The sequence below is a fragment of the Sus scrofa genome, chromosome 6 (genome assembly GCF_000003025.6).
Source record: "Sus scrofa isolate TJ Tabasco breed Duroc chromosome 6, Sscrofa11.1, whole genome shotgun sequence".
In the NCBI taxonomy this organism is placed as follows: domain Eukaryota; kingdom Metazoa; phylum Chordata; class Mammalia; order Artiodactyla; family Suidae; genus Sus; species Sus scrofa.
In genome coordinates, this window is record NC_010448.4 from 138,344,356 (window position 1) to 138,473,803 (window position 129,448).

The 129,448-nt window shown below is 38.1% G+C and overlaps 2 protein-coding genes and 1 long non-coding RNA gene across 6 annotated transcripts; 2 read left to right on the forward strand and 1 right to left on the reverse strand.

The window, feature by feature from the left end:
* On the forward strand, window positions 22,552-82,823 carry LOC102164080. Its single transcript, XR_297444.2, has 4 exons — window positions 22,552-22,800; window positions 62,341-62,396; window positions 71,765-71,857; window positions 80,379-82,823. It is a non-coding gene; the product is annotated as an uncharacterized LOC102164080 (long non-coding RNA).
* On the reverse strand, window positions 74,297-90,945 carry TYW3 (tRNA-yW synthesizing protein 3 homolog). 2 transcript variants are annotated; one of them, XM_021093603.1, is made up of 7 exons: window positions 90,695-90,945; window positions 87,572-87,652; window positions 85,466-85,564; window positions 85,176-85,247; window positions 82,830-82,963; window positions 79,343-79,445; window positions 74,297-74,856 (listed from the first exon to the last, which is right to left on the reverse strand). In XM_021093603.1, exons 1-7 carry the CDS (start codon window positions 90,866-90,868, stop codon window positions 74,806-74,808), a joined length of 714 nt encoding a protein of 237 aa, XP_020949262.1. In that variant the 5' UTR covers window positions 90,869-90,945; the 3' UTR covers window positions 74,297-74,805.
* On the forward strand, window positions 90,605-116,687 carry CRYZ (crystallin zeta). Of its 3 annotated transcripts, NM_001044584.1 has the most exon segments (10): window positions 91,050-91,098; window positions 94,950-94,997; window positions 96,802-96,925; window positions 98,492-98,644; window positions 102,468-102,631; window positions 107,464-107,515; window positions 111,489-111,638; window positions 115,029-115,130; window positions 115,227-115,322; window positions 115,756-116,625. In NM_001044584.1, coding segments are annotated over 8 exon segments (993 nt in total). In that variant the 5' UTR covers window positions 91,050-91,098; window positions 94,950-94,997; window positions 96,802-96,814; the 3' UTR covers window positions 115,921-116,625.

The window sequence follows — 129,448 nt, forward strand, 5'->3', positions numbered from 1 at the left end:
GCCATATTTCTTTTGTCTAGGCCAAAAGTACCAATTTGAATTTAACTGTTCATAACACTGTTTGTAACAGCATGCATAGTTTTGTTTTTTTGTTCCTTTTCTTTCTATAATGATTTTTATTTTTTCCATTATAGCTGGTTTACAGTATTCTGTCAATTTTATACTGCATAGCAAGGTGACCCAGTCACACATACATGTATACATTCTTTTTTCTCACAGTATGGAGGAATCTTAGAAAACTATACATAATACTACCATATGACCCAGCAATCCCACTCTTGGGCATATATCAGGACAAAACTTTCCTTGAAAAAGACACATGCACCTGCATGTTCATTGCAGCACTATTCACAATAGCCAAGACATGGAAACAACCCAAATGTCCATCAACAGATGATTGGATTAGGAAAATGTGGTATATATATACACACACACACACACACACACACACACATATATATATTATATATATATACACACATATATAATATATATATATACATATATATAATACACACACACACACACACACACACACAATGGAATACTACTCAGCCATATAAAAGAACAAAATAATTCCATTTGCAGCAACAGGGATGGAACTAGTGACTCTCAGACTAAGTGAAGTAATTCAGAAAGAGAAAGACAAATACCAGAGTTTTGTTTTTTAACTTCAAAGTACCATCTTCAGCCTTTCCGTGTGCCTAAAAGGCAATGTTTTCAGGCCCAGAAATGTCTCTTTTCCATGTTACATACACAAAAGAATTCAATGGGCATTAATAATTAAAAATTTGTTTTGTGGTGAAATTTCATTGCCAAAGAAATACCCCTTAGAAAGGCAGCCTGGTGATGAAGTAGAAAAATACGGACTTTGACGTAAAAAACAAAACAAAACAAAAAAAAACCCAGTTTATTCTTTATAAATGTGTAAACTTAGATGGGTTAGTAACTTCTCTGAGTCTCAATTTGTTAAGCTGTGAGGAAATATTATGCAGAGGTTAAAAATGACAAACGTGGAAATTCAGCTGACTGGATTTTGATCCTCATTGGCTATGTAATTTTGGGCAAATTACCTAAACTCTCTTAGCCAAATGCCTCATGTGTAAAATAGGTATAATAATAGTACTCGTTTCACGAAAGTATTTAGAAAAGTATTTAGAACAGTGCCGGTCATAGAGTTATTTTTATGATAACTATTATTGTATCTAAATAATCACTCCATTATTTCTATTGCCATTCTATAAAATGAAGAAAATCATATTACTTTATGGAGGATTAAATATATCTATATCTATCTATCTATAGATATAGATTATATATATGTATGTGTGTGTGCAACTCAAAATGGGGAAAGTAGATGCTCATTAAATATCAGCTATTAAAATACTTGCAAAGTAGCCTAGAAAATACAGTTTAAAGCCCAGCATAGAGAATAGATGCTCAATAAATGTTAGTGCCATTATGGAAATATTTTCTTTTTCCACAGACTTATCTCTAAAGCATACCAAAAAAAAAAAAAAAGAAATATTAGAAATGCATTCCCATGTGTTAGGAATATTCTCATAGCTTCAATGTAATGACATTTTAGGGACAAGTCAGTCCTCGTTCACGTTGACATTAGAGAAAAGCCCCATCATGTCTGTTCAACTATCTAAAGAATTACCTACCAACTAACAAATGAAATTGACTGCTTGTGCTTATGACTCTTCCAAATTCTCCTTCATTGACATCAGTGAGGGACTTAAAAAGACTTCCCATTCTGTTGTCCTTTCTGTGAAAGGCTAGCTTTCTTTGGGACATCTATTTTTCCATGTGAAACTGCTGCCGCTGTTTGACTCAGAAAGAACCTCATTTCCCCCTTTGGACTTGCAGCAACTAAAATCACATCACTCCCTAGTGCCCCACTAGGACTCTTGAGATATTATCACTATCCACCAGAGCAAAATATATCTCACCTGATTTCTGCAAGCATTTAACAGGGAAAACCACATTTGGGACTGAGAATGCTGAGTTATAAGCCCTGGGGGTCGAATGGGGGGTGCTGGAAGAGTTCCAGACAATCTGTTTATTTTTATTTTTTATTTTCTGTGTGAAAAGCATGTACCTCCCAGTACCACAGTATAGATGCTGCTGCCAAAACTACTTATTCACTAGCCTCATTTTTCCAGGCTAAGAGTCATACTCCTCCATTTACAGTGATTATCAACATTCTTTACACCAAACTGCCCTCAGAGCGGGGGACTTGGCAGGACTCAGCAACAGTGTCAGCAACTTTTCCGTTTTTGGATTTCAGTTTCAGGAATGGAAGGTTTCAGAGCCCAGACCTATAGATATTTTGCTTGAGGCATCTGCTTCCCTCTGCAGGGGACGGGAGGTAGACTGGAAGCAAGGCTGGGTGTCTGTGGTGATTATTTCCATTGTTTGTATCCAACTCCCAGGGAGGCAACAGAGTCTAAATGGAAAGAGGTTTGGCTTTGGGGTTAGTCAGACCTGTGTTCACATCTCAGCTAAGTCCTTATTTGTGTACAGGTGGGAAAAAAACTTAAATCTTTCCAAGACCCATTTTAGTCATCTATAAAATGGGTTTCATGATTATAAAACTTGCAGTTTGGTGTGAATATTAAGTGACAAAATTATGGAAAGGCTTTCAACAAATGGTCTTTTTCCCTTCAATTGTTGCTTAAATGACCATCATGAGATAGATACATACACCTCTCTTAGCTGCTGTGGGAATTCTTCGCAGAAAATTTGTGCCTGCCTACAAGCTAGAAGTGAAATCAGATAACTAATCATTGCCCCAGATATCTGTACAGGTCACACCAACCTTGGTGACTTCAGACAATAGTCATAGTGGATTTGGGTGGAGGCGAGGGGTGTTTGGGGGGGTTGTTTGTTTTTGTTTGTTTGTTTGTTTTGCTTTGTAGAGCCACACCTGCGGTATATGGAAGCTCCCAGGCTAGGGGTTGAAACAGAGTTGCAGCTGCCAGCCTCTGCTGTAGCTACAGCAGCACAGGATCCAAGCTGCGTCTGTGACCTACACCAGAGCTCATGGCAATGCCGGATCCTTAATCCACTAAGCGGAGCCAGGGATCAAACCCATGTCCTTATGGATCTTAGTCAGGTTCATTACTGCTAAGCCACAATGGGAACTCCAGTCATAGTGGTTTTTAATCCCAACTCTACTCTCCTCACTCCCATCCCCTGCCATCTTCCCACCACTAGTGAAAGTTAATGATTTCTGGCTATTCTTCTGATGCAGTCTCCATTCTATCTACCCCTGGGTATGGTGTTCTGTAGCAGCTGTTGTTCCTGTCACAACCCATCAGAAATGACCAACTTTGATGGCTCAGGCGTGGCTATGAGCTTTGCTGATGGCATTTGTCATCATGACTTTTCACTTCTTGCTGCTGCCTTTCTCACGATAACTCTTGTCGTTCCCACTCTACAGATCTTCTCAAGCAGGGAAGCTGCTCTCCTTACAGTGATTGTAGGTGTAGTCTAAGTTTTAGGGCTCTGCTAAGAAACTTGAAACACACAGGTTTCCAGAGGCTGGGCTGGTATGAGAGACTGCTTAGGATTGTATATAAGCACAGTGTCCCTGAGTCAATATCCAAGAATTGAGCCTGAGCAACAGCTTCTTTCTACCAAAAAATCTTAATTGTAGTGTCTAAGCAATCACTTCAGGCTCCAAATATCTTTTATGACTCTCAGGTGTAACTAACCCATCATGGGCATAAAGAATAGCAAAGGCCTCATCCATGCAGCAATTTATCCTGGGTAGGGAGCTTCTTACTTTATTCTTAGAGTTTAATTTTAATTATATGTAATTATTTAGCTGCTGATGCCTTGGGTGGGGGACAAATGTGAACAAAGACAAAAATAGAGCAGTTATTTTGAGTGATGCTAGAGAGTATTCAAGCAGGTAAATGAAGCCCCAAGTCATGGAAGCTTAAAGCGCTTGGCACAGTTTGACATCTGGAAGAATTTGGGTTACAGACATCTAAGTGATAGGAATTAGTAACAGATATAAGACCATAAGACATGTACTTGCTGATCTATTTAGGGAAAAGGAAGAAAGTTTTTCGAAGGCTTGACCTTTGAGCAGTTATACACAGAGAAACGCATAAGCTCTTTATTCACTTGTTTGAATATATTAATACTGTTATCCAGGAGGGCCAGATTAGTATGGGCCAATTAGAGATAAGACATATAGAAAACAGGAAAGTAAGAGAATTCATGCTAAGAGACACTATACAAACCACTTGGAGCTTAGATAATGCAGTCATAAAATGCATACTCTAAGCTGTGACTCTTAAAAATAAAAAGGGCACTGTTACAAAGACACTTTCTCAGACACAAAATTAGAATGTAAGGTCACCCCAGGCTTAGAGCCGCATCAGTTGCTAGTGAGGATTGATCAATAGACTGTGTGTGTGCCTGTGCATGACTTATAATTTACTGTAATTGTTTATACTTACATTAAATGTCAGTGAACTGTACAGTGCTCACTCCATAGCAAGGATTCAAGTCATTTGAATTAATTTTGTTATTGCTACAAATTTTCATGTTAAAAGAACCCCTTTAGGGCTTGTTAACAAGAGGTATTTGTAGTCCCAAGTTTGTAGTCCCTATGTTTATGTTCAAGAAAGGTTTAACATTGATTTTATAATTTGAAATGCTAGTTAACCACCAACTTCATTTTACTTCATGCTCTGAAAACTGGAGTAAGTGCTGATGACTGAGCTGCTCATTGTAGTAAATATTTATATTTATGCAACCTATTTATTTCTAGTCACTTCTGAGATTTAATTGTTTTAGTGTTTCCTTTGGTTATAACATTTTTAAAATAAAGTTTAATTTACTTACCTCTTTTGCATGCATTATACTATTTTGTGGTTAAAAGAAAGTACATTCATCCTTTAATCTGAAGTACAAAAGCAGTAAGTTTTGATATATTTTTTAGGTCAAAAGGCCTCATCATGACCCTGTAGACTCAAGATAATGCTTAAACTCTCTAAGGTACGTCATTTGCTAATATGTATAAAGTCATTTAACTTAGAAATATTACAGTTGGTCTTAGACAAAGGCATAGAGAATGATATGCAAAAAGAGCTGAATAAAAGCACATTGATTCTGACAGCATGTTAAAAAATAAAATTTTGCTCTTGATTTTAAAAGCCATTACTTCTTAAATTACGCAGATGTCAAATAAGTGAATAAAAATGTTCCAACTTTCTTTACTTTCTCAGTTCAGTGGATAGCTTTTCTGCCCATCCCATTTTAAAATCAATCATGAACTTTAAAGAGGTCTTCACTTGAAAGAAATGAGGGTAAAACTCTACACATCTTTCTGGGTACTTATAGCAAATAATATACATCCTGCTTACCTTTACCTCTTCTCCATAAACTGAGAGCAGTCACTCTCTATACACATCGATTGTTGGCATCCTGCCATTTCTTGTACTGAGGAGATTACTTTACTCTAGGGGCATACCCTTTTCTCTCTCCTTTCCAATCAGTTCGACTGGTTTCCTGGTAACCTTATTCTTAAGTGTGTATAGCTAAAATGAAGGCCTACACTTTCCCTCTTCTAGCCACATTCTATCTTTTAAAACATAGAATTTTAGGAAAAGCTTGCTTTCTTGCTTGCTTGCTTGCTTTTTTTTTTATTACTAACCACAGTAAAAAAGGAGTAGTTTCCTGACAAAATAATGATTTCTTCTAGTTTATTTGCAATGTATTTGTGTTTGGGTCATTCCTGCTTGTATCACATTATCTGATGTCACCTATAACATGTTAGTGGCCAGTTTTTCTGCCCTTTATGAGTTTTGTGAGGACCTGAGGAGCTTATTGTGTAGCCGTGAGTGAAACTGCCATTCTTTGGTTTACCTGAATTTAGGAGTGAGCATGTAAAAATGTTGTTATAACTTTAGCAGGAAACAAAGATGGAGGGTTCTGTTTCTCACTTATCACTAGTCAAAAAGAATTACAATTCTCAGGAGCAAATTGAAAAGTTCAGAGGAAAAAATATTTTCAAGAGTACAAGTTCTCCAGGTGCTTGAGAAGGAATTGAGCACATCAGATCTGACGGATGTATCAACATTGACATTTGTGAAAATGTGCATGAAGAAATATGCATTGATTTTAAAAGGCATGCCACAAGAGCCTAAAAAATAATGCACGATTTTCCATTCTCTAACTCAGACGGAAAAACATGTGTTTTGCTCACAATTTTGTCTAAGGGAAATGTGAACTCACAGCCAATTGCATTCACATGCAGGCCCTTTTCCTGAGATTGCTTTCAAATGTAAGCATAGCATATGTCGTTCCATTAGGAAAAAAAATAATCAAGTGAACTTTAACAATGTAAATTCTTAATATATAGGATTATGGGAAAGAGTCATGTTGTTTAAAACAATGCATGGTTTTACTTCTAGATGGATTCACAGGGGTGAGAGTAAGGGGTAAGTAAGTGATTTTTAACCCTTACATATCTTACATTACTACATGCCTTGCATATGTGTCAGAACAACTTTCCTCTGTCAGGAGTGTAGGGAGTCAAGTTCAATAACCACATTAGGAAGAATAATAGGCCAATGGCACATGCGTTGACAGATGTTTCTTACCCAGTGGAAAGGAGATAGAGGAAATTAGATGATGAATTTTAAGGCCTGACGCATACGTTGTAGTTTTTTCAAATCTTCAATATTGTGTTCTTCCTGAGGTCACCAACTATGTGTTGGCTGCCTTTGGTGATGCTGAAAAGTCCTTAGAGTCTAAATGAATGAGCTCTGGAATTGCTTCCATGATGAACTGCTAACCAATTTGTCTCAACTGGCACTTGAATGCAAAATTAAAAATGAAGGTCTTCTGGACTGCTTTGTGGCTTGTGGAAGAGCACTGAATGATTTATTCTCACTCATTTTCTCCAGTTTCCATGCTAAAATATTTTTACATGGTCAATAAATTATGAAGGCTGACATTAACAGAATGAACTGTGGATGAAAGTATGTGAACCTGAATATTTATAAGAATGTGGAATTGATATTTTACGTTTTCTCCAACCAGCTCTGGATTTGTGGGATCTCAGTTAAATGAAGGCATCTAACTTAATTCAGATTAATTTAGTAAGAGATCCTGGAGACTGATGGATCATGGGTCATTAATAATGGAAAGCAGGGTGCTTAAATACGTAAGACATTTTAGTGAAAGAAGGTGATATGTTTGGAATAAGTAAGAGGCATGCTCACTCCCTTTGGGGGAAGCCTTTGACATTGAAACACTGAACTTGATTCTGACCTGGGGCCATACTGAGTTCTGATGTGCCAGTGATATCTACCTGTCATCCAAAGGATCAGGTTAGCATTTGGCAGAGGTTGTTGAGAGCTGATATTACAAGCTGTCCCAGAGATGAAGGCATGTTCTAAGAAAAAAGGAAAGGAAGTTTAATTCAGACATAGTCATGTAGACTTTGGAGGAAAGATAAAATGTTCTACATGGAGAAGATTATATGATTTACTGCTGAGAAAAAAAATGTTTTGGGAAATCAAAAAACTCAAAGGAAACATTAAGAAATGAGTTTTTTGGCATATTACAGGGAATAGCAGTGCTAATGGCTAATATTTTGAACTTTACAAGGTACTGTGTTTTGTACTTATTTTACTTCAATTAACTCTCAAAAGATACTATGAGGTGTGCATGTCTTAGATACTTTTTAATTTTTTGGTTATGGACTCTGTTATTTGTAGCAATAATAACAAATATGTGTTAAGCCTCTTTGAGCAGGTGGCAGCAGATAATTAAACAAATCAGAAAAGAAAGTCACTGTGGACTTTTCATACTATATTGATTTATACCTGGCATTCTCATAATCAGTAATGTGAAAACTCCATATGTTTTTCAGTCCTGAAGGGGACAACCTAATATATTTCCAGAAATCCATTAGGATCTAAATATTGACCTTTTTTTCTTTAGATGCCAACTTTCAGAGCTCAAAGGAACTGACATGACAAGCATTTAGGACATGTGAGATGCTTGTGACCTCACAAACATTGAAATGAGAGATGATGAAGCTTATTTTTAGCAGGGTATTTAGAGAAGCCTCATGGGCTAATTTTCACTTAGAGCTGCTCATATAACAGTTGAAGATGTCCTAATAGGGCACACTGCCAAGGTCTATGATTGTTGTTATTTAGCACTTTATTTTAAGAGCTTTAAGCATTATCCAGAAATATTTATTAAGTGCATTTATGTGCAAGGCAAGGCTGTTTGAGTGCAGGACAATCTTTGTAGGTCTAAGTAGTGAATAATTTCAGCCTTTGGCACATGATGAGAAGTGAGGGCGACTATTCCCTAGGCCCTATTCAACAGAAGAGAGCATGATTCCCTTCTTTGTTCTGTAAAAGATATCCGAGCTTTGAAATTTTGGAATTAAGCTTTTTTGACTCGTTACCATCTCCCATCTCACACACTACATATTACATATACAATTTTAGAAATGAACAATAACCAGGATAGTTTAATGAGTGTGGCATGGTAGTCTGGATCAATGTAGTGCAACCTCCTTTCTTGCTCTATACAAGTTATTTGGTGAGTTTAGTTTGGTGGTATTTGTTGGGTTATATGGGTAATTTTTTACTTTCTTTTTCGCTATGTTCCTATATGTTGTAGGATTTGCCAAATTTAGAGGACTACCCTGCATGAACAGATACTATTTTGATTCTTTTGATCAGAATGGAATAAGATACAAGGATATCAAACTGGTCAAAGGATTTTATTTGCTGTTAATTCTTTATCGAATTTAACATCCTGCCGTGTCTGAACAAAGTCCACATTTCTCCTAGTTGTCTGCAGAAATGAGGAAATCCTCAGTCATCAGAATGACCTGGAGCTCCAGAACTGATGAAGTCCACTATTGCTGAGAATAGGGACAAAATGTTTTTAGCCTTAAATGACAGCCAGAACCCTGTGGAGATTATCCAGTGACCTGTTCAAAAAGGGGTGGAATGTTCTGATTGCTCTATGGCTTTTCCTGAGGAAAAATGTAAGAGTCTGTGGAGACATTTGATTATAACTTCTTTTTGCCTTATTTGGACAAAGGTCAGGTTTCTTCTCCTCTATCTGCTGTTAAGAACATAACTAAAAAAGTGATAGAACAAATCATAGGCAAGGGACTTTCATAAGGTATTTGCAGGTATTGCTTCTTTTTCTTCTCTGCAAATAAGCATTTTAAATTTAGGAAAAGAGAGTAATGACTTCAGCATGCGCTAAGAATAATGCTCTTCACCTAATTAGGCTATGCATTGCCATGAAAGACAAACTCTTGATACAGAGTGCCAGCAGTTTAAGGTCTCAGATCTCCATACACTTAGCCTCATAGGTGTCTTGGCTAAAGTTCACATGTTTTCTAATGACCAACAATCCATAAAAGAGTACATTGTCCTTACTTCGACATTTATTTTCTTTACCTAGTGATTTATTTACTTTTCCTCTAGTAGGAATTCTTAACATAGCATACGTTGAAAAAAAATGCATTTATCCCATAATTAGCTATGTGAACAAAGAATAAGCATAAACTTACATTATTATTTTGCTTGACTCCACTGTTAGTACTATATAGAATAAAAACCAAAGCTGTGAATTAAAATAATTATGTTAGAAAATTGTTATGATTAAATAAGATGTTTTTGTAATGTCTTGCACAGTGCTTGGCATATATAGGTGCTTATTAAATCTTTGATAGAATGCTTTTTGGAAAAGGTATTGATCATCTAGTAAGGAAAGAGGAACTGCTTCCCTCGTATTTTAACATTTATTTTTCCCTATATCTTGTTCTCTCCAAACCCGTTTTTTGAAACTTACCTTCATTTCTCTTTCTGAAAATTTGTTGTTACAGAAATGCAGTGACTTTTGAATATTGATGTTGTGCCCTGCAACTTTATTGAATGCAATATCTTGATATGTGACAAGTAGAGGTTTTGAGATTATAATTTCAAATGTTTTTATTCTAGTCTAGTATTTAATATAATTCAGTTGGGTAAAGAATCCTAGATTGAAAGTAATTTTTCTCATTGTTTTATGATTCTGTTATGTTCACTTGTCCTTCCTGCTGGTATATTCTTTTGTATAAGCATTTTGATAATTCCTTTCTTTTTTTTTATTTTTTTTATTTTTTTTTTTTGCTATTTCCTGGGCCACTCCCGCGGCATATGGAGTTTCCCAGGCTAGGGGTCGAATCGGAGCTGTAGCCGCCGGCCTACGCCAGAGCCACAGCAACGCAGGATCTGAGCCACGTCTGCAACCTACACCACAGCTCACGGCAACGCCAGATCGTTAACCCACTGAGCAAGGGCAGGGACCAAACCCACAACCTCATGGTTCCCAGTCGGATTCGTTAACCACTGTGCCACGACGGGAACTCCGATAATTCCTTTCTTTGTGTCTTTTCTTTTCTTTTTTTTTTTATTTGTTCTTGAGTTCTAATTAATCAGAAGGTGGGCCTCATAGATGTATATGTTCATGTCTCAATTTTTCTCTATTGTTTTTCTCTTGCTTTATTGTGCTTTTAAGGAGGCATTATCAAATTATATTCCTTTTGAGTTGTTTGGCTTATTTTAATAGTTTTCCAAGAGCTCCTTTTTTTTTTTTTTATTAGTTTCTTTCATAATATCCTGTTTCTGTTTAGAAAATACAATGTCCTCATTAACAATTCTGAAGATACCTGTTAGAATTAAGTATTCTTTTTAAAAAATTTCTTTTTTTTAAATATCAGTTTTCTCTAGTATCATTTTTTTTCTGTCTGCATGTCTCAGTTTCTCTTTCATATTCTAGTTGCCTTAAATGTCTGGGGAGCCTTGAATGAGAATTTATATTTAAGAATGAGGAAATAAAAAGCTAAAGTTGGAGCTCTAGATTCAAAGATAAGACTTGTTAATTTCTGTGCTTTAGGTTAGTGGGTTAAAGGACCTTTTCATTACACCAGGGGACCTCCAAATGTCAGAACACAGAGGTCTATACACTGGAGCCATTCAGCTTCCTCTGTGAGGAACCCTTCCAACTTTGGCCATCTTGAAAATGAGTGAATGGGTGCCACAGGGGTATAGGAGTTTGAAGACATTATCCCCAGAATTTAAATAAGTACCTGTTTTTTAGCCCCAAGTCCCAAGTCCTGAGCCTCTCCACAGTTCTGAGGGTATATGGACTTGCTTTCTGGCTGCAACTCTATCTCTGTATTCTAGGCTGTCACTTCACCTACTCTAATCAGATACCATTTATCTGTTTTCTACTTGCCAAAAATTTCATTGATAACTCTTAGCTGTTCATGGTATTTTTCCCATTTCTCTGTCTTTGTAGGATTTTTCTGTGTGTATTTTTTAATTTTTGTTACTTTACCAGGATTTCAAAGAGTGAGGATGTTAGCATGTGGTCACTCTGAGGAATTGATACAGAAATCACAAAGGGGCTTCACATGTGCACCTATTCTAACCACTTAATAGTAGATACTTAGAATACTATGTGCAGAAGGATTCTAAGACAATGTTTGAGCTACACGATGGAGCACAGAATGGGAGAGAAGTGGTACCAATGCAGTGTAGTGCTGAGTTTATACGCATCATAATGTGTACAAAGCCAGAACACATAATATACATTTCTGTACAGGATGTATGTAAAAAGAAAACTTGCAGCCAGAATAAATTGAGAAAATAATTGAAATGGTCAGGGTGAACACAGAATCTCTAATTTAAAAATACCTTTTTGTGATAGGGAGATAAAAACTGAGTGATCCACCAGAAACTTTATGGGTACCATTGTAGTTTTCAAGAGTTCATTTTAATTAGAGAATAGGGAGTTCTAGAATTGGTTATTATCACAAGAACTTATACAAGCTTAAAATGTAAACAAATTCAAGAGGATTTTTTAGATAAATTTTTTTTATTGTAGATCTGTACATCTACAGATGAAAAAAGGAAACTGAGGATATTTACTTCTGAGATTAAAGAACTTGTCATTATTGAAAAGATATGTTGGTACCACTGTCAATTTGGTAGGATTGGGCTTAATCAGCATGACATTTATTATGTAATCACCATTTAGAGATTTTAAACTTCTTGATGCATTTTTATACCCAACTAGAAATCCATGAAAGTTTTTCAGTGATCTTAAAAAACTGTGTACAATGATAGAATGAGCACTGAAGTAAAAGTTAGAAAATCTGGATTCCAGTCTTGAATAAGCAGATAACTCCTGGAAAGCCTAAAGCTAGTCATTTCAGCTCCTCAGCAAAACTTCATCTTTAATGAGTGATGGGACTGCTGTACATCTAAGATTCTGTTCACTCTCACAGGAGAATTCATACATCCATCCTTTCTGGCTTCTCAGGTTGCATACCTCATAGCTAAAAGCCCACATTATAGATAAAAGTACCATTAATATTTGCAAAAGTAAACAAATGCATATCAGTATATGAGTGTATTTGGGGAATATACTTGTAATACTCACTTCTTTATTAACTATGTTAACAGAAGAATAAAAGATAATCTTTTTTAAGCTGATAAGCTTTAAAAATGTACTTAGCTTGAGATGGGATCATGCTTTATAATATTTTTATGAGAATTTTCTTTCCAGGTTTTGTTTTACTTTGGCTAATGTAAAAGTTGGTGGATATTTCCTAAGAACACAACAATTTCACATTTGGAAGAAACAGTCTTATAATCAACTCAATATTAAATGTTTTACAATTGCTGATCTGCACCTGGATAAAATTAATAGTAACAATATCTACACTTTATAGCAATTTTTGGTAGTTTTAAAAGATCCCTGGAATCCTTTGACATTCCTCCTAAGGAGGTGGCATGTACATCCCCTCCTATCAACCCAAGGAAGACTTGGTGACTACCTTGATGAACACAGTGTGATAGAAGTGATGCTGTGTAACTTCTGAGTTTGGGTGAGGAACAGTAATGGTTGGAGCTGATGTCACCATGTAGGCTATGCTGAGGCTGCCTCTTGGAGAGACTACAAGGAGTGATGACATATGAAGAGAGAGAGACAGCCCCTGCTCCGCTCCTCCACTCCCCAGATACTTGTGTCCTTTCATCCTGGGCACTGTGAGTGAGGAAGCTTTAGAGGTGACTGAAGCTCTAGTCATCGTCTGACCTCAACTACATTAAAGACCCTGAGCAAAACGTGTCTAACTGGGCCTTATCGAAACCCAGATTCATTATGGAAATGAATAGCAGTTATTGTTTTGAGTCATTGTTTTTGGAGGGTTGTTATGCAGCAACAGATAACTTGAATACAGTTTAAAAATCACTTCTCTTGGGAGTTCCCATCATGGCTCAGCAGAAACAAACCCAACTAGTATCCATGAGGATGCGGGTTCTATCCCTGGCCCCACTCGGTAGGTTAAGGATCTGGCATTGCCAGAGCTGTTGTGAGCTGGGGTGCAGGTCACAGATGCAGCTCAGATCCCAAGTTGCTGTGGCGGTGGTACAGGCCTGCAGCTGGAGCTCCAATTTGACCCCTAACCTGGGAACTTACATATGCAGCATGTGTGGCCCTAAAAAGCAAAAAATATATATAAAAGAAATTTTTAAATAAATAAATAAATAAATAATCACTTTTCTCTCCCAGTTTTCCTAAGCAGGCAAGCTTATATTCCTGTTTTATATGTGAAGAAATTGAGACTCAGAGAAATTAAATGAATAGTTGCTTTAGTCTAGTTGAAGTTCCTCTTTGCACCAACGAGGAAAATGAGGATCAGAGAGGTGAGATGACTCACAGAAGTCATAGACCCTGTCAGGGGAAGTTCTGAGATGTTTCCCAGTCCTCTTTTTAGTAATTAGCTCTGTGTGTGGGTGTGTGCGTGTGTGTGTGTGTGTGTGTGTGTGTATTCTGCTTTTTTTGAAACAGATTTTTATTAAATAGCAACATATAACTGCAACACAATTTAAAATGTTTTAAAATTAGGTCACAAAGGGATACAAGATATTTGCAATATGACTGTTATATAGTCATACAACTAAAGTCATCAAATCTTACACCAATACAAACATAAGATTATTCCATAATTAGCCTGAATTTAACAACCATGTACTATGTTAATGGATCTCTTTTCCTATTTAACATTTTCACATTACTTCTGACACTGATATCCTTACCAAATGGTATCTACAAACTAAATTTTAAAAATCTATTAAATGACTAAAACTCTTCCAACCAGTAGTTGTGTGTACATGACACACATCTTGACAGTCAATCCACCCACCACCACACAGGTAGAGCCAAGCCCCTGGCACAGAGGTGGGATGGGGAGAGGAGCTGGAAGTCGCTGCCATCTGCCTCTCGGCCTTCCCAGGCTGCAGCCCAGGCTCCAGTAACCCAGAAACCACAGGAGCTGGCCTCTCAGAAATTGCAGGGAGGGGGCTCTCAGCAGAGTCAGGGAGGAGCCATCCCCAGGCTCAGGTACTCAATTCTCTGCCCCAGCCAGCACATTCCACCTCCACAAGGGGAGGGGAAGAGAGATGGAGAGAAGTGGTATTCATTTTAAGTTCCTAGAGGAAGGGTATGAGTGGGTGAGCAATGAGGGGAGGCAGAGGGCAGGACCCCAGCTGGTTACCCCAGCAGTCCCTGGCCCAGGATGGGGGAAAGGAGGACAACCCCAACACTAGTCCCACTGCTCTGGTCCCACTGCTGCCGCACACACTCACACACAAATACACACTCACACACAGACTTGCTTTTCATCCAGGAAAGTAGAAGTGTCCAGGATCACTTATATTCAGGTCATGTTTGCCTTGGATCCACAGAAATAATAGAAAGAGCACAGACCTTTTGGTGACAGAATGATTTGGTTTCAAATCAGCTTGCTGGCTGTGTGCTTACAGTTAAGTTATTTAACTTCTCCTGAACCATATTTACATCATCTATAAAATGGGGATGAAAGTGTTTCATCTTGAGTATTGTTAGAAAAACAAGATATAATGAATACTAATTGTCTACCACTATAAAGGAACCCAAGAGATGCATCTCATAGAAAAAAATTTTTAAAGTAACTTTTCATTATCATCACATTATTTTCCAGAGGGCCTACAATGAAAAAGTGATATTATAGTATAGTAAAAATAGCAGCTGTAGTTTAGCTTATTTAATCCTCACAGCCAGCACATGAGATAAGTAATATTATTTACATTTCTGGATAAGGAAATGGACATGGAGTATTTGAATCTTGGAAGACTGAAAGGGAAGAAAAAATAACCTCTTAGCATGATGATAAAAAATATATTTTGTTACTATTTGACCTCCCCTTAAGGCTCTTTAGGGGAATAAAACTAAGTGTAGTATGTCTGATAACAGCCAAGTCTCCATTAAGCTAAATCATTTCTCAGTCTTGCTGGAAAGTAAATCAGATTCTATGTAACTGCATCTAATGTTAATGTTGCTTTAGAGAATGTCTTTGTAAGATGTCTGGGATTCCTTGTGTGAGGTCTTCAGTGTAATTTTCATGCCCCAGTTTAGGCCCCCTCACCTGAAATGTGCATGCTGTAATGGTGCTGTGAAGTGTGTTTGCAAATCGAAATAAAAAACACCACTGTTAGGGACTATTTTAGGCTCAGGGTGGACCTGAAACATTTGTCTGATTTGCACTAATAATTTTCAGATTCATGATTTAAGATTTTTAGTAACTTGTCTTTATTGTAAAGTTACAGCTATTCAGTGCACATGGATTAGATTACTTTTTTCCAATATTGTGGGATTTATATTATAAAAAGCCCTGCTATTGGTTATTAGTCAATTGTTCTTTAGCACATAATGTAGTACAGTTATTACACTAGTACTGATTTCTAGTGTGCAAGTGTCTTTTAAAGTTGCTTGTTATCACAAAGTGATTCTAGTAGTTTTGATCATTTTTCTTAGCAGCTCACTAAGTGTTGCTCTCTGGGGAAGTGTCTGGGGAAATATCTCAGATGATAAAGCTCAAAGGCGCATTAAATCTACAAATTCTATTCAGAACTCAGTCTATTTCAACAGTCAGCTCATGCTCTATATGTTTTCTCCTGACCTCCATAAACATCTCCAGGCCATTTCTTATCATTCCCTCAGCTCAGATAGTAAATGAGAATATATCACTTAACTAATATAGTGGCTTGTATGCTTTTGAATCAGGAGAGGGGAGCTGATTAGCATGTTTCCGAGTGAAGGCCTTTCACTTTGCTAGAAACAGTTGGTGCTTTACTGTCTATCATCTGAGAGTCCTGGGGAGCTAAGTGTCCAGTCTAATTTTTTCCCCAGCGAAACAATTCATCAAAAGGTAAAGAAATACAACAACAACAAAAAAAGGAAAAATATCACCTAAGAACTGGAAAAGTAGAACTACTTCAAAGATCTTATAAAATAAATGTATTTAAAGTTGATTGAAGACATAAAATGAAGAAATACAAATTTCATGAAATCATAATGAATCGTATGTTCAATAAGAAAAGATTATTTGAAAAAGGACATTTTAGGAGTTCCCATCGTGGTGCAGTGGAAATGAATCTGACTAGCAACCATGAGGTTGCGGGTTTGATCCCTGGCCTTGCTCAGTGGGTTAAGGATCCAGCGTTGCCCTGAGCTGTGGTATAGGTCACAGACACGGCTCGGATCCTGCCTTGCTATGGCTGTGGCGTAGGCTGGCAGCTACAACTCTGATTCAAACCCTTGCCTGGGAACCTCCATATGCAGCCCTAAAAAAAAAAAAAAAAAAAAAAGAAAGAAAGAAAGAAAAGAAAGAAAGAAAGAGGACATTTTAGAAATCAAAGATAGTCATTGAAATAAATAAATAAATAAATTTATTTATTTATTTATTTATTTCTGCTTTTTAGGGCCTCATCCGAGCAGCATATGGAGGTTCCCACGCTAGTGGCTGAATCAGAGCTATAGCTGCCAGCCTACGCCAGAGCCACAGCAACATCAGATCTGAGCCGCATCTGTGACCTACACCACAGCTCACAGCAGTAAAAGCCAGTGATTATCCTATGAAGATATCATCCTCTCCATTTAATAGCTAAAGAAACTGAGGCTCAGAAAGTCATATAATTCACTCACGTTCACCTAGATTATAAATAGTGGAGCTGAACTTGAACCCAGGTATCTCTGAGTCCAAAATTTCATTTTAACTATTACACTACACTGCCTGAGTATGAATCCTAAAACTATAAGGGTGTATATAGATACATCTTTCTGTATTTATCTACATAAACTATTCAAACACAGGCATATAGTAATATTAATAGCAGTAAATTATGGAAGTTTATTTGTGATTTCCTCTGCATCCAGAGTTTTCTACATTCAACATTGTAATAGAAAAATGAACACACCCTAGTCTTCTTGGTAAGTACATTAGATGAAGCAAAGCAAAGAATAAAATGTGAAACAAACCCAAAAACCCCTCAAAGATAGGATAAAAAGCAGATTAGATTCAAGTAGAAGTGGGAATTTGTGGTATTAAAAATAGATCTAAGAATGCAACAAAAAGAGAAGTTATACGTTCTATCTATAATTTTTAGTGGCCACCTTGTATTTTGAACATATATACCCAATTAACATAATTTAAATTTAATCAATAGCTTTAGTATCAACATAAACTTAGTTAATAACATAAGTTCCAACTTTTAACTTTGATCATATTTTTGTTTCAAATATAATTTTTGCTAGCATTTAATTTCCAACTTCTTTATATAGCCCAGTTATTATTCATATTTCTTACACAGTCAATGGTTATTTAGAGTTTATCATTGATTTTTATATCTCTAGTCTCCATCTTCTTAAATTACACTCTGTTAGTATTCCATGGCAGTATACAAAATTACTACAAACTTAGTGGTTCAAAATAATATACATCTGTTATCTCCATTTGTGTAGATGAATCCAGACAAAGGCCAAAGCGTAGACTTCTGATTAGTTTTTCCAGAGGTTGAAATCAGGTTGTCATCTGGACTACATTGCCTTCTGGAGGCTCTAGGAAATGTTCTGCTTCCAAGATCATTCAATATGTTGGCAGAATTCAGTTCTTTGTGTTTATAGGATGTAGATTCCCATCTATTGTTGATGTTGGCCAGGGATCACTCTCAGATTAGAGGCTGCCCACAGTAACTTTTCATGTGGCCCTCTCTCTTTTCCTTTATACATACTTTGAATCTCTCTGATTTCCTCTGTCTCTGACCCCTGGGCCCAAATTTAAAGGAGTCATAATCTCCCTATCTTAAGATCAGTTTATTTGGCATATATCAATACATCAGCAAAATCTCTTTATAGTAGTAACATATTAGTGGAGTACCTAGTAGAAAGTCTTTTACAACAGGGGTGAATATCAAGGGGCCATCTTAGAATTCCTCTAACACATAAACTTCTAAAGATTTTTTAAAGAGAAAACATTAATGGTAAAATCTCTCACACCAGTCAGAATGGCCATCATTAATAAGTCCACGAATAACAAGTGCTGGAGAGGGTGTGGAGAAAAGGGAACCCTCCTGCAGTGTTGGTGGGAATGTAAGCTCATACAACCACTGTGAAGACCAATATGGAGGTGCCTTAGAAATCTATACCTAGAACTACCGTATGTTCCAGCAATCCCACTCTTGGGCATATATCCAGACAAAACTTTCCTTAAAAAAAGACACTTGCATCTGTGTGTTCATTGCAGCACTATTCACAATAGCCAAGACATGGAAACAACCCAAATGTCCATCAACAGATGATTGGATTCGGAAGATGTGGTATATATACACAATGGAATACTACTCAGCCATAAAACGAATGAAATAATGCCATTTGCAGCAACATGGATGGAACTAGAGACTCTCATACTGAGTGAAGTAAGTCAGAAAGAGAAAGACAAATACCACGTGATATCACTCATATCTGGTATCTAATATACAGCACAAATGAACCTTTCCACAGAAAAGAAACTCATGGACTTGGAGAATAGACTTGTGGTTGCCCGGGGAGAGGGGGAGGGAGTGGGGTGGATTGGGAGCTTGGGGTTAATGGATGCAAACTATTGCTTTTGGAATGGATTAACAATGAGATCCTGCTGTGTAGCACTGAGAACTCTGTCTAGGTACTTACAATGGAGCATGACAATGGAAAAAAAAGTATGTATATATGTATGTGTAACTGTGTCTTTATGCTGTACAGTGGGGGAAAAAAATTTGTGTTGGGGAAATAACAATAAAAATAAATAAATGTAAAAATTTTAAAATAGGAAAAAAATTAAAAAAAAGTCTCATATCTTCTTTTCTTAAAATCTTTATAACATCACTCATGAGTGATTGTTTAGCTGGATATAGAGTTTTATGTTGACAGTAATTTTCTCAGCTTAAGATATTTTTCCACTGTCTTCTTACTTCTATTATTGCTGTCTGTAAGTCTGCTGTTAAGTTGAAATTTCAGTCTTTCAATCTTCAAATCTGTCCTTGTATAGTTTATTCTTCTTTAAATTTCTCTTAGTTTTTGATGTCCTGAAATTTTTCTAAGGTCTGTGTAGTCTGGATTTAGTTTTATTTATCCTGCTTGTTATAATTTCTGAGTTTGAGGAGTCATGACTTTTAACAACCTTGGAAAATTTTCAATTACTGTCTCTTACTTCTTTCTCCTTTTTCCTTCAGAAACACTTAATAATCTTATGTTCTGAAACATCTATTCAGCACCTAAAGTCTTCTTATTGGATTTTCCACTTCTCTTTATTTTCTTTAAAAATTGTTTTCTCAGCATAGGCCAGATCATGCACAGCTGTGCCAACTCGGGTGAGGAAGGCATGTACAAAAAGAGTACAATTAGGAGTTCCCGTTGTGGCACAGTGGTTAACGAATCGGACTAGGAACCATGAGGTTGTGGGTTCGATCCCTGCCCTTGCTCAGCGGGTTAAGGATCCGGCATTGCCGTGAGCTGTGGTGTAGGCTGCAGACGTGGCTCGGATCTGGCATTGCTGTGGCTCTGGCATAGGCCGGCAGCTACAGCTCCGATTAGACCCCTAGCCTGGGAACCTCCATATGCCGAGGGAGTGGCCCTAGAAAAAGGCAAAAAGACAAAAAAAAAAAAAAAAAAAAAAAGGAGTACAAATTAGATTTATATTTATAATCATATAATATATTCATCTCCAAAGTCCATATCTGTTAAATGCATTCCACATTTATGAGTTTAACCATATGCATTTCCATGTTAGCATATGTTTCTGAAAACACTCACTAATAACACAAAAGAGCAGGTTCTGCCTTCACTTAGGCACTTGCTTTCACTGAGTTTTTTATATGGTTGGTTGATTTCTCTAGGACAGTGTTCCAAATGAAACATTAGGAGCACGCCCAGTTGATATTTTACACAACAGTGTAGTCAGGGAGCACAAAGTTAAAGATGTGGGAAGTTATACATGGAATAGGTAATCAAGTCGCATTGTTTCCAAAATGGGGAAACAGCAACAGAGAGTGGGCAAGTTACAAAAATGTCAAGAACAATATCAGGACATTTGATAAGTACACACCCAAAATATTGGGTGTGTTTGGAAGGTAACTGCTTTTATGTTTAATCATGTCACTCCTTTCATCTCCATAATGACTATTTTGCATTTTTGTAACCCCTTTATTTAACTAGAATAGAATCAATAAATAAGAAAATCCAAATAAATAAATAAATAAAAATTGTTTTCTCTATCTCACTGGACTGGATTCTGAATAATCACAGATACATGTTCTAGTATATTAGTTCTTTTTTCAGCTGTGTTTAATATTATTTAATCCATTCATTGCTTGTTAATTTTGATGATGTTATCTCTCATTTTGAGTCATTCTCTCTTTTTTTTTTAATCTGGTTTTTTTTTCCCAAGTCTCTCTCTTTTTTTGGCTTAAAAAATAAAGGTTATTTATTGGCTCACATAACTGGACAGTTCAGAGATGAGACTACCTTCAGGTGGTGCTTGATATAGGCTCCAATGATGTGCCCAGAACCCAACTTCTCTCTATTGGTTTCTAAGCATCCTCAGCATTCTTTTTCATATTCTTTTCTATTATGGTTTATTACAGGATATCGAATATATTTCTCTCTGCTATACATTAGGCCCTCATTGTTTATCCATTCTATATATAATGGTATACATGTGTTAATCCCAAATTCTATCCTCCCTGCCACCTTGGACACCACAAAGCTGTTCTCTATGTCTGTGAGCCTGTTTCTGTTTTATAGATAAGTTCACTTGTATCATATTCTAGATTCCACATATAAGTAATACATATGGTATTTGTCTTTCTCTTTCTAACTTCACTTAGTATGATAATTTTTAGGTCCACCCATATTGCTGCAAAGTAAGCCTCTCTTTTAATGTTCTTACTTCTTTATTTTATATATTAGTTTATTAAATGTATACAAATTTACTGTCATTTGGCAGCTAATACAATAGTAATTGTTTCAAGCAAGAATCATCAGTGGATTGTGAAACTAATGAGTAAAAGTTTGACAAGAGATCAGGATATTTAAATAGTCTTAAAGTATCTTCCCACATGAAATTTATCCATTACAAAGGAGAAATAGTACCTTTATAGTGAAAAAACCTGGCACATATTACAAGTGTTCAGAGTTATTCTCCATAGTAATAGGAAAAATAGACACAATTTGCCTCCTGATATGATGCATTGAGAGGATTCCTCTGTGGCATTTCTGCCAAAAATGCCTAACCTGAGTCCAACCATAAGGCTTAGTTCCCCATCATTTGTAATTTCCTTTTTGAGAGATACCAACTTTTATTAATCTATAATAATGTAATATATATTACCTAGTTATTCAGGGTACAAGATTTGGAGTTACATAGACCTTATTTTGAGATCTTGAGCCATCATCCACCATGAAGATTTAAAAAATTGAAGCCAAATGGCTAAAAAAGGATTGTTCTGGAGAAAGCTGTTAATGTTTTGTATAATTCCATTCCTGTGGAATAGAAGGGGTGCTTCCTCCTCCCCCTGATCTAAATAAGAAAGGGGGCTCAAAGGAAATTACTTATAGAAGTTGACTTACTATCCTGTAGTCTGGAAGCATTGGGATGGCAAGAGAAGCTGGAGACAGTTTGGCCCAAAGCGGGGGAACCGAGAGAAAGAGGACCACCTTGAGAATAAAACTCTCTTCTGTTACATGGTAGGACAAGGGTATTTGAGTTTTCTTGTGGATCAGATGTAGGCCACATAAGAGAGAGGCAATATGGAGCTACTTTGAATTCCACTCCCTTCCCCAAGAAACTGTGATGCTAATGAGAGATATTACTTCTACATGCATGAAAGCTGAGGGAAGAATTTGAAGCAGCCAGCAAGTGATAAGTAAGGGTCAAGAAAGTTGAAATTGGGAGAGTTCTCCTGTGGCACAGCCAGTTAAGGATCCAGCTTTGTTACTGCTGTGGCTCTGGTTACAGCTGTGCCACAGTTTCTATCCCTGGCCTGGGAACTTCTGCATAATGCAGGCGTGGCCAAAAAAGAAGAACGTTGAGATTGGAAAGATCCAGTGTGATATCATTGAGAAATTCACCAAGGCATCCCAGAAGAGAAAGAATTAACTTTGGGACACTGCCACCCTGAGACGGTTCTATCACAGATTATTCCATGCCTCTCAAGTGAGATCTATCCTGCTGCTTCCTTGTCCTTCCTCATTACCCTATCTCCAAGCCTGATGGATGCAGAGAAGACCTGACAACAGTGAGAAGAGGAAAAATGTGGCGAAAAGAGAGAAGTCAAGAGTGTTCTTTGCCCATTCTGGACTCCAGGGCTAAAGTAATACCAAGCTCAGGTAGGAGGATAAGCTAAGGGGTGGTAGAGGTGATAAGAATAAGGAACAGTGATTATGACATTTTTAGTCCTGTAATGAGACTCTAAATATGCATAAAAATAACTAGAATACTTGCGTATCTGAACATACTTGAAATTTCCTGCCAAGATCTCATCGTAGTGGTAAGGGAGAAATAGCCCACAAAGTAAGTTTGAAGGGTCAGCAGTGAAAAATAATAGTCATTTTATTTGCTTTTTGCATCGTTTTGTTTATCTGCTTGTATTCTATTGGGTCCAGCTCATGCAATATCCAGATTTAAATACAGCTTGTACTAGGTCTTATGGTAATTAACTGGAAGAACTGAAACTGAAATTCAGGTATTATTTACACTATATGATAATGACTTTCTTTAAAAAAAAAATAGAAGAAGAAGGGGTGGGGAAAAGGAGAGAGAATGAATATTTGGTATTTGTTTGCATAATTAGAAAGCTTAGTTTTATCTCTGGCCCAAAGGATAAACACATGCAAAGTGCTGGATCCGCAAAATCTTCTTTCCAAGAAGCACAAGCCAAGTTTTGCCTGCCTTGTGTATGGAATTCCCCTGGACGTGAGGCTGAGACTTTGAGAGGCCAGGATTACCCTGGGGAGCCAATACTTATGGAGAGAGCAGATGGCTTCCAAAGTAAAACCTAGGGAGAGTTTCCTAAAGGGGACTAGATCTTAGGGTTTTGGCAGAGAGGAGGTTGTTTCACTAGTAGAGTGAAAACATCCCACCCCTAGTTCACTTCCCTCCATATACACACTTGTAGAACATTTTCTCCATAATGACAACACACAGCACTGTATTCACTACTGAAGGATGATCATATCTTCCTGTCAAATGCAGAGGGCTTTTCAAATAGATCATGAGGAGCCTGTGTTTTGTCGATAAACCTCTAGTAAGACCCAGAGGGAAACCAGAACACAGGCTTAGGATTTGAGGCTGTAGCCTGGCTAGTGACAGTAACCAGGCCTGGGCCTCCACTGTGGAGGGGCTGGCAGGGAAGGGGGAGGGGAAACCAGGTGCAGAAAAGGAAGGGGATTTCGTATAGTTCTGCTTTGAACTCTGTATTAGTTGAAAATGTCACTCTCACTGGAAACTATGTTAATGAATGACAACCAAAGCACTCAAGGTACACTGTTTTATAATACAGTATTTGTTTCCTAGAGCAGCTGGACCAACTATTTTCACGAAATATGTGTTTTAATGAAGTAGGGCCCCACTGTATTGTAAGGGGCAGGACACTGAACATAAATTGGATGTGAGTTTTCTATAAGAAATTTGCCATCCAAGCATTTGCCAGCACTAAAGCTCTGAAAATCAGCACCTCATTTCCCTTCAAGCAAATTATCTGAAGCTGACTAGAAGATTCAATTTTGACAGGGGCTTTGAAGTTGGGTTTATTATTCCTCCATTTTTTTAAATAAAAGTTACATGCCTCACTTCTCCAAAAACACCTGCAAGTAATTTTTATTTACTTGTAGATATTAGGAAGTGAAGAGAGTAAGGCAGTTAATAATAGCCAGGGTTCCTTTTGTTTGAAATTTTAAAACATCCTTCAATAATATACTATCCCCCGCAAACATTCTCCATTAAACACAGCCTTAATTATTTGGACATAATTTGTTAAAAATTCAATGTTTAACTTAAAAAATTAGCAATAAAAGTATTAAATTATGACATAGAAAGTCATATTAAACTATAATGATAAATATTTCTCTCTTTGAATAATGTCCTAAAATATATAACCGAGTTAATTTTTTATATGCATTTTCATTCTCTGTATAAAACATAAAGAATCATCTATAAGAAGTATTGATCATATATTTATCCTTTTTTCCATCCTTCGTTTTGTTTTATTATTAATGGTGATAGCTAAATGATAATCTTTTAGTTTACTTAGGTTTGATATATTTAAAGTAGGAGGCATGATGAGAAGGTAGGTTTTGGACAATTTCACTAAACTGTCCTTCCCTCTTAGACCTGAACTTATTTTGAATGGTACATAAAAATAAGTATATATATAGGTTCACAAAATAGTAAATGTAAAATCTTTTGCTTTTCCTTTTCTTCCTCTCTAAGTAATTCTTTGAAGGTATCCATTTTTAGTGGACTAGCCTCCCCTTATTCTAGGAGAAATCAGAATAAGTTGTATGCTGACCCAAGAAAATATCTGATGAGAATATACATTATTTTAAGATAGTGGGAGATATAAAAATGCTTACTATCATATAATTGGAACACTGTTTTTCATTTATATGTTTATATAGTGTGTGTTTCATCATATTAGTGCCTGACATCTGTTAAAAACCGTACCTCACTATCAGATATTTAGAGAAGAAATAATATCAGTCCTACACAAAATCTCAGAAAACTAAAGAGGAGAAAATATCTCTCAATTCATTTTATGAGGCCCATAATACCATATCTCCAAAAGCAGGCAAATATGTTAGAAGAAAAATATAAAGCAATATCCCCTGTGAACAGAGATTCAGAATTTCTTAACCAAGTATTAGCCAACAACAAAAAAGCAACACATAGAAAGATACTATATCATGACTGAGTGGATTTAATCACAATTATGCAAAGTTGGTTTAACATTTGAAAAATCAATTCACGTAATTCATCATATTAATTGAATTAAAAAAGAAAAATACATTATTTTAATAGATACAGAAGAAAAGTTTGACTAAATCCAATTCCTGTGTTTGGCTAAAAAAAAAAGAGAGAAATTCTCTTCAAATTAGGGACAGAAGGAACTTCCTAAGTTTGAAAAAGTGTATTTTTTCAGAAAATCTATAGGTAATATCATACTTAAGAGTGAAAGACTGAATGTTTTCCTCCAAGATTCTCTTCAGCATAGTATTAGAGTTTCCTAGTATGCTAAGTAAAAGAAACAAAAAACATGCAGATTGAAAAGAAAGAAAGAAAACTGTCTTATTGGTGGACACCATGATTGGGCACACAAAAAATCCTAAAACTAAGGAAAAGCTATTAGAACTTATAAATGAATTTAGCAAGATCACAGGATACAAAGTCAATATACAGAAACCAATTGCATTCCTATATTCGAGAATGAAACAATTGGAAATTAAAATTTGAAAAATGAGGGAGTTCTCATTGTGGCTCAGTGGGTTAAGAATCCAGCATAATGTCCTTGAGCTTGTGGTCCCTAGCCTCACTCAGTGGATTAAGGATTTTGCATTGCTGCAAACTTTGGCATAGGTCACAGATGTGGCTTGGATTTTTTTTTTTTTTTTTTCCTTTTTTAGGGCCATACCTGAAGCACATGGAAGTTCCCAGGCTAGGGGTTGAATTGGGGCTGCAGCTGCAGGCCTATACCACAGCTCAGGGCAACACTGGATCCTTAGCCTACTGAGCAAGGCCAGGGATCACACCCACATCCTCATGGATACTAGTCAGGTTCATAACCCACTGACCCACAATGGGAACTCCCTGCAGCTCCAATTTGATTCCTAGCCTGATTCCATAAAAATTTTTTTTAAAAATAAAAAATGAAAAAAATACCAGGTACAATTGCATTAAAAATAAGATTTAGGAGTTCCCGTCGTGGCGCAGTGGTTAACGAATCCGACTAGGAACCATGAGGTTGCGGGTTCAGTCCCTGCCCTTGCTCAGTGGGTTAACGATCCGGCGTTGCCGTGAGCTGTGGTGTAGGTTGCAGACGTGGCTCGGATCCCGAGTTGCTGTGGCTCTGGCGTAGGCCGGTGGCTGCAGCTCCGATTGGACCCCTAGCCTGGGAACCTCCATATGCCGCAGGAGCGGCCCAAGAAATAGCAACAACAACAACAAAAAAAAGACAAAAAAGACAAAAAAAAAATTAAAAAAAAATAAGATTTAGAGATGTATTTTTCTAAAAAGTGCAAGCCCTATAAACTGGAAACTAGCAAACATCATGAAATTGAAGAAGACCTAAACCAATTTAAAGTTCTGCCATTTTTATGAACTAGAAAACTCTATATTGGAGTTCCCGTCACGGCTCAGTGGTTAACAAATCCGACTAGGAACCAAGAGATTGTGGGATCAATCCCTGGCCTTGCTTAGTGGGTTAAGGACCCAGCATTGCCGTGAGCTGTGGTGTAGGTTGCAGGTGCAGCTCGGATCCCGCATTGCTGTGGCTCAGGCGAAGACTGGTGGCTACAGCTCCAATTTGACCCCTAGCCTGGGAACCTCCATGTGCTGCAGGAGTGGCCCAAGAAATGGCAAAAAGACAAAAAAAAAAAAAAAAGAAAGAAAAAAAAAAAGAAAACTCAATATTATTGTCACTTCTCCCCAAATTTATCTATAGAGTCAAAGCAATCCCAATCAAAATCCTAGCAAATCTTTTAAATCTATATGTAAATGCAAGTAACCTAAATATATAAAATAGTCTTAAATAAGAATATAATTAGGAGCACCGATATTATTTGATCTCAAAACATACTATACTGCAGTCAAAAGACTGTGGTATTGGCATAAGGGTGAAAACATAGATCAATAGAACAGAATAGAGAATCCAGAAAAAAACCTCCAGTCAACTGATTTTTCTATACATTGGCAAAATAATTAAATGAGGAAAGAAATGTGTTTTCAACAAATTATTCAGGAAAAGCTTAATATATAGGGAAAACTGATTGAATCTCAATCCTTACTTCATATCATATTTTAAAATGAACTCTAAATGGATCAGAGATCTAAACATTAAAGCTAAAACTGTAAACCTTCTCAAAAAAATAGAAAAAAAATTTCATGAATTTGGATTCCTTATAGAACAAAAATAGCACAAATCATAAAAATTTGATGAAATAGTCTTCTGTTCTAAAATATTAAGAAAATGAAAGTAATTGACTTGAAGAAAATATTAAGAATTCATATCTCTGACAACATACTCATATCCAGAGTATAGAAATAAATCTTACAATTGGGCATGAAACTAGAAATCAACCACAGGAAAAGTGAGAAAAAAACCTACTACATGGAGACTAAACAACATGCTATTAAAAAACCATGGGTCAATGAGGAAATCAAGAAGGAAATTAAAAAAATACCTCAAGACAAATGATAATGACACAACCACTCAAAATCTATGGGATACAGCAAAAGCAGTGCTCAGAGGGAAGGTCATAGCAATACAGGCCTTCCTCAAAAAAGAAGAAAAATCTCAAATCGACAACTTAGCCCACAACCTAAATGAATTAGAAAAAGAAGAACAAGCAAAACCTAAAGTCAGCAGAAGGAAGGAAATCATAAAGATCAAAGAGGAGGAGTTCCCATCATGGCGCAGCAGAAATGAATCCAACTAGGACCATGAGGTTATGGCTTTGATCCCTGGCCTCACTCAGTGGGTTAAGGATCTGGCATTGCCATGAGCTGTGATGTGGGTTGCAGATGTGGTTCAGATCCCGTGTTACTGTGGCTGTGGTGTAGGCCATCAGCTCTAGCTCCGATTGGACCCCGGCCTGGGAACCTCCACTGCTGTGGGTATGACCCTAGAAAAGACAAAAGGACCAAAAAAAAAAAAAAAAAACAAAAAAAAAAGCTAAAGGCTTTCCCACTAAGATCAGGAACAAGACAAGGCTGTCTACTCTCACCACTTTCATTCTACATAATTTTAGAAGTCCTAGCCCTGGCAATCAGAGAAGAAGATATAAAATAATAAAAGGAATCCATATTGGAAAAGAAGTAAAACTGTCATTGTTTGCAGACAACATGATACTATATGTAGAAAATTCTAATTATACCACCAGAAAACTGCTAGAGCTCATCAATGAATTTGGTAAAGTTGCAGGATACAGAATAAATTCACATAAATCTCTTGCATTCCTATATGCTAAAAATGAAGGCTCAGAAAGAGAAATTAAGGAAATAATCCCATTTACCATCTCATTCAAGAAAATAAAATACCTAGGAATAAACCTACCTAAGGAGGCAAAAGACTTATAGTCTGAAAACTATAAGACACTAATGAAGGAAACTGAAGATGACACAAACAGATGGAAAGATATGCCATGCTCTCTATTGCAATAATCAACATTGTCAAAATGACTCTACTGACTAAGGCAATCTACAGATTCAGAGCAATTCCTATCAAACTACCAATAGTGTTTTCACTTTTCATAGAACTAGAGCAAAAAAAAAAAAAATATATATATATATATATATATAATTTATTTATTTATTTATTTTGCTTTTTAGCACCCTACTGGTGGCATATGGAGGTTCTCAGGCTAGGGGTCAAATTGGAGCTACAGCTGCAAGCCTACACCACAGCAATGCAGGATTCAAGCCACGTCTGTGACCTACACCACAGCTCATGTCAACACCAGATAGTTAACCCACTGAGCAAGGCCAGGGATTGAACCCACATCTCCATGGATACTAAATGGGTCAATTACTGCTGAGCCACAATGGGAACTCCCTAGAACAAAAATTGTTTAAATATGTATGGAAAAACAAAAGACCCCAAATAGCCAAAGCAATCTTGAGAAACGAAAACAGAGCTGGAGGAATCAGACTCCCAGACTTCAGACTTGCCTGTAAAGCTACAGTTATCAAAACAGTATGGTACTGACCCAAAAACAGAAATATGGATTTATGGAACTGCATGGAAGTCCCAGAAATAAACCAACACACCTATGGTCAATTAATCTATGACAAAGGAGGCAAGAACATACAAGCAGGATAGTCTTTTAAGAAGTGGTGCTGGGAAAACTGAACAGCTACATGTAAAAAATGAAATGAGAACACTTTCTAACACCACACACTAAAATAAATTCAAAATGGATTAACAAAACATAGACTGGATACCATAAAACTCTTAGAGGAAAACATAGGTAGAACACTCGATGATGTAAATTGCCACAATATATATATTTTTTTCTTTTTATGGCTGTACCTGTGGCATACGGAAGTTCCTAGGCTAGGGGTCGAATCAGATCTGCAGCTGCCAGCCTACACCACAGCCCCAGCAACACCAGATGCCAGCTGCATCTACAAACTATGCTGCAGCTTATAGCAACACCAGATCCTTAACCTACTGAGAAAGACCAGGGATCAAACTCGAACCCTCACAGAGACAAGTCAGGTTATTAACCCACTGAGCTACAATGGGAACTCCTGCAGCAATGTCTTTTTTGACCCACCTCCTAGAGTAATGAAAATTAAAGCAAAGATAAACAAATGTAACCTAATTAAGCTTAAAAGCTTTTGCACAGGACAAAAAAACCCATAAACAAAATGAAATGAAAAGACAATCCACGGAGTGTGAGAAAATTTTTGCAAATGACATGACCAACAAGGAGTTAATCTCCAAAATATACGAACATCTCATACAACTTCATACCATAAATAAATAAATAAATAATGATCGGAAGATCTAAACAGACATTTCTCCATCAGAAGACAGACAGATGGCCAAAAGCACATGAAAAGATATATAATATTGCTAAGAATTAGAGAAATGAAAATCAGAACTACAATGAGGAACCACCTCACAGCAGTCAGAATGGCCATCATCAAAAATTCTACAAACAATAAATGCTGGAGAGGGTGTGGAGAAAAGGGAACGCTCCTCCACCGTTGATGGGAATGTAAATCGGCACAATCACTAGGGAAAACAGTATGGAGATTCTTTTAAAAGCTGAAAATAGAACTACCTTGGGCATCTATCTGAAGAAAACCATAATTTGAAGAGATACATGCACCTCAATGTTCATTGCAGTAATGTAATGTTCATTACAATAGTCAAGACATGGATGCAAACTAAATGTCCATAGCAGAGGCCTGGATAAAGAAGATGCAGTACATATATACAATGAAATATTGCTCAACCATAAAAAGGAACAAAAAATGCCATTTGCAGCAACATGGATGGACCTAGAGATTATCATACTAAGTGAAGTAAGTCAGACAAAGACAAATATCATGTGAGATCACTAATATGTGAAGTATAATAAAAATGAACTCAGAAAACAGAAACAGACCAAAATTATGGTTACCAAAGGGGAAACATGGGGGAGGGAGAGGGATAAATTAGGAGGTTGGAATTGACAAATACACATTACTATATAGAAAATAGGTGAGTAAGAAGGACCTATTGATTAGCACAGGGGAATCTACCCAATACTGTGTAATAAACTATATGGGAAGAGAATCTGAAAAGCAATGTATATGCGTATAACTGACTTAATTGCTGTACACCTGAAACTAACACTTTGTAAGTCAACTATACTCCAATATAATTTATTCAAAAGAAAAATAATATCTAAAATGGGTGACCTAAAGTCCCCCTGTAAGAAGTCAAAGATCAATAAAGTTAGACAAAAGAATAGAATGAAGGAAGCAATAAAGAAAAACAGTCAACAAAATGAAAATGGACAATAGAAAATACTGACCTAAAACATGATTCTTTGACAAGATCAACATTGACAACCCTCTATCTAAAATAATCAAATAAAATGATTAAAAGTGAGCACAATTTATCAACATTAGGAATGAAAATGGAATTATTACCATAAATCTTTCAGACATTAAAAGAGTGCTATGAATACTTTATTGCAACAGATTTGATCACTTAAATAAAATGTTCTTGAATAATCCACAATAATATTGACAAAAATATTTGAATGGAATTATATTTATTTTATTTTATTTTTTTTGTCTTTTTGCTATATTTATTTTAAAAATCGAATTTGTTATCAAAATCCTTCCCCCAAAGAAAATTCCAGGCCTAATTGTTTTCACTGGAGAATTCTTTCAAACATTTAAAGACCTACTAACTCCAGTCCTACATAACATTGCCAAAATAGGAATAGTAGTAAACTTCCTTAAACTGATACAGGGCATTTCCCCCCTTGAAACTGTAAACATATAAGGATGCCTACTTTCAGCACTTCTTTTCAACACTGTACTGGAGACACTAGCTTTGCAATAAGTCAAAAAAAAAAAAGATTGAAAAGACATAAAGATCAGAAAGGAAGACATGAAACTTCTTATTTGCAGTTGATGTGTTATTTCTGTAGAAAAGCCTTGGAAATCTAAAGAGCAGTTGTTAGAACTAATAAATGAATTTAGCGATTTCAAAGGATATTAGATTAGTATACAAAAGAGTATCATTATATACTGACAGCCTTCATAATGTTCTTTCATGAATTTTCCTCCCCACCATTTTTAGTTACTTGATTTAAGGATGATAAAGATGCCTCAAATGGGATGGGAAAGATAATGCATTTCTTTTTTTTTTCCCCTAGAGATGGCTTCCTTAACAGTCCCTGAACAATGCACTCTTAAAAGTTTGTTTTTAGATAGAAAAAATACTAGATTGCTGCCATAACTTCATGAAAGAAGGCAGTCTTAGAGTTAGATTAATTTTTTTAATAAGTCCTAATTGTATACTGCTACAAAGCTTCTGAGGGCAATTTGAAATTGTATCAATATCCTCAGATCACACTGTGTGCAAAAATAAAGCTTAAAAGTAATATGAAACCATAAAAGCGTGCATATACTTTAGCCCATCAGTTCTAATTCTGAATAGCTATCCAAAGAAAACTGGGATACTGCTAATGACTGCTATGTGTTTACCAATCCAGTTCTCTTTTTTTCCAGGGCACATAGCACATTTCTCTTAGTCTTCTCTGCAGTTAGGGGGAATCATGTGACATTTCATGTGAGAAAAAGTGATGTATACCACTTCAAGACCTGGGCTATAAGAAACTTCCATACAATTCTTTAGGCTTTCTCTCTCTCTCTATGTAGCTAAATGTTGGGGAGAATGAGCTTCTAGAAGATAACTGAGCTGTATGGTGAAAGGCACTTGGGTTTGGGACTAACTATATGAAGCAAAGTTCCCCTGGTCACTCACATGAGAATCCAGTTTTAGCAATGCACTGAAATGTTTCATTTGTTTATTACTGCATTTAGACTACTTTCACAAATACACATACTACCAACACTTTACAACACTGAGGAAGAATGCATAAGGATTAGAAAATAGAAATAAAATGGTTAGATTTTGCTAGTGTAATAGTCTCTATAGAATATCCATGAAAAAAAGTGTTAGAGAACTGACAAGATATTAGAAAAAGTAGCAGAGCTAAGTTATTGCTAGAAACAAGATGAGTCTTCAAAATTCATTTATGTAACATCTATTATACTCAAGCATCAAACTATAAAATGAAATTATAAAAAGGTAGTATTTATGATACCAATAAAATCTATATAGTACTCAAGCATAAATCTAACAAAAGACGTAAGGGAAAGACTTATACAGAGAAAAATTAGAAAAGATGACCCAAATAATTAGAGGACTATGCCATATGTGTCAGTCACTGTTCTCCAGAGAAACAGAATCAATAGGATATATATACACATAAATATATATTATAAGGAATTGGCTCCATGATTATGGAAGAGGGCAAATCCCAAGATATGCGGAGTGAGTTGGCAAGCTGGAAACCCAGGAGAGCTGATGGTAGTGTTCTAGTCCAAAGGTTGGCGAGTAGAAACCCAGGAAGAGCCAATGTATCAGTTCGAGTCTGAGGGCAGGAAAAAAAAAAAAAAAATTGATGTCCCAGTTTGCAGGCAGTCAGGCAGGAAAGAATTCTTTCTTACTCAGGGAAGGGTCAGACTTTTTATTCTATTCAGGCCTTCAAATGATTGGATGAGGCCCATCCATCCTAGAGGGGAGCAATCTGCTTTGCTCTGTCTGCCAATTTAAATGTAATCTCATGCAAAAGTACCCTCACAGAAACACTCGGAATAAAGTTTGACCAGATACGTGGTTCTGTGGCTTAGTCAATTTGACATAAAATTAACACCATACTGTGTTTATGGACAGGCATGAAAATGGCAATTCTTGCTAAAATGGCTGGAATTTTAAACAATTTTTTCCAAAATTTCATTTTCCACACAATTTGATAAATTCTTTTAAAAATTTAAATAGAAGAGTGAAGGGCCAAGAATAACCAAAATAAGCTTTAAAAAAGGAAAACAGTAGAAAGAATTGTTTTTACACATGTATTCATTTTCTATGGCTGCTATATTGCCACAAAATTAGTGAAATAACTCAAATTTATTTTCTTACACTTCTGCAGATTAGAACCAACCCAGTTATCACTGGACTTAAATCAAGGGATCAGCAGGATGATATCCATTTCTGGAGAGTATAGAGGAGTCACCATCTCCCTCTCGCTTTGAGCTCAGTGGGTAAAGGTTGTCCCCTTTAAGGATTTGTGGATTAGATTGGGCCCACTTAGATAATCCAGGATAATCTTCCCATATCAATGTCCTTAGTTTAATCATATATGTCAAGTTCCTTTTGCCATACAAGGAAACATATTTATAGGTTCCAGGGATTAGGATATGAACTTCTTTGAGGAGCCATTTTCCTGCCTACCACACCACTTATCAAATTTAGAATTGTATCATATGAGACAGTGTGGTATTGGTATAAATCTATAAGGATAAAGTCCTAAAAAGAGAACCATGTATGATTTAGAAGCTTAGACTTTAGCTTTTCATAGCAGCATTAGACCTTTTATGAAAAAGGAGACTTGCAAATAATAGGGTGAAATGTAAGTTACCCAGTACTTTGCAGAGGGATAAGCTAAAAACAAATTCTCATATTTTATGCAGAAATAAAATTTTAAAAGAATATAAAAGGAGAAAGTGTAAATCTTTTAAAAGAAGACGTTACAGAATAATGAGAGAGTATGGCATTTTTAAAAAGAAGCATTTCTTTAACAGGGTACAAAAAGCAAAAACCATAAAAGAAAAGATCAATAAATTTGAGCACTTTAAAATGAAGTCAATTTTCCTGAGAAGGACATCATAAATAAAGTGAAAAGACTGATCAGACAGGGACATATTGTGCAATCTATACCTTAAAAACCAGAAAGAAGAAAAAAAGAAAAAAGGAAATGGGTAAAGGATATGAACAGACAATTCACAAAAGAAGTGTAAACAGTATAAAAAATATAAAAATATTCTCAAAACCATTAGTAGCCAGGGAAATTAAAATCAAACCTCAGTGAGATAATTTCACAATCATTAATTGACAAAATTAGTGGGATGACATCAAAGGTTAGTGCTGATGTAAAGAAACAGCAATTCTTATTTATTGCTGATGGTGCTGTAAATTGTTACAGCCATTTTAGAGAGCAATTTGGTGATATCCAAGAAAATTTAAGATGATCATTCCATAGGATCCAGCAATGTGACTCCCAGATTTCTCCTCCAAGAAAACTCTCTGTGGCTCAAGGCCACAGAGGTATGAAAATGTTCATTTCAGTATTGTAAGAGTAAAAAACAAAACTAAATGTGCCATCAGGAGGCACTTTTTTGTGAACTCTCAAACATAGGTATATTAATAAAAATCCATTATTAGAAAAGCAACCTGCCACCCACTGTGCAGGGTCAGTTTAGCAGTTACTGAGGACTCGGACTGGCCCCTCGTGCAGGAATGGGTTAAGTGCACATAAAGGAATCCTGTTAAATTGAATGAACTAAATCTACGTGTATCAGTATGAATAAATCTTTGGAAAATGTTAATTAGAAAGATGCAAAAGGATAAATACAGCGTAATGACGTGTATGAAAATTGTTAAATGAAAAGCCAGTACATAGTGTTCAGGAACACCTACTTATGTAGTGAAAGTACAAACATTTGCACACAAATGATACAAAACAATCTCAGATAAGCTTTTACCTCCAGGGAGGGGTGAGGGTAAAAGGATGAAGGGATGAGAATATATATCTATATAACATGTTGTGACTATGAAATAGGGAGGTTTCAAGCATGTATTGAAAAATGTTAACATCTACTCACTCTTGGTGGTGGAAAACAGAGGTCTGTTCTATTATGTTCTGTACTCTCCTGCATGTTTTATATTTCATATGAAATGTTTCATAATTTTTTAATAAAGGAAAGAAAAGTGGCAATGGGCAAGAGATGAGAGAAAGATCAAGCAGTAAAAGAAAGCAACTCCTTGAACTGAAAATCATTCACTACTTTTTCAACAAGCATTTATTACAGATTTGCTATGTGACTTATTTTGTACTAGGAGTTTGAACAAAATCTTATTTCTTATAAATACATGCCAATAGTAACCATGCCAGTGTTACTTAAGAATGGAACATTATGTCTTATGGCTTCAAGCAACAGAAGTCAAACTCAGTAGGGATGCTTTATTTTGTATAATACAGACCAGTCCAAGTCTTTAGTGATTGCTAGATTGTTTCTATGTAATTGGATGGCTGCTGAATCTTTTAAGGACATACCGCTGTTCATTCACTCAGCTTCTTCCTCATCATTCAGTGAAAACTAAACCATCTGTTGTAATGAATATAAGGCTTCCTGCTCTCAATTCTATCTTCTTGATTCCCCCACTAAATACTGGTTGTCACTTTCAATTTAGAAAAACATCATTATACTCTCCAATTCCTCTGTTAGAATTTTCCTGTGTGGATCTCAAAGCACTTCATCCATTCAAGAGAGGCATTGCAGTTTGTCCAGGGAGCTCAATAGTGGTGTGAGCTCCATTTTATATTCTAGATAAACAGAGATTTCAGAGAGTTCCAGGATTTTGTACCTGTCACTTTGAAAGTTAGTGCCAGTCAAGAAAGAAAGTATGAGTTGCTACTTTTAGATCTAAAATGTCAACACTGGGCAGTATTCTGTGGAAAGTTTTCAGAAAAAATGTTCACAGCATTGGACTCTAACCTGGTGGACTTTGTGTTAGCTGTAGCTGACAGCTTTTCAACACTTTTCCGCTTGTAGGCCGTGGGTGGTCTCCAGGCTGCAGACCCAGGTAGAGCTGATTAGTGAATTGGATGGGACCTGTGAAGAAAAGAGGTAGTTGAGGAAGAGTGGGCTGTGGATGGCGAGCTGCAGGTAGGGAAGGCTTTTCCTGATGAAACTAGACCTTAGAGTGGAAAATGTAGACCTTATAAGGGAAAGTATAAGACAAGCATTTAATTATGGGACTGTTATTTAGAGATGTAATAAGAAAGGCCAAAAATTCTCATTTGGGCATAGGAAATGGGTAATTTTGCTTAGTAACCATAAAGCAAAGAGTTTAAATATGAGTTAATCATTTTCCTTAATACACTTATTCCCTGTCCTTACCTGCTTTCTTCTCCTTTTCCTTTCTTTCCTCTTTTTTCAGAAGCTTCTCCAATATCTATGAAAGAGGGTCCAGGGGATGTTGTGCAGAGACAGCCTAACCTTCTCAGATCCTGAACCATGAGTCTCATTGATTGTTTTCTGAGACTCTAAGTAACCCAATTCATTCCACTCAATTAAGAAACAATTTTTCATTTCCCACTCTTTGTTAAAACAGAAAATCAGCTACTTAGCAATCTGGGATATACATGAATCTTGAGCACTAAATCCAACCCATTGAGTGTGTGTTGAGGGGGGTAGTTTTACTGAGGTATAATTGACATAACATTACATCCAGGTATACAACATAATGAGTCAATATTTATATATACTGCAAAATGATCAATAAAATCCAGTTAACATCTACTACCATACATAGTTAAAAAATTTTTCTTGAAATGAGAACTTTTAAGATACAACCCATTTTTAAAGAAAATACAACCTTTATATCATGTTTAGATGTTAGCCTAATAAAAATTAATAAGTGTATATTAAAGAACAAAATAATTAGTGGCTTCATTATACCAGCACAAACTTCTATTGTTAATGAATAAACTTTTCTGAACTACCAAACATCACTCTTGTTTGAAAAACACATATATTAATCTGGCTTATACTCTAAATATGACCGCTCAAAAGAAACCTTATGAGGTTCTGGCTTGCCCTTTTTATTGACAGATTCAGATCTCTACTATATCAGGCCTATATCTTAAGTCTCTTTGTTAGGGACCAGCAATAAATTACCTGAGGTCAAGTTCTGTTTATACAGTGGACTGTTCTGAGAGAATTACCTTCTTGACTTAATAGCTTCCTTTCGGGTGACATTTCTCCCTGAAAGAAGACAAATTGTCTAAGGTCAGCCTGCAGATCAGCTCCGAGTGTAGGAGGAAATTGTAGTGGATCAGCCAAATTGCACCAGCTCTACCCACCAGCATCAGGCAGCACGCCGCCAGTCAGAGGCCTGCCCTGAGGGACCGCAGGCACTGCAGCCTGGGGCTGCTCTCTCTGAGGAGCAGAGTTTGCCTGTCTTTCTCTTTGGGCTGTTCTTGAATTTTATTCCTCTCCCCACCTCCAGACCATTCCAATTTCCCCCCACTCCCAACAACAATGAAACGGTTTGAAGCTGGATTGCTTTAAAAAGGTCTTTCTCACCATCTACTCTGTCTTCTAAAGCTACTTTGGAGTCTGAAGGAGAAATGAGGGTGAATCTCAGAGCTTTAAACTGTTTGGTTTCATCCACTGGAGTGATGGGGTGAACTCCAAACTGTCATTTTCACTAAAATGGAAAATTGAGAAGTTATAAATGGACCCAAAGCAATTAATAGGTTTTGGGGCACAAAAAACAGAGCAATTCATTCTTAAAGGTGATTGTTTTCTACATGAAGAACTTTTAAAATATCATTTTTTAATTACATATTCTACTTTCAAAGGAACTGGTGCTTTGTCAAGTGAGTGAGTATTTTACTCCTCCTTTAAAGGAAAAACACAGAGAAAGGGAGAAAAATAGAAATACAAGTCTCTTTTTAATTAAGCATTTTATCCTTTGAAGTTATTCTGATTTTTTTACATTGATGATGTAATTTATGTAAATAATCATCTATCTATGAAAGGAGTGTGTCTGTCAAAAGCTGAAATAAAAAACATCCGTCATTTTGAAGTGATTAACATTCTCCAGATGTTTAAATCATCAGATTTCAGGAGTTTCTCTTTGTTGTGATAATGATATAGTATCCAGAACAAGAATGTTTACTTTTTTGTATGGGTCAAACGCAGATTTTTCACAATCCTATTAAGGCATGCAGTTCATTGTAATTGTATGTGCAGATGAAAGCATATCCAGTTATTATTATTCCCCTTAATTGTAAACTGCTGCTGGTAATTTTACTGTAAAGCTCAAACAAAAGGAGTGTACTTGAAAGGACCACCACTGCCCACTTATGTAATCAATTTATATATGTCAAGTTTGTACTGGGATGGTTATCCCCTTCTGTTACCAGACATGTGACATGCTACCACCCTGCAGCTCAGGGCCATGCACGCATGCCACTGGCTCCCTTTGCAGGCTGCTTGGAAATACAGTACATGTCGGTGATAATGTTAAACGACAGTTCCAAACTATTTCCCTTAGGCCTGTTTGACCCTTGGGTTCAGGGTGAAACAGGAATGGTTCCGTTTGCCTTTAAGGACTGAGCATCCTTACCATTGGCAGATTTAACTCGGAGACTCGGAGAAGCTCCCTGGAGGCCCAATTACCCTTGTTAGAGGACCTATTGAAATATTAATGACACGTAGGCACTTCATTCATAAAGTTGGGCTCAACTCTTGTCTAGCATTACCCCCCACACACTCTTGCCGGCTTCAGATCTGAAATGCTTGTAGGATTTATTAAAACCGCTTGACTAGGGCACAAACTGACTACACGCTTATTATGTGCTACCTAAATGCAGACAGGGCTGAGAGGGAGGTCTCAAATCCCCATGTGTCCGCTCAGTTTTGTAGAACTGCACTAATTAAGAACAAGAGATGCAGAATAACTTCTCAAAAACTGTGCATTAGTAATAATATCCCTGGCCCTTTTTTGTCTTTGAGCCCTTCATACATATGTTCAGGAATTTAATGTGATATTATTCCATCACACAACTCTTCTCTCTTGAACATCAGAGAGATCTCTTGGCATCCACAGAGGGAGGAAATGTCTTCCTTTACTGTTCTTACAAGAAATCAAAGCATTACAAGGGTTAGATGATGATGATGATTCAGACATAGAATACCTTCTTTCTTACTGGACTGCAGCCTTGGTAATAGGCTAATAATTAATAGTTACCATCTGCTATCCCTTGTGCCCAAGCTTCAAATCATTTTTCATTTGTATTTGAACACACACATTCCTTTTAATCATTCCGTGGCCATTTAAGTACTTTGATAAGCCTTGGGTCCCTAAAATGTTTCCAAATCATCCCCATCTGACATAGACCCTTGAATTAGAACTTTATTAAAGAGGAAGTATGTAAAATAAGCAACAAAGAGCTATAGCATTGGGCTGGAAATTGTGTAACTTGCGCTCTCCTCCTTGTTATGCTCAAGCATCAAAGCAAGTGCCGGAGCCAGTGCATTACCATTCTTGTCCCTACCTTTTCCAAAGAACTTTAACAACCTCTTTTGTCACATAAAGATGAATGTTTCAACTCTTCCTCCTCTGTACCCCTCCTTTTTCCTCCATCTAGAAGAATGTTGGGTCTGGGATTATTTTGGGACCCGAACATCACTCTTTCTTTAAATTAGAGAAAAATATTTGCCTCCAGATTTTTATACAGTGATTCAAATCTGCTTGCTCAGAAAAGACAAAGGGCCCAGCTTTTCCTGGATGGAAGGAAAATGTGCAGAGAAATCTAGGGACATCAAAATACCACTTTCTATTCATCACCATCATCACAGTAAATAAACATCACCCAACTTAGTGTGAAGAGCACATTTTATCTCTTCATATCAAATTTAAATGAGAATATTATTTAGAAATTTAAACATGGATCCAGAAATAGCAAATGACTTACCTGAGGTCCTATAATTATTCATTCATTTACTGAGCACCTATAATTGCTGGGTACTATGCTTAATGCTTATAATAGAGCAGGAATAAGATAAGATCCTATGTCCTATAAAAGGAGTTGAGCCAAGATTAGAAACTTAGGAGCAGGAAAAGCATCTTCTGCTTTCACTTTCTACTTTTTTTTTTTTTTTTGTCTTTTTGCCTTTCCTAGGGCCGCTCCCGCGGCATATGGAGGTTCCCAGGCTAGGGGTCGAATCGGAGCTGTAGCCACCGGCCTACGCCAGAGCCACAGCAACTCAGGATCCAAGCCACATCTGTAACCTACACCACAGCTCATGGCAACACAGGATCCTTAACTCACTGAGCAAGGCCAGGGACTGAACCCACCACCTCATGGTTCCTAGTCAGATTCCTTAACCACTGCGCCATGATGGAAACTCCACTTTCTACATTTTTTTTTTTCCTGACACCTGGACTTACTGTTTTTAAGCCTAAAAAGGATTTTCTGTGGTGTTCTGGATCTATTTTGACAATCCCAAGGCATAGGTGATAACCATACATACTTCTCCAGCCAGGGTAAGTGATAGCCATATAGAAGAAAGTGATAGATAGCCTTATAGAAGAAAGAACACACTATTTTTTCAGTGTTATCCTGCCACATTATGACCATTATTTTGCTTGAGATCCGTAACTAATGTCTTTGCTGACACTAAAAACCAGATCAGACCATTGCCAGAAGAGACTTCCTTTAATAAGCCAAAATTTCCTAGCCCAGTTTTAAGTTCAGTGGGAATTTTGTGACAGTTTTCAGTATTACTCTAAAAAAACGTTAATGGCAAACTTTTCACTTTGAGCAGCTTCTCACCAATAAGCTAATATCAGGGAGCAGTACATGTTAAATACTTTCGGAGTTCGTGAAAATATGAAGTTAGAAAAGCAGTGGGTAAAGTATCAACAAAATATTCACAAGACTGGTCAATTCTCCTAAAGCTTAGGAAATAATGTAGCAAGAGACAGAGACAAACCTGTTTATTTTTCATCAACACCATATTAAACACATTTCTTACCAAAACCTGTAGCTATTTGACATCTTAGGCAAATCTTGCCTGTTTCATTTCCTTGATTTAAAAAAAAAAAAGTGATGTTCAATTTAAGCCTAAGTATATTTAAGATTTCAATGTGAATGGATATGGCCTGTTGACAGAACGATTTGGGGGATTCACTAGGCAAATGGATCTAACAAAAACCTTTCTTTCCTTGCTGTCTCTCTCAGTCCTACTCTTTCCCTTCCTCCTCTTCCTCTCCTTTCTCCTCCCCACCATTTGTTTTCTTTTGTATATTTATATAAATACCCACTGCCTCCTCTTTCTGAGTCTATATTGGACCTAATTTTTTTCTGTTATCCTTCCTAAGCCCTATTATATACTTTTCTTATCTTTTAGCTTGAAGTTCATTTTTTCATTCTCTGAATCATTTCTAGATTAATCTTATACATACTACATTTTCATACTAGTAAATATCCACTAGCTATTATAAAATCCAAACTCGGAGTTCCCTTCATGGCTCAGCAGTTAACAAACCTGACTAGGATCCATGAGCAGGTTCAATCCCTGGCCTCACTCAGTGGGTTAAGGATCCTGCATTGCCATGAGCTGTGGTGTAGATTGCAGACATGGCTCAGATCCTGTGTTGCTGTGGCTGTGGCATAGGCTGGCAGCTGTAGCTGCAATTCGACCCCGGGAACTTCCATATGCCACAGTTGGGGCCCTAAAAAGTGAAGAAAAAAAAAAAGGAAAGAAAAAAAAATCCAAACTCTTTTGCTTGGTCTTTACAAAGTTTTCCATTACCTCACCTTCTCAGAACTCATTTCTAGGTAAGTATTATATAATACCTTATTGTTTACACTGTATTTTACATATGATAACACTTGAGAACCTCACAAAATCTTAGACGAAGCTCAGAGAGGTCAATTACTTGTCCAAAGTCTCACTGATATTGAAAGAGAATGCTCAGGCTGAATCTTGGCCTATTGCATCCGAACTCTCCATACATGTACAAGAGTTGGCAAACTATGATCTGAGGGCCAAATACAGCCTGGTACCTGCGTTTGTAAATGAAACCTTGTTGGAACATAGCTATGACCATTTGTTTTTTGTATACAATGGTGCTGTTGAGTAGTTGCAAACCAATACTATATAGCCCTCATAGCTGAAAAGGTTTAATATTAGGCCTTTTAAAGATAAAGCTTGCTAATCCTTGGTCTAATGTTTCAGAATCTGATCTTTAAAATAAAAAATATACCCAAGAGTTCATGTTGTAGCTTAGCAAGTTCAGGACCCAATGTCATCTGTGTAAGGATATGGGTTAGATCCCTGGACTTGTTCAGTGAGTTAAGGATTTGGCATTGCCACAAGTGGTGGTGTAGGCTGCAGATGCAGCTTGAATCCAGTGTTGCCATGGTTGTGGCATGGGCTAGCAGCTGCAGCTCCAGTTCCACCCCTGTACTGGGAACTTCCATACACCACAGGCGTGGCCATTAAAAGCAAATGAAAAAAAAAAAAAAAAAGAACAAGACCTGGTGTGTAGTATGTATTTTATAACTATTTATTTTTTAAAATATATGTATTTACCCAAAAGTCACCCTTTAAAAATTATAAAAGTAATACACGTTTGCTGTAATAACCTTGTAAAATATCACAAAAACTCTAATACTCATTCTTTTCCTCTTTCCCTTCCCCTCCCTGACCAATTGGATCTTAGAATCATTCGGTGGGACAGAGCAGGCATCTGTGTGTGGGTGTGGGAAGCTGCAGTAGACCAAAGCATGAGCTCTCCATACCCCATCCTCTTGGAGTCTTAGAGAAATTAGGAGGGCATCTGCATAGGAGGACTGTCCCAGATGGTCAAGAGCCTGAGCAAGGTAGGGAGGGCATCCCTGTGGATGGGCAGCTCAGCGTGTGGTACAGAGCACCAGTGGGGTAAGGAGGGACAGGGTAGAGGTGGGCTGCCCCGGGATTCAGACCTCTAGTGGGACAGGATACCGGTACACATAGGGGCCTTAGTCATACAAGTAAATACATTAAGAATAATGGGAGCTAAGCTTCTCAGTATCAGGAAAGGGGTTTGCAAATATGAAAAGGAAGGAAACTGTAAAGAACCCTGTAATGTTTGATTGGAATTGAAGGCATTCGTGTGAACTCAAAGATTTCAATAGCTATAGATAGATATACTAGTAAATACAGGTGTATGTTTACCTGTAATCACATATATTCCCCACCTCTGTACATTGGGACGGCCTGAGAACAGTGACACACCATTAACAATAAGCACATCTAGCTCTAAGATCTTGGCTATTTAAATACCATTCTCCACTAAAAGGAACTAGGGCTCCTTGGGAAGAAAATGACTGATGTGAGGACTTGGTCAAAGAAAATGAAAGATGAGCCCTGAATATGTTGTGACAGAAAATAAAGAAGTATTCAACAAATGATGGGGGCATGCTCCCCAACCAGGAAAGAAAAAAAGGAAAAAAGGAAGGAAGGAAAGAAGGGGGGGCGGAGAAAGAGGGAGGGAGGAAGGAAGGAATGAAGAAGGGAGGAAGGGGAAAAGAAAGACACAGAAACCATCTTGAGTAAGCCCCCACTGTTCAATAGGAGACAAACTGAGTGTGGGAATAAGTAATATTACTAATCAATTATAGCAAAGTAAGTAGGAAACCATGAGTCCTTAGTAATGTAAATTTAAAATTGAAGTTTGATGAAGAATAGGATATTTACATAGTCCCAAAATATCTCCCTACAAAAATACTTCATAATTACAAGTGAGAAAAGAGTAATTTTACAGTGGAGAAAACTGGGAGACAGAAATTTAATAAAGTGACCAAAGTGAACAATGCAGACAAACCAAAGTCATGATCTATCTGATAGGAACACTTCATCACTTTCGATATTCCTGGCACAGATGCTTAACCAGAAACATATCTTGAAAAAGTACCAAACACCAGTTGAGAGACACTCTACAAAATTACTGACTCATAAATTTCAAAATTGGCAAGGTCATGAAAGTCAAGGAAAGACTGAGAACTAGTCCAGAACGGAGAAGACTAAAGGGATATGAAAACTAAATGCATCATGTGATTCTAAACTAGATTTATTTTGCTGCAATATGTATTTTGGGGACATTTAGTGGAAATTAAATGGGGCTGAGGATTAGATGGTAGTAATGTGTCAATGTTATTTTTGTGATTTGGATTGTTTTATTGCAGCTACATATAAGAGTGTTCTCATTTGCAGGAAATACACCCTAAGGTATTCTAGGGTGCTGAGGTGACATATTGACAAGTGATTTTCAAATGGCTTGGAAAACAAAATTTCTTTGCATAGTACTTACAATTTTTCTGTAAATTCGAGACTTTCAAAATGTGGAGTTCCCATTATGGCTCAGTGGTCAAGGAACCCGACTAGCATCCATGAGGATGCGGGTTCAATCTCTGGCCTTGCTCACTGGGTTAAGGATCCTGCGTTGCCATGAGTTGTGGTATAGGTTGCAGACATGGCTTGGATCCCGCATTGCTGTGGCTCTGGCGTAGGCGGGGGGGGGGGGGGGGGGGGGGGGCTACAGCTCCAATTAGATCCCAAGCCTGGGAATCTCCATATGCCAAGGGTGTGGCCGTAAAAAGACGGAAGGACAAAAGGACTATAGTTAATTAATTCATTAACAAAATGTTGTTAAGTTAAAGGAAGAGAACAAAGTCATTTGTGAGCTCCCTGTCTAGAGATGGATAACCATTGATAGCACTGGTTTATAACTTTCCAGCTTTTATTTCTGCGTGATATTTTAAAATAATATTTTGTTATTTATTATTTTAGTGACTGTACCATTCATAACATTTTATGGTTTTCTTTTTTCATTTAACAGTAACAGCGTGATAATTTTCTCATTTCATTTAATGCTCTTATTACTAAATAATGTAAAATGCCTGGTAGTGTTTCATCATTTGGATTATGACAATTTATTTAAGCACTCTCTTATTATAAGACATTTAGGTTGTTTTCAGTTCATCTCTGGTTATTTCCTAGTGGTAATTTATATGGATAATTTTAGGGGTTTTGATACATAATGAAAATTATCTTCCAGAAAAGTCACACTGAGTTACAGTACCATTCTCAAAGAGTAGTGCCTATTTTTTTCACAAGTTTGACGGTGATGGTTTTTATAAGTCATTTTATCTTTCAGCAAAGAGTCAAAACAAAACACAATTTTAATTCATTTTGACTTTAAGTAGATTATATACATATATTATTAACCATCTATATTTCTTCTTTAGAATATTTCCTGTTTTTCCCCTATTTTCTGTGATAATATCCCTTTCTATTAAAAAGGATTTCTATTGCCCTTTTTTGTGTGTTGCCAAATATATTTTATTTAGACTCACGTTTAAGAAAGCATTTACCACCTGAAAACCATCTATTTATATATAGTCATCTATTTATATGTATTATATTTTTAAAGTTATTTAATCTGGAATTATTTAAGTATATATATGGTGTGAAGTAGGGATATAGGTTTTTTTTGGTTTTTTTTTTTCCCCAAAAAGCAGCAATTGTGAAGACCCACTGTTAGTCACAGAAGACAACCGAACTACCATATGTTCACTTTGGTCTGCTCTGGGCCTCCGAGGCTCTCTGTAAACCCAGGGTAATTCTGGTTTCTAGGTCTGGTTTCTTGGAGCAGAAGGAAGAGCTATTGTCAAGCTCCAGAAATAGAGCATGACTACAGTTTAGGGGTCCCAGTCAGATGCAGTGAGGCTTTCCACATGAAGGTCCTTGGGTTTTTCTGTTTAGCTTCTATCTTGAAGAAATAAAAAAGCTATGCTTTTTATAGTGCAGCAGAACAAATAGAATTGCAGTTGTTTACATTTTTTAAAAGAAAACGTCTATTCAATAAAATATCTGTAGTATTCAGAGAAAAAGTTATCTTGGTATATCTGAAATATGTTGAAAAATCAATAATTTATTTTCCAGTAATTTCCATTCACACGAGATTTAGAGGAGTCCAATTTTTGAAACATCAGACGAAAATAATTATAATTAACCTATTTTGAATCTAGATGATAGCTTATTTCCTTTATTTCCTTTCTTTTCCTTTCTTTTTTTTTTTTTTTTTCTTTTCACGGCCATACCTGCAGCATATGGAAGTTCCCAGACTAGGGGTTGAATCAGAGCTGTAGCCACTGGCCTACACCACAGCCACAGAAACACAGGATATGAGCTGCATCTGAGACCTACACCACAACTCATGCAATGCTGGATCCTTAACCCTCTTTCTCATGAATACCAGTCAGATTCGTTACTGCTGAGCCATAGCAGGAACTCCCCTTATTTCCTTTCTTAAATTTAGCTTTTATTTTTACGAAAACATGTTCATAGATTAAAGAGTCAAACACTAGTGGTAAAAAACAAGTGTGGCATTCTTTTTGCCAAACATTTCTGTTTCTCTCCACTTTTGAGTGTATGATAAGATTATATGTGTTGGGTTCCCTTATAGTTGGATGGAGCCAATGAGCTGTAGCAGAAATCAGGTGTGTCACTTCCAGGCTGGAGCATTTAATAGCTAAAGTGAGATTATCCAGAACTTTTTTTGGCTCTGGCACAGTGACTGGCAACATTCAAGTTGGTAACTGCTGCATCAGCCTAGATCTATGAGAATACAATGAATAGAGAATGTGCTGTCAGCAATGGACATTTAATGTGAGCAAGAAATAGACTTTTGTGCTTAAAATCAATTAGATTTTTGAGATCTTTATTCCTGCAGCAAAATCTATTTTATTCTGATTGATGTAACATTTTTAATTATTTTTAAATTATTTTATATTATTTATTATAACTATGTTTATATTCTTTCACTTTATTATTTTATATTGTTAGTTTATATTATTTATTCGTATTTTTAGCTTATCATTGGTATTATCATAACAGCAAACACACAGGTCTTATTATGTACTAGGTACTATTCTGGTACTTTATATATTAACTCATTTAGTGTTCATAATTGTTCACTGAGGTAAGTATCATTATGATCCCCATTTTATATATGACAGAACTGAGGAAGAAGGAGATTGAATAACTTGTTCATGTAAATGGTAGAAATGAATTTTAAACTCAGGCAATTATTCCTAGAGTCCAGTCTCTTAACCACTGAGGTGGTTGTATAAAGCTTCATTAGTTTTCTATTGCTGTGGGAACAAATTACCAAAATTTAGTGGCTTTAAAACAACACATATTTATTATCCCACTGTTTTTGACTTAGACTTTCTTGACTTAGCTGGATTCTTTAACTTAGGATCTTGGAATAGCAGGTTGGAATAAAAGCTTGACTGGGGAAGAATTCACTCCTAAGCTCCTTTTAGTTTTGTTGGAAGAACTTTTTTGCAACTATGTGACTGAGGAATCTGGCTTTTTCCTGACTATAGTCTGATGGCTGTCCTCAGGTCCAAGAGGCCACCTGCAGTTCCTTGTCATGTCAAACTTTCCATAGGCATTTCAAAACGTGGAACTTTCTTTAAGGCCAGCAGGAGAGTCTCTATAGGACATACTAGCAAGATGGCAGATGGCTTCATCTTACTAGTCTCTCTTTACATATATACAAAGCTATTTTCTCTCTATATATGAAGCCAAACATATATTTTTTTCTTCATTTTGCTAGTATCTCTTTATATATATATGCATATGACAAAACAAGCATAGGCATGACATCTTATTACCCTTTCCCAATTACTTAACCCACATACAGAAGTGTCAGCTCATCACCTTTGCCATATAATATAATCCAATCTTGGCAGTAACATCCCATCACCTTTGCCATATTCTCTTGGTTAGAAGAAAGCCAAATCCTACCCACATTCAAAGCGGGGCCGGAGGGTGGGTGGATTTTACAGAGTGTAAACCACTAGGGGGTGGTCAATTTAGGGTCTGTCTTCTACAGGTGGCAAGAGAAAATGGAAGAACAAATACAAAATATCCATTACATTTTCCAAATGATACAAGTACAGAATTCTATAAAAAGGGACAAGACATTCAAAGACTAAAAAGGGCCCTTGATATCAAGACTGTGATTGAGGTGTTTCTTTTTTTAATTTTGTAATCATATTTTTAATTTCCAAAGATTTTTTATTTACTAAATGTCCCTTTTCCTTTGTATATAATTCTGTGCATGTATTATTATCTCCTTTTATCTCAGAGAATTTTAATAATAGTTGTATTCTTCAGTATTTCTCCTTCCTATATAGCTTTGTTTTGTCTAAGTTTCTTTTATCTATTTATTAATCTGAGTCTCAATATTCCATATTAGGTGTTTGGCTCAAAAGTCTAATGATTGTTAACTATTGGTATATATTTAAGAATGTGGAATTAAAAAGCTGAGTGGAAGCTTTGTGATTGTGAGTGGGGTTTGCCTGCTGAATTCTCCTCTGTAAGGTGATCTCATTGGGCCCTGTCATGCACCCTCTATTGTTAGCATTTTTGGTGCATTCCCTTGCACTAGTCAGTTCCCCTAAAAAACAAACAAACAAACAAACAAAAACTGTTCCTGAGGCGTTGGGGTTCCTAGATGTAAACCCTATTGCCTTTCAGCTTTTCCCATTGACAGCTTAAGATGCTGCTTACTGAAGCCTATAAGATCAGTTACCACTCATCCACATGTTTTCTACCTTCTGAAGTTGCTGCTGCCTCTCCTCCCATTTTCTCTGTCTTTGTGATTTATATCTATTTAAAGAAATCTATAGGTTTCAGGAAAGAATTGAATGCAAATATGTGTGTTTAATCCACTATATTTAACTTAAATAATGGCTCTCAACTTAATATCATTGAAATATCAAGTTTCATGGTCTACCATATTTCTAACAATGCAATTTTTTGCTTTAGCAATGACAAGATATTACACTGGGATATCACTACCCTCCCTAACTCATCCTCTATCCGAACAAGCTCCTAACATGTTCAAAAGAGTCTTTATTCTTGGTTTTGTTTGGTTTGTTTTTTTCCTGGAGGAACATACTGTCCTCTCCTTGTCTAACGAAGGTTTACTGGGATCTGTACCTGTGTATCAGGTATGTTATTACATTGAAAACAGCTAGTTCTTTAAATAATGGTTTAGACATATATGCAGTATGGAGAAATGGCAAAAGCAAAAACTCCTTTCGTAAGGATCAAAAGAACTAACTTTGAGTCCTGGGTCTTCTCTGAGCCTAATTTTCTCATTAAGAATGAGAGAATAATACTACTTATTTCACAGATTTGTTGTGAAGTTTCAAAGGATAACACATGCAGAGTGTGTAGCACAGACAGATTCCAAGTTTAAGATGGCTGCTGAAACTGTATCAAAGAAATCTGTCACTTAAGGGGGAAAAAAGCCATTACAACCTCAGATAAAAACATGGTCAGTAAACCGCAAAATCTAGCAATAACGAATAAGGAATGTGTAGTCTAAAAAGCCTTCGCTCTTAGACAACAAACCATCACCTTCCACCCTGCTCAAAGACCATTATGAAACAAGCCAAAGCCTGACAGTGTTTTTGTTTTTGTTTTTGTTTTTTTCTGACATGGGATGGCACAATCCCTCCCCTGTGTAAATAGTTTTACAAGCCCTATGGAAGGCATTTATCAAGATCTTAGGAAAGAACTATATATAACAGCCCAAACATAACAGGAGAGAAAAAAATAGGTAGGTAGAAAGGTAGACAGAAAGATAGATAGATAGATAGATAGATAGATGGATAGGCAGGCAGGCAGGCAAGCAGAGAGATAGATATATGGGTAGAAAGATAGGCAGGCGGAGTTCCCGTTGTGGTGCAGCAGTTAACAAATCCGACTGGGAACCATGAGGTTGCGGGTTCGATCCCTGCCCTTGCTCAGTGGGTTAAGGATCCGGCATTGCCGTGAGCTGTGGTGTAGGTTGCAGACGTGGCTCGGATCTGGCATTGCTGTGGCTCTGGCATAGGCCGGCAGCTACAGCTCCGATTAGAGCCCTAGCCTGGGAACCTCCATATGCCGCGGGAGCGGCCCAAGAAATGGCAAAAAAAAAAAAAAAAAAAAAAAAAAAAAAAAAAAAAAAAAAAAAAAAGACAGGCGGGCAGATAGATTAGGAGATTATTACAAAAAAAAAAAAAAAAAAAAAAAAAAATCCAGACAAGAGATCATAGTAGCTTGGACCATGATGGTGAATGGTAGGTGGCAGTGGTATGGGAAAGATGATTAAATTCTGGATATAATTTGAAGGTAGAGCCTACAAATTTAGATGTGGGTGTGAGATAAACAGTGGTGTCAAGGATAATCCCAAATTCTTTTAGAGTGAAGAACTGAAAGTGTGAATTGCCATTAGTTGAGTCAGGGAGGATTGTAAGTGAATAGGTAGGTGGGTGGGAGAGATAAGGAGCTTACTTTCAGATGTGTTATGTTTGAGAGAGCTATTAGACATTTAAGTCAAGATGCCACATCAAGTAAAAAAATTGGATATGTAAGTGTAGGATTCTGAGAAATCTGTGCTAGAGATATAAATTTAAGACATCTTCAAATATGCATGTATGTGTGTATTCATGGGACTGAATTTGTCATGAACCCAAAAAATGAGGGAAGAGGCACTAAATACCTAAGTAAAGAAATTGATAATTAAAACATCATTATGAAATCAAGGGATAAATTATCAAAGACGATAAATGGAAGAGTCATTGCTGCAAATTAATTGCTAACATAATGGAATTGTTTAAGATTATACAAAATACAGATAAGAAAGAGATTGAAGTGATTAGGGGGTGACAATGTATGCAAGACAGAGATAGTCCAACCTATGGATAATCAATTTCCTCACAGTAGGGAACCCAAGTAGAATGACTTAGCAATATAGAAAATATAAAAATGTTTGCTTAATAAACTAGTATTTGAGTTGGATCAGCAAAGATTTTATACTTTGCCAGTTTGAGTAATGTGCATAACTAGCAATCCTAAGGGAGAGTTTTCACTTATTTAAAGCACTGTTTTTATGTTAGCATTTTACAGGGTTAAATTTGTTACAGATGGGGGTTCCCACTGTGTCACAGTGGGTTAAGAATCTGACTGCAGTGGCTTGGTTCTCTGCAGAGGTGCAGGTTCAATCCCTGGCCTGGGAACCTCCATCTTCCGTGCGTATGGCCATTAAAAAAAATGTTACAGGTAATACTGTAAATTCTGGTAGGTTTTATATCTGTTTAAGAGTTCTCATCAATTTAAAACCTGTTTACTGATGTCCATCCCATAAATGAGGATAATAGTGCCCTTGCATTTCTTTGTCTACCAGTTAAGTACTCTGTTTACCCTGATTCAGTTTTGTTTGCTCCCAAACTGATCATAATACTATACAATTATAGCAATTACCTAACAATGAAATATGAAATATGAAATGTAAAGAAGTATTATTTTTTCTGAAAAACAAGTTGGGGAAATTTTTCGTTGGGATGTAAAAAATTGTAGGGGGAGTTCCTGTCGTGGTTCGGTGGCAACGAATCTGACTAGCATCCGTGAGGATGCAGTTTCTATCCCTAGCCTCACTCAGTGGGTTAAGGATCCAGTGTTGCTGTGAGCTGTAGTGTAGATCACAGATATGCCTCGGATCTGGCATTGCTATGGCTGTGGTATAGGCCAGCAGCTACAGCTCCAATTTGACCCCTAGCCTGGGAACCTCCATAAGCCATGGGTGTAGCCCTAAGAAGAAGAAAAAAAAGTTGTAGGAAACCATTACTCTCTATTGAGATACTGAAATTAACTGGCTAAGATTTAAAAGTCACTGTAGAGCTAAGAGCATAAAAAACTAATCATATTCTGGAAAAAAAATGACATACCTTCATAGAGGAGACATGGCTATTCTCATACTTTTTGGAATAGCAGAAGAGAAAGAATTTTACTGATATCAGATAACCAAACATTTAAAGAATGTTTAATGGCTCCCAAAGGGTAGGTATGACAGATTAGAATTCCAAGGATCCTCAACCACAGACAGATTGGCATCCACCCACCCACCAGCTCTTTTTAAGGTCTTCACTGAGTGCTTGGGGGTGGCAGGAGTATGATAAAGCCTGAGGGCAGAGTAGGGGAGAAGTAGAAAGCACAAGTCAGGCAGCTACTCAAAAGCAAGGGACAGGGCAGGAGCATTGAAGAAACCCATTAAAGCTACTCGGAGATTTCAGCTACCCATGTTGGGGTGGGGCAGGAGAGCTAAGGAGAAGCTCTCCAAGGCATTCTATTCCTTCACAGACTGTAAGCAGCTACCTTTTGAAGTTGGCAGCTAGGCAATAGTGAAGAAAGAGATTTCAAGTGTATAAATCCTGGAAAGCAAAGAGAACTTCCAAGCAAATCCAAAATGTGGCATTGTTACTATAAGTGGAGAAAGATCTCCCACAGTTCAGAAAGCTAGAGGCATTGGAGTAAAACATAAAGAGATCTCAGTAATCTCATCAGTGTTCAGAGCCTAACTCCTACTTACCTTATGGAGTAAAATCTCAATCTTATCCTCAAAACTTTTAAAGTCAGTGATGAACTGAATTAAACTAATGTTGTGAAAAGATCACTCAAGGAGTCTGACAGGAAAAGGGGTATGTGATCTTTTCTGGAGATAAATATTATATATATTATTACTTTATCTTCTTTTTTTTTAGTAAAAATACCTACAGTACAATGAAATATTACAAGACGCACACAGAAGCAGGAAAGTGTGCTCAAGAGAGGAAGCAGTCAGTAGAAGCAGACTCATAGATGACCAAGTTGTTGGACTGATCAGGCCAGAACTTTAAATAACAGTGAAGTAAAATACTAAAGGATCTAGTAGAAAAGGTGAAAAACATGCATGAAGAGATGAGAGATTTAAGCACAGACATGGAAACTTTAAAATAGATTCAAATTGGGATAGAGGAGTAAATCTGAGTACTAGGTATGTGGTCCTTGACACTTGGATCTATCCCCAGACAATCCTCATGGAGAGAAAGCTTTAAGTTTAAAATGCAGGAGTTCCCGTCGTGGCGCAGTGGTTAACGAATTCGACTAGGAACCATGAGGTTGCGGGTTTGGTCCCTGCCCTTGCTCTGTGGGTTAACGATCCGGCGTTGCCGTAAGCTGTGGTGTAGGTTGCAGACGGGGCTCGGATCCCGCGTTGCTGTGGCTCTGGCGTAGGCCGGTGGCTACAGCTCCGATTCAACCCCTAGCCTGGGAACCTCCATATGCCGCGGAAGCGGCCCAAGAGATAGCAACAACAACAAAAGACAAAATAAATAAATAAATAAATAAATAAATAAATAAATAAAATAAAATAAAATGCAGAGGAGACAAAGGATTAGGAGATGGAGGTGGTGAGGGGGAGGAATAGTGATGTTTGGTATATACTTTGAAGCATCAGTAAAGGTTAGTAAAGCTATAAAATAAAATAAAACAATGATAGTCAATAAATTCTTAGTTATATCCAGAGTTTTGGTTAAAAACACTCTGGAGGAGTTCCCTTCGTGGCGCAGTGGTTAACGAATCCGACTAGGAACCATGAGGTTGCGGGTTCGGTCCCTGCCCTCGCTCAGTGGGTTAACAATCTGGCGTTGCTGTGAGCTGTGGTGTAGGTTGCAGACTCGGCTCGGATCCTGCGTTGCTGTGGCTCTGGTGTAGGCCAGTGGCTACAGCTCCGATTCGACCCCTAGCCTGGGAACCTCCATATGCCGCAGAAGCGGCCCAAAGAAATAGCAAAAAGCCAAAAAAAAAAAAAAAAAAAAAAAAAAATAGCACTCTGGAGTTTACTATAAAGTCAAGTAAGTATACTCAATATTTTGTGCAACTGTGTGTGCTTTGTGTGCATTGGCGCCTAAATTCATAATGGTACAAGGGTGGGAAAGAAGTGAGAGGCATCCAGGGCAACTAAAGTGCATTATGGGTGTATCATGGTAATGATACACAACAAATGCCAGATGAAGATCTGGACTTGCAGAGTAAACCCATTAACAGCTGATTGTTAAATTTCTAAAAAATTCACTTCTGAGTAGATTTAAATTGTAAGCCCTGGAAAGTGTTGAAATGCTTGCCACTTTTATTGCTAAAAGCAAAGTGCATGCACCTCTGCTACTCAGAGCTGAGCTGTGGGTATTACAAACAAGTTCTAGGTCTGCCTCACAGGTAAGTTTCTGTCTTCCTTTTTTCTTTTTTCCCCCTGAGAAGGAGGCATTGATTGCAAACAGTTTATCCACATCTATACCAGATTTTTCTGAAAAACTTGGCATTTCAGATGTTATAAAATTTCTGCTGCTTGGAGTTCCCGTCGTGGTGCAGTGGTTAACGAATCCGACTAGGAACCATGAGGTTGCGGGTTCGGTGCCTGCCCTTGCTCAGTGGGTTACTGATACAGCATTGCCGTGAACTGTGGTGTAGGTTGCAGACGCGGCTCGGATCCTGTGTTGCTGTGGCTCTAGCATAGGCCAGTGGCTACAGCTCTGATTCGACCCCTAGCCTGGGAACTTCCATGTGCCTCTCCAGCGGCCCAATAAATACTTGAGAAGAAGGCGTTTCAAAAATAAGATAATGCAATGGGCCTGGGAGGGCAAAGCTCAGCATCTCCTGCCTGAGAATAATCTTATACACTCATTTTTCTCCAGGCATTTATCATTACTCAGAGGTAGAAGCACAAAAAGTAGACTTTGTGGCATCAGGTTCATTTATATATGAACATTGTTCAAAAACATCTGTGACTTGGGCAAGGTTGAATTTTGAATTTCTGCTACCCTAGTTAAAAGATTTAAGTGGGAGTTCCCGTTGTGGCACAGTGGTTAACGAATCCGATTAGGAACCATGAGGTTTAGGGTTCGATCCCTGGCCTTGCTCAGTGGGTTAACAATCCGGCGTTGCCGTGAACTGTGGTGTAGGTCGCAAACGCAGCTTGGATCCCTCGTTGCTGTGGCTCTGGCGTAGGCCGGTGGCTACAGCTCCAATTCAGCCCCTAGCCTGGGAACCTCCATATGCTGCGGGAGCGGCCCTAGAAAAAAGCAAAAAAAAAAGACAAAAAAATAAATTAAAAAAAAAAAAGATTTAAGTGACCTACATGAAGTTAGTGATAGTTTAAAAATAAATTAACCAACCAAACAAAAATACTTGTCCTCCTAGTGAAAGCTTTCAGATTATTTTAAAGGTAATGGTTTAGCAAAACTGTTTCTTCCTTGTCTTACACTGACCCCACTATAATTATTGACTTTATTTTTAACCTTTTACTTATCTTTCTTTCTGACTCTTTAAACAATTACATTCAGAGCTTATGGAATGTTTTGCTCCACTAAGAGTTCAGAAAAGATTTTCTCAAAATTAAAAACGTTCGTACTTCAGAGACATTATCAGGAAAGTGAAAAGTCAACCCACAGATTTGGAGAAAATATTTGTAAATCATATAACCAATAAAGGATTTGTATCCAGAATATATTAAGAAGTCAAATAAGTCAATAATTAGAAACCAATTCAATTTTTTTAAATGGGTAAAGGATTTAAGTTGACATTTCTCCAAAGAAATACACAAATAGCTGATAAGCACATGAAAAGATTGTCCTCATCATTAGTCATTAAGGAAATACAAGTCAACACTAAAATGAGATCTATTTTTCACCTACTAGAATTGCTATAATAATAAAGAAAAAAGATGGTCAGTAACAAATATTGGCAAGAATGTAGTGAATTTGGGACTAATCCATTGCTGATAGAAAATATGAAATGATGCAATTTTTAGTTAATAGAAAAGATGGCAATTCTTAGTTAATCATAGAATATGACTCAGCAATTCTACATATCTACCCACAAAAATTAAAAATGTGTATCCATACACAGACTTGTACACAAATGATTGTAAGCAGAATCAACAAAAATATCCATAAAGTTTAAACAACCTGAATGTCTGTCATTGGATGAATTGACAGATAAAATACTATTCATCAGTAAAAAAGGGATAACATGCTACCACATGGGTGAACCTCCAAATATCAGAAACATCTCAGTGAAAAAAACCTAACCTAAAAGAACATATATTATGCCATTTAAATGAAATATTTAAAAAAGGCAAACTAAAGACACAGAGTATATAACTGGTTGCGTGGAAGTGGGAATGAGAGTGATTGTAAATGGGTAAGTTTCTTTTTAGGATGAAGGAAATATTATAAAATTAGATTGTGATAGCTGTACAACTGTAAGTACACTAAAAGTCATTGTATTGAACATTGAAGTGAGTGAATTTTTATGGTTGATAAATTATATCTCAAAAAAACTGGTGGGAAAAAAAAGGTTTACTATGAGTTCTGAACCAGATCTTGAAGGAAACTACTACTTACCAGGTGGTATTCTTAATTTTAGTGAGGCTCACTTATTTTACAGGTTTATTATGGTCCGGACTTGGACAGTATATTTAGAAAAATGCAAGTTGAGTATTTATTTCTTGGAAGTTTTCTGAGCACTTTTATTTGGAAGGACAGGAGCAGAATTGGGGTGTTAGAACACGTGCTCTTCTATGTGCCTTTTACCTGATGATGATTGACCCAGGATCCAGGAAGTTGCCCAAAATAATCAGCTACTTACAACTTTGAAACTCCAGTTTCTTCCAGGGATTCTCTAATGAGTTCCAAGGAGTAAGATGTGCTGAACTTAACTCCTAACAAAAGTAATTCTTCACAGTTGACAACAAGAATAGACCACCTTAAATTAGAAGTATTAAATAATTTTTAAACCTGACAATAGGACTCCAATTTCAAGAGCTGTAATACCTTCTTCCCACAGAACTTAAATCTAGGGAAAAACTTAAGAAATGCTCCCCCCAAAACAAAAACAAAGAAAAAAAAATCCCTTGTTTCTATATCATTTCTCAAAGAACAAAGACTATGCCAGTGTAAAAGCTATATGTGCTCGTAGATGCTTTAGCATCAGCTTTGTACCCTATATATGCATTTTTTTTTTCTGGTAGGATAAAGAAATGGAAAATATGCTCTAACAAGTTTCAAGTCTGTCCAAACTTATTAAGTGTAGAAATCCAAGTTCCAACATTATTGTTATTTCAAGTGAAAAGTTCTCTGAAAATGTAAAATAGACACATTAAGCAGCCAAATGTACATCAGTTACCTGCTCCCATCCCCCACCCTGTTTTTAAAAGACTATATTCTGCATGATGGAGGCTAAAAGGTGGCAGCTGTGCCAAAGTAGTGGACCCTAAATCGCTGAGCAAAAATGAGAGAGGGGAGGCTCTGATTGCTCACAGTACAGGAGTGAATACGTGCTCTCAACCACAAATCAAGCAAGCTGAAAAAAAAAAAAAAAAAAAAAAAGGCCCAATCAAGGCAGTAATGGCCTCCACTTCACAATCAGACAAGTGCTTCTTACTTGAAAAATCCTACCATTTATAGCTGATTGCTAACCCTGGCCTCATTTCTAATCTAAAGGGCGAGTAATAATTTGGAAAAGGAATTATAACAACTTCCCAACAATTTAGCAAATTGTTATTATTTCAGGGGGAGGGGAGGAGGGTGGAAAGAAGTTCCTTTTGTAACATGTTTCTCTTGTGGGCTACCATTTTTGTGACACCAAACCCCAGTGCTGCCATGCTAGAATAGCAACTAACATATATTGGAAATATTTTTTTTAATGGGGATATTTTATGCCATGTCACATGTTTCAATATGGTCAAAGTTATGGATTGCCAAAAAAAAGGAAGGACGGGAGCTGAAAATTCTTTTGTACATATTTACCTACAACATTCCAAAATAAGTCTGAGTGAATGTCCTTGACTATCTCTGTTTTGGAAAGGATTTTGACATTTTGGAGAATTTGACTTCATAAAAAAATAATACCATTAAATGCCACAGGGTTTTTCATTCGGTATTGTAGAGTTGATGGATTTAGCTCAGGTAAGTTTCCTGCTAATAGAAATAGGATAATATATAGGCATCTTCTACACTTTTATTTTTGAATTTGTACATTAGAATGACTATATATGTGGTAATCATTTCATTAACCTGTCACATCCATAAAAGTCAGATATCTTTTACATAGGTACTATTTTTGGAGATTAATGTAATGTTTTCTAGTGAGCAAGACACTCACACATGTGTGTGTGTGTAATATTTTCTTCACAGAGCTGTTGAGTATACATATTTCATGTAATATTGTAGGAAAGAGATTTGGACCATGCTGCTTTCTGAGAAAGAAAATTAGCTGATAAGAGTACAGGACAGAGGGATATACTTAATCACAATTGCAGGAAAGATAGTAGAGATCACCCTATTCAGCCTCTTAATTATTATGCAAATGACAAAACAAAGGCTGGGAAAAGGTAATAACTTGCTGAAGGTCACAGGCTAATGCATGACAGAGATTAAAATAAAACTTCGGATATCCTTTACTCTCACCATCACACCTTTTACATTATATCTTATTCTTTCAATATCTTTCTTCCAAGTGGCTTTAAATTATGCATTTTTAGTAATACGGCATGTTAGCTTCATATAGTACAGACACCAGTGATTTTTGTAATAGGATATGCTTAACATCAACATGTAACTTTAAGCCTATATTGTGAGCAATAACATTGTTTCTGCATGTTTTGCCATTTGCCGTTATTCTTATAAAAAAAACCTTCATTGCAGTTTAGAACTCTTTTGTCCTGACCTATAAGATGATTAAAATATCACCTTTTGAAAATGTATTTCGTTCTTTTTTATTTCTCAAATTAAGACCAGTTACCCAAAACAGAATAGACAATTAGTAGCAGAACCAAAACACAGTATTGCTCTTTCATTTTTCTTTTCAGGTAGGCAACCAGCAGAACTCCTTGAGCTTAGTACAGGCCTCTGCAGCTGTACAAAAGACAGTTAATATGTCTGGAAAATTGGGCCATAATTCTGATTCTAACTTAGAAAAAGTGAAACTCCCTATAGCTTGAATCAATGTAAATGTAATGAACATTTTTAAATTATTTATTCATTTTTAGTAGAAAAAAAAAAACTTCCTTTTAGTATTTTCCACATGTCTAGCAAATACTAGGTATAGAAAATATATCTAGTTTTTGAATTAAAGGAAATACTTTGATTTTTAATTGAAAATGTTAAACATAATATACTATGCTTTCTGAAGAACAACAGATTTTAAGCAGATCTAAAAAATTGGATTTGGAAAAACAAATATAACTTCTTTATTTATGTGTGTAACTAGAGTAAGGAGGCTGAATTTTTCAGATACCCCAAAATGATTTATAGCTTGCAATTACCCACTCCATTCAATATAAACAGTATCATAATTCATATTACATAATCTGTAGCACATTCTAAAATACATAATGCTACTCTGGAAAAAAATTTTTCTTACATCATCTCTCGTGTCCAGAACCATGGAATTTTTTTTAAAGAAATAAGGGATTGATATTATTAAGATCCAGAGTGAGAAAACAAAGTACTTTAGAAAGGAGCTTGAAATTTTAAAACCTTTAAGAGTAGGAAATCTGAGATATTATAATAGTAGGGTTTTTTTTTTTATGGAAAGAAAAGAGCCTCTTTCTAATGGATATATTTGCTCTACTTCACAGCAGTTTGAAAATTAGCGAAACATCACTATGACTTACCCTGTGACCCAGGAGTGTCAGAACGTAAAGGCTTGAAGAAAAGGACCAAGCAAACCCAAAAGCTGACAAAATATAAAGTGGTGACCACAGGCAAAAACATGGAATGAAGCATCATGCTCTCAGAAGCAGCCTGAGCATTTTAGTAGAATAACAAAAAGTGAACTTTAGATAAGAAACTCAGAACTAACTTTTGCTTTACAGCTTTAAAGTTAGACAAAGTAATGGAATCTATTCACAACCTCACAAGGGGAAAAATTAGGGATGTGAGCCCAGGAAAATGATTTTCAAGGAAAGCACTTTTCTAGGAAATTTCATATTCCTAACCTTTTATTTTATTAAAATTAAATATCTTGGAATATTACCGCAAGCTAAAATGACCCCTAGTGTTAGGAAATAGATTCCTTAGGGTAAATTGTAAGCACCAATGTCGTTTATATATACAGTAATGTTAGCATATACATTCTGTCACTGTTTGTAGTACAATAAGCTGCTTTAGCCAACACAAAGACACAAAGCATACGACAGAGACAATCTTTTTCCTCTTGCCCATTAAATGAAAGACTATCTAATCCTCAGATCCACTCAAGCAATTTTAGATTTTTGTTATTCAGAAAGGACTTTTTTCCTCATTATAAAATATATGTTTATAGCTGTGAGTTATAGCAGATGTAGCTACAAAGAGAAAAAAAGGCAGGATTTTTTAATAAAAATTCTGGTAGCATCGTCAAGGATAATGTGCGGAACAATTTCAAGGCAGGCTTCTTGAGTAGTGTAGTTACCTCTGAGGAGGAAACCCTAGCTTTTATGGACTAAATGGGAAAGTACTCAAGCCGTTTTAGCTGTGTAAATCATTAGACATGTTACAACGAGACTCCGCAATTTATAAGTATTTAAAAGCTCTCATATCGTTAAACCTACACAAATGAATTTTGTGGTGGTCGTTTAACAGTTAACTTTTATATCTTAAAGAGTAAAAATTTTGGAAGGAAAGTGTAATATTAAGGAATACAGTCCCCACAAGGTAGCAAAGAAGGGCAACACATACATTGTAAATGGATCTTTTTACCAAGAAAAAATAGTGCCGAAGAGAGCTGTGTTAAGATTTAATAATGAATAACTAAATTCTCTCTTAAGACTTTTTTGTGTTTGCGGCAAATAAATAAAACCAGTAAAGTGAAATGTAGTTTATAGCAGCAAGGAGGGATTAGGACAAAAATTAACAGAAAACCTGCACTTATTGTCATTAATGAGTAGATGCAAAATGAAATGTTAAAATATAAAATATAGGCATATGTTTAAAGCTTTTTAGAAACTATTGACTGTAAATGATAGATACGTTAAAAATAAGAGATTTTGTTTGCACTGCATTATTTATCAGTGAACATTAGAAAAAAGTGTAAGTAAACTAATAAAATACAGATTTATGATATAGGTTAAAAAATCAAAATTACTTACCTAACATCCAAGCACAATGTAATTAATTTCAGAATAAATTAATACTACATACATATGCATGTTAAAAATACTCAAAACCATTTTCAAACATAAATTTGTTTTAAATTCTGCTTTGAGCTTAATTTGAAGGATTTCCTGAAAGGAAAAAAAAAAAAAAACTATTATGCTTCTTCCTATTCGCTACCAGAGTAATTATCTAAGAATATGCTGTAATGATAAACTTCATTACTCAATAACATTAGTAAACATTAAAATATTTAAAGAATATTGTACTGCATTATAGTTTATTCTATTTAAATATCACAATTATAGCAGCTTTTTCTTCTTGTTTTTGTCTATGGGATGAATTGCTAGGATTTGATAATCTGCTGCTAATGTAAGCTGATATTACAGTCATATGACCTAATTAAGCATCAGGATTCATATTTAAAATATATAATTACCTAGAGTGTCAGTTTAAAAAAATGTAATTACTAGTTTCTACTTTAATGGCAAAAAATGATGTTCATATCAACAGACTATGGAAAGTTTTCTGGAAAATGTTTTTCTTCTCTGATTGTAAAGAAGCAATGAAAAATCTTAGTATCGAACCTATTATTGATACTATTTTCATAGAATGTACTCTCTTGTCTTTCATCATTGTGGAAATTCCTCCTTCCAAAAGTATATTATGTATCATTTCTTGTCACTTTGAATCCATTCATCTTTCTTTATTCATCTTTCTTTATAGGAATACATTTTCATTTTTGGCATTTGAGAAATCCACATACAACAGTAGCGTGAATGGTAAGTGAAGCAACAAACTTCCATTATTTTAAAACAAAATAGACTTGAAGATTTGGGGCTTTGGGGAGGAATTTTTCATTTCTGAATTGCACAAAATCATTCATAATTACCTCTTAGTGATTTCAATATCACAAATCCCTTCTGATTAGCCCTCTTAAAAAAAAAAAGAGAGGAACCTGCTTCAGAATTGTTTGGCCCTGTTGGAAGCCCTGTCTTAGAGAACAGCAGATTATGTAATTAAATTGAATCGTGTATTTTCCATAGAAACAAGGCATGATACTGGAACTGATGCAAGCTATATGCTCATTTCTATATTTAGACTGCTCAATGTCAACAGCACGGCAGTCCATTGACTGATCACCCAAGAGTTAAGGCATCCTATGAAGCTTTTCAATTTTAAAAATATGTAAAGGCAGAAAAAAAGTAGCGACTCTAGAAATGGCTGATGAAACAACATAATCCTTTTACGGAACTATTCTTCATTCCTTGAGTGAAAGACTGTCCCCAACAGCTGGTATTTTCCCATTTGCTTAGAGTGCATGCAGTATAGAGAAGTCTGGAGAAATAGTTAAGTTTAGTTTGCAAGAAAGCAAGTCAGTTTATGGAGAAACGTGCCAAGTACCTCCAGAAGTTTGTAAGTGAAAATACAAATGTAATATTGAAGAAAAATGCCCCTTCGTTTTTCATATGTGAAGTGTAAACTAGAGATTACAAGGACAAACTGTGACTACATCTTACACACAATCACAGTAGGAGGGAGACAAATCACAGAAAATTGTCAACATTTGATGAACATTTGATAAAATTCATTTGATGAATTTTATCCTTGTATTAGGGACACTTTTTCTTACCAGGCTTCACATCCACACCAAACCACAACTGTAGTCCTAAGCAGCCAGACGTGCTGTGTTTTGAAATCCTCAGCACTATACTGTAAATTGAAAGTTTTACCTATACAATCAGGAAGAAATTTCAGTGTCATAAAAGTCCCTTGAAATTAAGAGATCAAAAAAAATCTGTCAGCGCCTATGCAAAATCTAGACCACGTTGTCATCAGGAATTAATGAACATCAATCTTAGAATGATCGTTTTAAGCCAACAGCAATGGATTATTTATAGACTTGGCAATTGAATGTAGATATGTAAATTTTGTAACTGCTTTTCATCTAAGTGTTGAACATTATATTTAATGTAAGTAGTAAAAAAAGGACTGCATGAGGAATAACATTAAAAATGCTAAAGAAAAAATTTGACATGAAACCTATAATCCAGATAAATTTCAGTATAATTTCCCACTCTTTTTATAGGCCACCTGTAAATGGAATACAGATATACAGAGAGGGACAGCAATTTCCTTAGGAGCCTATACACATATAAGTATATAGATTTATCTTTTGAATTTGTACAAAATGATGTTTACTATGAGCTCTTACAAATATACCTTATGTGTGTGTGAAAAAATAGAGATATGAACATGATACAATTCTAACTAACTTTCATCTCAAGCAGACTAAAAATTTCAAGTATAGCTTACTCCCAATATTTCTTTCTTCTTATGCCTTAGACGTAATATAATTTTACTGACATTCTGGAATAATAAAGGTGGAAACTTCTGGATATTTAGCTTTTGTTATTAAAATACCAAATGACTAAAATATAATTTGATATTATGATTTCATTTTTTAGAAGAATAAGTGGCAGTTATTTTTCCTAATACTATTTTTTCTTAAAAATAAAAACACCAGGAATTCCTTTGTGGAACAGAAGGTTAAGGACTCAGTGTTGTCACTGCAGCATTCTGGGTCACTGCTGTGGCCCAGGTTCGATCCCTGGCCCAGGAATTTTCATGTCTCAGGTGAAGCCAAAAAAGTAAAAATAAAAAATAAAAACATCAAAATATTCTGGAATTGGTTTATGAAGAAAAACCAAAGCCACACTCACCACCTCAGTTTTAAATGATGCTCTAACTACTCTGCTAGGTCCACTGTGTGTTGTGCTCTGCCACCTGGTGGTTACTTGTAAAAGATCTAGACAGTGTATTCAGGCATTCTCTTTCTCTTTTTTCTTTACCCTCTCCTTTGTAGAACTAATGAACTAAACTTCAATTTGATAATATGACTGTTGCTGTGGGAAACATTGGTTAGTTCATGTGACTTACTAAATTGCTCTTGCCTCATTTCAAAGCATCAGTACAAATTAGCTGCAAGATTCATAGGAGGTTTGAATCAGTTATTGACAATTGTTAAATAAAATGAAATTAGCTAGAATTTCTTGATCTCTGCATAGTTATTTTCTCCAAGGAGCTAGGAACAGCTTATTTAAATCTTACTGTATTCTGTAACATAGATGGGGGTGATATTAAGTCATGAAAAGCTAAAGAACAAAGGAATTCACTAAATGAATATAATGAGACAGCATTTCCACATATTGATATGAACATTCCTGCTGCTACATCACAGAGAGGTGAACTTAGTAGACAGTTTTAGATGTCATTTCTGTCAACACATCTCGTGGATGATGTAAACTGCTATATCCAACCTTTGAATAATGATCGCTTAGGAACTGATTATTCTACACTGATGAATCCTTCCATAATTGTTAAAAAAAAAAACAGCACCTTACTGTCTTGAACACACCTAGGGTTCAGAATATAGTTTCTAAATGCCAAGGAACGAGGTCTCTTGGACCAACAAATGTACACACACACACACATGCACACCCCACACAGGAATATCATTCAACCACCAAGAAGAATGAAACCCTGCCATTTGAGACAATGTGGATGGACCTTGAGGACTACAATAAGTGAAATAAGACAAAGACAAATACCCTGTGATCTCACTTACTTGTGGAATCTAAAAACAGACCCCCCCCCCATCAAGTTCATAGCTACAGAGAACAGATTTGTGGTTTCCAGAGGCAAGAAAAGTTGCCTGGGGGTGGGGGTGGAAGTCGTGGGAGAAGGGAATCCAAAGATACAAACTTCCAGTTTAAAATAAATAAGTCCTGGGGATGTGAGGTACAGTGTGGTGATATAAATTAAAATAGTTGGCAACATATTTGGTAGAAACCAACAATGTGCAAGGCATTGAAGACACAAAAATGATGGGGATACGGCTTTCTCCTTCAAGTACTCAAAGTTTAGTAGGGTGGTGGTGGATGTATATGAGTACAATTAATGTATGTCAAGCTGCTTTTTGTCATGTACGATTATAGAAATATAAGCGAATCACAAAGGATAACAATAGGAAAGTGCTCTGGGAAAACAGAGATGGAAGAAGTTAATTCTGATATGCGATATCAGAAAAGCTTCTCAGAAGAGGCAATGTTTGATCTGAGCCTTGATTGATAGGTAGAATTTAAAGGGCACAGAAAGGAGTTGCCATTGTGGCCCTGCAGAAATAAACCCAACTGGTATCCATGAGGATGCAGGTTCAATCCCTGGCCTCGCTCAGTGGATCAAGGATCTGGCATTGCTGTGAGCTGTGGTGTAGGCTGACCCCGAGCCTGGGAACTTCCATATGCCTCGGGTAAAGCCCTAAAAAGCAACAACAATGACAAAAAAAGCACAGAAGATCCTAGAAAGTGTACAATAGTGTCCGTAAAACAAGCAGTATTTAATAATGTTACTGGAAGGAAAGCTCTGTGAGGATAGAGACTTTGTTTTATCTTTATGTGACTGACCTTGTAGGTGCTCAATTTTTTTAAGTAAATGAATAAATAGTAACGGCATCGTGCAGTTGTATATATGTATGAATGGCAAGTAAACAGTTTTGTCATTAAGAAGGCTTTTACTTTTCCTCTTGCATGGCTTATATTTGGAGGAGGGACTTTCTTTTCAGTTATCTTTGGAATAGCTAAAGAAAGTAGGTGATTTCTGTAATATTCAGATGTATGAAAAGTTTACGTTAGTAACTGATAGAAATATCTGGGAAAGTGTTATAGAAAGGAAAGGAAATTCATAGAGCATTTAAATAATCTGCTGCTGATTTGAAAATGAACCAGAGAACATCTAGAAATAATACAATAGTAAATAATAGAGTCCGAAATATAAAGCTCAGGGGCCAGCTAGACAATAGATTAGATACAGCTAAACAGGGAATGGGTTAACTGAATGATAACCTGAATAGAAGACACAGAATGAAGCACATAAAGCTAGAGATGAGGCGGAGGGGTGGGGGTGGATAAAAAGGTTGAGGAGAGAAGAATAGATAGATAAAGTAGGTCCAGTCTATGACTAATGGCAGTTTTAGAAGGAGAGACTAGAGATGAGAAGAGGTGTGAACTATAGATTTTAGTTAATAACACTGTATACAGGCGTTCCCGTTGTGGTGCAGTGGTTAATGAATCCGACTAGGAACCATGAGGTTGTGGGTTCGATCCCTGGCCTCGTGCAGTGGGTTAAGGATCCGGCATTGCCATGAGCTATGGTGTGGGTCGAAGACGTGGCTCGGATCCCGCATTGCTGTGGCTGTGGCGGAGGCTGGCAGCTACAACTCTGATTAGACCCCTAGCCTGGGAACCTCCATATGCCGAGGGAGCAGCTCAAGAAAAGGCAAAAAGACAAAAAAATAATAATAATACCGTATACATTTTGGCTCCTCAATTGTAACAAAAGTGCCACACTAATTTAAATTATTAATAATAGGGGAAACTGTGCTAGAGAAGGGGGAAGTGAGGAAGTGTATGAGAACTCACAGTATTCTTAATTTTTTATTAACCTAAAATTGCTGTCAATAATAAAATCTATTTGAATAAATAAACAGTAATATGTGAAATGGGATAAAATTTCAAATTTAAACTGGACCATTTTAGAGGCAAAAAGAAAAAAGGCTGAGAAAAATAATGCTCAGCAAAAAGCAAATGCATACAAATCTGGGACATCGAACTTTTTTTTTTTTTTTTTTTTTTAGGGTTGCACCCACAGCATATGGAGCTTCCCAGGCTAGGGGTCAAATCGGAGTTGTAGCCTCTGACCTATGCCACAGCCACAGCATATTCTTCCTGAATACTAGGAAGATTCATTTCCACTGGGCCACAACAGGAACTCTGACGCTGAGCTATTGAGTTTAAGAACATAAGCATGTGTGTGTATTAGAATTCTTTTGCATCAAGAAAAGTCTCCATGGAGGAGTTCCCGTCGTGGCTCAGTGGTTAATGAATCCTACTAGCAACCATGAAGTTGCGGGTTTGATCCCTGGCCTTGCTCAGTGGGTTAAGGATCTGGCGTTGCTGTGAGCTGTGGTGTAGGTCGCAGACGAGGCTCAGATCCCGTGTTGCTGTGGCTGTGGTGTAGGCCAGCAGCTATAGCTCTGATTAGACCCTTAGCCTGGGAACCTCCATGTGCCGAGGGAGTGGCCCTAGAAAAAGCAAAAAGAACGAAAAAGAAAGAAAAAGTCTCCATGTTAAGAACAGCATGATAGAGCAGGAAAAGGAGGGGCTTGAGGGTCAAAGCACATATTTAAAGGCCAAAAGTCTTAACCAAAAAAAATATTCCTTATTATAAAACATCCTGCAGGGCTGGATTTACTCCCCTTATCCCAAGCCAGTTAAAGCCTGTTGGAGGGCCACCACCACAGAAGGATAACAGCAGCCATTTTTCAAGATTCCTCAGCACTTAAGCTAGGAAACTACACAACTCCTCTAAAAACGGGGAAAACCCTTGTTTTCAAAACATAGTGCTCATCACTGTTTTTGCTTTCATTTGAAATCAGGTGGCTTTGAAGGAGGCTTCATTTCTCTCGGTTTAAGTTTAGCCACTGAGGACTTTGCCTTAACTTCCAAACCATCTGTGGTGAGTGCTGACCTTGCAGGCTCCCAATCAGCCACCCATGGTCCTGCCACCACAGGGGTGCTACTTGTGGACAGGTGCCGAGTGCAGGCACATCACAGAACGTGCAGCACTCTGCCCCTTTCCTAATTGGGGTGAAGGGTTATACCCTCAGCATCCACTCCCCTCCTCAGCTCCAGAAGCATCAAGCCCCCAGTCCAGGGCTGGCTTCATGGGTATTATGTGTGGTTGCACAGGTCCCTCTGATTGGAAGTGCCCTGCACTTACTTTAATGCTCCATTGCTGCCATTTTGTAATTTTTTTTTAATTTAATTTGGGATTTTTATTTTTTGGCTGTGCTCACAGTATGTGGGACTCCCTGGACCAGGAACTGAACCTGCACCACAGCAGCAACCCGAGTTGCTCTGCAGTGACAAAACTGGATCTTTAACCTGCTGTGCCACAGGGAAACTCTACCATTTTGTAATTCTTAAGCATTTTTAACAAGGGGCCCTGCCTGTCCATTTTGCAGTGTCCTTTGAAAACCATAGTCAGTCCTGCTCTTATCTCTTATATATTGTATAACATACTAGCATTATAGTTTAACTCCCCTGAATTTCCAACCAGGGGTTGCCAACACTGGGGCCCACAGGGACCAGGCATTGAGGTGTGAACAATTACATCAGGTGAACCAGGGAGCTGGTAGGGGGTGCTGCAGCCATGGGCCATGGTGAGCAGGGAAAACAAGTCTTATCCAAAAGGGGCAGCCAGTACTCTGCTCCACTATGTGTTGTCACAGGCCCCGTGTAGCCAGCTGTTCCATTTTTTTTTTTTTTTTTTTTTTTTTTTTGTCTTTTTGTCTTTTTGTCTTTTCTAGGGCTGCACCCACGGCCTATGGAGGTTCCCAGGCTAGGGGGTCAAATCGGAGCTGTAGCTGCCAACCTACACCAGAGCCACAGCAACGCAGGATCCGAGCCGCGTCTGCGCCCTACACCGCAGCTCACAGCAACACTGGATCCTTAACCCACTGAGCAAGGCCAGGGAGCGAACCACCAACTTCATGGTTCCTAGTCGGATTCGTTAACCACTGAGCCACAACGGGAACTCTTTCTTTTTTTTTTTTTTTTTTTTCAGCTCTTCCAATTTTTAAAGAAAAACTGGAGATGTACTTTTAAAAAATCATGTTTAAAATGTTGTTTTAATTAGAAATATTCTCTGTGTGGGCCAAACAAAACACATCTGCTTGGCCATATCTCAGCCACTAGTTTATGATGTCTGGCCTAAAATTTCAAAAACAAAACCGTGTTTTCTTTTCTTTTGGCCAAGCCTTCAGCATGTGGAAGTTCTGGGCCCAGGGATCAAACCCATGCCACAGCAGTGACAATACTGGATCTTTAACCCAGTGAGCCACCAGGGAACTCCCAAAATCATGTTTTTAAATTTCTCTCCCTATTTCTTAATAAACTTGACAACTTTCTTTCCCCTGTTTTAGAACACAAAGATAGTTAACTAGAGAAATGGAGAGTCCATGACTTAGGAATACATGCCTGCCTCCATCCTGGGGGAAGGAAAAAAATTTCTTTCATTTTGGATAGTTCAACAACAATAAAAACAAACCAGAGGTAATTCTCAATAGGTTACCTTTTATATTATTACTAAATTTCCCTGCTACAGTTATTAATATTATTGATCAGGCATGTGGATTGAATATATAAGCTACAGTTATTATTGATTAGGCATGTGGATTGAATGTATAAGTGGAATAATCTATTAAGGGAAGCAAAGGAGTGAGTGGGATGCAATGTCTTCTTGGGCTCCTGGAAGCACATGGTCTCTTTTCTCTACTGGCCTAAGGGGTCTGAGTAGTTCTCTTACCTTAGATAAATGAATTAGGAGGCAGCTCCTTTCTTCCAGAGTCTGACGCATTTGCTCAGTTTATAGAACCTTTGGAATACATAGTTCCCTCAGGGATCAGTTTGAACAAGTAAAGGAAAGTCAGTGGCTTATGAGCCCTTTAGAGAGATTTTTAGACAGCAAGATGCATAGTTATTCCACCACAGCGTGTCATCCTTTGCCCATACACACTTTTCCTACAAGTCTTTGTATTTAGGGCTTTTTTTTTTTAAATTGTTTCTCTTCTCTTTCTATCTACCTTCCAGGCAGGTATTTCCATTTTCTATTTATGAAGTTAGAAGAAATGCTCCAGATATTCAGAGACTATTCTATCTTCCCTAGATTCTCTTCTGGTAGGACTGTTGAGAATGTACACTGCACAACTTCAAGGAATGCCATTTGCATTGTCATCTGTGGGGATGATTTCTTCCTCCTGGAGTTGTACAGGGTTCAACTTATACAGCTGTACACTAGGCTGTCCTTCTGGCAGCTGCCTTAGACTTACAGATAAAGACAGTGACTTAACTAATTGATATGTTGGAAGTTCCTGCTTACTATCCTGTTATGTATGCACTAAATATATGACGTAGGTACCTTGCAATGTCTGATTATGTTACTTCTTTTTTGTTAAAAAAAAACTTTAATTCCTCTTCAATACCCTCAGGAGTAAGTCTATTACCAGTGGATTCTAAATTTCATCAGAATCATTTGGATGAATTGTTTTAAAAAATAAAGATTCCCAGAGAGAAAGAAAAAAATAAAATAAAGAATTTCAGACTCCAGATCGAAGATTCTGGCTTTGAGAGGTCTAGAGTAGGGCTTGGGAAAATTTAGAAAGCAGCCCCGCCTGACCAGTCCCAGTCTGGGAATTCTGATGCACAGCCATGTTTAGGAAACCCTGGTCCACCTCCACTTCGACCAGCCTAAAACCTTTCATGTCATGTGATATATTTGAGCTTAAATGGAATATTCACCCTCACTGATTACATCATGCTCTTTGTGCCTCAATCATATTACACATTCCTTCTGTCTGCAAGAGCTGTTCTTGAATTTTTCTGTCATGTGAACTTGTCTCTTGGCCTTTAAGACCTAAGTGAAATGGTATCCCCTTGAATTGGATTTGTAGTACTCCCTTGCCTAGAATAAATTATTCCTGCCTCTAGGTTCTTATGACAGTATGTATTATAGAAGCGATTGTCAAAAATTGTTGGCTAGATACTTTCCCCCAAAGAATTTTTAAAACTCTGTATTTAACATCAAAAATTTATTTGCATCATATGTTTCAGTCACTAACAATGATATAATTTCTAGCACAGTAAAACATCATTTCTTTATAATAAATGTATGCCATCACTTTCTAAAATATAGCCAAAGTAATCTCAATACCTGTCTTAGGTCAGGTTCTTATAGAAGAAGACACCATTCTAGTACAAGTGATTTATTAAGCAGAAGCTCCCAGGAGAAGCGGGTAAGGGAGTGGGAGAAACATGATAGGATTCAGGAGAGGTCCCAGACAGCCTGATGCTGCTGGGAGCTTAAATGACAATTGCACATCCAAGTTTGTCCCATTTCTGGGCAATAGAATTGTCTTTTGAAGCTCTGCACTTGTCATTATTGGCTGTGATACCATGGGTGTGTATGAGGGGGTGGGGTGGAGGGTAGAGGACAGGAAACAGACTTTCAGGCTTTTTCTTCTCTATTTTAGAATGAAGAGGCTCGAGGAGCAGCAAAACCTACAAACTGAGAGATGGGGCGCAGCACTTGGAGGGAGCTGTGGCTAGGTGGATGGATTCCAAAGGTGTCCTCAACAATACTCTATGATGTGATATTATAATGGATTAGAATATATTAGGAGTCCCTGCTGTGGCACAGTGGATTAAGAATCTGACTGCGGCAGCTTGGGTTAATGTGGAGGCGTGGGTTCAATCCCTGACCCAGTTCAGTGAGTTAAAGGATCTGGCATTGCTGCAGCTGTGGCATATGTCACAGCTACAGCTGGGATTCAGTCCCTGAACAGGAAACTTCCATGTGCCATGGGTGTAGCCAATAAAATAATAAAATATTACATTAGACTTCTAATTCTGGAAGATGAGGTAGATATACTTTTTCCTATTCCTTCTACTAAGTGCAACTAAAAACTCTGGATGCTACACATAAAACAAACACAAGAAGACTCTGAGAGGTGACAAGGGGAGGGTAGACCAGCCAGAGATCTTGGGACCTAAAGAACAGCACTGCCAAGGGTTCTCTGGATTTTCTTTTTACTTCATGTATCCCAGACTGGGCTTTGGAAAAGCCAGAAATGCCATTGTGCTCAGACCAAAAAAAAAAAAAAAAAAAAAAAAAGAAAGAAACCCAAAAAATGAAAAAACCTGCTTTCTCTAGCCAAAGAACCAGGAAAGTAAAATAAAACAAAAGAAAACTTGGGGAAAGGAACATGGAGAGACCCAGCAGTTAGAGCAGAGCAGACAGATCAGGACAGGAGAAGGGGGAATTATTATTTCAGAGGTTAAGGCTGCTGCAAAGATGAGTTAGCTGGGGCGCAGTCAGCACTGCAAGATGAAGGCCAAAGACAAAAATTTGTGAATGCCTGCAGTGTAATTACCCTTTGGTTTCCAATTAGAGAACTTGGGAGCTTAAAAAAAAAAAAAAAAAAAAAAAAATACACGCACTTAAAGTCCCTCCTCAGAGAATCTCTCAGGTCTTTTGTTTTTTCAAGGTTCTAAAGGTGATTCTAAGGTGCAGTACATGTTGAAAACTGTTAAAGGGTTGGAGGGCGAAAGAGCTGAGGATTCACCATAAACAGAGAAATGATTGCGAGGAAAGCATTCAGGATACTGATGAAAGGGCAGATTCAGGGATGTGAGTGTTAACAAGGCCAAGTGCTACAGGATAGCAAACAGATGGAGGACTCAAGAGGTTCTTTTGGAGTTCCCACTGTGGCACAGTGGGTTAAAGATCTGGTGTTGTCTGCATGCAGGTTCCATCCTTAGTCCTGTGCAGTGGGTTAAAGATCTTGCTGGCATCTCAGGTGTGACCAAAAAAAAAAAAGAAGAAGAAACCAGGGAAAGTGAATATTTGAATCTTACTTTAAAAAGCAGAGTCCAGGGAGTTCCCCATCATGGCTCAGTGGTTAGCAAATCTGACTAGGAACCATGAGGTTGCAGGTTCGATCCCTGGCCTCGATCAGTGGGTTAATGATCCGGCATTGCCATGTGCTGTGGTGGAGGCCACAAACGCGGCTCGGATCCCGAGTTGCTGTGGCTCTGGGCTAGGCCGATGGCTACAGCTCCGATTGGACCCCTAGCCTGGGAACCTCCATATGCCGCAAGTGTGGCCCTAGAAAAGACCAAAAAAAAAAAAAAAAAAAAAGCAGAGTCCAGAGCTATAATAGAAAAAAGAAAGAAAATCTCACAGTAAACTTTGGAGCCTCCTGGACATCACCCCTGATGAATTTTTTTAAGTCGATCTACTTAAAAAATGTGAGTACAAAATGCTGTTTGTCAGAAGGCAAGAATCTGGGATGTAAATCTAAACATAATTTATAGAAAGACCTAGACAAATTACAAAAATATGAATAAATGCCAAAAATCACACCTCAGTGTTTATTACCACATTAATTTTTCTTGATGTTCCAGTGTTTTTGTCTATTATTAGCTTATGACTAATATTTTATCTTTAAATGTATACTTTTCATGACTTGATATTCTGAAAACACATTGTGCCAACACCTTCAATTTATGATGAAAATACTAAATAGTAACATATACAAATTGGTCTATTAAGTACTTTCACATTTTTATTTTACTTGATCCTGTCAGCAGTCCTCTGGTGTAAATATGGGAGGGATTAGAATTACCATCACACCTAAGAGGAAATGGGAGGCCTTGGAAATTGATTGCTTAAGTACCTCCAACTCCTCTGTAGCAGTCAAAACTCAAACCCAAATCTTCTGATTCATTGCAGTTTTTTATGTTCTATTGTGATTCCTATATCTTAAATTATCATTTCTGACCAGGCATAGTGAGAAACTATGCCCACCTGTTTCATGGAGACTGCCAGTGGCATGCTCTGCTTTGTAAGAAATAATGGGGAGAGTTCAGGTATTTTTTCCTAAACAAAAGTTGTTTTACCCACAAGTTCAAAAGAGAGGAAAAATCTTGTCTTTGGACCCATGGCAAGAAAAGGAAACTGACCCCCTTGAAGGCTGACATTTCAAAATTAAAAATAAATAAAATGTTGTTATAATTTTTATTCAAATATTCCTAATGTTAACATTCTCTTGAAAGGGTGTTATAGTTCTTCTGTTTTGTAGAAGTAGACACTGAACCTTAAAGAGAGGCATTAGAAATCAATTTATTTTTGCAATGCTATGTGACTAAAAGAGACAGTATTTAAGAGCAAATATTATACAGTTATTTTTAAAACCTAAAGCTTTCTCTAAAATATAGAGAAAATTTTAGTCTTGCTTTTTCTGAAAGGCTGATTCACTCAACAAACTAAAATACTCTTATGAAGAGCAGCTTTATAATATCTATTAGAAACATTATTCTAAAAAGACATTTCAGAACCAAATCTCAGTAGTCTTCAGGGAAAATGGTAACGCTGATTCCTGGATCATCATCATCATCATTTTCAAGTACTTTATCATTTTCTTCAGTAACACATTTGTCATGTGCTTTTCCTGGGTTACTTTTTTTCTTATATGAGTTATTTTTCTCTTTGATTTTCTCTTTGGGATGTGAGTTAGTAGTAGTAGTTTCTTTTTCCAAAGCAAGTTGTAGACAGTTGTAAAACCTGTAAGGAAATAAAGTATTACTGTTATATCGGTGTGTTCTGAAGCAAAATAACTGATGTACACCAAGAACTTAAAAATTATGTGAATCTGATGTCGCACATTAACATTAAAATACAAAATAAATAAAAAATAATATGCTTCTTGCTTTCATGATTATTTAATTTGGAAAAAAAAATGTGTTTTTTTTTTTTAAGAACAGTCCTGAAAACTGAGTTAGAATCCTCTCTTGACAACCTCTATCCTACCTTAATCTCTATTCCAGAGGGAGGAGTCAAGGAAGATAAAAGAAGAGAAATACTTTTTCTTTTTAAAAAATCATAAATGTAACAGAGGCTCATTTTAGTAATTCTGAATTAATACATCTGTACATGTATACCTACACCTACTGTCTTTTATACAGTGGTATTACATATAGTTTTACATTTTTTTCAAATTTAATATATATTGAAAACATTTTCTGTAACACCAAATGAACTACAAAATAATTTTTTAATAGTTGTATAACATTATGCCACTTCAGATTGGCCTTTATTTTCAGATCTTGCCAATACAAACAATAATGTGATAAACATTTTTGAAAATAATATGATCTGAGTTTCTAGTTATTTAGGATAGACATCTAGCAATATAATTCTATGGTTATAGGGTATAAATAATTTTAAAGCTCTTGATAAATATCACCTGTTTCCCAGAATGGAAATTCAAAAACTATGCTTCTAATAGCACACTTGAGAGACCACTTCACCCAACACTGAGTATTACATCAAAAAACATGCTTTACTTTGACAGGTAATAATTGTGTCTCATTACTTAAATTTTCATTTGTTTATTACCTATTTTAATTTTTAATGTAAAGGGCTCTTTTGCTTTGCTCCTTTTCCTGCTGGAGTCTGGGCGCTGACTTTCAGCACACGGTGGAGGCAGCATGGTGGCCTGGTGTGCTGCAGGGGCCTCACATTGCTGTCCACTGGGAGAGCTGAGCTTGACTAATCCCAGCCTCCCTGGGTCTGGATTTCCTCACTTAGAAAACTGGCTATTATCGTGTACCTAAATATGTACCTACCTAGCACAGTGCCCAGCACCAAGTGAGTTCTCAAAATGACTATTTTTAAAGACTATCAACTCCATGAGACAAAAGATTCCATCTATCTTGTTTTCTGCTATATTCTTAGCATGAAGTACAGTGCTGCCACCCTTGGTAAAAACATGCCAAATAAGTGAATAAATAACTACTAAACCAAAAGGTAAATACGGATGTAGTATCCGCGGTCGTAAGTTAGTCTGTCCAAAATTGAGAACTCCTTTGCCATTGTAGGAACCGCATCATGCTTTTATAGGAATTTTTGGACATCTACAGAAGAGACTGCTATTTGGACCAATAGTCTTTCTTTATTTTAATAAAGAGGCTAAGCTCTACTTGCAAAAGCTCTAAAACTGCCCCAAGAACCCCAAGATATTCACCTCTTTCCAAGTACTCCACACAATGCTAATATTATGCCTAACAGGATTACTACATATTTTGTCCATATTCAGATCTTATGTACCCACCACTGTACACCTTGATATCCAGCACCATGCTTGGCAAATAGGAGGTGATAAATCAATCTCAAAGAGGAAGGAATGATAAAAGGAAAAATGGTATTCTAAGAGTTACAGCAAAAGGTTTTGGAAAATATTAACTGACCTATAACTTTAATCCTGTTCCATGGTAACAACGTTTTCAATTAATGCATTTTCTTTATGCCCTTACTTAACTGAAACCTGGCTCCCCCACAAAGACTGCCCTGCATTCCTCTCGGGTGGAGACTGCTTATCCTTTTCATATCCTGCCTACACAGAGTTGAGAGATAAGGTCAGAATTCACCTGCCTGACCAACACTTTGCCAGACAAAACTCTTTCACCTGCCCTGCATGTCATCAACATTCAGTTCTTTATATTCACGAAAACTTCTAACTTGATTTATCTTGGTCTCCAGGTGTTACCACGATCCTGGGTAACTCCAATGACTCATTTTCTTCTCATCTTTCATTGCCTATTTAGAATGGTTTTTAAAAATGACCTAGGAGCTCCCGTCGTGGTGCAGCAGTAACGAATCTGACTAGGAACTATGAAGTTGCAGGTTCAATCCCTGGCCTCGCTCAGTGGGTTAAGGATCCGGCGTTGCCGTGAGCTGTGGTATAGGTTGCAGACACAGCTGTGTCTGTGGAGTAGGCTAGCAGCTACAGCTCCGATTAGACCCCCTAGCCTGGGAACTTCCATATGCCACGGATGAGGCCCTTAAAAAAAAAAAAAAAAAAGACCCAGTAGAATGACTCATTCATCTAAAACATAAAACCAAACATGCTACAAAAGGATGTGAATCCCCCTTACCTGATCATAAGAGGCTATACATGATATGCAACTTCATCTTTTATCATTCTCTACCCAAGTCCACTCTTTAAACTTAGGAAACCAAGTCTTTTCTCTAGATTCTACTTTATTCCTAGAAAATTAAAGATTAAATTCCTCTTTTATGGTCACAGAGAATTAACAGCTGGGCAAAATACCTTGTTAATCACATAAAAAAGGTAATTAGAGAGGAACAGGTGCTTTCCTTTAATCCTCCATTAAACAACCTAAGAATTTGAAGTTACATCCTTGGTGTACCAAAAAAACAACTGGTAAAAATAGAACAAAGACCCTTCCATGCTGAAAGCCAAGAATAAAACTTCAACTAGCTTTTCTTTTTCCTCTTAAACTTAACAACTTTTGACATTTTAAAAGTTCCCTTAACTTTCCCGGTTAAGGGAACTTTTAAAATGTCCTTTGGGAAACTATCTTAGTAAGTCAGAGATTTGTTTTTCAATTACATGTTCTCTTCTCATGATATAACCCTTTACACAGCATTCTAAAGCCCAATTCCCAAAGTGTAATTTCCTCAGCCCTCACAGGTGACAAAAAGAGCTTGGAGTATAAAAAGAAAGGTATGTTCAAGCAACTGTTTTTCTCCTCCCTCAAAAGAAAATCAAATTGTCTTCAGTTTTTTTGCCTCTGCAGTCAAGATTACCATAACATAGGGCAACGTGTATCTGTTCATGAGAAAACTTTTCAGACCAGCCCTGGGGAAAATGAATTCTTGCTTTTCATATCAGTTAGAGGACCATGTGCAATAAAAAGTTGTTATTTCTTTGACTTCTGAAATAGGAACATAAAATTAATGACATCCAGGCAGAATTTTATGCCCTTTTAGGTTTCCATTATTCCCAAATAACAAAAGAAGGCTAGTCTCATGCATTATGTATTTGGATTTCAACAGATTTTAAGCTCTAGCATTTTTATTTAAAAAAAAAAATCATGTATGTGACAGGGCCTGTGCAAGGTGCTAGGAACAGGTAAGAGATGTGGTCTGTGCCCTCAGGGAGCTCAGGGTTGAATGGGAGCTGCAAAGCTGTAAGGATAGTCAACATGCCATAAAAAAAGCTAAGATAAAGCAGGAGCACACTGGGGACACTTTGCAAGATCTCGAAATGTCCTTTGGAAAAAACAACACCTGGGCTGAACTGCAAGGATGAATGAAGTTGGCAAGGTGAAGGGAGAGGAATTATGAGAGGTAAAACTGAGAAAAGGAGAAACTCTCAGAAAATAGATGTCTTCACAATTTACTTCTCTGATCTTAAGAATACAGAGAAATGTGAGTTATTTACCAGCTTTAGTTCCATCTTTACCAGTAAGACTTGACTCCCCCTTCTCTTCCACCCCAACTTCTAAGTTTGACTTATATTCTGTAGTATCGTTCCCATTCATCTTGTTACTTAGCATCCTGTTACTTCTGGCCTGCACTATACAGCAAGAGCTTACTCCTGCTCACCCTATCAATAAGCCATCTTACATGTCTTCCAGTATAATCACCCTAAGTCTTTGAAGCCATAAAAGTAGTACTACTGATAGGAAAAGTCTGTCAACTAAATTTAGCAAACATTTAATAACCACTATTCACCTATCAGACACTCAGAAAGAAAATAATCATAAGAAACTGTCTTTGCCTTTGGGGGACTCAATATAATGTGTTAACTTTTAAGCTCCTTTATTGTTTATGATTAATTCAATAAACATTTATTGGGTTTCCACTGTGAGCCAGACACTCTCTAAGTTTTCAAGATAAGAGATGTTTAAAGTGTGTGTTATGTGTTGGTTGGTCTGTAGGGGGCAAGAGGGAATCAGTCCTATTTTAAATGTGACCATGTTGTTTGTAGTGGGGGAAAAAAGATATATGTGCAATTAAATAACTATAATTCAATGTGGTCCACATTTCTGTTTTGCACTGAGGCATAAACTATAATAACACTGGTAAAGAGTAATAAGAACATGAACCAAGGAAATGGCTAAATGAGGTTGAGACTATGATAAGAAAGATATTAAGGAAAGGCTGATGGGATGTTTTAGAGATGTTCAGTAGGTTATTGGATATATGGGTCCAGGACTTGGGAGAGATTTGGAAGATCTACCAGTATCTGGAGAAGCAGCTGAAGCAATAGGCCAGGGAAGGAATCCTGGAGAACAACAGTATTTAACCAACAGGTAGAATAGTAAGAGAAATCCAGAAGGAACCTAAGAAGAAACAGAAGAAAAGCAGCTAAGTGATATAACAGAAATTCTTTACGAACAGAAATATGAAAAAATGTTCAGTGTCACCAATCAGAGAAATGCAAATCAACACCACAATGGGATGTCACCTCACACCTGTCAGGATGGCAATTATCAAAAAAACAAAAGACAACAAGTGTTGGCAAGGATGTTGAGAAAAGGGAACTGCTGTGCACTGCTGGTGGTAATGTAAAATGGCGCAGTTCCTATGAAAACGGTATGGAGATTCTTCAAAAAATTAAACATAAAATTACCATAAGATCTAGCAATTCCACCTCTGAAAATATACCCAAAATAATTCAAAGCAGAGACTCAGATATTTGTATACCTATGTTCATAGCATCATTATTCACAAGAGCCAAAAGGTCAAAGTAACCCATGTCCACAGATACAACAGAATATTATTCAGCCTGAAAAAGAAGCAAACTTCTGATCGACATACAACATGGATATACCTTGAAGATATGCTTAGTGAAATAAGCTAAATACAAAAGGATAAATACTGTCTAATTCCACTTATATGAGGTACCTGGAAGAGTCAAATTCACAGAGACAAGAAGCAGAATAGTGTTTACCGGGGACTGGGAGTTTGAGGAGTGGGGAATTACAGTTGAATGGGCATAGAGTTTCAGTTTGGGATAATGAAAAGGAAATAAACAGCAGTGAGGGTGGTTGTAGAGCAATGTGAAGGCACCTAAGGCCAATGAACTCGGTAACAGTTAAAATTATAAATTTTGTTACATATGTTTCACCACAAAAAAGAAAAATAAACCCAACCACTGGAAATAGATTCATTTACTTTTTCACTCCAATCTGCTTTACTTTTATCTGTATCATATGCACTATATTTGGCCCTTTTATTCTACATTTAACTTAACATTTATTTTCTATTTACAGTTGGTGACAAGAAGAACATGGCCAATTTCATCCAACCTCAGTCCTGACCTCTTATTAACAGCTACAAAGATAGCCCTCCTCATGTAAATGGTAAATAGATCTCCAAACTTTACTTGGAAACCATTATGTATGAAATGATCTTACTCTTCCCACTAAGAAATGGGCTTGGAAATTGTTTTTTACAAGAGATCTTTTTTCTATTAAAATTATTTTACCTTTTGATTTTCATATTCCAGGCATATTTCTTGTTGCTGGAATAGGATTTTGACTTTTCAGAATTCTCTTATAGCTATTTGAATTGTTAAACTTTGGTCCTGTGACAAACCAATTTTAGTACTCAATGTCTGATTGCAGAACTCATCACCTCCCGTGTTTATTATTTTTTCTCTTTTCCACATCAGAAGAGTAACTCCTTCTCTGCATTTGGCTGCATGTACAGCTGTTCCCAAAGGAGCTCCCTAATTTGTTCACCCTTTCTGAATTCACATGTAATCTTCTAATCAGTATCTTGAGACACTTTTTACCCTTCTTTAATTTTTCACTGATTTTATATGATGAGCATGACTCTTGATAGCGGCATGCACGCTATAATCCCAACATATTTTTGAGTCAATGGATTTAAAGGATAATTTGATTTTATAGTTGGTGAACGTGGCTCAATTAACTTCACCAGGTGTATAGTTAGTTGATCTTGGGCTATATTTATAATCTTGTTGAAATTCAAGTAAGGAAACAGAGAAACTGATTTGCTACTGCTTACATTTTAGCCGTCTCACTAGAATACTATCTAACAAATGTAGTCAACTTTTGGAATGGTACCACTAAGTACCTACATACAGTTTAAACTCGGTAGTCTGGTGGAGGGGCAGAGTACTCTTCAGTTGTTTACTTGAAATCATCACTTAGGATGTTTGCTCAAAGCACCTTTTGGCCAGATAACCTCTCAGCTTTTTTCAGCCACACTTCCACTAAAAAATTAAGCCCCAATGCCCACGACATCCACTGCTTGTCATGAGTTAACTTCTCTCCAACGTACCTAGACTGGCACAAGTTCTATACCACTGGGAGAACTTAGAAATAGCCACTCAAATAATTTTGTTAATTCTGTGGTTCAAATGAGGTGCCATGGTTGAGAAAGCCTGAATGGTAGTACTGATGTGATTATAGGTTTATTCTCTGCAGGAGTCAGTGAAGAAGGAAAAGGGTTATCCTATTCTAAGAATCCATGACCTGATGTGGTTAGGGCCTTATTATACATATGCTGTCTAATGTACACTAAAATTGTTCTTTAAGATAGGTATTCCCCTAAGTTAGATACAAAAAAAAGGAAGCCAAGAGAATTGAGGAAGTTGTGGTGGAGGTGGATTTGAACTCAGTTCTGCCTCTGAAGCCCAGTTCTACCTCCTTCCACATGCTGCACTGCTGCCATTGGCACTTCTGGCCTTAGCTGGCTGTTTCATAAAAAAAAAATGCTAGGTCTTTTAAGAATTTTAAGAAGGCAAGTTAAGCAATAGGATTGCTTTGCATTTTACAGGCAGGATTTGATGTTGATACAGAGAATGGCTTAGGAGAGAGAGACACATGAGAAGCATCAGGCCAGCTAATAAGGTTACTGCAATGGTGGTCCTGAATGGAGAGCGTGGCAGTAAGGGTGGGGAGAGAATGACTCAAGAGATCTTGGGGCAGTGATTGACTGGTAACGAGGAGAACGAGGCTGGGGAAGAAGGCAAAAAGGAAATGATAAATGACAAGATGACCATCACTCCTTAAATAACTCAGAAATATACATCTTCCTGATGGTAGGTCAGTGACATTATCTTCACATATGAAAGGCAGTGCAGTTGTCACTTCTTTATATCAAAAACTCTATTCTTAAGAAAACACTGAAAAGAAAGTCATGTAAAATTAATCTATTAGGAGGTGAAGTTTTAACAAAAGAAACATAAAGATGTGAACTGAGAGCCATAATCCTTCTGACTGGGACATTTATGCCAATTCAAATCTAATTCATGACAAGAGCTGGGTTTTGAACTAGCCAGTGGTATAAAATACTTATCAGACTAAATTAAACAGGCTGTTCTCCTCAAAAGGAGAGTCTGGGTAATCTTCAGTACATCACATCCACGGGCAGAGAGCACCGCTTCCCTGGCTGCCTTCAACTGGATCAGTGATGGTCCCTGTGGCTGCTGGGCTCTCTTACCTAAGTGACTGTTTCTCCTTTATGACTGCTGCTGGCAGGCACCTGTCCCACTCTCCTCCACAGAGCGCCCTCTTATGCTCCATTTAGTACCCATTACAGCCTGGCCTACTCTCATCTATTACTTTCATCATCTTCATTCTTCATGATAGGAGAAAAGCAGTTGGGAGTGTAAGCTGAAGATGGTGTGTATTAATGTTTTCAAAGATGACCTAGGCATGTAAGAATAACATGAAAATATCTTAGCAATATACCTTTCAATTCTCTTCTTGTTTTCCTCCATTTTGTGGTTTGCTATCTTTAACAGGAAGTCAATATATTCCTCTGTCACCATCAGTTTTCCTTTATGGCTTAATGGAACTTCTAAGCCATGTGTGCTCCGGACAGCCTACAAGGAACAATTTAGATACGATGACTTATGTCCAAGAGACACTGAAGATAACTAAAGGAAAGTCCCAGTCAGGGCTGCATTTAGTTATATTTTAGCCCCATTACAGCATTTAAGTTTGTGCTTTGATATAATTTGGTTAAGAACTGTTGAATCAAAGGAGATGAAATAGATTTTCCAACCATATAAAGTCATTTGTAAAGAAAGTCACTCTGTACATTGTCTTTTGGAAAAGCAGATATGATCAAAGAATCCAATAAACTTGACAGTATCAATCTTACTAAAGCTAAGAAAGCTTTAAGGAAAATGAATAATTGAAACCTCAACAGACCTTCAAGGGAAAATCAAAATGGACTGGATGCTAAAGGGCCTCTTTGCACTGCTTGAGCAGGGAGGTTAGCAGAATAAACCACGCCTGATCTATTCACAAAGTGGCTGCTTTCTCAATGCTTTGAGGTTGCCAATCTTAGTAATAACCCTGGGGATGAAACAGTCAGCATGTTCCAACTAAATTCAAACCCTGGATATGGGTAAGAAACACAACAAAAACTATAATGAGGCATAAAAATTAATTCAACAAACCTTTACTGAGCATTTGCAGTGTTCTAGGCCCCACGTGAGGTGTGAAGAGACAGGATGAATATGATATGGTCCCTGCCCTTTAGAGCTAATGCTTCAGAACAGGAAATAAATAAATGAACAAAGAATCACAATGCAACATAGGTGCTATGACAGGAGAAACACATACAAGTGCGGTACATGCATGCATGTGCACGCGTGTACCCATGCACACACACACACTGCTAAGGAAATATAAAAGAGGAGCAACTATATGAGACTGAGGTCTGGGTTTATGGGAAAGGCAGCATTTGAGTTGGGATTTTAAAGGATTAAGTGTAACTGCACCAGATATAAAAATGGGGGAGGGGGAGTATTCCAGCCAGTGGAACAATTTTACCATAGTCATGGGGACATGAAAGCATGATGCATCTGAGAAACAACCAACAGTTTTCTGTCTGGCTCAAGTGGAAGATGAGCATAAATCAGGTAAAGTGATTCACATAAAGCCTTGAAAATCAAAGAAAACCCCAGGAGACCTTGACTACTTTAAAAGGGGGATTTTGATAGTACTGACGGAGAAGATGTGTAGGAGGAAGAAGACCAGTCAGGAGACCACTGTAAGACAGAGGTGAGAGGTGATGGAGGTGATGAGGGTTTAAGTAGAGGCAGCAGCAGAAGGTGGGGAGAGGAGTTGGGTGTGAGAAATCAGAGGCAGATGTGACAGGACTTGTTACTGACTGGATATGGAAGACAAAGGAGACAAAGGTGAAAGAGTGACTCTGTTCTTGTTTGGGCCACCAGACACAGTGGGGAGTGAGATGGGGACACAAATATGTACTGTGAGCTTTCTACTTAGTCATGCTTTACACGTGTCTTCTTTTGCAAGCCACCTCTTTTAGGGAAATAGGCTATTTTATGTGTATATATATAAAATGGAAGAGAATCTGAAATAGTTCAAAAGCAAATGATACACACCAATTAGTAAACACAAGCAGTAACTACCACAGGACATCAGTGTAGGGCAAAATTACTAGGGGTTGGCTTGGTCAGGAAAGGACTGAGAGGCTGTGGGACTTAGAAGGAGCCTTAAAGATTTTTCTGGTCCAGGGATTAGCAAACTTTTTCTGTAAAAGGATAGACAGTAAATATTTTCAACTTTGCAGACCATATAGTATCTATCACAATGACTCAATTTTGCCTTTGCAGCACGAAAGCAACTTTAGACAGTAAGTAATCAAGTGGGTATCCTGGAACGGGGCTGACCTATGGGCTGAATGGGGCCATAGGGCAGTGGTTTGGTAGATCCCTAAGAGATCCCTAATTCAGCCCCTGATGGATCCATGTAGAGGATTTCAGGCACCTGTCTGTGAGTCTTTCCACTCTATCATGGTGCTGATTAAACTGGGCCTTGACTATTTAAGATAAGGAGGGAGGACAGAGAGAATCAGGTTAAGAGTAAGTGGAGGGGAACACTGTAAAATAAGACCTCAGATGTAAACCTAGCAACTCTGGAATTTGCCCTGCATGAAAAAATAAGTCACTGCAGGTATGTGAGCAAAGGCATGGCAAGAACATTTAAGTAGAAGCTTATTCCATAATCTGGATCACTCTATGCTCAAAGAATTGCTATTCACCAAGAGACACATCTTACCAACATAGTCTTTCCTCTCTTTCCCACTGTTATGCCAGAGTTCCTGAAACCAGAATCTATTGCCACTGAATGCTGTAAAAAAATAAATTTGTTAAATTCTGATAATCTGGCAAATCAGATAAACACTTTAGCTCTACAAAGTGCAGAAAACATATATAACCCCAAACCTATAATTAAATAAAATACTAGTTGATTAAACTAGCATTGCATTCGTTTTGGTAGATGGTTTAAAGTTTAAAATTAAATCTACTCACATACCTATAAATTCAAGTATAATAACAAAATTTTACCAGAATCTGTGCATCCTGCAATTGTCGACACTGCACATGAAGAACAAGTGGTTCAAATTTCAAAATGGCATCACCATTCGCTTTCTTTAGGGCTACAATCTAAATAAATGGAAAATGTTAGCATCATACAAATACATGATTCCATTCTTTGGTGAGCCTTTATCCTACTAACTTAGGTTTTTCCGAGGAACTTTCAGATTCATTCTGCATCCTTCTTCCACAGTAACTTTTCACTCTGCTTTCTTGGTCCTTTCTCCAAAAACCTATTTTTTTTTTTTTTTTTTTTTTTTTGTCTTTTTGACATTTCTTGGACCACTCCGGCAGCATATGGAGGTTCCCAGGCTAGGGGTCCAATCAGAACTGTAGCCGCCGGCCTACACCACGGCCATGGCCACAGCAACGCGGGATGCAAGCCACGTCTGCAACCTACACCATAGCTCACGGCAATGCCGGATCCTTAACCCACTGAGCAAGGCCAGGGATCGAACCTCATGGTTCCTAGTTGGATTCTCTAACCACTGAGCCACGATGGGAACTCCTCCAAAAATTTATTAATCTGCTTATTCTTTTAAGAGACCTGATTTCTTTTTTTTTCCTTCCTTTATTTTTTTCTTTTTATAGCCACACTTGCAGCATACGGAAGTTCCCAGGCTAAAGGGAGAATTGGAGCTACAGCTGAGACTTACACCACGGCCACATGGCTGACACTGAATCTGAGCTGCATCTGTGACCTACGCTGCAACTTATAGCAATGCTGGATCCTTAACCCACTGAGGGAAGCCAGGGATTGAACCTCCATCTTCACAGAGAGAACATCGGGTCCTCAACCCACTGAGCTGCAATAGGAACTCTGAAGAGAACTGATTTCTAATTCTCCCATAAACCTTTCCAACCACACCTTAAAAAGTAAACTGGAGTTCCCGCTGTGGCTCAGCAGTAATGAACCTGACTACGATCCATGAGGACATGAGTTCAGTCCCTGGCCCTGCTCAGTGGGTTAAGAATCCAGAGTTGCTGTGAGCTGTGGTGTAGGTTGCAGATGTGGCTCAGATCCCAAATTGCTGTGGCTGTGGTGTAGGCCGGCAGTTGCAGCTCCAATTCAACCCCTAGCCTGGGAACTTCTTGTGGCCCTTAAAAAAAAAAAAAAGTAAACTACTACTCTTATTTAATTCCATAGCAGACTTTTCATTGACTATAGTATGTAGAAACTGTACTAGAAGCTCTGTCTAAATGCTTTGTTGTTAGATTGAGGTTTGAGAAACATGTGCTATTATGCCTCAGCTAGAATCTATTCAAGGCAGTTGTTACTTCTGTCTGCCTAGTATCCCTGCACCATCCTCCCTCCTTCCCATCATTTGACTCTGGTGAGACTGTCAATCATGATCCTGACACTCATCACTCCCACTATCATAATATCAGAGGGTAGGTCTGATCAAGGATAGCATTCCAGTCTACTGCAAAAATAACTGATCTTGGTGTTCTCTTGTCACTGCAGCAGCTCTGATCACTGTTGTGGTACAGATCAATCCCTGGCCTGGGAACTGCCACATGCCACAGGCATGGCCGGAAAAAAAAGAATGAAAAGAAAAAACTCATCTTAGGGGATTAGGCGGAAAGTACCCAACCAGGCAGGTTAGTCCTTCTTTGGAAATGGTACATGGATCTTAAAAAATAAATCTTTTTCTGCTAAGGTTGCTGGCAGCTATTTTTCCGACCACAAAGAATATCGGCAGCAGAAGAGAAGAACAAACATATAGAGAGCACCAGCACCCAAAGGAGATGGAGCCCGAGTGAGGACCTTCAAGACAACATTTATGCTCCTAAACCAGTAATGTAAAATGCCTGACTAATACAAACTTATAGCAACTCATCTAAAGATTTTAAGAAATGAAATAACTGGTATATCATTACTCTTAAATAATGTCATTTAAGAATGATAATAACTTCCCACAACTAAAGCCACTGTAATGAGTTTTCCTCAGGCTTTGTAATCTTTGGTCATTGCAATTATGCACATAAATCACCTTGAATTTTCTGTTCTTTTCATATGTATGTAAAGTGATTCTGAATTAAAGTTTACTTCTAAATTTATATATACAAACTTACCACATCGTCTTTCACACAAGGTTTGTGTGAAACCAGTAGCCAGCAACAGTTTTGTTTCTGAACCTCAAGACTATCCATACCCTAAAGTAAAAAATAACATAATTTAATCATATAATACAAAATAATAAGTATAATGTATAGCATATTTTTGGCTTTTTAAATTAATATCCCAAGTACTGATTTTAAGTATTATTGACAACAATTTGCTTTTGGGTAAAGTTAACGTAAAAGAAAAATGAAACCAAATTACTTGAGGTAGAAAGAAAATAATTTATTAAGGTAAAATAACTTAATATTTTCTGAAATATGGTCATGATTTTGTCAAGAGAAAAGGGATTACTAAAAGTGGTTGTACACTAGTAGCCCCTAAGTTGTACTCTAGCTGTTTTATGTGACTGGCACAATATTAAAGAAAAAAAATTGAATTCCTTTTTTAAGAAAGCACTGCCCCAATCCCACATAGGACCTACTACTTTTTACTGACACCTCATCTGTACCTAATCACTGCAGGCATAAATTTGTGACCTCTGGATTAGCCTTTATATGAAGTCCCAAGGGGCAGAGCTAAGATCAAAAGGTCAAAATTTCAAGAAGGTAAATATTTTAAGAGAATTTTTTGCTTATTAACTGGAAAAATATTTATTTGCCAAGTTCTATTAGGTATTTCGGATATAAACAGATCCTACCCTCAAGGACCCTGGAAGGAGGATGCAGGAAACCACATGCACTTTTAAACGATTACACTTCTGCTAAGTCATTTCTTATACAATGGGTACACGGAGAATTCACTGTCTGGCCTTGGAAAAGAGAAGAGCTGTGCTTGTCCTAAATAACTGATTTGTTTTCATTGCATGATCTCAGTGACTATCTGATCTTATGGTGGCTGCTCTAAATCTTATAGCCAAAGAGGTGGCTAGCAAATTTATAGTCTACTGGTATGTTTTGAGAACTAATGTCATCTCTGCTTTATCTTACCTATACTCCCTTTACCCATATTTTCTCACTTTTTCTTTTTGTATTGCCTATTTGTAAGTTGGTCCAAATCCTTTGTGAAATAAGGCAAAGCGAAAATAAGTACAATATAAGGTACAAGATAATACATAAAACTGGAGTTCCCTGGTGGCCTAGAGGGTTGAGGATCCACTGTTGTCACTGTTGTGGCACAAGTTCGACCCCTGCCCAAGGAAATTCAGCATGCCATTGGCATGGCAAAAAAAAAAAAAAAAAAAGTTTATATATATATATATATATAAACAACAAGGTCCTACCACATAGGGAACTGTATCCAAATCCTAGAATAGACTGTGATGGAAAATAATATTTAAAAAAAGAATGTATATATTGGTATTTGCTATACAGGAGAAATTGGCACAACACTGTAAATCAACTATACTTCAATAAAAATTTTTTTTAAATCAACTGGAAAAAAAGAGGAGGGTGTGGACATAATGGGAAGAAAAATAAAAATAAAACGAATAAGAAAAAAAAAGATAATACATAAAATTAAAAGCAGTTCAGAAAAAGTCCTAACGCAGTTCAGAAGTAGTCACTGCTTCCACGTGGATGTGTGTGTTTTTGTTCAAGTGGGAAAGGGGAGTTTGGGAGGCATATCCGATATACCAAGATGGGGGAAACTGCTGGAAAAATAAACATGAGCAAAAGCAAAGGTAGGTAAATATCCAGAGGAAAAAGAGTATAGTTCAGTTTCAGTAACAGATTAAGATGAACAGCCATAGTGGGTAACAGAGGTGAAAGGTGTACTAGAGTATTTCAGCATAGATGAGTGACAAGCAGAGTACTGCTTTTAGAAAGGGGTATCTGTTAACAGTGTGTATGTAACATGATTTAGGGTAGAGGGACTGGTAGTTCAGTGACCCGTTAGGAAAAAACCCCCTACAGAAATCTAAGTAAGACAGGACAGTAGAAATGGGGGAAAACAGAGAGCAAGCTGAGCAGGAGTGCTCAGGAGGAAGCCATATAAGAATGAACAACAGGCTGGTAACCTGGGAAACCATCAAATGATCTGTCAGCGAGAGATTGAAAGAATGGGTTTATGAGTGTGCTGTCTTTCATGCTCTGAATTCAATCCTAATGTTAAAATTAACACACAGCTAACTTTTATAGTGCAGTTAATATGCCAGGCACGATGCGAAAGGTTTCAAATAAATTACCCCATTTCCTCTACATAAAATCCCTATGAAGTGGATACTCTTTATTATTCTTAGTTCATGGAACAGGAAGGGCCTATGTTTAGATAATTTCCCTAAATTCACATAGCCAGTAATTCGCATAACTGGTTTAGAATCTAGCAGTATCACTCGAAAGCCTGAGGGACTAACCACTATCTCAGACTATATACTACTGTACGCTTCAGGTAAGGTAAAAATTACCAGAGCTGTAACAACGGAGTGAACCACTAGGAGGCAGCCAGCTTCTTAATCAAGACAAACTACAAAAAGTTCACAATGATTTTGTTGAGCGGTTGACAAGAAGACAGACGCCTTGCCAAGCTGTAAAGTTTTAAAATTCCCTTAGTATTCCTCTAACTTTTGCAATCTAGAGCATCCCCAGGCCAACAGTTCCAGCATCACCTGGGGGCTTGTTAGAAATGCAGATTAGGCCCTTCCTAAACCTACTGAACCAGAATGTATTTTTAAATATCTCCAAGTGATTAAAAGACACATTAAAATGTTAGAAACACTGGTCTAAGTAACCCTCTCGTTTGCCTTGATAAAGAAACCAAGAAATTGCAATTGTGGAGCAGCGGAAACGAACCCCACTAGTATCCACGAGAATGCGGGTTCATCCCTGGCCTCTCTAGGTGGTGGGGATCCATAGTTGCAGTGAGCTGCGGTGTAGGTGGCAGACGCGGCCCGGATCTAGTGTTGCTGCGGCTGTGGTGTAGGCCGGCAGCTGCAGCTCCGATTTGACCCCTACCCTGGGAATTTCCGTATACCGCGAGAGCGATCCTAAAAAGCGGTGTGTGTGTGGGGGGGGGGTGGTGACCGAGACCACGAATCAGAAGGACAAAGCCAAACAAAGTGTTACACTGAGTAGGCACGGGGCTCCCGGTTTTGCACACTACAAGGCAGCCGCTGCAAAGACATCAAGAAGGGTCCTCACCTGCTCTAGAAGGATGATGCGGCCAGCGCAGGAACTGGTAGTGAAAAACTGTTCTCGACCATTCAGGAGCTGCACGATCTCTACCACATCCTCGTCCACACAGCCCTTCCGGCTGAAGTCCGCTTTGCTTAGACACTGCGCCTTCCATCTCTTGAACTCTGCCCTCCGATCCATACGACGAGAGAGCTAGGGTCTGTACTTTCACGTTAGCCTAGCCTTTCCCTGGGTGCAGCCATATTGTAGCAGCCAGTGGTGGCCGAAAAGGTCCAAACTACCTTTTCGGGCCCGCCCCTGGGGGCGGGGCGAGGTGGAGCCTGAAATCACAGCGCCGGCCGGGCCCGCCCCTTTCCCGCCTGACATCTGAGGGAATTGTCGCAAGTTTTGGTTTCTCACTCTAGACCCGGGTAAGTGGTTAAAGGAGTTTCCCCGCCGCTGGTCCTAAAGGAGCCGAGCTGAATTTTGACTGCACTCCTGCCCCGTATTCCGTCTTCCAGGGGAATCGGTGAATATGGAGTTGGTGGCTAAAGTCGTTCCCTTCCAGGGGCTGCAAGTCACCAAGGCAGTTTTACTTGCTGGTCCTGGGGGCTCAGCTTTACTTTCCAGCAAGGGTCATCGTTTCCGCCCCACTGCTGGGTGCCCGTTGATACTCCCCCGGCCTGCTCCCCGCTTGACTTCCCTGCACCCCTGCCCGGGCTGTGATTTCCTGCGGCCGCGCGCGGCCGCTGTGGCCCCCAGCCCACCGCCAGCTGGAGGAGCCCATTTCTCCTTTCGAGTTCCCATTGCTTTTCTGTCAGGCCTTTGCTCTTGCTTTGCTTTCAGAGTTGCCGTCTTACTTTTGGAGAGAAATGTGTTGATTTTTTTCACCACCACCCTCGTGGCCCCCAACGGGGAGGATCTTCAGAAGAATTAAAATTACATAATACTCTGTTAACATCGTTAAATATTAAACCAGTTCTTAGAGAAGACTTATCTCAGAGACCAAGGAAGGTGTGTTAATGATTGAACCACTTCAAGGCTAAAGTTTGCACTGTTTGTCCTCAGCAAGTGGAAATGGTTGCGTGATTCCCACCCGAAGCCACTGGGAAGCGCCACGCCTGTCTGGTCAGCAGAAATAAATTCCCCTGAGCTCTGCTCCCCCAGCTCTGCCAGTTGCAGAAGTCTTTTCATCAGAATACCTGGAGGGGTTTCGAATAATTATCTATTCAGCTCCTCCTCCACCCCTTCCTATCTGAAGTAGGGTCTGAGATCCAGGTCAGTGAAGTTACCTGACAAGGTCACCTAGCCAGAAGAGTTTTGTCTACTTTTAATTTTTTTCTAGGTTAAGACTAATAAATAATATACATACCCAAGTAATTCTTAATCAACAGAGGCACATTTTGTAATGATTGATTTTTCTTTACAAGTTTTTTTTTTTGCTAGATATTCTGATTTAAGTGTTATTTAAGAATTTCTTTTGCTTTTCTCATAATGTGCTTTTGCTTCAGCTTTGTGAACTGATCTGTTCATTCTGTGTTAAAATGGATTTCCAACAATTTCCGCTCCCTTTAATTTTCATTTAAGCATAGCTTGGAAGAGACCACTGAGAACAAATTTTAAATTCTGTTTTTCCTCCATTTGCAAAGTATGCTTGGCAACCTTCCATAGATGAAAAGTAAAACCAAACGTTAAACCAAGGTGCTGTAAATAATTCTTTATATTTGATAAATAGAAAAACCCATTTCAAGTTGAGCTTAATTAAAAACACACACACAGTGTGACAAGCGTGCTACTGACTGCACATGATTTATTCTGAAGAGTAGAGCTTAGAGCAGCCAGGCTGTTCTGAAGCACTCACCATGTGCTGTTGCAGTTAGTCTTCACAGGGATCCTCTGCTAGGGAGTGTTGGCCCCATTTTACAGATAAGGTAATTGTCAGTTTTCCTAATGGAATCACATCCTGTGTATCACTAGTAGATCCCTTAATTTATGGGCATTTGAAAATTTTCAGGGAGTTTCCATGATGGCTCGGTGGTAACAAACCCAACTAGTATCCATGAAGATGTGGGTTTGATCCCTGGCCTCGCTCAGTGGGTTAAGGATCCAGCATTGCTGTGAGCTGTGGTGTAGGTCACAAATGTGGCTTGGATCCTGCCTACACTGCTGTGGCTTTGCTGTAGGCCGCCAGCTACAGCTCTGATTTGACCCCTAGCTTGGGTACTTCCATATGCTACAGGTGCTGCCCTAAAAAGCTCAGTCCATCTCATTATCATTGTTACAAATTATGTATCTAAGAAATTAAAGGTCCTCAATGCCAGTATTTCAAAAGGTGAGATAAAAAGGATTGTACAGTAAAGGAAAAAAATACCTAACAACATTTAAGATGTGGGACTTGGGTTCCTACTCTGCTTCAGTGTGTCCCTGGTAAGTCTTTTTAACCCCTTGAATATTTTCTCTTACATACAATGGATAGACATTTTATTTCCACTTCTGCATATGATTAAATAGTGGTTTTATTTTCTTTTTTTTTTTCTTTTGCCATGCCTATGGCATACAGAAGTTCCCAGGCCAGGGATCGAACCTGTGCCACAGCAGCAAACAGAGCCACAGCAGTGACAGTGCTGGGTTATTAACCCCCTAAGCCACAAGGGAACTCCTAAATGGTGGTTTCGATGACCGTTGCTTCTCTACCTGTTGTGAAAATATTAATATCATGGATGTGAAAGATATACTTTTTAGAAGAAATCAGGTAATGCAAAAGTTTAAGAGTTATTATTAGTGTGTTGTGTTATTTTTATTTTTTTTAACATAGCACCTATATCATGAGGCAGATGATGACCTTGTGTTCAGTGAATAACAACCAGTTGAGAAGGTTTAAAGACAATGAGTGCGAATTAGAGCGTGATCAGTCATAGTGGCAGAGGCTCAGTGGGAAATAAGAGCACCAGAAGCAAAGTAGAGGTCTGGGCTGTGAAGGTGATGCCCAGTTTCCTTACAGATTCCGTGGGATAAAGGTGTAGTCCTGGGCAAGGTGGTGGGGAGGGGGCACTTCTAAATCCAGGATTAAGGATGAATCTGCTTTGTTCTTTTTTCCCAACTTTGCAAATTAAAATTGGATGGAGAAAATATATGTGCTAGCTATTTTTGACAGATTTTATTTCAAGGTAATTTTGCTTTTATTATTGCTTCAATCTTTGAGGATAATAGTGATGTCTGTTGGTGAAGAGATAGATGTGAGAGCTTGAAAGAAATAAATAGGTGGGAGGTTGGTAGGTACCGAAAGTGCATAGAGTTTCTCTTACACAGTGTGTGTGCCTAGAGGCCAGTGTAGATTAGGGCAGAGTGAGGCAGGGCTGGGGATTGTTCTTGCCCTCTGTGCTCTCTGCCTTGGCACAGTGCCTAACTCACCCAATATGTTCAAAAAAATACATGTTCAATGAATAACAACCAATGCTTGGTATTAGTGTTTTGTATAAATGATTCTCTGGACTGTGAACTCTTGGAGGCTAAGGACTTGATTTTACAAGAAGAGTCCTAGAAATATTGTTCAGTTAAATCAACAATGATGGATTTTCCATTGTGGCTCAGCCATAACGAACCTAACTAGTATCCGTGAGGCTGCAGGTTCAATCCCTGGCCTCCCTCAGGTGGGTTAAGGATCCGGCATTGCCGTGAGCTGTGATGTAGATCACAGACGTGGCTTGGATCCCGAGTTGCTGTGGCTGTGGTATAGGCCAGCAGCTGTAACTCCGATTAGACCTCTAGCCTAGGAACTTCCATATGCCATGGGTGTGGCCCTAAAAAAGCAATAAATAAATAAATAAAAATAAATAAATAATGATGATGATGATGATGATGATGATGATGATAGAATTATACAGCCAAGAATGTTTTAATGAATAAGACATTGGAAAGGAGAAAATAGACAGGAAAGGGACAGTGATATCTCTGTATAGGAGTAAACATTTGCCAGGTTCTGTGCTTGATACTTGCCATGTCACTAGCACAGTAACCCAGAGTAGGAACTCAATTTTCAGATAAAGAGGCTCAAAACAGGTGACTGCCTTGCCCAAGGCCACGTGACTGGTAGTGATAGATCTGGGATTCCTATGGAGAGCTGTCAGATTCCAAAGCCACAACACCATGCTGAAGACCAAAAGGGAAAAAAAAAAAACAAAACCCTGTGTTCTTATTTTCAGAATGGAGAACTTTGATTTGGACAACCTTTCCTGTTTCTGTTTTATTTTCTTTATTATTATGTTTTCATTTTCTTCTCTAGCTTGCGTGAAGACCCTCGTAGAAGTGTAGTAGTGAAACTGCTGAGTGGGTAAGGCTGAGCTGCCTCTTCCTGGTCCTAGTTTTCTGTGCAGAACTGCCCCCCCACTACTGCTTAGCTACCCCCACAGAGCAGGGGACTTTCTGCCTCCTTCTGCCCCCCTTTTTCTTATAAGAGGGCTGCCCTTCAGAATATATCATTGCTAAGCAACCATTTAGCAATGAAGAGTTTACTTTTTCCTCTGTGCTAGGTACAATATTAAACCATTATAAATAAAGAGTTTTAAAATGACACTTTTGGTTAATCATATCAAGAACTTTCCATCAGTAACACCATTGAAGTGCTTTGATTCCCTCCACACGTTTTATAATTAGCATGGGCTCTGTTCTGAGGAGTCCCATGTCAAGCTTCAGTACGGTAAATTCAGTAAATTAATACTGAATTCTTTCATCTCAGGTCCTAGTTTCTGCAATTCTTTTTGATGTTTCAGCTTCTTGTGGTTGGTGAATATCATTATTCCAGAACTAACAAAGATGTTCCTGGTGATGGCAGAGTCTAACAGTATTTGATGTGGTTAATCTTAAGAAATTGTCATAGCACACAAATAAAACTTTAGAGATCAGTCAAAACCCTTTTTTTTTTTTTGCATCTCTATAGGTACAAGATTTCCAGAGTTATCCAATTCTATATATAAATGTTCTTTACCTTTTCTAAGAGTTTAACTGTGTTTTCATTTTAATATTAACAGCGGTAAGAGAGAAAGGTTAACTAAATTACCTTGTGATTTACAAGAGATTGCATACAAAGCAGTGTTTTGAGTTTTTGTTCATGTTTTTATTTTTTTCTTTTCAGGGCTGCTCTTGCGGCATATAGAAGTTCCTGGGCTGGGGGCCGAACTGAACCTGTGTATCTGCAGCTGCCAACCCAGGCTGCATCTTGTGGCAACACCGGATCTTAACCCACTGAGTGTGGCAGGGATCTAACCCACATCCTCAGGGACACTACATTGGGTCCTTAATCCAGTGAACCACAACGGAAACTCCTCTTTTTAGTTTTTATTGTTTTTCCTCCGCTGTCAAAATGAATGAACTTCTTATAGCTCAATGTTTCAACATTGATAAGTCTCAAGAACCTAATGGTGAGAGGACAAAGCAAATTGCAGAATTCAGTACAATATGATCTGATCTAAATAAAGTTTGAAAATATGCAAAAATAGTCACATTGTTTACCACTGCATATATATATATGGCAGTGGTATTTTATCATGCCTGAGAAGGATGTGTTACTGAGTTTATTGCAAAAGTCACTTAAGACCTTGGGACAGAAATGAATTTTGGGATGGGTACAGGAGGCCAGGGGTATAGTTAGATCTATAATGTTTTAGGTTTTTACAGTGTTACGATTTGTTAAACCTCAGTGGCAGGTAAGTGTTTACTCTATTCTTTATATTTTTCTTGTATTTGAGATATATTACATAATCTAACCAAAAAAGTTCTGTTTATCTAATGTAAAGAAAACTTAAATTAGGTCCTAAAATTTCCAAGATATTGCAGCCCAAGCTTACACAGAAGGAAACCTAAGATATTGTATCATGTTACATCTGGCCAGATGTTTTTGTTTGTATGTCTGTGTTCCCCTGTTGAAGGCTTGAATCCCTACAGGAAGTAATATGAAGTATTTTGTTTGTAGCTGAAGGATTTGTAAGATGAAAGGTTCTTAAACATGAAATGAGATCACTGGTAAGCTCATGATTTAAATTGTTTGAAAAATTGTTTGATCTTCCCCCTGCAGGAGAAAAAACACAGTGATAGCCTAGAAACAGTATGACAATACATTCATTTTGTTTTTTTCTTAGTGTCTAGAGCACCATGGCAACTGGACAGAGGCTGATGAGAGCTATTAGAGTTTTTAAATTTGGTGGACCAGAAGTGATGAAACTCCAGTCGGATGTTGCCATACCAATTCCAAAGGACAATCAGGTAGAAATCATTACTTAAACACAGGCAATAGTTAACACTGAGTATGTGTCTCTAGCACATCAAGTTTATAATGTTCAAAAGGAGCAGACTCACAATGATTTATAAAGACACTGAGCTAGGACAGAGTTTATGCTGCTTACATCTATAAGCCCTGACAAAGATAACATAATTCTAATTAGTGAAGTAAATGTATGAAAATAAATAACATCTAAGAAAATTTTTGAAGTTTAGAATCATCTCTGCCATGCAATAATCACATTTTTCTGAATGGAGTCATAAGTAGTTTTGAACAAGTTATTCTATTACACACTTTCATGATCTTTATTTTGTGCCCAGTAGGCAAACAGTTTTCTTCCACATACATGCTTTTCACATATAAGATAATTTAAATGTGTAGTGTAATCATTTCTGGTGACTTTATCAATAGACTTTTTCAATAAAAATTGTATTTTTGTATTACTTTAACTTTCATGGCTCCCAAGTCTAGCAAGCCTTGTGAAAGTATTTATAGTTTAGCCATAATTTGGTAAAAAATAGTCTTATCATTCCTTCTCAATAGACTGCTGTGCCTACATCCAGCATTTTTTTAGGCCATGCCTGTGGCATATGGAAGTTCCTGGGCCAGGAATTGAATCCAAATCATAGCTGTGACTTATACTGCAGCTGCAGCAACGACAGATCCTTCAACCCACTGTGCCGGGCTGGGGATTGAACCTGCATCTCCATAGCAACCCAAGCTGCTATAGCCAGACTCTTAACCCACTGTGCCTTAGCAGGAACTCCCCAACATCAGGCTTTATCTGGCTTCCCCCAAAGGTCCTTTCATTCCTTCTGTCTTTGTACATATTATTCCTTTAACTTGAAATACCCCTTTTCTTCCACTCTGAAAGAAATTCTATGATTTCAGGCCTAGCTCAAATACCACTTCCTTTGTAAGGCCTTTCCTTACTCTTGTAGCAGAAGCAATCAATCTGTATTAATTAAGGTAAAATTAGCTTCTTAATAGATGTAGCATCAAAATCTCAATGGCTCAACAATAGAAAGTGATTTCTCATTCACTAAATTCCCGAATTCTACAAGGTTGGTGGATAGTTTGCCAGCAGTGATTTAGGGACCCAGACTTCCATCATGTGGCTCTGTCACCTTCGCCATCTTTCCTCTGAGGTCGCGGTGAACCCTCTGCATTGCCTGGGACAGTCTCTGTGGGCCAGGCCTGAAAGTAACTCTCCTTATTTTGTCCACATTCCATTTGGCTGCTCATAACTGTGAAGGAGCCAGAAAAGAATATATTACCTACCCGGGGGGGGGGAAGTTCCGTGAGCACGTAGAGGTCTCTGCAACACATCCTCTCAGATATTTCTACCACTCTTTTCCCCAAAGGTTTTCAATATAGCACATAAAACATTCTGTCTTATTTTTCATTTATCTGTTGGTTTGTACAACTAGACTGTTAGCTCATGGAAAGTAGGGTTTTCCTTTCCATTTTTTAAGCTGCCATCATCACTCTAGTCGTAGCAGAATGGTCACTAAATGCTCCATGTGAACTAAAGTGCCCTGTTGTTGCAGGTTCTAATCAAAGTCCACGCATGTGGTGTCAACCCAGTGGACACGTATATTCGCTCTGGTACTCACAATATGAAACCACTTCTACCCTATACTCCTGGTTTAGATGTGGCTGGAATAGTAGAAGCTGTCGGAGAGCATGTATCTTCTTTCAAGGTATTACATTTTTAGTTATTTCTATTTCGGTTTAGTATATACATTTTTTTTTAAACATTTTAACTTCACAATGTATCTGTACTTAAGTCTCTGAAAGAGCCCATTACACAATTTCTGCCACTTGGGGGACTCCTCTAGTCAAAAAAGAAAGTATCTTTTATGTAGAGACCTTGCTTGTTTGCATTGTTGGGAATAAGCACTGGGTAATTTCTGTATCTCTACATCCCCGCTGAATTGAACCAGGATCCTTTGATTTAACAGAAAAACAGAAGGAAAGAAAATAAACAAGGAAATTATACTATTTCCTAGCTCTTGATAATACACAGCCAACACAGTTTTTTTTATTCCATCTCTGAATGCAACTTCACAGAATAAAGGGCAGACTGATTCTTTTGAATAAGTGAAAGATGAAAAAAATACAAGGTCAACTGTACATTTTAGAGCTGTGACTCAGACCGAGGTGATTGAGTCAGGGAAAATGTTATGATCGGGGCTTTTGTTACTTATGTGCCAGAAGACATAAAAACATAGATAGTATATTCCTGTTCCAGCATCTTCCCCCACCATTCCTTGACCTGTTCAACTATGGCAGCACATTTACCAAAATCAAACTGAGACAGTAAAGATTAACGTGGCCCCAGCCTAGGAAGCCAGACATATTCCCACAGCTTTCCTGCCCTCTGCCTGTGGCAGGCTGGCTTCTGCACTCACTGCTCCACTGAAAAGATGCTTGCTAATGTCACTAATGGCCTGTAGATCTCTGGAGTTAATGGGTCTCTTGTGACTTCTTATGACATTTGACATTCTCAGCCACTTAACTTTTTTCAAAAAAAAAACTTTGTTTCATCTTCTGTGACATGGTTTTCTCCCTTTGTCTTTACCCCTTTTCTCTGGGGAGCCTCCTCAAGCTGCTTTTTCTCTGGATGTACCTCACATCCTGGTGTTGCCAGTTCCCTGTACCTTCCAGGACTCTGCTTTGTGTATTGTCTGCCTTCTTCACTCCCGTGGTTTCCATTGCCACATGTGCTATCTTGAGCTTCAACTCTTCTACGAAGCTCTGGACCTGTGCTTTCAATACGGGAGCCACCAGCCACAGGTGGCTATTTAAATTCAAGCTCAATTAACATTAAAAAGTGCAGTTTCTCTTTCATACAGGATGGACCTATGTGGCTGGAGGCTGCCCTATTGTAAAGTGCAGATGTGGAACAGTTATATCATCACAGGCAGTTGTGTTCTGGGCAAGGGACCCACGTGCTCAGCCTCCAGGAACCTCTTACTTGTTGCATTTAAAACAGCTTATTTTTTTCTCACATCAGACCCTCTGCTCCTCTCTCTCCCTCCCCATGACCTGCGGTGCATAGTCTCTTACCTGGAATTTTTTTGCTTTCTTTCTTTTTTGTGTTTTTGTTTGTTTGTTTGTTTTTGCTTTTTAGGGCTGCACCTCTGGCATATGGAAGTTCCCAAGCTCGGGGTTGAATCAGAACTACAGCCTATCCCACAGCCACAGCAATGCCAGATATGAGGTGTGTCTGTGGCCTACACCACAGCTCACAACAACACCAGATACTTAACCCACTGAATGAGGCCAAGGATGGAACCCACACCCTCATGCATACTAGTCAGGTTCATTACCGCTGAGCCATGAGGGGAACTCCTGGATTTCCATGAAAGACACTTCACTTACCACCCTCTCTCCTTTCCCTTGAACCTATCCTTGCTCTATAAGGAGTACTTTTCGTCTTTTTTTTTTTTTTTTTTTTGCTATTTCTTGGGCCGCTTCTGCGGCATATGGAGGTTCCCAGGCTAGGGGTCAAATCGGAGCTGTAGCCACCAGCCTACGCCAGAGCCACAGCAACGCAGGATCCGAGCCGCGTCTGTGACCTACCACAGCTCGGGATCGTTAACCCACTGAGCAAGGGCAGGGACCGAACCCGCAACCTCAGGTTCCTAGTCGGATTCGTTAACCACTGCGCCATGACGGGAACTCCAGGAGTACTTTTCTAAAATGTAATTCTGACTGTTTTACAACTCTGTTCTAATCCATGCATTAATTCCTTTTACATTTCAGGCTATCGTTGAAACTGCTTAGGTGATAAAAGAAGACTGTTCTGTGTGTTCTCTCCCATATTTCCATTCTTATCTCCACACCGTCTCACCTCGTACCTTATTCTTTAGTAATAACTATTCTTCACTGCATACCACATGTTCTTTTATCTCTGTGTCTTTGTTCCTATTGGCTCTTTCTGTTTGGCAGGACTCAACTGAAACTTATAAACATGGGTCCAAGGGGATAAAACCTCCAGCTTTCATTTCTTTTCATTTTGTCTCCTAAAAACATGACATCCACACATTAGACTACTCATTGGTTTGGAATGAAGGCTGGTGATTTCTTGACACTTACTCCTGCCACTGGCCCTTTACTTATTTTGTTTTCTTCATCCATGATGACTCTTCCCAGTGCTCATTTTCAGAATCTTGTCCTACCCTTCCAAGCCCACTCCAGATACTAGCTTCTTAGTGAAGCTATTCTTCATTCCTTCAACTCAGACATAATTCCTTTCTTTTGCTTGTACCCATCTTTGGTGGTTTGTCTTGTTTGCCTTGCTTTGTAATTATTTCTGTCATTTTCTTCCCTATTCCTGGAGCTTGAGATTAGGGAGAAGGTCTGGCTGTTAATGTCCTTTACAGTACTGCCTTTCATAGTGGATTCTTCGAACAAGTTTGAATTTTATTGCAATCAATGCAACATGTTTTTAAACTTAAAAACAAGATTTTTTAGTTATGTTTGACCATTTGCAGGCAACATTATCTTTGACTCTTAGATGCCTTTTGAGTCTTTTTTTGTCCCTACTCCACTACATAGTGACTAATCATAGGACAAATTTAAGTATATTGAGAGTTATTGCCTAAATGTTTTGTGTATTCCAAGGAATACTTAGTTTTTGTTTGTTTGTTTGTTTTCCCAAGAAAGAAGAGATAAGGGAGGTGAGTGTGCTGGGCAGTCTAATTTCCCTCATGTGCATGTCACAGAGGGAAGGCCTGTGGTGTCTGGAAGTATCACTCACCCTTGGTTATGCATCTGCTTTTCGGTAGCAAGGACCCAATAGATGTTTATGGAGAGTTTGTAGTGTTTCTGGTGCTGTGATGGATCCAGATCCCTTCCTGGTTCATCTTTGCTGTCAGGATCTAGGCAGAGTTGCCTGCTTTTTGGTATATGCGTGAAAAATGAGGGAAATACAGGAAGAAAACTACGGAGAGGATTTAGAACAGACATTTTGTGTGTGGAAGAAATCTTACATTTTATTTTTTTCTTCTCCTTAGTATTTTGGACCCTCCCCCCCCAAAAAAAATTGGTGTATATTAACTGCCATTTACTAACTACCTGATCTGAGGAAATTATTGAACTTTTTTGTGCCTCAATTTCCTCATCTGTGTAGCAGAATTAACTAAAGGGAGATAATAAAAGTGCTTTCCTCATAGGCTGTTTTGAACATCAAATTAGATAATACTCACTAGACACTTCCTGCAGTGCCCCAGTAAGCTCCCAGTAAAGTTTAGTTATCATCAGCATTAGACCACACTACATGTTCTCTTTATTCTTGTTTTTCCTATTTCCCTTGATTTTCCTTCTTACTAGTTCCATTAATAAAATATTTAAAAATGATCAGCATCTTGAAGTTCTTTTTATGAGACCTTAGGGTGTAGAAGACAATATATAAATGCTCACTTATTTCTTGTTATAAAGTTGCATCATCAAGGACTGAACCCATTTTGACAGCGTTTTTAATCGCTAAAGCATTTATTAAATTATTTCTTTCTCTAGAAAGGTGACAGAGTTTTCACAGTCAGCACGCTCTCCGGGGGCTACGCGGAGTATGCTTTAGCAGCCGACGACACTGTTTACATGCTGCCAGAAAAACTGGACTTTAAACAAGGAGCTGCCATTGGGATCCCATATTTTACTGCTTGTCTTGCTCTGCTCCACAGGTAACAACACACTCTGTCAGTTTTTCAACCAGCATCAGAGGAGGGCAGTATTAATTGGAAGAGGATAATATATAATTTACTATCCTTCCTACCACCCGTTCATCTATCTGTCAGTCATTCTCGGTTACCATTTAGTTACCATTAAGCATCATGGAGCAGAAACTGGACGATTGGGAGATTGTCTTAATCACTGAGGAGACAAAGAGTGTCTTTGTCTTTGTCTTTGTCTTCAAGATGCTCACCATCTAGTAAGGGAGGTAGACAAGAGTCATAATGCTGATTAATAATGTGGAGGACTAGTAGTAGAGATGTACCCAGGGATTTATGGGCGATGTAAGACTTAATTTAAAGCCATCATTCAAAAATCTTGTTCTCCAGCCCTGGAAACCAACTACTGCAACTTAAAAGCCAAGTATAGGGCTCTACCGAGACCCGCCGGTCAATTTCTATGGCCGGTCAAATTCCATGTTTTAATCAAATTCCCTAGGTACTTGAAAAATATCAGAGGGAATTATCCTGGGGAAGGGTAGTTGAAAGTGGAGAGGACATTCTAGACAGTGGGAACAGCTGGTGGCGGGGGAAACATCGTGGTATCTGGGTTGAGCTCTAGCAACTTGGTTTTGTTGGATAGACAATTTCAAGGCAAATGTGAAAGATAAGGTTGGAACATAGTAAACTCTCAATAAATGTTAGCTGTCATTATCAAATGACTTCAGATTGTAAAAAGCTAGATTATAGAGCTCACACATTTTTCCGTAAGGGATTGGGGTCATGAAGAATGGATGTGATGACAAGAATGGAGAAAGAGGTGGGAGGGAGTTCTAGGCAGAATTCTAAGGGCCAGCGCATGGGTCATGGTAGGAGAGGTGAAGAGGAGAGGACAGCTGTTTAGGGAGTAAAATCAGAAATATTTCATGAGTGTTTGCATGTAGAGAATAAAAGAGAGAAAGAGCTTGAGAAAACTTAGAGCTTTATAACTTAGGTAATGTTTAACTTGACAAAGGGAAGGAAGGAAAAGTTTCAAAGGGAAACTGAGTTCAGTTTTGGACGTGAAACTCGACACACATGGTTGCGGAGAAGTCCAGCAGCCTGTCAGATGAAAGAGTTTGAAGCTCGAAGGCTGGAGATAGAAATTTGGGGCTGTCAGCATGTGGTGAGAGTTGACGAAAGGGAAGGCATTGAAATCCCTCAGGGAGTGAGAAGAACAATGGAGTAAGAATAGAACCTTAGTGAACAGTGACATTTAAGAGTGTGGTCAGCACAAGGGGACAGAGTTGTCAGAGAAGCAAAGGGAGTGTATCCCAAGGCCAGCAGAGGCTAGAGGTCATCGTGTCTGTGAAACTTGTGTTAAGCTCGCCTGTGTTGAAGCTAGGAAGACCCAGGTTATATACTCTCCAGCTGCCACGGTCACATTACCTTCCTGTCACAGCTGTAGTTTGCTGATTTGAAAAATACAGATAATAATAGCACAGCACATCCCTCATGGGGAGTGGTGAGAATTAAATGAGTAACGCACGTAAAGCTCTTAGTGTGAGCATAGCACAGAGTAAGTGTGTAGTCAGGGTGGGTAGTGTGAGGGGTAGCAATTGCTCTGAGGAGGGAAGCTAGCTGTCAAGTGCAGCAGTGAGGTCTGTTTGGAAAAAATAACAGCTGGGCTTGTAAATTAGGAGGTCATTGGTGGCTTTTGTCAGATCACTTTCAGTAGAGTTGTGGACTGAAGGTTGATTGCATAGGTTGAAGAAAGAAAAGGAAATTGATTCTTGAATGGAGACAACTCTTTAGAAATGGGAGGTTCAGGAGTTCCTCTCGTGGCTCAGTGGTAACAAACCTGACTAGTATTCATGAGGATGTGGGTTCGATCCCTGACCCTACTCAGAGAGCTAAGGATCCTTCACCACCATGAACTGTGGTGTAGGTTGCAGATGCAGCTCGAATGTGGTGTTGCTGTGGCTGTGGCCAACGCTCTGATTCACCGGGGTCCCCTCCATATGCCACAGGTACAGCCCTGTAAAACAATAAATGAATAAATAAATAAATAAAAAAGGGAGTTGACAGGCAGTGTGGGGGGGGGCACTTGAGAGTGTGGGAACTAAAGTGTTTCTTTTAAGTGTGAACAGGACTTAAACGTGTTTATACCAGAGAAAGGATCTAGCAGAGAGGGAGAGATGGAGGGTTTGGAAAAGGGGGAGGTGGCAGATGGAGCAAGATCCTGCATAAGGCAAGAAAGAAAGGACTTAAGACAAAAGTAGAGACACTGGCTTCAGATATCGAAAGGAGAGCTTGTTTGTTACACCTGGAAGAGGTAAAGATGGTGTGATTATGGGAAGGTGTGGGCAGGGAGGTGGGGTGTGGAGGGGACTCACATGTGACTGCCTCACTTTTCATAATTAAATAGGAGGCAAAGTGATCTTTTGAGAATCAAAACTGTAGTGGCAACAAAATGCATGGTTGTACATTGTAATATTAACCCAGGGCTGAAATATTAGTGGCAGAATGGAATAGTGCAAGGAAATGAGAGCACTGGAGAGAAAGGGGGGAGAAGGTGGGGCAGGGTACACAGGGGTCTTGACTGACTACAGGAGGAAGTGAGGCCAGGAGCAGCAGGAGGGCAGAACTAGAGCCCTGGAGAGATGGCAATCTCAGCAACGTGGAGGAACGCATTTCAAGAGATTATGGGTTTACAGAATCAGGAAGGAGATTATTGTCATAATATTGATTATTGGGGTCTCAGGTGGATAGCTTAGGTGTGGTTATTGGGTGTGGCCCTGAGAGAGAATGGTGAAAGTGGAGGAGAATTCAGGGATTGTGATGGGGGTTACCTCCCCATGAGTGTTGAAATCTCCAGATGAGGGTGGAAGAGGAAACCTGTGTGCCAGGCCCCAGTCCTCAGTAACTAGGCTACTGCAACAGCAGGGAAGGCCTGGCCACACGCTCGAGCCATGGCCCCAGGGGCAGAGGATTGTCAGTCAGGGTTCTCTAGGAAAACAGAACCAACAGAATGTGGATATCGGTGGATTGATTTGCGGAGGCCCAGTGAGTTTAAAGAATCTGATGGTGTAGACCAGCAGGCTGGAGACCTGAGAAGAGTTGCAATTCAAATCTCAAGGCAGCATGCTGGCGAAATCCCTTCCTGCTCTGAGAGAAGTACTTCTTTGTTCTGTAAGGCCTTTCACTGATTAGGCGAGTCGCATCCACATTACGGAAGATAATCTGCTTTACTCAAAGTCTACTGTTATCCAAGAAGTACCTTCTTGGAGCTCCTGCTGTGGTACAATGGATTAATAGTCTGCCTGTGGTGGCTTGGGTCTCTGGAGGTACATACAGGTTTGATCCCCAGCCCGGCACAGTGGGTTAAAGGATCTGGCATTGCTATGGCTGCAGCTTAGATTGACATCCAGAATGTTCGGCCCAGCCAAGATGACACATGAAATTAACCATCATGGTGACTCTACATAAGGACAGAAGGATTGTAGCCATGGGATCCAGGGAGGGTTAGCCTGCATTCTTTCCACCCACTGCAGGTCTAGGGATTTAGGAGAATGTGCTTAGTGGTTGAGGAATCATTTATAAGATTTTTAAAAATTTTGTTTTACAGCTGCACCTGCAGCCTATGGAAGTTCCCAGTCAAGGGATTCAATTGGAGCTGCGGCTGCTGGCCTACACCACAGCTACAGCAAGCCGGATCCTTAACCTACTGAGCAAGGCCAAGCCAAGACCCATGTCCTCACGGATACCATGTTGGGCTTTTAATCTGCTGAGCCACAACAGGAACTCCTGTCTATAAGATTTTTTAAGAAATCATTGGGAAGTATTTCATACTCCATAGTATAGCATTAATAATCCTAGTCCCTTACATTTTTATTTTACTTTTGAAAATGTCAAAGTGGTGGGTAATAGCTATCTCAGTTTATCGTCCCAAACCCTCAGTTTAGCTCACTGCCCTCAACCCCCATCTCCAGGCAGGTGTGTGGGAGAAACTTCGTTTACTGACTCACTGTTGCCATCTGTCTGCTGTTGGCACAGGGCCTTGAGCAGAACTCCCAGATGCTGTGTTCTTACCCTGAGATTGAACATAGTGTCTGTTCAGGGCAGCCACTCCCATTGTCCTAGTGAGTAGAGATCCTCCCTTAGAGTCAGATCTGGGTCATAGTCCTTGCTGGCTTGTGACGCCAGCACTGTTCATCTGGAATGATAAAGCATCCCCTCTGTCCTGCTGCACCTTCCTTGTTTTCAGTGCAGTAGAAAAGTAGTGGTAAGAAGTGAAAAGAATCTTATTTCACCAGAGGGTCTAGACATTTTAGAGAGTGACAGGGGAACCCATGTGATAGGCTTTATTGTATTTCTTACTCTCTTACCATCACTGACTCAGCATTGCTTTCAGAGCCGAGAGCTTAGAGGCTGCGTAGCCAGATGTTCAAAGGCTTGGGGAAGGGGGAGGGTAGTGGCTCTCTTTGCTTGGGTATTCCTCTGGACCATGGAATAAAGACTGAGCTGTAATAACCCTGCTTTGAGACCCCACTCCTCTCAGATAAGCAATTTCACTTAACCTGCAAGGCCTCTTAGAACATGATTTCAGCATCCAGCACGGTGCCTGGCACAGAATAGCCTCTCAATAAACGTTTCTTAAGTAAATAAATGAAGGTTGTCCTGTATCTGAAGAACCATTGTTTGACATCGTAGAGCCTGGAGAAGATCTTGGGTTGTGTATCAGTGAGTTTCCTCTTTGGTTAAGTGTTAGTTGAACTGAAGGTAGGATTTCTTTATGCATTATCACAAACATTGGGCTTAATTAGCTCCAAAGTAAGGCAATGAACCTATGCTTTCTTTTTCAGTGCCTGTGTGAAAGCTGGAGAAATTGTTCTGATTCATGGGGCTAGTGGAGGGGTAAGTAATTCTTTTAAGTTTATTTTTTAAAGAGCTTATAAGACAAAGAGTGTGTGTATGTGTGTGTGTGTATGACTGGGTCACTGCTTTATAGCAGACATTGGCACAACATTGTAAATGAACTATTATTTAAAAAAAAAAAGAGCTTTGTAAATTTCACGTTTTCTTTAGGTTGTTTTTAAAAGCCAAATTTAGAGTCAAGAGTGCTTTTTTTCTTTTGAAGCCTCTTTAAAATTCTTGTCTTCTGAAGGTGACTCCCTGTCATTAGTTTAGCATTTCTTGGTTAATAAATTCAACAGATTACCCCATCAAAAATGTTATGCATTAGGTTTTCCACCTGTGTTGGGTATAGACCAAGATAAACTGGCTTTGTTTTTCTCTTCAAGTAGCGAATGTTATAAGAATATTTATTTAGAATTTTAAACAGTTCCTTAAGGTTTATAAAAATTCCCTATTCCCTTAGATAAGGAAACTAAGGCTCATTAAAGCTTTACCTCTGTTGCCCCAGACAGCACTGCAAAGCCACACTGTGAGCGCTTCCTCCTTTCTAGCTCCCTGCCCCTGCTCGCCTGCTGCGCTTTGATGACATTCATGGAGTGCACAGTGTCCTTAACACCACAACCCACGGCTTAAAACTCTGATGTGGGGGGGCTCAGAATTTATAACCTCAGCCCTTCAGTGAAATCACCCAACGCAGGGCTGTCAGAAACCTCTTCAAGAAACTGGCTGTCAATCTGCCTCTGAGGAGCTTAGAGGAAAAGTTAGAGCTCTGAGGTTGGAATTTAACAAGAAATCCACATGACCTCTATCCTGCATGTAGAGGCTTTAGAAATTTTGGAAACCAGACTTCACCTTTTTAAAATACAGGGCCTGGGGCAGGATGGCTCACCTTGAGGAAGCTGGCAAAGCCATTCAGAGCACAGTGTATTCCAGAGAGTAGGTGGGAAGCAGTAACCTATTAATGGCACATTGTTCTGGGACTAATGAGAGGCATCCTGAAGATGCGAATTTGCCTGTAATGGTGGCCAGATAATACAAGCAGAGAATTCAGACCTCTGTGTGTTTGTTACTTTACACGGATGAATCAAAGGTTTCACACCCAGCTTCCTATGTACCTCCAAAAGATCAGTTGCTGCAGGATTGTATGGATCAGACTATTTATTAAAAAACACCAAGATTATCTTTCTGGAGCTAGAGAAAATATGACAGATACACCTTGTCAAAAACTCGCATTGTTTAGCTTCACCAGAGAGGCTATTCAAATTGGTGTTAAATTCAGTTTAATCCTGAATAACTAAAGGATCTGTCAAACATGCATTTATTTAAATTGCTTTGGTTTTCAGAGAGCTAACCTTGTGCTCTGTATCAAAGGGAGGAGATTTCAGTAGGAAGGGGAGAGAAGAGTTTAAAGAAAATCTCTTTTTTATTCCCTTTACCCTCTTATAAAGAGCCCGGTCGCTTCATCATGGTTTTTTTTTAAAAAGCAAATCCACCGTGTTCTCTGTGCTGGCTGAGTTTGTTAAATCCAGGGCTGGCTGGGATAGGCTGGCGACCTGGTGTGTGAAGCTCTTCTGATCCTCCCTGCCCTATCAGAGGGAAACAGTACCAGGTTTTTGTCTCGCTTCTGTTTGTACTTTCTGTCCTCATTTAAATCAAATTCCTTTGGGATTATGGTATGTATTTAAAATGGTGTCGAATTTTCGAACACAGCTATCATCCAGGTATGTTGGTGGTGGGAAGTGCCCCATTTCAATGTCAGCAAAATAAATAGAAGAAAAATAGTTGACCCATAATGGTTACATCATCTTTTGAAGGAATATTTTTAGTAGAATTATTGACAAGAATAGAAAAAATAGCACCTTTAAAATAGCTCTTGAGTGCCCCTTTCAAATACTTACAGCATAAGGAGAAATATTTACATTAACCCTTAGGTTAAAATGTGGTTTTAGTAGAGGCCCTTTTTAAAAAATTATTATTGAAAATTAAAGTAGCAAAAATCAGTTGTGCTAACCCCATAGTGCCATATTATTTCACGGAATTGAATGTCTCTCACACTCAGTAGACAGTGAGTTCTGAGTGTTTGTTTTAGTTAAACAAACCCTCACCGTAACTCAACTGGCTGGGTTCAGGCTCATCACTCCCATATGCCACACAAAGGTCTATTTCAGGCCTGCGAGCCTGTGATTCTATTACAATTTTAATTAGTTTCTATCATCATTTTTTCATTTAAATTCTTTTCTATTATGCCCAATCCATGATGATTTTATCTTTCTTTAAATCAGTGGTTATGAATAAGGGGAGATTTTGTATCATCTCTCCTCCCCCTCAGGGGCATTTGGCAGGGTCTGGGGACACAGCTGGATAAAGGAGTCTGGCATCCAGTGGACAGAAACTACCCATGCTGCTAAACATCCTTCAAAGCACAGGATAAGCCCCCACAGCAAAGAATTACCCGCCCCAATAGTGCCAAGTTTGAGAAAGCTTGCTCTAAATGGATGTGGCACTTCTCTGTGCCTTTCATTTGGCATGTGATCGAAGATGTATTTCCTAGTATTGCAGTTTAATTGCTTTTATCTAGATTCCTGCAATAATTTTATTTCTCTTTATACTAAGCACATTTATCCAGTGATTTCATCCAATCCTCTGGCTTTAAATACTTCTATAAACTGCTGAATCTCAAATTTATGTTTCCAATTGTGAGTTCTTTTAAGCCCAAACCCATATTCGGCTGATGACTGATCATCTTTAGTTAGGTGAGCACTGTACAGAGTTGGTGCCTTCTAACCCTCCTCATCCCAGTCAGTCCACCCCGTTAATCTGGCCAGAGGCCTGGGAGACATCCTTGATTTCTCTCTTTTGCTCACCTCTGCCTTCAATCTATGAGGAAGCCCTGGTCTTCCTGTTCCCATTCCCCCCACTTTTTTGATGTTCTTTTAAAAGCCAAGTTTAATTTAGATCCTATCCCTCTCCTGCTTCAACTCTCTAGTAGTTCTGCATTGCTCTTAAATATAATCCAAAGCCTTTACATCCAAGGCTCTGTGTGCCTTGGCTTCTCTGTGCCCCTCCAGCCTCATCTACTCTCTCCTACGTGCCCACCCTCAAGCCACATTGACCCTGTCTCTGACCCTTGAATTCCTCAAGCCACATTGACCCTGTCTCTGACCCTTGAACTCCTCAAGCCACAACCATTCTGATACTCCAGGAGGCTGCGCAGACCTTCCCATGGTGGGCCTTTGTTCATCCAGGTCTCATCTCTTCAAAGTGGCCTTTCCTGATGATCTAACTTGCCCTTTTCCATGTCTCTTTATAACCCAATAGGCTGTTTTTTCAAGTTCTTTTCATTTTCTGAATCTACCTTATTCACTTATTTGTCTGGGTGCTTATTATCTCCCCCACCCCTTCCTTAGAATGTAAGTTTCTTGCATGAAGAACCATGTCCAGCATGTAGTAAACAATAAATTTCATTATAGTAATGAATAAATTAACTTACCCATTTGTGTACCTCTCTCCCACTGAAGTGGTAGAGGCCTTACATTTGTTATGTAGTACTTTATATGTACAAATAAAGTATGAGGTCAGTGAGCGTGTTTTGATCATCTTTAAACTCCATTCTCTTCTGCACAAAGCAGATGGTCAGTGAACGTTTTGTGCAGTCTTTGTAAACTCAAGCTCTACAGTCTGCTGTGGTCCACCTCCTATTTCTATACATATAAGCTTCAGTTTGCTCATCTGTGGACCAGGGACAATAACAGTATCTACCTCATGGGCTTACTGTGAGGATGAGATGAAGCAATGTGTAAAACGCATTTAGTGTAACACCTGGCATAATATTACAAGTACTCAAGTTAGCTGTTGTTGTTCTTATGTCATTGTTTAGACTCTTAAATTTCTTAACGATAGGCTCATTATACATATTTCACATTTGCAAAGATGTAAAGAATCTAAAACTATTGGTCTGTATTTTGTTTTTCAGGTTGGAATAGCAGCGTGCCAAATTGCTAGAGCTTATGGCTTAAAGGTTTTGGGCACAGCTGGTACTGAGGAAGGACAAAACATTGTTTTGCAAAATGGAGCCCATGAAGTGTTTAATCACAGAGAAGTTAATTATATTGACAAAATTAAGGTAAAATTGTTCTATAATTTTATGAATGTATGTTTTTATTTCATGGGAGACTTACATGTTCTTTTTTAAGTTCTTTCTTCAACTACTCTCCTAAAATTGTTTTTTTTTTTTTTTTTGCCTATGTGTGTTTTAAAGTTTTAATTAATTTAAAAAACGGAGCTGTCTAATTTTCAAAACTTCATTATCATTTTGTCAGGTTTATTTTTACCAAATAAAATACAGCCTTTCTAGAGGCTTATAGCTATAAACATTGATATTCTCTGATGCAAATCACATTTTAGTAAAGCCACAGCATCATATTTACAGCTGTGAAGGGTTTTATATATATATATTTATATGTATATTGTGAAATGATGACCACAATAAGTCTGTTACCATACATATTTTTCCTGTGATGAGAACTTTTAAGATCTGTTCTCTTCGATGGATATAATACAGTGTTATTAACTACATTCTTTGTGCCATAATTTATATCCCCGTGACTTCCTTATTTTATGATTGGAGGTTTGCATCTTTTGACCACCTTTAACTCATTTCACCCATCCCCCACCCCCCACTCCACCTCTGGCAACAAAAAGCTTTTCTTAATATAATTGACATAGGTGTCAATTTTCCATAGAAGGTACTGTTATCCACAGATTACACACTGGGTCTGACTAGCCTAGGGCTTGAATATTATTTGTTTTCTGGATGCTTTGGAGGAGGATCACTACCTCCTCCAAAGCGATGAGATAGAATTTATTGTTGCATAGAGTCCATTGCTACAGCAGAATTCAAGTGGATTCTGGAAGTTCTCCGTTTGTACTGTATTTGCACTTAACTAAACACTGATTACTTTGTCATCTTCAAACTACTTGCTCATGTTGAGAAAGAATTAGGATCTTCCAATTACTCATTACTGTGTAAACAGGGTCTTTACAAACTGAGAAAAAATGTGAGTGAGAGTTTGTTTATTACCCCTAAATCATCTTGCCAAGAAAGTAAAGGCACCCCTTTGTTACATGTCAAGGGAAGCTTCAATTGAGTATATACTCCGAATACCATTATCTAAGAGTCTAAGAGTATTTACATAGAAGATAAATGGCCAGTTATTTTAAGAATATGTTTTTGTTTTGCAGTCTCATTTGAAGACGTGAGGCCTTGTAACTTCCATCTCTTCTACTGTTTCCTTGTGGTTGAGTCTCATTCTCCAAAAACATTCTCTTAACCTTTTCTCTCCCTCTCACCTCTCTCCCCTTTACCACCGCACTTCTTGAAAAAGTAGGGGTGTACTTACTGTTCTTCCTCCCTTACTTCCCATTGCACTTTGCTTCCACCTCAGTTACTTGGACTGCTTGTGCAGGGCACTGATAAGCATCTGATTACCTACCAGCTAGCTGCTCTTGTCTCTGTCCTCATCCTGTTTGAACTTTCAGGAGCAGTTGATCCTGCCTACACCTTCTGGAAGGTGGTTCTCTTCTCACTTCTCTGACTTACTTTAATTCTCCTTCCCCTTCATGGTACTTACATGTGGATACTCCTTAGCTTTTTCCCCTTGGTCTCCTCTCTTTGATGCTACACAGATCTATCTTGTACACATTCTTTTTTTTGGCGGGGGGGGGGGGGGGCTTTGTAGGGCCATACTTGCAGCATACGGGCATATGGAGGTTCCCAGGCTAGGAGTCAAATCAGATTTACAGCTGCTGGCCTACACCGAAGCTCATGGCAGTACCGGATCCTCAACCCACTGAGCAAGTCCAGGGATTGAACCTGCAACCTCATGGTTCCTAGTCAGATTCATTTCTGCCGTGCCACAACAGACTCCTTTTTTCTTTTTTTTTCCTCTTTCTCATACACATTCTTATACCAGTGACTTCCAACACCATCTTTGGCCTGATTCCCTTACGACATCAGTCTGCTTGACCTTATCACTCATCTGGGCCCCCAGAACAATAACCCACATTTCATTCCTTATTCCCATCGTTTAATTACCATTCTCCCTCCCACCGTCAAGTTGGTCCCTTATCTGTTGGTGTCCTCTCTGACATGCCTTTGAAATATGTCTCTGTTTCTCTTTTCCAGACACCAAGGTAACGTAGTTTAGCCTCATCTTCTCCAGCTTTGACTCCTGAGCACCTTCTCTCCTGTTTCCAGTGTTATATGATTCTCTATCTTTAAAAAAAGGAAGAAATAAGTCTTCAGAAATAAGAGAGCTCCAGGAGAATAGGAATTTTCATCTTTCTTGTTCCTCGCTGTACTTCAGTGCCTAAAACAGTGCCCGGCACAAGAAAATTAATGAACACCTGCCCCATAAAAGTCCAAATGTTTTAACGTGGCATTCAGTGCATTTTCAGTCTGAACCAACTTGCAGTCTTCTGTCTTCTACCTGTTTCTCCCCCCCGCCATCACCTTCCCAGAAGCTGGGCTGCATTCCAATTCCAACTTGTCCTCCAATTCCAATTCCAGCTTGTCTTCCCTGCTGGGCTGCCTTCCAATTCCAACTTGAACTCCTAGTTCCTACATCTTTGCTTTTCTGTTTCTTCTGTCCAGACTGACTGCCTCGTGTCTGGCTGCCTTTTGCCCCGCTCTTTCTTCTGTTTCACTTAAGAAACTCCTACTCATCATCCATCAGGGGCCATTTCATCATCTCTGTGCTGTTATTTTTGACCTTTACAGGTGATCAGAATTGTAACTTTTCCCTTTTCCCTTTATATCCTATAGCTTATTTCTAATTCAGTACTTAGCCCAGCACATCACATGATTGTAGTGTTTCCCTTCTTCCTACTTCGTTTGGAGCTCTTTAGGTCCACCCTGACATTCCTAGGACCTCGAACAATGCCTGACACAGGTATTCATTTTTTTTGTTGTTAAGATAAATGAATACAAGGTAAACATGTATAGCTTATTTTAGATGTTTGAAACCAACATCTGAGAGCCTAAAAGAAGTGTCAAGCTGATTGTAAACCACTTAGAACAAAATTAAATGCACACACACAAACAATCCTGTCACACCAGTCAATGATTTTTTTCTTATGTTTTTTTGCTTTTTAATAAAAAAATGGGAACCTTGTTGCTATTTTGGGTTTTTGGCTTGTTTCTTTCTCTATTAAAATACATTTTGAATATAGAAAATTTTCAGCTAAGGAAAAAGTGTTTTATAGACAAGTTGAGTCTTAAGCACCTGAAAATTATAGGCAATTTTATTTCATTATTTTATTTATTTAATATAAATCTTTATCATTTGGATGTTTTAGCTGATACCTTGGAATTATATCATCATTATTATCTTAAAATTTGCATTATTAGTGTTTAAAATTTAACATGTCATTTGAAACATTTCTGTAATACATGGGGATGTGGTAACAGTTTTTTTTTTTTCTAATCTACTCTGCATTCTTTTATGTTATATAGAAATCTGTTGGTGAAAAAGGAATTGATGTGATTATTGAAATGTTAGCTAATGTAAATCTTAGCAATGATTTGAATCTTTTGTCACATGGAGGACGAGTAATAGTAAGTCTTTTTTTAAAAACCACTTTGAAGTTTTACCATAATTTAACACTATTTTGCAGTAATCTTTAATGATAAACATTTTCTTTTTCATACTAGATTGTTGGCTCCAGAGGTCCTATTGAAATAAACCCTCGGGACACTATGACAAAGGGATCTAGCATAAAAGGAGTTGCTCTCTATTCATCAACCAAGGTGGGAAAAGAAGTGACTCTGATTTTGGTAACTTAAACACTGATGCAATTTTCCTTGTCAGGCAGACTGAAAGTTTAGGTCAGTGTTAAACTTAGTTATTAAGTGGGTTACGGATTAATCCCTGGAAGATAACTAGGGTGATAATATCATTTATTTTCCAAGCTAGAGCACTCATGAAAGAGAACAGAGATCCCATTAGTAATTACTAATTACTTTAGGACAACAGGTGCCTTGTAAACTGAGGCTGCTGCAGACAAATTGCACTGATAGTTAACCTGCAGAGAACTACTTTCTTTATAGTTCGGGACAAGTTGACAAAAGCCATGCATTTTTCTTGGATTCTGAAAATTTTTAATGCTTCTGAAAATTAAGTCTTATGTTCCTCTATTAAAAAACAAACAAACAAACAAAACCTTTTTTTTCTTTGCCTTAGGAGGAATTTCAGCAGTTGGCAGCAGCCCTTCAAGCTGGAATGGAAGTTGGTTGGTTGAGACCTGTGATAGGTCCTGTGTATCCACTGGAGAAGGCGGCCCAGGCTCATGAAGACATCATTCACAGCCGTGGGGCTACTGGGAAAATGATCCTTCTCTTAAAATGATTACTCCTTCCTTAGATTTCCTATGCAATGAGATGCTTTAATTAGCATCCATTCGTTTCAGTGATCTTGTTATATTTGAAAACAAAGTTTTATCCTTGGAGATCACAGGCATTGGAGTATGGTTTACTTTGTGTCTGGCTGTATTCTTTATGCCTGCCACCTCATCAAGGAGTCATCCCAATAGGAATTAGAATGTTGGTAGTCTCTTGGCATTGGTGCGCATTACAGAAATTCCTAACTGATGCTTGATCATTAATTCCCTACTTTTGACGAAGACATGCTAATTCAAAATAACACTACTTGATTTCCAAGCCTACTTCTCCTTATAAAGCTTCTTTAGTCTGATTAGTCCAGAACTATATTGGACTCTGAAAGTTTTCTGGACTGAAGTAGACCCCTTTTCACCAAAACTGATCTCATCTAGATCTATACATCTCTCAGAGGGCAAGATAACATCCAAAGAAATTTATTCGTTTTCCAGTATTTCCCAAAATATTAGAATATTCAGTAGGTTAATGATTGATTACCAGTGGTCCATATATTCTGTGAGGACAGCAGCTTTATCTTTGGTATAATATAGTAGGCACATAGTTTACAAATAGGTACTTTTTGATGGATTCAACTTCAAAGTGGATTTAGAATTTTCAGTTTGTATGATGAAGAGTGTATATTTTTATTAAATTAATAAATGAATTAACACATTAAGAATGATCTGCTTTTGTTATTATAATGTGGTAACTGCAATGAATTCCATAGGAAATTTAAAACTGTTTTTCTAGTTTGTCTTATGTATAGTACTTGCCTTGCATCACTTCACATAGCACCAAATAGTTATTCCTAACAGCATTCTGTGTTGGAAGTCTTTCTATCAAAGAAATAAAGTGATGGTTATGTAGAAATTTTGCCATCAATATCATGTCCTAGGAAATGAGGTTGGATTGTTATTTTTGTTCTTGTTTTTCTTCATGTGGACACAACGTCCTACATGTTGTTGTTTTATATGGTTGATTTTCTTGGCTGGATTTGTTCTGTTGAATGACAGTTTCTAGTTTGAATGTAGAATCCTGCTTTAATAGTGAACAGAAAGCACTGATAAATTCTATAATTGAGGGCTATCATTGGCCTTTGGCTCTGTGTGCCATGGTTGAAGTGTTGTTGCTGTTAGCCTTTCCCAAGTTTATTCACTATTCCTTTACAGGTCTTATAGAGTGAAGTAACATGTTTGAAAAAATTCTTTAAAAAGCAATGTCATGAATCCAGAGACCAGCATTTTATATACATCTCATAATGGAGGATTTCTTCCCATAAAAAAAGATTAAGGAATAATTATTCTATTAAAGTCAGTTCAGGGAGTTCCCCTGTGGTACAGTGGGTTAAGGATCCCGTGTTGTCATTGCAATGGCTCAGGTTGCTACTGTGACACAGGTTCAATCCTTGTCCCGGGAATTTTCACATACTTTGTCACCACCAAAAAATGTCAGTTTAATCTGTTTTCACATTTGCCTCACCTATAGAATAAGCTAAAGTATACTGTGCCTTAACATTTTTCAAAATCCATTGACACAGTTCAGTCAATTTCAAAAGCAAAACTAGCCAAACTTTATGCATTAACTATCATATTTATGATTATTGGCATTGGATGTGTTCCTGCATGAATCTCCTTGTCATTCTAGCTCTGTTCTTGTTCCAGTTTGCAGCAAACTATATTCACTGCACCATTGGTTCCTGTAACCCAAGGGCTCCCACCCTAGTCACAGTGCTGTCCTCTGATACAGAGGGGAGCATAGCCTGTAGAATCAGTGAGCATTATTTTGTGTTTCTGCCATCTGAATTTCTGTTCCTGTTTGCTTTGACTTTAGAATCATGTTGGCTTAGAATCATACTGCAGTGAGAGATCAGATGGATCACCCACTATGAGCCTGAGAAGGTGAGACATCCTGCTGAAGGTAACAAGGTTATTAGGTTCAAGCTCAGCTGACACTTTTTTAGTGGGCTTTTGAGTTTTATTTCCAGACCTTTGATGTTCCTGGTTTGCTGTACCTCTGGCTACAGTAGGGGGTGAGCTGCTTGCTCTCCAGCCTCATTGTGCCTGAGATTCCTACTTACTGACCTTATTAATCATCCTTGCCTCAGCTGTCACTTATTTTCTGATTCAACAATCTCTTGAAGGGATTAGTCTATTTATCCATTGTTTCAGAATATTTATTGAGTACTTAGAGTCTGAGAGGGCACCATGCTGGAATTGGAGGATACAAAGATATGTGAGACATAGTCCACATCCTTGACCTTGGAGTTGAGTAGGGACAAGAGCCAAGTAAAACAGAGTGAAAAGTGTCTGTACTAAAAGACTTATTTTAAGGAATTTTCTCATACAATTATGTGGTCTGACAAGCCTGTACCTGTAGACTAAGCCCGCAGAATTTCTATATTGCAGTATAAGGCAGAATTCTTTCTCTAAGAAACCTCCATTTTTGTTCTTAAGGCTTTCAACTCATTGAATGGGGCCTGAGTGCATTGTTGATGTTATCCTCCTTAAAATCAACAGGTGACTTTGTGAACACATGAAACAAGATGACATTATGTTGACACAAAACTGACCATCACACGGGGTGACCTAGGGGCACAGATGAGGGGCACTCTGTAGCTTGGAATTTCTAATTACATTTAATATTTTGATGCATCTGTTTAGCCCTCTCTGTCCATAATAGCTTTGGCCATAGTAGTGTAAAGTAACTTGGATGTCTCTGAAAGGGGGAAAAAAAATGTATTTTATAATGTCCTTAGCTCAGCTTTATTGAGACAAGAAATCCTGTGTGTGCCAAGGGGCCTCCACAATTCGCAATGTGAAAAGCTTTTTCTGCACAAGATAACTCAAGGACAGCAAAACCTCTTAGGTCACTTTGACCTGGCTCTCAGCCTCCTCAAGCATGTCTCACAAACAGGAAAACACCTCTGCATAATCTTTCTCTTTCTGACACTCTTGTTTTCTTTTTGTACAGTTATTTTTTTTAAATGTCATTTAAAAAATATCATCAGGCAATTTTACTAATCCATAGGGCTCTAGGAATAGCTCATATTATGGGAACTTCCTCCAAAGAAAGAGCTTAGGAAATGTATCATAGAAAGAAATGTAGATTCACTTTGGCCTTTGTCAGTCACTGCTAGGTGTTGATATGGACAGTACATGTATGTTCTTTAAGAGGGAGTCTCAAACCATTTGAATGATTCAGGTGATCATTCAGCATGTGTTAAACAGGCCCACAGACTAGCAGTCCTGGATTCACTCTTTCCCAGCTTCATGTAGAAATACAAAGATTGCAACAAAACTAGGAACATAAGAGGAAATCCTGTGTCAAAAATCCTTTGGAAATTTATACTAACTCCTGTGTCAATCATTTGATTTATTGACCTGAATTAGCTGCAGGGTAGGTAAGAAAAAGCCTCCATTCAGCCACTGTCTTTAAAGCAGGCCACAAGAGTTACACTGCCTAGAAAATCAAACCTCATATTACACAGAAATGATCTGAGCTAGCCAGAGCCATGGCCACCCCTCAGTATCTCCCATCTCATTGCTTTCATCTGTATTTTAGAGACTGCAGTTTTTAATTCTTGGTATAACAGTAGATTCAAGAGGAAGGGGTACCTGGTGCTCCTGGATGTACCCCCAGAGAAAGCCTTGCAGATGGGAGGAGAGTGGCGGATTCCCAGATTACAGCAAATTCTGGTAAATGTACAACTTTCAACATACTGACTAGCAAAATCGGAGCAGAAGACTCATGACTTAGGTGAGTGGGCACTGGGACTGACATAGGCACTTAGGAGGCCACCCTACTCCAGGTATAGATCCGAAAAAGAACTGAGCTCTCTTATAAGCAGGGAGGGTTAAGGGCAAGGGGTTATGGAGGCAGAAGACCTGTTTTTTTTTTTTTGGCTGCCCTGGGGCACATGGCAGGGGATCAGATCCGAGGAGCAGTTGCAACCTACACTGCAGCTGTGGCCACACTGGATCCTTCATCCACTGTCCAGGGCTGGGGAAAACCTGGATCCCAGCACTCCAGAGATGCCACTGAGCCCACTGCACCACAGTGGGAACTCCATACCTGCCCTTAAATCCTGGCTCTCCTACAGACCATCCTACTGACCAGCTGTGGAGCCCTGGGCAAATTACCTAGTGATTTGGAGTCTTGTTCCAGTGTAATGTGGTAATAACGTCTACCTCAGAATTTGTACAAATTAAATAATGTAATGCCCATGAAGTACTTATTAGCACTCTGTTTTGCACAAAGAAATGTCTGAATAATTATTTCATTTTTATTAACCATAAAGAAAAAGTTGAGAAAAGGGTGAGGAGTGAAGAGGTGGCATCCTGAAATATGCAAAAAAATAAAAGGAAACCCCAAATGCAAAAGTCCCATAGGAGGTACAGATGAGCATTACTGATTATGACCAAGTCATATGGGTAAATTTCATCCCTCTTCAAAAATGTAAGGAAAAGAGGAAAAAGTAAGAGCAAAAATATACTTGCAACCTTGAATTATAAGTATGCCACCCTCCAAAGGACCTAGGAAAATTATAGTTTCCTGAACATATCAAAAGAGCTAAGCTTATTCACTGATAGTATTTATTATGTCTGTGCAAAATTAATGAAAACTACTAGTAATAAGCAAATTCTTTATATTTTTAAATGTTACATAATTAGATATCAGAGGGGAGTTGATAGAAGAATAATTATTTACAGTCCTGTTATTCAAACCTGGAGATGCAAGAGAACAAATGGAAAAATTATTAATGAGTTCAGAAAGTGGCTAATTGCATAATAATAAGACAAAAATTAATATAAACCAGCTGATCAGCTAGAAGATACAATGGGAAAAGATCTCATTCACAATAGCAGGGTACTATATTAATTTTAAAAGTGAAATGTAAGTGACAAGTTTATAAGAGATGCACAAGATCTTTAAAAAGAAATCTATAAAACTCCTGGATGACAAAGAAGAACACTCAAAGAAAGAATTTTTGGTCAGATTCATGTAAAGATTTTCCTTCCCCTCACAATCTAGAAATTCGAAGTGATTCATACTAAAATCTCAATAAGACTTTAGGAACCTGAAAAAATGTTTCTAAGGTAGGGTGTGTGTGTGTGTGTGTGTGTGTGTGTGTGTGTGTGTGTAAAAGGGCAAATAGCTAGAAATTTTCAGAAAAAAAAATTAGAACAAGTCCCAGAAGATATGAAAAAATTTTCCCCAAGTTAGAATGAATAAAGTAGAGACATGTAAGTCCAAGAATAACAATAGATCAGTGGAACGAAATAGAATCTAGAAATGCTCACTTTTGCAGATGATAAAAATAGCTTTTCAATGGGGGGAAATGTTACTCAATAAGAGCACTGGCTCCTCATTTGAAAACAAAAAGTTACAAAATGCAACCTAACTTAATACATTACGTTTAAAATTATATAAAACAAAGACATGACAGAATATTTTTACAGTCTTGAGGGATGAAAAGTCCCTTATGCTATTACTTAAAAATCCAAATTATAAAAGAAAGAGCAAATTAGGAAAAGGAGAAAAAGATCTCTGACAACAGGTAAAGATCAGTAGCCATTAAAAAGTCTTCAAATAAATTAGTAAACAATGAACATCCCCCTAGGAGAAGTGGTCAGAGTTGATAATCCATACAAGAATAGATATATATAGCCAGAAAATTTATGCAAAGAGTCGTTCAACATACAGCATACAGGAAGTGGGCACCCAAGGACTATTGATGGGCGGATAGAATTGTTTGTTCTGGAGAACAGATAGGCAGTGTCTTTAAACTTTGGGCCCCCTTTAATGACATGTCTGTAGAGGCATATGTCAAGATTGTTTTTATTGCAACAGTGCTTATCATAGTAGAATATTGGAAACAACCTAAATTTTCATCAGTTGAGTGATTAAAAAGCTAGTGCATTCATACAGTTTAACGTAATGTAGCTGTTATAATGATCATGTAGATCTATAGTTACTAACATGGAAAGATGTTCAAGGCATAGTATTAAGAATATTAAGTTTAAAATACAGATTCTGAATATGCATTCTATAATTCCATTTCCATAGCATTGTCTGTGTTTACTTGTGCATCACAAGAGATATTTGGTCAGTATGGATCAAAATGTTTTATCTTTGTGGTGAAGTTATAAATATTTTTTCCCAACACTTTTACTTTTCCGATATTTTCAAATATTATTTTTAAAAGTTATTTATGAAAAAATCAGTAAAGTCTGTTTAAGAGAAATGCTTTCTAAAATAATAAATTATTAACAAGATCTAAAGAGCTTAATCTAAATAAAAATAAATGAGTTATTACATCTGAGCATACATACACTTATCTTACTTTGAATCTTCTGTAACTGTCTGGCTTGCACATTCCGAATTAGTTCTTACCTGTGCTAATAATTTATAACTTATTCTTATGCTGCATAAAAATTACAGTGTATTTGTATTAAATTTGCATGAAGTGGATCATAATGATTTTTTTATTTAATTCTTGTTTTTGCAATAATAAGCTGTCCTCTGAAAATACTCCATTTTCTTTCAAAAAGCTAAGGTCTTCTTCAGGTGATAAGAACTGTCTGATCTGGGAAAACTTTGGTTTACATTCCTAGCAATGAACTCTCGAAGTTCACTCTTGGTTAATATAAAACCCAAGATGAACTTGGGTTCATCACTTTGTTTTGAATGTTCATTTTGATTGTAGCATCACATCTGAAATCCAACTAAAAGCATCACTTCTAATCAAAGCAGTTTTAGTAAGTGTGACAAATGCGTTTCAATAAAATTGTACCCTTGTATTATTTGGTGAACTATTATTTTGCTTAGAGATTAACACTGTAATTCTATTTCACAGTTTATCCATGCAATTTGAGTTTTTACATGTCTTGCAGTTTCTTTCATCCTAGAGTTGAGTTTATTAGCTGGTTTCACACAGTCTTCTTTATAGACCTATCGCTATCCTTTAAGTACGTCTCAGATTATGTTCTTTTTATGTCCATCAGACTACATTTCCACATAAATGAAAACTCTGAAGTTGCTGGAATTCTTTGCCTCTTTATTGTCATCCCGCTGGTTAACCAAATGAGGAACACTGTTTTCCAGAGTTTTATTCCACTCAATAGTAGGCAATTTGTCTAGATTATTTTTTCCTCAATGAAGAAAATACTAACCCTATTCACACTTAAAAATACATATGCAATCCTTCTGTCTTTATCTTCATTGGAAATGGTGATTCCCCTTGTTAAGCATAATTTCTCTACCTTTCCTCTGAATCCCATTGTTCTGGCCTCTTCGTGAACTTTGTTCTATCAGTTATCCCCTCAATCCTAAACCTTCATTATTTCCCTTAAATATACTTCCATTTCTTTCCCATTCAGACTTCCAAAACACTTTTCTCCTGATACCCCTGGACCTTTCTCAGGTTTCTTTGCAAACATTTCTTCTTCTTTTCATCTCTTAAATGAGGATGTGTTTTACTTTGTGTGACTTCTTCCTGTACACATGGCCCCTGGCTGGCTTCCCCCATTTTCTCTAAGCTTCTCCATTATACTCATCCAGGCGTTGGTATCTCCTTTGCGATGATGACACTCCAGCCTTTATCTCCAACCTGCTCTAAGGCCCAGATATGGACTCCTCACTGGAAATCACTTGGATGTTCCACGAACTTCTCCAAATCAATACGTCTAGAATCTGTTCCTTTGTATTTCCTATCTCAGTGTGTGAAGACAGCTTTTACCTGGTGACCCAATCCAACAGTCATTCTCTTTTCTTCCTTCTCCTGCGTCCCCAGTCCTACACCTAGTTGGCTGCTAAGTTGCACAAATTATCTTCTCTTTGTAGCAGTAGAACCTGACTCACTGCCAGTGCCTAGCTTTGAACCTTCGGGAAAGCCATGAATTTCCCCTCTTTAAATCCATTGGTCACACACTGCCAGAGTGTTCTTTGTAAAATGTCTGATTAAATCCCTTAATGTGTTTTAGGAAAAAACTGGGAGCTCCTTAGTTGCATAAAGGGCCCTTCTTCTTTAGCCTCAGCTTCACTATCCCCCACCCCATCTTACCAACCTACTTGTCCTTCCTACAACACACTGTACTCTTATATCTCTGTTCTGACCTGCTTTTCTCATTTCTCCACAGACCTAAATCTTATTCATCCTTTAAAACCTAACTGACATGATTTTTCTGATCATCTTCTGGTCACCCCATTGGTGAAGGAGGGAACCTCTTGCCATAAAGCATAGGAGATGGCCAAACACACAACACACATCCCTAGTCAGTTGAAACTGGCAAGAGTTATTAGTTATTCATAGCCAGGGTAAGAGGGAACTGAATGCCAGCAGGGCCAAATTGGTGGTGGGGGTGGGGGTGTTTTGGGGACTGAATGAACCAGAAAGGTCCATGAAAGCTTTGTAATAGCAAGAAGCAGGGTATCCCCTGGTTTCCACCAGGGAATGTGATTGGTTTATTTGAAGTTTCACAGACTGGCATCAAGGTCAGGCTCAATGTGTTGAAGACAGGATGTGGGTTGCAGCCAGTCCAGCTGATAGAGGACCTAGCTGGGTGGGGAGGCTTGGCCACCAGTTGGGAGTGTATCTGGCAAAAGAGGAACTCAAGGGCTCAGCCTTTTAGGGCTTATGAATCCCAAAGAGATCAAGGCAGCATGTGGGATTTCAGGCCTAAATTCCTGGAGGAAGTCCTCCCCAACCACCCTGTAGGAGTTAGGCACCTTCCTCTGTGCTTCTAGAGTAAAGCTGAATGTTTGCCACCCTGCCTGGGATGTGACATTCTTTTTGGAAGAGGATGGGTCTATACGCACGCATGCACCCCACACCACACAGCACACACACACACACACACACACACAGACAGAAACAAATAAGCACACCTTATACTACGGATCTGTCCTATTTATTTGCCTGCTTCCCTGACTAGTGTGGTATACATTTCTTGAATGTAGGGACTCTGTCTTTCATTTCCTCAATCCATCTCTGTGCTTCACACATGGAAGGAACTTAGCAAATGTTTCTTGAATAAATCAATAAATATTCATTATGCACTGATCTATGGAACCTTAATTTCTGCATGAAAATGTACTTGCAATGCATTTCAAAAGTAGGAATTCAGAACACTAGGATTTCATCAAGCAACAAGGAATTTGCAACCAGGTGGGACCTAGCACTGAGCCCATGCCTCCCAGGGTGGGGTTGTCAGAGGCAGACTGTAGGACTGGGGTACACTGAAGAAAAACAGCAGCACCCAAGTTCTTGGAAAATAGACTTTGTCTAGACAGCCTGAGTCTCCCAGAAATACTTGGGGAAGATTTTTCAAGGAGCTGGATGCCCTGAGCCAGCACTGGACTCAGTGAAATAGCAGAATTTGTGTTACTACTGAAGCTGTGACCTAATTTACCTCCCAGCCCCCAGGTGCTATAGACTAAGAAAATGTAATACTCCTTTCTAAAGTAATTAGAGGGGAGAAATCAACTTCTAGGTTAGAGGCAGGTTAAAATCCCTTTCCCTTTTTTTTTTTTTTCTTGTCTTTTGTCCTTTTTTAGGGCCACACTCACAGCATATGGAGGTTCCCAGGCTAGGGAGGGATCTAATCAGAGCTACAGCTGCAATGCCAGATCTGAGCCGCGTCTTTGACCTACACCACAGCTCATGGCAACGCCGGATCCTTAACCCACTGAGCGAGCCAGGGATCGAAACCAGCAACCTCATGGTTCCTAGTCGGATTCATTTCCGCTGCACCATGACAGGAACGTTCCCTTTCCCTTATTTTAATTATACTTGCTCTTCAGCTTCCTTTGTCCCTTTCATTCATTAGCTTCCTCACAGCTCCTGAGTCCATTGGCCTTAGCCAGCCCTCATTCTCCATCAAGCCTAGGCTGGTCACTAGAACACCCTCAATTAACTAGGACCACCACCTTACAAAAGCCACTTGATGAAACCTAACCCTGGATCAGACCTGTAATCAACCTTCAATTTCCAGCCTAATTTTCACCACTGCCTCATCTACTTAAGCTTAGCCAGTTGGAGGTAGCCTGGGCTGCTCAGCCCTCCCCTCTGCTCTGCCCTCAAACTCAAAACATCCTGCCTTACTCATTCCCATGCCCTTATAATTCTTCCTCCAGTTAAATGTGGAAGGGAATCGTTTGATTAATTTTAAGATGATTTTATGTTTTCCTGTGTGAAGCATTTAGAAGATGAGCAAGGCATTTTTCCCTCTGGAAGGTAGGTGGAATGTGGGAGCAGATGTCACCCAAACCATTTGTGACAGCAAATTTCTATAAATTCAAAAAAACACAATAAGAAAGAAGATGAAATGTCTGAAGCTTAGTATGATAAACAGGTGCTAATTAGGAGGAGTAAACATTTTCATCTTTCAGTTTACCTTTCTTGCACTAGAACTTAAGCTTCTTGAGAGGAGGAATAAGACTTAGCGGGCCAGCCAAGTGCAAGCACTCAAATGTTTAAGGAGTGAAGGCGTAGGAAGGTGGGTTAGGTTTTCCTACCTTTAAATTTTCTATCTCAAGCTACGCATACACACACACAATATGTGTTATATATATGTATATTTAATTTGAAGTTTTAAATTCTGTCACAGAAGAAAAAACAGAGGTATGTATACATGTTTGTAGGTTAACTCTAAATTATAAAACTATAGTTCCCTTCATGGCTCAGTGGCTAATGAACCCGACTATGATCCATGAAGATGCATGTGCAATCCCTGGCCTCACTCAGTGGGTTAAGGATCTGGCATTGCCGTGAGCTGTGGTGTAGGTCGCAGATGCAGCTCGGATCCCACGTAGCTGTGGCTATGGCGTAGGCCAGCAGCTGTAGCTCCAGTTTGACCCCTAGCCTGAGAACCTCCATATGCTGCAGATGCAGCCCTAAAAAGCAAAAAAAATTACAAAATTGATAATTGGATCAAGTATGAAAAAAGCTGACTTTATATGCAGTCAAAGCTCAGCTCTTTCTTCAGTGAAAACCTCCTTTGGATAGTTAGATAGTTAAAAAAAAAAAACCTCCTTTGGATGGAATTCTTAAAAAAAATGAATGTAAAACCATTCCATCAAAACATTTATTTTCCTTTATTATTGTATTTGGATGAAACAAGCATCTGACCCTCTTAACCTTATTTAATTATTACCTTAAAAACTTTCAGCAGTTTAACATTTAAAATTATATTCTCAATGCAGAAAGTATATAACATTGGTCGGTATTAATTTTTAAAATGTCAATTTGACTTAGTAGAAAAAAACACAATTGATGTGCTTCAGTAATAACCTCCACTTGTTTTTAACTCGTTTTATTGAAGCTTGCAATTCTATTTAATTGGCATGTAATTTAATTGCCACGTAAGTTATTTAATTATATGCTATAAATGGAAAATGTTGTTTATAGGCAATCATATCTCTTTTGTTAGATTTTGGAATTCTAGATCTTCCTCAATCTTTATATGTAATTCCTTCACGCTGATTATTTGCATTGCATGATCGAGTTATATCACATTAAATTGATTTTGCCATTGTTTACAATGGTGTGTGTGTCTGTGTGTGTATTTTTGTAGTGTAATTCAGAGGGTCAACATTTAAACTACTTTACTAAGGAGAGCAGAGGCCCAGAAGACCTGTGTTTCTTTCTGTATGGAAATTGCAGTATCACAATATTTCATACATGCTATTCGTTCAGCCTGCCATGTCCTACCCTCTATTTTTGCCTAATTCTAGCATATTACTTTTGGGGGCTTACCTTAAAGGTGTTCTACTCATAAGGCTATTCTGATTGCATTAATGGGTGAAATGGCTTTGCTCCATGTTCCTTTATGCAGAATAACAAAAAGGAGTCAGAAGAGTCAAGTCTGATAGAACTAGGGTCTAACCTTCATCTTTCACTAGGAGGCGAAGTTGGCCTTTGTAGGCCTCAGGTTTCTTCGTTGTAAGTCAGGGATAATAGTTACTCACCTTATTGAGTTGCTCTAAGAATCTCAATCTTATCATGCCTTGGCACATAGACAGCCTGTGAAAAAATTCTCTATCAAGTGCTCGGTAAATATGTGTTGAATGAATGAGTGAATGGATTACCATTAGCTAATTTTGCCATCTTTATTGAGATATAATTGCCTACAATTATCTATTGATTCTCTGACCCCACTGCTCTTCTCATTTGTCCAGGGGTGGGTGATGGTCTTTTGTCTCATGCAAGATGGATAATAGTACCCACCACATAGTACGCAGTTGGTAAGTTGTGGAAACTTCTATCTTGCCAATCTGACCAAAAAGTTTCATAACTACTTCAAATAAACATCATTCATTTAACAATATGTCACGCACCTACTCTGAGCCAGGCCTTGTTCTACAGGTAGGTGATATACCAGTGCCAGCCTCTGGTTTCACAGTGTTTGCATTTTACTGGAGAGACAGTGATAAGCAAGTAGACAGGTGAGGACATGGAATAATGAGTGATGAGAAGAGCTATAAGAAACACAAAGCAGATTAAGAGGCAGGAGAGCGTTGGGGGCAACTGCTATTTTATGTAGCATGGTCAGGGGTGCCTCCCATGAAGTTGGTATTTGAAGACGAGCTCTAGAAGAAATGAGGGAGTCAGCCATGCAGGTAGCTGGGCATAGAGCTTTCCAGGCAGAGGGAATAGCCAGTCCAAAAGTCTCAGGAAGATCAGGGAGCTATAACTGGTGTGGAATGAGAGAGAGACAGAGTAACAGAGGATGACATCAGTGTGGTAACAGGAGCCTTGGAGATGAGTGAAACATTTAGATTTTTTAATCTCAGAAGTGTATCCAAATAAACACACTTTATAGAGCAGGAAGTGGTCTATACAGGGAATCAGTGTTTGAACATCACTGGAGGGGATGGCGGATGAGGTCCAGGCTGGCCCTCCAGGGAAAGACTCCTAGAACAAGTTTTTGAAGGGCTGCCAAGCAGAGTTGTTATCTCTGCTCCCATCAAGAAGGTGGGGAGTTGGCTGAAATCCAGGGATTAGCAATCCTCCAGGAACAACACATCTACCTTTCACCACCCCAAAAATTAGTGACTGGCCATCAGAAAACTGATGAAGAAAACACAGGTTTCCCAGGTGCTGCTTACCAGTGCAATGGCCCAGTGGCAGGAAGATGCTTACCTTCTGTTGAAAAACTATTCAAATGAGGCTAGGTGTCTGTAATTGGCAGAGCTTAATTTTATCCCAAAATTTGTCTTTCTGGTGTTTGCAATATAGGGAGATAGACTAGGAGGCCCCAGTGAATGCTGAGATGCAATCATGGGCAGTTACTGGAAGAAGTCATGGGAAGCAGTCAAGGAAATAAATGATCTGAGTTTTTTTAACAAGAGTACTGGGGCTGCTATGTAGAAACTATAAAATAGGAGGCCATGATAATGATCCAATGAGAGATGATGGTGTTTTGATGTAATCTTGTGTTAGAAGAAATGTTCTAATCAAGTTCCCCTCACTCATTGAATTAATGTCATTCATTCTTTCC

What these genes read in the sequence shown, in the direction of transcription:
- CRYZ (XM_021093604.1), top strand. Translation starts at nt 96,815, where the DNA reads ATGGCAACTGGACAGAGGCTGATGAGAGCTATTAGAGTTTTTAAATTT. An exon ending in CAATTCCAAAGGACAATCAG is followed by an intron (nt 96,926 to 98,491) that starts GTAGAAATCATT and finishes CTGTTGTTGCAG; the next exon opens with GTTCTAATCAAAGTCCACGC. An exon ending in ATTATATTGACAAAATTAAG is followed by an intron (nt 111,639 to 115,028) that starts GTAAAATTGTTC and finishes TATGTTATATAG; the next exon opens with AAATCTGTTGGTGAAAAAGG.
- TYW3 (XM_021093603.1), bottom strand. Translation starts at nt 90,868, where the DNA reads ATGGATCGGAGGGCAGAGTTCAAGAGATGGAAGGCGCAGTGTCTAAGC. An exon ending in TGCAGGATGCACAGATTCTG is followed by an intron (nt 85,248 to 85,465) that starts GTAAAATTTTGT and finishes ATTTTTTTACAG; the next exon opens with CATTCAGTGGCAATAGATTC. An exon ending in AACAAGAAGAGAATTGAAAG is followed by an intron (nt 79,446 to 82,829) that starts GTATATTGCTAA and finishes GTTTCTTCTTAG; the next exon opens with GTTCCTTCTGGATTTCTCTT.